Source organism: Triturus cristatus, chromosome 4_1 (genome assembly GCF_964204655.1).
Source record: "Triturus cristatus chromosome 4_1, aTriCri1.1, whole genome shotgun sequence".
NCBI lineage: Eukaryota > Metazoa > Chordata > Amphibia > Caudata > Salamandridae > Triturus > Triturus cristatus.
The window spans coordinates 1,239,981,269-1,240,125,447 of NC_140585.1; positions in this window are offsets into that span (position 1 = coordinate 1,239,981,269).

Below are 144,179 nucleotides of genomic sequence, written 5' to 3' on the forward strand. Positions count from 1 at the left end.
CTAACGTGTCTTATCGCCGGAATTTGTTTCGCATTGCAATTGGTGTGAAAGTTGTGATGTGATTTTTTTCGTGTGCAGAACAATATATGAACTGAGCAGTGTATCTCATCAAGATCCAGCACTTGACGCACTATTCCCAATCAATATAAATACAATGAGATTTCTTAATAGATTTTGTGTGTACACTGTAAGTGCAGCCAATACCTCAGTGCAATTCAATACAGGATTTTAGTATTTAGAATAAATCGGAAAGGTGCACCTTGTGTCTTTTTGCACGGGAACGGCTACTCTCCATTTCATTATCAGCACTTTAACGGAAGTAAAGTTGAGATAAATCTAACACACTATTCAGAAGTTGGTGCAAACTGCAGATATCACCAGTATTCCAGTGATAAGTGCCCCAAAATTTAACACCATGGTGGACTCCATCAAATAACAGTAATAAGAACAAGAAAGAGTCACACAGCAGTTAAGAGAACAACCAAAAACGTTATTAATTTTTTTTTCAAACTTTATGTTTTATAATAATAAATATATAAACGAAAAACTATTTTCAAACTTTATTTTTTTATTAACATATATATGAACAATAAACTAATAAACAAAATGTAACAACAATAATAAAAAACAACAAGGCGGAACACTACTGTGGGGACAATGGATGTCGACGACAGACCTGGAAAATAAGAAAGATTGTTAAAAAACAACAACATGGTATTCTCAACAAAATACCCCAAGAAACAATTCACAGATATATAAAATGCATACAGCTCACAAAATGTTATAAGTTTAACTTACAAAAACTGTAAATGTTGCCGCTTTAAAATATTTACCGAATCTAAAGAAAATGTTTTGCAGAAGGCACCACACCAACAACGTTTTTCTTCAGTGGTGAGGAAATGTTTTACTTTTTCCAAGGAGCAAACAAAGACCAATGCCACCTTCGTCACTCGCAAGATTTTCCAAAGAGTTCTGTTACGAGGAGATCCTAACAAAAAATACTCGTGCGGCACAGCAAGTATGATGAAACACCTAAGGACCCTTCATCCAAACAATCTTGCACAAGAAGAGTGCAAACAGATGAGAAACACTCCTGTTCTGTATCTGTAAAAAAAGAATCACAAATAAATGTATATTAATAACTTTCAAATTTATACTATTCCATTACTGTACAAACACATTTTATATAAAAACTGACTATGAAACTATAGCACTGAACCACAAGTGTGACGATCATTAAAACACTACATGCATAGTGCATACTACTTTGAAGCAGTTCATGCCCTAAAGCCTACCTCACTAAAAGACTACATGCTAACTGACTAAATGATTACAGTACTATAAGGAGACACACTGGGTGACTCACAGGGTGTTTGCTAGAAGAGTATGAATACTAACTAGGGAATAGAAGGTGTGAAACACAACTGTGTAGGTGATTAGAGGACTGCATCCATACTGCATAGGCATTTAAAGCAGTCCATGTGCTAAGGCCTGGCTCACTGCATGACTACTTGGGTACTGACTGAATGATTATCGTACAGCAAGGAGAGTGCCTAGGTGAATTTATAAGTGATAGGCTTTTCGCACAGGGAATAGATTAGTACTTGGTACTGAATGGGTCACTAGAGGAGTGCAAAGGCAGTGACAAGTGCTGGACTGTATGGATACTGACTAGGAAATTGAAAGTGTGAAAGACAAGTGTCTAGGTGGTTAGAAGTCATGCATAGTGCATAGGGGTTTCAAGCAGTCCATGTGCTAAGGCCTGGCTCAGTGTAAGAATACTTAGTCACTGACTGAATGATTAGAGTACTGCAAAGATAGTATCTTGGTGAATTTATAAGTGTTTGGGTTTTAGCACAGTGAATGGATTAGTACATGGTGCTGAATGGGTCACTAGAGGACTGCAAAGAGAGTGACAGGGTATTTCCTGGAAGTGTATGGATACTGACTAGGGAATTGAAGGTGTGAAAGACAATTGTGTAGGTGGTTAGAGGACTGCATACATAGAGGATAAGGGTTGGAAGCAGTCCATATACTAAGGCCTGGGTCACTGGATGAGTACTTGGGTACTGACTGAATGATTAGAGTACTGCAAGGAGAGTGCCTGGGTGAATTTATTAGGGTTTGGTGCAGTGAATGGATTAGTACATGATGCTGAATGGGTCACTAGAGGAGTGCAACGGAAGTGACAGGGTGTTTGCTGGAAGTGAACGGATACTGACTGGGGAATTGAAGGTGTGAAAGACAAGTGTGTAGGTGGTTAGAGGACTGCATGCATAGTGGATATGGGTTTGACGTAGTCCATGTGCTAAGACCTGGCTCAGTGCATGAATACTTAGGCAGTGACTGAATCATTAGAGTACTGGAAAGAGAGTGTCTAGGTGAATTTATAAGTGTTTGAGTTTTGGCACAGTCAATGGATTAGTACATGCTGTTGAATGGGTCTCTAGAGGACTGCAAAAGAAGTGACAGGATGTTTCCTGGAAGTGTATGGATACTGACTAGGGAATTGAAGGTGTAAAAGACAAGTGTATAGTATGTCAGAACACTTTTATTTGATGCAATCTATTTGGTACTTAGAAACTGACTAAATAATCAGACTACTTCTAGGACAATGCTTAGGTAAAACTTTTAAATTTTCAGTTCTGCCACAGTGAACAGAATAGTACATGGTACTGCACCTTAGTGTCAAACCCTGACTCATTTTATCAAGGCATAAGCAAAGACTAGCTTCTAATGCTACTAAAACTTAACAACATGAGAGGTTTTAAATTAGTTATCTGTCAGCAAATACACAATGTTACCAAATGCTTCTCTCACAGTGGTTCTCAAATGCACACAGACTCACAGTGTAATTCTAGACAACAATCACTATACCTAGGAGTTTACCAAAAATCATTCACTACTGTGGAAGTGGTAAGCGAACTGCACACAATCTTCATATTTCAGGACTGCACTTTTGTGTCAAAGCCTGACTCATTTAATCAAAGCATAAGCAAAGACTGGCTTCTAATGCTACTAAAACTTCACAACATAACCGGTTTTAAAACAGGTATATGTCAGCAAATACACGATGTTACCAAATGCTTCTCTCACAATCCTTACCCAAATGCACACAGACTCACAGTGTGATTTTAGACAAGCAACACTATCCTAGGAGTTTACCAAAACTCATTCACTAGTCTGGAAGAGTTAATGGTACTGCTCACAATCTACATATTTAGGTACAGCACATCAGTGTCAAAGCATGACTCATTTAATCAAAGCATAAGCAAAGACTGGCTTCTAATGCTACTAAAACTTCACAACATGACAGGTTTTAAAACAGTTATCTGTCAGCAAATACATGATGTTACCAAATGCTTCTCTCACAGTGATCCCAAATACACACTAACTCACAGTGTGATTCTAGACAAGCGCCACTATCCCTATGAGTTTACCAAAACTCATTCACTACAGTGCAAGTGGTAAGGGAACTGCACACAATCTACATATTTCACAACTGCAATTTACTGTCAATGCCTGACTCATATAATGAAAGCATAAGCCATAACTGTCTTCTAATGCTACTAAAACTTGACAACATGACATGTTTTACAACACTTATCTGTCAGCAAATACATGATGTTACCAAACACTTCTCTCACAGTGGTTCCCAAATACACACAGACTCACAGTGTGATTCTAGACAAACAACACTATCCCTAGCAGCTTACCAAAACTCATTCACTACAATGGAAGTGGTAAGGGAACTGCACACAATCTACATATTTCACGACTGCACTTTAGTGTCAATGCCTGACTCATTTAATCAACACATAAGCAAAGACTGGCTTCTAATGCTACTAAAACTTGACAACATGACAGGTTTTAAAACAGTTATCTGTCAGCAAATACACAATATTACCAAATGCTTCTCTCACAATCCTTACCCAAATGCACACAGACTCACAGTGTGATTTTAGACAAGCAACACTATCCTAGGAGTTTACCAAAACTCATTCACTAGTCTGGAAGGGTTAATGGTACTGCTCACAATCTACATATTTAAGTACAGCACATCAGTGTCAAAGCATGACTCATTTAATCAACATATAAGCAAAGACTGGATTCTAATGCTACTAAAACTTCACAACATGACAGATTTTAAAACAGTTATCTGTCAGCAAATACATGATGTTACCAAATGATTCTCTCACACTGATCCCAAATACACACTGACTCACAGTGTAATTCTAGACAAGCACCACTATCCCTATGAGCTTACCAAAACTCATTCACTACAGTGCAAGTGGTAAGGTAACTGCACACAATCTACATATTTCACGACTGCAATTTACTGTCAATGCCTCACTCATTTAATGAAAGCATAAGCCATAACTGTCTTCTAATGCTACTAAAACTTGACAACATGACATGTTTTACAACACTTATCTGTCAGCAAATACATGATGTTACCAAACACTTCTCTCACAGTGGTTCCCAAATACACACAGACTCACAGTGTGATTCTAGACAAACAACACTATCCCTAGCAGCTTACCAAAACTCATTCACTACAATGGAAGTGGTAAGGGAACTGCACACAATCTACATATTTCACGACTGCACTTTAGTGTCAATGCCTGACTCATTTAATCAACACATAAGCAAAGACTGGCTTCTAATGCTACTAAAACTTGACAACATGACAGGTTTTAAAACAGTTATCTGTCAGCAAATACACGATGTTCCCAAATGCTTCTCTCACAATCCTTACCCAAATGCACACAGACTCACAGTGTGATTTTAGACAAGCAACACTATCCTAGGAGTTTACCAAAACTCATTCACTAGTCTGGAAGAGTTAATGGTACTGCTCACAATCTACATATTTAGGTACAGCACATCAGTGTCAAAGCAGGACTCATTTAATCAACATATAAGCAAAGACTGGATTCTAAGGCTACTAAAACTTCACAACATGACAGATTTTAAAACAGTTATCTGTCAGCATATACATGATGTTACCAAATGATTCTCTCACACTGATCCCAAATACACACTAACTCACAGTGTAATTCTAGACAAGCACCACTATCCCTATGAGCTTACCAAAACTCATTCACTACAGTGCAAGTGGTAAGGTAACTGCACACAATCTACATATTTCACGACTGCAATTTACTGTCAATGCCTCACTCATTTAATGAAAGCATAAGCCATAACTGTCTTCTAATGCTACTAAAACTTGACAACCTGACTGGTTTTAAAACAGTTATCTGTCAGCAAATACACAATATTACCAAATGCTTCTCTCACAGTGGTTCCCAAATGCACACAGACTCACTGTGTGATTCTAGACAAACAACACTATCCCTTGCACTATATCAAAACACATTTCTTCATCTAGACGTAGTACTACATTTTAGTATAGAAACATAACATAACTAATTTCACAAATTCATAAACAATGACTGGTTTCTAATTGTACCAAAATATAAAAACTGCACAGTTATCTGTCTACAAACACATGAAAAACACAAATGCCTATCACAGAATGGTTTCTACATGCACACACATTGTAGAGAAAAAAAGTACTCCCTACACTTTAGCAGTAAAAATACATTAGTCTGATTAAAATCAAAATAGTCTACATACATCCCCTCACAATTAAATAACTAATCTTTCAAGTTCTTTTGTAGATTAAGGAGTGTATCAATCACTCACCATATTATCTTTTACAGAATCTCTGCACTGTGCACCTCTCAGCAAAAGCAAAGAATGGAAAAGTTTCTCTTTCATTTTCCACACATATACATGTAAACATCAAATCACAATCCTTCGCACATAAACTCAAAAGCAAACACACATTTCTATTGGTTAAGCATTTCAACCCTTCCCCCAATCTCCCTTCTGCCTGTTACCATAGAAACCGGTCATGGAACACTGCACTGAGCTTACAGGTCACAAGTTCAGCACACAATGTTCCTACACAAGACAGGAAGTGTGCTTGACTTTTCAACATATCAGCTTATCATATATAATGTTCCTTGCAATCTGTTTTTGTTAACCAATAACAATCATACATTTAAAAAACAAAAATATACACCCTACCTGTCAGTGTAGAAAGTTGTTATACAACCAATGATTTCTTGTCGTTTTTCAAAAAACGTTGCCGTGGATCCGCGCGCCCACCGCGAGAGAATCCGTGCATCCAACGCGATAGGAAGCGCGCACCGTGCGCGCATTTTGACGCTTTTTTTTTTTTAAAAAGGGGGGCATCTAGAGGGTCAGAGTATTTCCACTCTGCCCCCTTTATAACTTTTACACACTTATTCCCCTTCCATCTTCAGCCTCACTTCTACAGAGGCAGAAAAGGGACGGCAACAGTTCCTGGTTTCGATTGTAGAAAGACGCTCGACAGACAATTAGCATTCAGCGCGCGATCGGGAGGGTGCGCGCTCCGTTTGGGGAGGGTGCGCTTACGGTGTGAGTACGGTCCGCGGATCCTCCGCGGCCATAGATATCATTAACTTTTTTACCCTAATTTTCTCAGGAACTACTGAACAGATTCACACCAAATATGCAAAAGGCACGAGTCCGAACTGAGGACTACCTCTTTGCCAAATTTGGTGTCATTCCGTTCTGCGGTTCGGGCTGTATCTGCGACAACAGATCCTATGGGAAATTGCATGGGGAAAACGCGTTTTGGGACCCCCCTTTATTCTCGACCCCACTTCACGGATCACTGCAAAACTTTCAGGGTAGGAGCGGAGTGGAGCTGGCCAAAAGTTTGGAGAATTTCGCGAAGATTCGTCAATCGGCGCCAAAGATATTCCCAATAGAATGTTGCGGTTTTCCTATGGAAAATAGGTCCTAACTATAACTATCTGCTGGCGACCGCCAGTAGATAATATATAAATATATATATATATATATATATATATATATATATATATATATATATATATATATATATATATTATCTACTGCCGGTCGCCAGTAGATAGTTATAGTTAGGACCGTGTTTCCATAGGAAATCTGAAAATTCTATTTTGAATAACTTTGGCGCCGGTTGACGAATCCTCGCGAAATTATCAAAACTAATGGGGCGCTCCGCTCAGCTCCTACCCTGAAAGTCTCGGGGTGATTCGTCAAGCGGGGGATGAGAAAAAAGGGGGGTCCCAAAACGCGTTTTCCCCATGCATTTTCCCATAGGACCTTTAGTCGAAGGTACAGCCCGAACGGCTGAACAGAATTACTTGAAATTTGGCAAAGAGGTAGTCCTCAGGTCAGGCATGTGCCTTTTGCATATATGGTGTCAATCTGTTCAGTAGTTCCTGAGAAAATTGTAGTTAAAAGTACATAAATATCTATATGCGCGCACCGTGCGCGCACTGTACGTGCACCATAACGTGCGCAAGCGTAATTCTGATTGGTGGTTACATGTCAGTCAACATTCGAATCGGTCAAAATCAGGAAGTGTCGGCCGCCATTTTGTGTGTGACAGTGAAAAAGAAAGGTGGAGAACGTGAAAAGGGGGCAGGGTAGAGAGTTCCTGACCCCTAGCCTTTGTCAAGGGGTCCCTGAAGGACCCCGAATGGTGAAAAAAACATTTTGTTTTATTTTCCAAAAAATCGCGGGGTGCGCGCACCGTGCGCGCACCGTGAAAAAATCTTTTAAAAAAAAACATTTTAAACTGTTTATAAGTTTATAGAAGATATTAACTATGCTGTTCAACTTTATCCAAATTCCCAAAAAAAGAGCTGAGCCATTCCATATTACAGGATACAGTCAATCTATAACTATATACATAGGTAGTTGTAAAATAAATGTATAAAAAATATAATAATACATACATAAATTAGCATTTAAAAAACCGTACAAATTCACTTAAAAAACCATAGGTTTCACACACGTTATAGTTAGGAATTAGCATTTAAAAAACCTTGCAAATTCACTTAAAAAACCAAAGGTTTCACACATGTTATAGTTAGCTGGACATTTCACTCGTAAAAAAACATTGAAATTCCCCCGTTATAGTTAGTCAGATAACTATAACTCGCGCGACCACCACTCTATCACAAGGATGATGTCATCAGTGATGTCATGAGTGATGTCACTGACCATGTCATGAGTGATGTAATATGTGACGTCATCAGCAGTGGATTGCGGTCGCGCAATTTATAGTTATCTGAACTATCTATAACGGGGGAATTTCAATGTTTTTTTATGAGTGAAATGTCCAGCTAACTATGTGTGAAACCTATGGTTTTTTAAGTAAATATATATATATATATAAAACACCATCTCCTTCTTTAGAAGTAGACAAGGGGACACTGTGGGGCTTCATGAAACCGTTTAGAACTGTTTATTCAGACTTCTGGCATGACGCATTTCGGCGATAGCCTTTCTCAAATGCCTCGGGTGCTTGGGGTTTCTTTTTTTCAGTCTTTTATATTCTGCCCCCCTTCTAAAGTAGCGTGGTGCACACCTGAGCCACATTTCTGAGGACACATATTCTAACATTCTAATTTTTAGTTTTGTACATATATATATATATATATATATATATATATATATATGCGAAGAGAATCCCTGCAATCCCAGCAGGAAAGACGAGCTACTCCGGTTTTGCAGTTTAGGTATTACGGGTTTATATTGCAGCAGAAAAAAAGACGCGTTTCGATCTCAGCCGAGATCTTGGTCACATGACCTTAGGTAAGTTCCACATATATTTAAAGGTACAGTTCAGATGCACGGCGCAGTGTGCATGATAACATAGAAAAAATACTATGATGAGTCAGTTCGTATTGTTCAATTAACTTAAAAAAGAAAAACAAAACAAATGTTAATCTCACAATAGTTTAGACATGTGCCTCTGTACACGTTACAATGGACATTGAAAATAAATTGAATTCATGTATAGTACATATTCCCTACAGCCAGGTTGATGGCACTTTCTTATGTGTCTGTAGATTATATTATGGGTTTGGTGACCGTGCCTTGTGACATCTAAAAATTGAGTGATTAGGGTGTAGTACCCTGTTGTTCGACCCCTAATATCTCTAAATTTGTGGGTCTGGTTCTCACGTGTGGATGAAGTGATGCCTCTATTGGTGATGGTGATTGCTAGAAGATCATAACGCTAACGTGGCCAGTAGTACTGTAGAGACGACAGTTCATATGAACATGCTGGATCTCATGTGCTCTTATCAATAACTCAGTGGCTATTCTTCTCTCATGTCTGAAATTGGGCGGGTGGCAGCTTGCTGAGTGGAGGCTGGAATTCCCTGCGGTCTTTTTCCTGTATAAGTCTGTTGTCAATTTGCCCTCTTTTACAGTTAACCTGATATCAAGAAAGTCAATGTTTTGCTGGCTATATTGCATTGTGAATTTCAAATTCATAGTATTGCAATTAAGACGTTCCACAAATTCAAGGAGATCACATTCATTTCCCTCCCACACCAAGAATACATCATCTATAAATCTTAGCCATAGTCCGATGTTGTTGGACCATGGTTCCATCTCCTCACTCCAGAGGACCTGCTTCTCCCACCAGCCCACCACGAGATTTGTGTAGCTGGGGGTGAAGCAGGTACCCATCGAAGTGCCCTGTAGTTGTTTATACCACTTCCCATTGAACATGAAAACATTTTCTGTTAAGCATATTTCAATCATTTGTAAGACCATGCGTGTGTGTTCTAGAAATTCAATGTTCCTGGCTTTAAGAAAGTGTTGACATGCTCTGAGGCCGTCTGCGTGTCTGATGCTTGTATATAGACTTTCGACGTCTAGGCAGACCATCCAATGGTCACTCTCCCAGTGTAGATTTTGGATTTTCTGTAGAAAATCCTTTGTATCCCTCAGATAGGAATTGAGATCTCTGACATATGGAAAGAGGAAGTGGTCAACGTATTCAGATGTTTTTTCTAACAGGCTGTTCTTAGAGGATACAATGGGGCGTCCCGGGGGATTGACCGGGTCTTTATGCACCTTTGGTAAAAGGTAAAAGGTTGGTGTGGTGGGTGTCTCGTTGAGTAAAAACTGTCTCTCATCCCAGTTTAGGAGTTTGTTGTCAAACCATTATTTAAGATTACCATGATATCTGGTCTGTAAGGTGTTTAGATATGTTCTGTCTACCCTCTCATAGCAAATGGTGTTGTTCAGCTGTCTAAGGGCCTCCTGTATGTAGCTTTCCCTGTCCATCACCACAATGTTCCCCCCCTTGTCTGAAGACTTAATGACGATCTTATCGTCTTTTTTGTAGGTTAGAGACTGCCTCCACACATCATTTTATCATGAACACATGATAAAATGCAAATTAGTTTAAAGTGATACTAAAGGTTGAAACAAATCTGCTTTACGTAATAAAAGTTTAACATTCACAATGTTCTATGTCCGAATAACTGTATTAATACTCATATGCATTTATATCGCAAGGATGTGGCTCATTAATAATAGCAAAGTGCTCAAAGAACCTCATCCTCCAGTATAATTTTTAAAGCAGTAACAGACCTTACTATATACATCACCTGGTATACAAACAAGTTACATTTATAAAATACATGTGCAAAAAAGTGCAATTGTGAAAGTGCAAAGTGTCAGAATAAATAATTTAAATAAATAGCAGCATATAGCAGACACTCTCAATATGTCCTCACAATAAAGTGCACATGCATTAATTAACAATTCATTTTTGAGGAAGCGCAACTAATCAGATCATTCATTTTTATTGAAAAAAATTGGAAAATACAAAAATCCCATGAATAGGTGTATCAGAGCCTCTAAAGTGCAAATGCGATGTAAACCATATTTGTTCATTTAGGTGATTTCCTATTTTGAATCAGTATCAGTTGTGTACTAAGGAACAAGTGCCAAGATGCTGAAACCGGATAAAAACTCTGTAAAACCTAGTAAGACTGGGAGACCCCAGATAAAAACCAAGTAAAACAAAGAACAAACCAGGTAAAAGCCATCATGATACCTGTATATAACCTCGCTGGTTATGGATACATTCACAAAGCACCGTAATGTAATAACCAAAGGATTTGAATTTCTTGTACTAGGGCTAGAAATTGAATTTTGCCTTGACAATATATATTGCATAAACGGATCCCAAGAGCTAAAAAAAACGGAACCATTCCCCCTAAAACCAGATAAAACTAGGCAAACCTAGAATAAAACCAGGCTCAGGCAGAGATAAAACCAGTTAAAGAGCATCCTAGAACCCACAATATAGTCACAATAGCATGTATGACATAAATACTAGTTATAAAAAGTTATGTAAGTCACCACTAGTGTTAAGGCCATTCGCATCTTAGTGTCAAGTAGCATGATAAATTCCGATTCTAGCTGTCTTAATCTTTTTTCCCTATTTCCACCCCTGCTACTTTTAGGTACAGAACCTATACCATAGTAGCTGAGGTCATTCAAATTATTGTTATGGACCAATTTCAAGTGACACGCCACTGAGTAATTGGGATCTAAGTTGACCACCGCTCTGAGATGTTGAAGAATCCTGTTGAATACTTGGAGTTTGGTACTGCCAATATATATTAAATGGCAAGTGCACTCTAAAACATATACTGTATAATCAGTCCTACAAGTAAAATGACCTTGTATTTTCCTTGGCTGAGGACTAAAAGCAGTGATATACTCAGAAACATTTTTACGGAACTTGCAGGCGCGGCACGAACTGCACTTGAAAAAACCTGATCTAGCTGATAACCAAGTGTTAGATGTAATTACTTCAGGACAGGTTCTCACAAGTAGGCCTGGGCCAACATTCCGTTCCGTTCGGCGAAATTGCGATATTTTGGCATTTTCGCGTTCTGCGGAAAGCGCGAAAATGTCAAAATTTCCGCATTCCGCAGCTTAGCGATAATTGTTTTCTTGCTTGCGCTGTAAAAAAATACATTCTCGCGTGCGCGCGATCGCCTTACCTGAATCCCTGCGTTCGCCGACAAGTTTTCCCGACCCGGTCGCGTTCTCCACGAGATGTTGGATGTTGGTAGCCATTTTGCGCTGTCTCGCGACATTTCGCGGCCGCATTAACGTAATTTGTCACGCGATCACGTCATTTGTCGCGCGATCACGTCTTACTTCTCGCGATCATGCACCGTGCGAGTATGAGAAGATTGAGATCTCGAACACGTCATTCTACATCGCGAGCGAGAGGGTGAGGACGCGGGCACGTCTAATCGAACGCGAACAGGAGAAAGAGACCCCGAACACGTCATATCCAACGCGACAGGGACAAAGAGAACGCGATCATGTCATTTTCGACACGCCGGCGGAAGTAGTGTAAAGCTCGAGAACTCGAACATGTAAAATTTTCTATTTGGAGAGGACTATCAGCTCTAGCAGCATGAAACCTTCTGCAAATGCTGATTTTGGATGAAAACAACTCCTTACATTGACATTTGGCTGTCCTTTTTTGTGCAAGGAGTCCTTTTTTTAAAAGGTGGAGAGAGGGAGGAAGTGACACAGAATCTCCAACTTCCTGTTCCTGTCCAGCAGGCTCCTCCCAGTGCTTTGTCCATCTCCTGCTCATTCTGCCTTTGGATTTGGAGCTGGAAGGATCACTCTTTTTGTCTGCTGCATCATTGCAATTGGATTTGAGGATTTTTGGAATAGGATATTTTACAAGTAAGTGGTTGTTGTGTCTGTTTGATTGTGGGCATTGCAGTTGTTGTAAGTAACTACAATTTATTTTTGATAATTAATTATCATCATTCGTTTTTTATTTTTTTTATTTTGTGGGTAGTAGTAGTAGGCCCGAGCTAGCCATGGGCATGGCCTCATGGGTGTGTGCATGATGAAGCAACTGTTCCTTTTGTTGTTTTTTGAATGTATTTCATTTTCAAGCACATTTAGGGCATGGATGGCATTGGATTGAGTTGGGGAAGTGTTTTTTTTTGGGGGGGTGGCCTTTCTGATGTTGTTGGGCCTGGCCATGTGGCTGGTGGCCATTTTGAAGCCTAGGCCTGCAAGCTTGCCTGGCCTTGTCTGCCAACAGGCCTGCTTTTTCATTCACTAGGATCAGAGCAGGTAGCCACAGCTTTATTGATCAAGTGTTTTCTATGTGATCTGTTGAATTTAGACATCATTTAGGGCATGGATGGCATTGGATTGAGTTGGGGAAGTGTGTTTTTTGGGGGTGGCCTTTGTGATGTTGTTGGGCCTGGCCATGTGGCTGGTGGCCATTTTGAAGCCTAGGCCTGCAAGCTTGCCTGGCCTTGTCTGCCAACAGGCCTGCTTTTTCATCCACTAGGATCAGAGCAGGTAGCCACAGCTTTATTGATCAAGTGTTTTCTGTGTGATCTGTTGAATTTAGACATCATTTAGGGCATGGATGGCATTGGATTGAGTTGGGGAAGTGTGTTTTTTTTGGGGTGGCCTTTCTGATGTTTTTGGGCCTGGCCATGTGGCTGGTGGCCATTTTGAAGCCTAGGCCTGCAAGCTTGCCTGGCCATGTCTGCCAACAGGTCTGCTTTTTCATCTACTAGGATCAGAGCAGGTAGCCACAGCTTTATTAATCAAGTGTTTTCTGTGTGGTCTGTTGAATTTTTAGACATCATTTAGGGCATGGATGGCATTGCATTGAGTTGGGGAAGTGTGTTTTTTGGGGTGGCCTTTCTGATGTTGGTTGTCTTAAAGACATGCTTTTGTTGTATGTGTCTGGTGTGTTGGTGTGCAATGCATGCACCCTGCAGACCTTTTTAGGGCCTGTGAATGTTCGTATTTCCATTTTGTTGCATTAAAAAGGCAGAGCAGTGTGCTTTAGCATGCATCCTTTACCTGGCTTTTATAGGCTTTTGTCAGCTCCTGGTGTTTCCCAGGCCCCCGGCTTGTTTGTGATTTGTGAGTGTCCATGTGGGTGGTGGCCTTTTTTGGTGTTTGGACTGTGAGTTATTAGTGTCCTGCTTTTGCCATAGGCCTGCATGGTTTTCCTATTGGCTATTTGGCTTACTGCTTCCATCCATCCACCACCTTTTCCAGCAGCAGCTCCATGGATGCTGAGATGCTCAAATAATTTAATGGTCCACCCCACTTTCATTACATTGTTATTTTGGTGGTTATTATTAACTTTCCTATCCTTCCTGAGAGTGTAGTGTGTGGCTGTACACAGTAGTATAACATAGCTCTAGTTAAACAAAATTCATAAATGGCTAGACTATCTTTTGTTTGCACTAGTACAGTACTAAGTAACTGAACCACAACAACAAATGCAACAATTCACTGATGTTCTTCTCCTGTCTTATTTGCTTTTAGGTGCACAAAAGACAGAGTAGGAGGTGTCATCAGCATCACCCGGCTACCCGTTGTACTGCCAGCCAGACAGAAGTCCTGCTGCGCATCACGTCCACGTGTGACCAGAACTTGTTGTGCATCTGCATCCTGCCTGACATCTGAAGAAGATGGCCCCAAAGAAAGGTACCAGGTCCAGTACCAAGAAAGTTGCCGGTGAGAAGAAGGAACAGAAAAAGGAAGTGCCATTAACCACGACTGGTGGTGTGCTGGCCAATGTTTTTTTTTACACCAAAAAAGTTACGCCTGCAGCAGCGTTGTACGGGAACCAAGCTGGGAGCAGCACAGCGGTCCAACCACACCAACCTAGGCCCAAGGGCTTTAGTGTCGCAGAGGTAGCCAGTCTACTAACGAGCAGCGATGTTGAAGAAATGTCATTACCGCAAAGTAGTACACAATCAAGTTCAACGCAGGCGCAAACTCAGCAGATCAGTGTGCAGCCGCCGCAACAAGAACAGCAGCAGCCGCCGCAACAAGAACAGCAGCAGCCGCCGCAACAGCCCACCATAGTAGTTGTTGCTCCTGACGTAGGGGCATTTCAGGAAATCGAGCTTCCTGCAGACAAAGTGGAGCAAAGTCAAACCACTGTTTCAGAAGATCTATTGTCTTCCAGACCACCAGCAAGGAAAAGGAGGCTTAGTCCATCATCTTCTTCTTCAAGCCCCGCTTCTGATGATCGTGATGACACTTGGGTCCCACCAGCTCGGTCTGAGAGTGATATACGCCACAAGACAATGCTTCTGAAAAGGAAGGTCCCAGAAAAACTCAGAGTTATGGAGGTAGATGTAGAAGAGGGGGGTGATGATGTTGATGAAGACAAGCCAGTCATCTCGCACATTACTCCCGCCCCAAAGGGATTGGAGACCAACATTCTCACCCTATCCAGAAAGGCTGCTACTGAGCGGGATGTAGCACGGATCTCACCAACACAGGTTACACCACCACTACCTCCAGCTGCCATATTTTCCAAGGCCCGGCAGGGACCTACATCCAGCTCAACCATCTCAGTAGGTAGTGGTAGTAAAAGTCACAGTGTAGGTGCACAGGGTCACACATTTTCAAACACCCCCTCAAGTTCATCTGGTGTTGAAAGTGGCACATCCAGCAGTGCCAGAAAGTTCTCCTCCCCAGTTTGGGACTTCTTTTCCGTTAGCGCCAAGGAGGAGAACGTTGGTATATGCTCAATTTGTCGGCAAGGTGTTCGGTGTGGTAAGCTTGGTACAAATTATGGTACCAGAGGACAAGCAAGTCATCTCATAATACACCACACTATCGTGTGGGAGGATCACCTACTTAAGTTAAAAGAAAGTAGAAAAAGTCAACCCATTGAAGTTGGTCAGGATGAATCAGAGAGCGATATTATTGCGGTGGCAGGTGAAGAAGAGGGAGGCATTTCTAGCCCTGTCCCCAGTAGTGCAGTGGTGGTAACGCCCACATCCTCCTCAGTAACATCAGAGTGGCACCGCAGTAAGAGCCATACTCAGAGTCTGTGTGAGACACCAAGGCGACCGGCGAGTACCTCAATGAGACAATCTGTGTCGTTGAGCCGTAGTGGGTTAATAAAAACAGCACCACTAAGGAAAGTAAGCCAGCCTACCATTGAGAGCATGTTTAGGTTGGAGGGGCCATTCCAACGCAACCACCCAACAGCACGATTGTACAATGCGAAGCTGGCTAAAATGTTAGCGCTGGACCTTCTTACTTTTTCATTTGTGGAAGGGCTGGGTTTCCTTGAATTTGTGTCTGCCATCTGCCCGAAATGGAAAGTTCCCAGCCGGTCCTATTTCGCAAGAATTGCTGTTCCGGCACTACATCATGATGTGCTGGAATTGGTTGGACAAGCTTTGCAGAAGAGTGCTGTGCACAATATCCACCTGACAACAGACATGTGGAGCAGTTGCCAAGCCACAGATTACATGTGCATCACTGCAAACTGGATCTCTTTTGTGGGGGTTAAAGATAAACTATCTGCACGAGGTGTTGTTGACACAGCTGCCATTTTTGAAGGTACTCGGAAACATGCAACTGTAGCCATGTTCGCCATGGAGAAATCTCATACGGCTGAAAACATTTTACACGAGTTTCGCACCAAGGTTTTGGAATGGCTGCGGCCCAGAGGGCTTCGTATTGGTTTTGTTGCCACAGACAATGGCAGTAATGTACTTAAGGCCATGGAACTTGGTTCCTATTTCAGGGTTCCGTGTTTGGCGCACTGCATAAACATTATAGTTCAAGACTTTCTGAAAAAAGAACCCATAGTCAGCCATTTACTGGCCATCTGCCGAAGAATATGCACTCATTTCAGCCATTCTTTTAAAGCTCGGAAGCAGCTGAGGATCATCCAACGCGAATTTAGGATGCCAGTCAAGGCACTCATCCAGGAGGTGGCAACACGTTGGAACTCAACATATTACATGCTTGATCGTCTGTACGAACAGCACATGTCACTCCATGAATATGTCTGGAAAAGAAGAGGGGATGCTAGTGCTACTGTTAAAGGCATGATCCTTGACATGGAGCAATGGAGCCTAATTAAATGCCTGACTGAGATGCTTTCTCCTTTTGAGGTCTTCACACGTGAAGTCAGCAAGGAGGACTGTACAATGGGCCAAGCTATCCCATTATTGCAAATGCTAGAGTATGAGCTGAATAATGTGTCTGAATCATACAAAGGTGTAGAGGACAGAAGGCAAGCCCATTACTTGGTGGAGAGCTTATCCCAGCGCTTAACTGAAAATGTAAGGTTACAAAATAAAATTTTGTCACAAGAACATTACATTTGTGCCACAATTCTGGATCCACGTGCAAAATTGGGACTACTGAAGACATTCCTTGCTTTTTCCGACAATGATGTTGCCCGCTACAAAAGTTGTATAGCTGAAGCAGCCAGTAAGTTGGAAAACGAATGGCTGCTAATTAAAAGCCCGCAAGATCAACCCACAACAAGTACTGATACTGAAGCAGGCCATGCAGAATCAAGTGCAACTTCGTCGGCTGAGGGCAGTGCGGTTGGCTCACAATCACAACACTCACCATTACTATCGACTACAGAAACAAATCATTATCATTACAGGATTGGTATGTAAAGATGGGCTATTGTAAACACAGTGCTGATGCACAGAAAAAACAGCACAAAAGCTTACCAGCAGCAACCCTGAACATTGAGCGGATGGTCCAGGCCTATCTGGACGACCCAACAGAGGTGTACGTTGATCAAAACCCATTGCAGTATTGGTATAGGAAAAGGTCTGAATGGCCACAGCTCAGCAGGCTGGCGATACGCTATCTGGCTTGCCCTGTCGCAAGTGTCTCTTCCGAACGTGTTTTCAGTGCTGCTGGTTCCATTGTAACATTGAGAAGGACCAGTCTATCTCCAAAAAATGTGGAGAGGTTAACAATGATCAAAATGAATCAGCACTTCATACCACCGAATTACACAATACATGAATCAATGGAGGAAGATGAGGACAGCGGCTCAGGTGACGGAAGTATTGTTTCAGATGATTACCTACTACGGGCTGAACCCCCAGAGTTTGAGGACGAGCTATACTTCCCTGAAAATTAGGCTCACACTTACTGTCTTCCTCCCTTTTTTCCCCCTTTGTTTATGTGTCTGTCGTTCCGGTTATAAACTTGTGAATCATAACAAATCCATTACCACCGTCTTCTACTCTTCTAATTTAATATACAAGTTTCAGGTGTCTGCTATTTGACAGTACAGTCCTCCGAATCCAGCTCCTCCGCTCCATCATACTGAATCTCCTGCTCAATTCCATTTCCCTCATGAATGATGATTGGATGATGGTAACAACAAATTCATACTTTCCTAGTCCTTCCAAAAGAAGTGGACCATGAATCAGATGACTACTATAGCTATCCTCCTTTCAGAGCCGAGAGAGACTGGCCATTAACTGAAAATAAGATGGAACAGGTAATGATTGATGCCATGCATTGGACGCAGAGTCGCAGACTGAATGATTTAGATTTTGTTGTGTTTGTTGTGCATGAATTTATGTAATTGTGCACTGCCACTAATCAACTTTCTACAGAACACACTAATTTCCCCCTTCTTGCAAATACGAAATTGGTACTTCTCCTGCAGCTTGGTGACCCATTGCTTTTAATTCAATACAGGAAGGGGACTCACTCAATCTGCGCAATGAGTATGATTGACACAACAGCACCGTCCATCATGATGATGGCGAAATAGACGGCCCGTTAACTTAAGATGAGAAGGAACAGGTAATGATTGATGCCATGCATTGGACGCAGAGTCGCAGACTGAATGATTTAGATTTTGTTGTGTTTGTTGTTCCTGAATTTATGTAATTGTGCACTGCCACTAATCAACTTTCTACAGAACACACTAATTTCCCCCTTCTTGCAAATAAGAAATTGGTACTTCTCCTGCTGCTTGGTGACCCATTGCTTTTAATTCAATACAGGAAGGGGACTCAATCAATCTGCGCAATGAGTATGATTGACACAACAGCATTGTCCATCATGATGATGGCGAAATAGACGGCCCGTTAACTTAAGATGAGAAGGAACAGGTAATGATTGATGCCATGCATTGGACGCAGAGTCGCAGACTGAATGATTTAGGTTTTGTTGTGTTTGTTGTGCATGAATTTATGTAATTGTGCACTGCCACTAATCAACTTTCTACAGAACACACTAATTTCCCCCTTCTTGCAAATAAGAAATTGGTACTTCTCCTGCAGCTTGGTGACCCATTGCTTTTAATTCAATACAGGAAGGGGACTCACTCAATCTGCGCAATGAGTATGATTGACACAACAGCACCGTCCATCATGATGATGGTGAAATAGACGGCCCGTTAACTTAAGATGAGAAGGAACAGGTAATGATGACAATTAATGGCATGCATTGGACACCTGACTCTAAGCTATTGGTGTTTGTGTTTGCGTTGTTTGTTTGTTGTGCACAAAGTGATATCAAAGTGTACTAGTAATCTATCTTTGTGTACACAATAAATAATGACTCAAGTCAGTAATATTTATATTTCTACTCTTGTTGTGTCATAAAAATTTTACTTATACTGCAGGCCGATCTTCACAGTCAGTCAGTAAAAGTATCAGAGATGATGATGATTAAGTCAGGACTCAGGAGGACGTTTCACCATGAGTGTCATAAAACGGAAAAGCCAAAAGGTAAACACTTCAACAACAACAACCACAGCAGACCCAAATGTCTGTGTAGAAGTTGAATAGAGTCTAGCGGTGGGATGACTGCAGTGCATTGATTTTACTAACTTAAACTGTAAAATGCTATGTTTGGAATGGATAATGTGCTTTGCGTTTGTCCAACTCTTTGAGAGAAAAAAAAAGAATTTTAAGTGTTAACGTAGGATGTGCTAATGCTAAGCACTCTGGGCCTGCTCTCTCCTGTTACTGTTGAAGGTCAATGCTGGAAACAGACTAGAGTAGAGATGATGCATAGATGCCACCTCGGAAAGTGTTCTTGTTGCACTACACCATCACTTGTGCATTTGTTTTAACTTTCTTTCTCAATATCCCCTTTGGTTTTCAATCTACAATTACAGGCCGGGCCTTGCCCGAAACTTTGTAAAACATTACAATGCATATTAATTACCTTACCAATCAATCACCTTTTTTTCCAGCCGGGCAGTGGCGAGTGGCGTGGCGACACACCCAAGATTGATGGACGAGAGGAGCAAGAGGAATGCCGAGATGCAAAAATCCAGTCCACATTTTTGACCAGGATAAGACAGTAACAGTATCCACTTTTATCTTCTTTTAAATAATTTGATTAATATCTTGTATACAATCTTTACAACAGTGTGTTATTGGAGTTGTTATTATCAATCATCATTAGGTTTGCTCTGTGTTTACGATTCTTCCCTACCAATATTTAAAATTTCTATCTGTTAAAGTATTAAGGCCGGAACAACAGAACAAGAACTAGAAGTGTATGTAATACGGGTCTCTCATCATCATGCATGCATTGCCTTTTTCTCCCTTAACATATGGATATGGTAGTCTTCAATGATTTTCGTTTGTTTGTCTATGTAAGCATACTGTTTTTCTATGTCAAACCTTTCCCAAAAACCCCCTTCCCATCCATTCAACAAACCCTAACCCTCTTCCCCCGGGCTGTGTGACTTATTGTCGAGGTGTAACTAAATTAAATGTACACCAATACTTAATCACACACTTGCTGGGGCGGATGTGGTGAAAGCAACACTACTTCAATTTCAAGGCAGAGCGATGATCTTCTTCTGCTTGGCCACCCATGAGTAGGATATTTCAGAGGTTATTTTTTTTAACAAAGGAACATATACCTCAGCATGAATTGCCGGCATTGATTGGATTTGTTTGTTGTCATTCCTCATATACAGCACTAACTGTTAGGCTGTAGGCCTAGTCAAGTGACTCGACACAACTATAGTTTGTAACTCTGTCTAGTAGGCTATCCTCCTAACCACCATTCTGTTTTTTTGTCAAATATTTAGGCATATTATGCTCGGTAAGTTCTGTACTGTACTTCATTCAACTACTCCTCTTTTCTTTTTTTGCAAATGCTGCCGCCCTGCCAGTGTCTACTGCTACTACTATGCTACCACTACCACCACCACCACCACCCCAATCATGGCATGTATGAAAAAGGAAACCATCTTCACCATGCAGCCAGTGCTGTGCCACAGTTGGACATAAACATCAAGCACTGGTAAGAGAGAAGTTTGGGGGAGGCAGAATTAATAATGGACATGTTGTCAATGATTTCATTTTCACACACCACTCCAAAGAATGCATAGACTAGAGGACAGACTGAAGTACTAGAAGGACCAGTCAATGAGTGAGGTGTGTCGCATCTATCTGTTTGTGTCTTATACAGTCAGCCAATTATTGAAATCAAACACAGGCTATGGGCGGCCATGCACCAGCAAGGAAACAGTGTGATGTAAAACAGCTACCCCACCTACAAACATTAACAACATTGCATGTAACATAGAAAAATATATTTAATTTACCCTAACAAAAATAAACTAAACCCACAAAAGCTGACCCACCCCCCTCCCTAACCCCAACCAATGTCCATAGAAGTCCGTAACACCCAAACAAGTACCCACCCAAACAAGAATTAAAAAAGGGGCAGAACAGGATGACAGGGACTAAGTGGTGGGGCGGGACTGAAGGAGGACACGCATCTGGCGCATCTCGTCCTCTAAACGGGCAACGCGGCGTCTAAGGCCGCGGCAGTTGCAGCCACAGTGGGGGGGGCACCGGAGATGGCACGGTGGCGGCAGGCAGCCGCCAGACGGTGGCGCCGTACCGCTGGAGGGCGGTGGCTGGGGCCCGGGCCACTGGAGGAGGCTTCAACAATTGCAGCCGCAGTCTCCTCCTCCTCCTCGGCTAAGACCACCAGCCGCCGGTATTCTCGCTGGATTGCCTCCAGCTTCCGGCGCCGTGCCTTGGTGGCCAACTCCTTCTGGTTGAGTTTCGGAGTAGCTGTGTATCAAAAAGAAAAAAACAAGACAATTGCAAAATATACTCTTAGAAAAACAGTAGGACAAGGTAATTATTTATACACATAGTGGCATGGTAGAGTAGTACTATAAAATAAAGCACAGTAGTACATAACATTTTAAATGTCGCCCGTCCTTCTTCCTTCCACCCATCTTTCCCTTTTTAGTTGAACAGTGCACCAGGTGCTCTTCTCCATAAAACTTTCAAAGCGGAATTGAAATCAGATAGATGAGGCCATTGGTTACTCAATACTCCCGCTCCTATGCCAATTAAATGGAATTCTAGTCTTCTAGTTCACTCTTCAAACGTCCCCAACAAATCATACTTACTTACGACATCGGATAGCGGGCGGACTTTGTCCGCCCGCCATCCTCATGCTAAAAAGGGTGGGAGTCCCGTGGGGACAATTAATTAGGATGATGCGCCCGGCACAGTGGCGGGCGCATCCTGTTTTTTTTACATTCTGGTTGGCGTTGCCGAAAGCAATGCTAAAATGTTGTGCTGCTTTTCCAAGCACAACATGACGGGGCCCCGCACGGAGCCTGTCACGTTTTGCGTTGAAAGGCGGGGGGGTACCATAGCATAGGTAGGTACCCTCCATGGGGTCCCCCAAGCATACTCTGCAATGTCTGCATGCCTTTCCATGGCGTACGGCAATGCCGCCACGCAAAGGCATTCCAAAATGCAGATTATATGGCTGGCGGTGTGTTCAGAGAGACACCACCGGCAAATTGAACCCTTTTCCGCCTGGTCGACATGTGGGGGGTCTGAATATTTTCTACAGGGATGGCGGGAAGTTTGCCCCTGCGGTGTCTGCAGTGAATTCCAGCCGGCCCGGCGGGGGCAATTCGCCCACCATCCTAATGGGGCCCTAAGTCACAACTGTACAGTATACATATACATACAGTACACCCTTGCAGTGAGTGTACTGTCAAGTTCAACAATAGTTAAGGATTATGAATCTAACTTACCACCACCTGCCACTGGTGCTCCCACTCCCCCTGCCGCTCCATCGGTATCGGCAGCAACTGCCGCATCCTCGCCCTCCGCATCGCCTTCTTCGCTGGCCCCAGCAGTGGTGGTAGGTAGTGCGCCTAGAAAACTTTACACATTTGTTAGGCGTCATATACACCTCCCCCCTATTGATCAGTAGCAAGGTTGAAAAATGAGTTAATACTAACATACATCACTAGTACAAATCAGATAGTAGTACAGTAGATACTAATAGTTATATATGATCATTGTAGCCTTTGCTTAATTAGCCCTAGCCATGCTACCATTTTACCTTTGTGTCTTTTCTTTTTGCACATGTGACGTTACCTTGCAGCTTCTTAAGACACCTTTGAGCCCACATGACCTGCCTCACACTGCTACTGTCTAGACTCTAGTGTACGCGCTGCGTACAAGCGGTCAACAAACATTAACAAGCCACTTTTTTAGAAAGTACTGGTGTACTACTGTTACTGTTAGTCCATATTGCTTATCCATAAATGCTACACTTTTTGGCACGGCTGAGAAATGCTTGCAAGTTGCAATATACTAACGCACACCATTTCATTTTTCGCATTACAGACGCAAGATTCCCTTCTACGAACCAGAGCTTCTGAATGATGCAACAACTACCAGTACTAGGTTCTTCTAAGGTGAGGGGTCCCTTCACTCACATCTTCATTTATAAATTTATATAAACTAAATTCCTAGGGGATGGTGGTGCTGCCTTCCACCACTGTTCAGTTATCATGATTTAATTCCCAACTGTATAAGTGTAACAATGTATATTGTTTTAATGTTATTGATTTTCCGGTTGGTGCTGCATTTATAAGAAAACAGTGTACAGACCTTCTCAAATTGAAATAAACATTTTGAACTTACATAGACCTGGTGGTATTTGGTGTGGACTAACTTACACGAGTGAGCAAATTAAAGTAAGGGTGTGCATGTGAATTGCTTCCACGACTGAGAGGTTGGGTGTGTTATGTTCTGGGTTGTCTACTTGTAGGGTATCTTGGGGGGAGGGTTCCGAGACCTAATAGTTATGACAAGACAGTACTATAGTCAAGCAGTGGAATTGTGGTGGGTGCGGAATTTCTGATTGAGGTGTGCAAGGAAGGTCCAACCTACCATTACCAACATCCTATTTTCTGGTGCAAATGTCTGTGTATGTGCAAGATCCCTACAACAGTAGTATGTCCTATAGGGTATCATATCAAAATAGTAATAAATCTGGTAGGGCTGTTGTTGCTGTGAATTTTCAAAGCCTCAAGATCAATAAGAGTAAAAGTAGTACAAGACGACGACCCAACGGATTGGACTCAATGGCTCGAGCTACTGGTGGATATGAGTTTTATATTACAACCTTTCACAAAGAGTGGCACTGGCCAACTGGGCAAGTCTAGCTACTACAGTACAGACAGACTGATAGTATGTAGTAGTAGTAGTACTCAGAGTCATCATAACGGAGGCAGGGATAAGATTTTTGAAACCGTACAGATTGAAGGATAATTGGTGGTAAAAAAAATTGCATTTGGAAACAAACAATAGTTCGTGAAAAATATGGGGCAGTAAAAGTTATGGAATAAGAAATATTATTAAAAACAAGAAGACTTACTGGGGCCAGCAGAGGAGCCCTCAGCGGTGTCCTCCTGGTGGTGTTCTGCCTGTCCCGCCGACTGCCCAGTCCCTGTCGGTCTGCCCCTGGGTGCTGATGAACAGGAAAGATATAAGAAAAAGACAAACATTGATGGATGGTGTCAAACAAATACAATATTTTTCAACAACGGTCAAAAAACACTTATGTAAACAACAATTGCAATAACTCACTTGACCGATCTCATCTGGTCAACAAGTAATATCGGGGGATTCGCAGTTCGACTACTCAAGTTACTATTTATCAAAAGTAATCCAGTCTTCCATTCTGATTCCAGAAAACTAAGTTACAACTAAGCCTAAGTACAGCGTACCACCCAACCTAGCCCACCTATTCCAGGCATGCCAATTGTACATTAAGTATGCATTTCCACTGTATTCCTCAACAATGCGTATGGTCAAATCATGGAGGACACATCAACATGACTACATTTTTTGTATACACCAAATTTTGGTTTGATTGATGCTGATCTGCTACTGCTAAGTAACTGCTAAGCCTACCACCACTCATTGAACAAACTAGAAAAGGTTCTAATAAAGACTGCCGTACTAGCAGCACGTCACGTAACTGAGTGAGGGGGCTTCACGCATACCACTAACAAATTAGAAGCTCAAACAAAGTAGTGTACCTAAACATCAATCCGCCCCTATCTATTAGTGACGGGACAAAGTAAGGAGTGGACTAGAGTCACTGTAGCATTACGTAACTTAATTTCTCTGTGTGCTGCTTTTACTTTTCATACTACGGAATGGCTGCTCTTTCTGTGCCACACGACAGCCTGTCCCGTCTGCATCTTCTTCGTGACAGGATGCTTGACTATTATGGTACGCTGCTGTTGGCGACTTTGAGCCTGGCATATGGATTATCCTTCCGGTATTCCTACTTCACCTGCGTGCAACCTGTCTTTCACTGCCTAGATTGCCCCTTTGAATGGCCTCTGGATTTGTGCTTGACCAACACGGTGTCTCCGGTGCCGGATTTCGATCGACTGATGAGGCCCTTAGTGTCTCACGAGTTTGCCTGTTCTGGTGTCCGGATTATGGCCTGTGGTGCGGCGCATGGTATCCTGGGTAATTGGGACATCGCAAGGGCTGCCTATGACTTCTTAGCTATGAGCTATCTGGAGGATCAGTTCGGTTGCCCTCTGATTGTGCTAGATGCTCCGCTTATTGAAGAACATGTTTGTTCCTTTTCTTTACTTGATTGGATGGCTGAGACTTTTAGTGGCTCTGCAAACTACTTCTTGTTGGAAGCAGTTGCCACATATGCGGCATATACGTTCATGGATTAAGTGTACTGTCGTCCGCTTTGTTTTTGCTCCATTTCCTGTGCCTCTGGACTGCTACCCGGCGCAGGATTTCTTTTTAATTTTTTCTCTACCCCTTATATGTTTGAGTTTTTTTTCTTTTTAGGGTTTTTCTCCCCTTTTTCATTTTTCGTTTTTACGGCTTTGCCCTAGCCTGAAACTTTTAATTGAGTACGCCTTGTTCTGCTCTGTCGATACTGAACTCTGCGTTCTTTATTTTTCTTGCCTATTGGATAGTGCTTCGATCAAGGGGGCATGTAGTAAGGACTCTCTTAAGACGTACATACATTGTTAAGTTAGCATAACCACGTTAGATGTTAGAAAGCCATCTTGCTGCTTTTGCGCACGACATTGCGTTTACATGTTATTCCTTAAACAAACTGCTGACTCGAGCCTTGCCTCACACAAGAGCAATCTGTTGTTACCATCCCGAGCTCTGCGCAGCGACCTTGGTCTGTACATGATGTGACAAACAGTCTGGGTTGTTACACAATGCATGTTTTCCTCTCTAGGTTGATCGACCCACTATTTAGCCATAACACACGGGCAGCTGCAAATACCTGAAAGTTAGTGCTTTTAATATTGCAGACATCATATTTAATATTCAGACTGAAGACGAGCCTTCCTGCGAGAAGACTCCTGATGCTCCTGTGATGTGATTTCACTAAGCTGATCTTTGAGGTATGGGGTCCCCTATTCAAGCCTAAGAGACCTTCTATTAGACTAATAATAATATTAGCTTCTTAGTAAAGGGAAGGTGGTAGTATCCACTGTCATTATAACATGATTACCCCTTTTATATTCAAAGGTATTTTAACAATGCTGATGGTTTTGATTTTAATCATTTGTCTGCTTGTATTAGCCAAAGTACTGCATCTTAGGACACGTGGTCTATAAAAATAAACTCTTTTTATTTACACCGTGTCTCTGTTGATTCTTGTTGTGGACTGATGTGAGAATAATATACGAACAGGTATTTCCGATTCCCACCATTCCTGAGAGTACACTGAGTCGCTTGTTCTGGGTTGTCTTTTCATTGGGACCGCCGAGCTAAATCTCGGATAACGAATGGGACACTTATGCTAGCCGGATACTGGGTTCTGGGTTCTGAGGTGAGTTTCTGGTACACCACAATTCACTGAGGTCCTGGGGTTCTTCGCATAGTTCTGTGTATAAGCAGAATCCCTGCAACAGTGGCAAAAGGCTTGTCTTTCCCCTTTATGGTGCTGCCAATTGATTGCTCCAGCTATTTCTGGGGGGCAGGCACGGGTCTGGCGTGGCACACAAGGTTGCAGTGATGCCAATTTACCAGTCCAGAGGACTCTCCAGGGAGCGCACCGCGGCCGGTCCTCTCGGAATCCGTTCACTGCTTCGCCACAAGCCGCACTGGGTCTAATCCAGCTGCCTCCACAACCAGCAGCAAACAGCCAAGCAGGCCCCTCTAGTGGAACTTAGCTCGTCAGACCACCAGCACACGGTACACCCCCGATCCCCTCCGCACTACAGGACTGCATCCTCTTTAGCCGTGGAGAGATCAGTATCCCCACGTGTCCCCCAGGTCCAAGGGGCACCGCACAAGAGCACAGCACGTCCTAAACTCTAGCCACGTAGCTCGGACCAGCAGCGCTGTGTTAATGATGAGGCCAAACTGGGCCAGTGCCTATTCTCGGTAGGCTGTAGAAAGGGGCCAAAATGGCGTCTCGTGTAATCAACGCAGAGGCCCTGGACCCGATCATTTGTCTTGAGGCCGCTGAACCCAATCCTGCCACTGAATATCGTGTCCCACTCTGGCACCCTGAGAAGCGGAGCGTGTGACCGCCGCAGGCCAGGTAGCTGTGTCTCAGCACTAGGTGCGCAGGTGTCCCCCCGAGGGAGCTCCACTTTATGCGGCGCAGACTGGGACCCGCAGCACCACCCTCCCCCGCCCCCAAGGCCTCAGAGCAGCCAGCCCCCATGCCGGCCAATGCCCGGGCCCGGACAAGCCCCGCGATTACAGAAGGAACCAGGCTGGGCAGACAAGGCTCCCCCACTGCCTGGACCTCGGCTAGAGGCCGAGACGGCCGCCCAACACGGGCCCCAGTAAGGCGAGGGTATAAGTAGATCGGCCGCCCCCGCTTAGCCCCCCCAGTGCCCCCTCTCTCCTCACCTCGGGGACGGATCCCGGTCCCAGCTCCGGACCCAGCCACGTTTGTACAGGATCGGGTGGCAGGCAAGAGGCGCTGGGCCCTGGCCGCAGTGCGCATCATGCAGTTCTCGTGTCCGCTCTCGGTCTCACGGCGGCGATCCTTCTCCGGCACCGCACCAGGCATGCAGAGCAGATTCTTCATCTTTTAAGCCCTTAGATGAGCTGTACTGAAGTTGGTTAGGGTAGGATATTAGACGGATGAGTGAGGTGGATGCACAAAGCTTATTCAAGCTGCATCCGCCATGTTGGCTGACCAAGCCACGCCCCCGTATATTTGCACTTTCTACCTGTGGAAAGCCACCTGGTCCATGTCCTGAGGATACTCCCAAATCATTGGGGTTGAAACATTTTGACTATTCATGAAAAGGAAGACATTATTAGGAGAATCCAACCTTAGCCAGACCGTGCCCCATCCTAGATCACTGGTTCACTCCCCTTGCTACACTATCTCATAGTCCATGGAAATCTAATTGAAGCACTTTTTATTTCCCAATTTGTGCAAAGCGTCGTTATGAACTGGTGTTGCACCGAAAAGGTCTCATTCACATAGAAAGCACTACAATCACTTTTCTGTCATGGGTGATTTCTTTTCTTCTAATAGAAAGAGGCTCATTTAAAATACATAGTATCCTTCTCTTGTATTTATTCCTAAAAATGATTATGAAAGGTGGACTTTGTGTACCTTATGAAAATGTCTTTTATAATACAATGGGGTTAGGGTAGCATAACAACTGTGGAACAACTGAATATCCATAGCCTCTTATTCTTCGTTTTCCAACTTATAAAAAGTTGCATGGCCCACAGTCCGATGAGTCTAGGTATTGTGGTTCTTCCTTGGACTCAAACAAAGCTAGGAATCGCCCTTGGTCATTGATGATCTTTAGGCATCAATTGATGTCTTTTCCGACATTAAGTAATGCTGTCTATCTGACCAGGGCTCAGTTAGGTAGGACCACTGAACATGGTTGACTGTTACACAGTGCCTCCCACTCCGAATGCCAGCTTCTTTCTTCTGTTTAGCTGTAATGTAAACTCTTAGTTAGTTGGAAGCTGCAATGTTACTGTTAGTTGGAAGTTGCAATTGAAACCTTCAGGAAGGCACCCACAGGGACTTGCAGGGGACAGCACACACTGCAGGGTCATCTAGGACACATGGACCTCACCTGTCAGCATAAGCAATGCTGGTCTTCCTGAGTTGCTGAGTTGTTCATAGCTGCTTAAGCTCCTTCATTGTTCCAAATTTTTAGGCAGTATCTTCTGCATGCAAAGACACCTCAAATGCTCTCCAAAGCAGATGCTCAGCTCCTTCCCTCAAGATAGGCCTCAATGTAACTTCTCCTGCCAGGCTGTAGAATTCTCAAGGTTTGAGGTAGCAAACCTTGCAAAGGGGACTTGGCATGGAATACACCAACCCTTGGGCAGAGAAGGGTTTCTTGGTCATTACCGGTTTGGGTGCCTACATTTAGGAAGAGAAACTTGACATCCTGGATGGATGTTTCTGTCCCATCTTTTTAATAACTTAAGATAAAGCGTTTGTGTATTCTAACAGTCATTTCAGAGACAATTTTTAGGCAGGTCATGCCTTTTGCTTATTCCTTTCAGATTGGTCCAGTTATTGTCTTTGTCTTCAAGTGTCACTAGCAAGTGGAGTTAGGAGTCTTCTGTCTGGTGCCTCCCAAAACAAGGACACAAAAGCGGGCGGGTGTTGCACACTTAAATACTTGTCAGCCTGGGGCACAAAGGGGCAATGGAATTTCCCAACCGTTGCATCTGCACCTCCACATTCTAAAGTCTAAACCACTGCAAAGGGTATCAGGAATGTCTCGGAGGAGCCCTGCAATTTTATTGCTGTCTGTGGCCCTCTCCCTCCTCGATCTTAGGTACCTCTTGTTAGCTGGAAAACAAAATGGATTCTTATATGGCCACATGCACATGTGGCACACTGTCCATTCCACACTTGTCTTCTATACACAGACACAACACATATACAAGCATCATCCTTGCCCCAGTCATATGGAGAAAAGGACATGGCTTCCTACAGAAGACTAGACGGCGAAGTTAAGACACAAGGGAGGGCAATTGGTTACTCCCCCTGGAAGAAGAAAGGTAAAAAGCTTGTCCTGCTGCAATAAACTTGTCGCTACCAACACTGTAAGTTCTCAGCTGTCTAGTGAGCTCATAATAGTCATGGTCAGCTTAGAGGAGGATTCCCAAGGAGTGCCGCTCAAGACCACAGAGCCCAATAATCAGAATCACAACTCCTGATACGTGAAGCTTTCAGTGCACATTCATGATTGTCATGCTTGCTGCATTGAGAGTCTAAAGCCTACAGTGTTATATGGCTGTTAGGGTCAGTGTGGACATTGCTAAGTTAGCATGAGCTCTGCTTCCATGATGCTGCTTATGCATTACTACATGACTTTATTTTGCAAGACTCTGTGCCTTTCACATGAGACCTGTCTGCTTTCTGCGTTCTCTGCCTGTTCCTGGAGTTTAGTCTGAACACGATGTGCAAGGTTGATAAACAATGTCCCTTGTTATTCTGTTCTGGACAGTCCCTAGCACCTAGACAAAACACGCTAACACAGCTGCGCTGCTGGAAACTCGTGCTTTGATATTACCAGGGTGCATGTTGTTCTAAATACACACTTGGAGTGGGACCTTTCCAGGGAGAAGAGCTATGCCGTTCCTATGATGTAAAACTACCATCTAGGCACTAAGGTATGGGGGCTGCGGACAAAGCCCAAAGATCTTCCTTTATATAATTAACTTTACCTTACCAAGGGGAGGGTGGTTATGCCTTATAGTCCTTTATCCACTCTCTGTATACGATGATACCCCCCTTCATATTCTATGGAATTGTAACAATGCTAACTTTTAGGTTTATGCATTTCGCTGTTGGTAGTAGCTCGTATACTACATTGTAGAGCACGGTAGTTAAAATAAACATTTTGAACTATTACAGTGACTGTCAATTCTTATTGTGGACAAGTACTAGTGAGTGAGCGAAAGGGTATGTCTTGCTACTGTGATTCCTGAGAGAGTCTGGAGTATTGTGTTCTGGGTTGTCTAATCATTTGTAGCTTCTTGATTATGTAGGAGAATGAATGAGACACTATAGATAGTCGGTTTTAGGATTTTGGGTACTAAGGTGGTAGGAAGGTTCAGCCCCGATACACCGAGGTCCTGTTTTCCTGTGCATAGTTCTGTGTATGTGCAGAATCCCCGCCGTTTGGTCTGGTACTTATCTGTGAGACTCCTGAGTAGTGCTTGTCCACAATCCCCTCACATCTTGTCAGAGGCGGTGCTCTTCAGAATCGCTCGGGAGCAGAATGTCGCTGTTCCCAATGCCCCTTCCCAGCTTTCCGGGCTACACGCTTTTTAATACGAGTCCGCCCAAGAAACCTAAGGGGGGGAAAGGGGATGGGACAGAGAAGAGACAGTCACTACGTCTTTTTCTTTCTTGAGTGTTGTCGTTTTTTTTTCTATCTTCCTTGTGGTGACAGATGTGTATATACTGCAAAAGAAGTATTCACGTTAGTAGGGTTTGCTCTATTCCTACACCCAACTCTGTAATGTTTGTGTGTGATCTTCCCTCTCTGATACCCACCCTGTCTTTAGTGACCAATACTCCTCTTCTGTTTGGGTGTTGTCTTGGTGTGGTACTGCTGTAAATAACAATAGTTTTTTATTTTAGAGTTGCCTTGCTCTCTATTTATCTCACTCTCACCTTTTATTCTTTTTTACTACAGGTTCTCTTACCCAAGATACAACTAATAATGCCTCAACTGGATTCTGGATTGGTGAGTTCTTCTTCTTCTTGAACTTCCTAATATTTACTATAGTATTACTTGTCTGCTATAGTCGCAATTCTGTACTCCTGTCGAACTTCCTAATTAAGGTGACTCTGAAGTGTAACCTTCAAGCTAGCTACACTCGTTCGTGCGCTCCTCAAAAAGGACTTCGATTCTGTAAGCAGTGTGACCTTAAACGCTCTACTCTGTGGTGAAAAGCTGCCAGTGCTGACTCTATAATTCTCCGCTATGATAACTATGAGCTGCGCTCACAACACTGACTGGAAACTGAAAATTCGCTTGTGCCGCTGACTGATAGTTTTTGTATCGCTGCTCGCTTACTCAATCTCCTCAGAAAATAATTACTCTTAGTGTTTCCTGTACATTGTCTCCATGACCAATAATTCGGGAGGGGGGTTAGTGTTGCGTGTTTATTTCCTTCACACGCAAGGCTCAAACAAACAGACGTTTCTATAATGAAGCACTAGTGCAATGGAACAGTCTTACTGAAATTCTGGAACCTGGAACTCGAATTCCTAAAAAAACTCGACGAAGACTTTTCCCTCACTAAACTGCGCGACGCATGACAGATGACCTTCTCTCCTCACAGCTCTGGTGAAGTGCGCTACTCCACTGGGCTGACACCTGGATCCTGATGATTACCATGGAACGCTAGAGCGCTAACCTGCTGCTCAATCGTTCCTACTGTAGCGGCCATCTTAGATTCTGGTCTGTTTTTATTTTGCTTTCCTGTATTGCATTGGTTGCGGGGGAGCAGGACTTTAGTCCTAAACGTAAGGTTCGTTTTTGAATATGGTCTGCTGGTCCTGACAGTACCCCCTCTCAAAGAACGTCCTCCCACTCTGGGCTTATTAGGAAATCTCTTATGAAATTCCCTAATTAATCTAGGAGCATGAATGTTTGAAGATACTTCCCAAGCTCTTTCCTCGGGCCCATAGTTTTTCCAATCCAACAAATAGTACATCTGACCATTTCGTATCTTAGAATCTAAGACTCGCTGTACCTCAAATTCTTCCCCTACTTCTGTTTGGATTGGTTTAGGGGGTATTTTAACTCGTAAATCTCTTGACACCCTTTTTAATAAGGAGACGTGAAACACCGGATGCACTCGCAATCCTTTAGGCAACTTCAACTGATAATTTACTGCACTTAGTTTTTTCTCAATCTCATATGGGCCTACAAATCTTGGTTGAAACTTTCTAACTCCCTTAAGTCTAAGATTCTTTGTGTTTAACCACACCTTATCTCCAACTTGTAAGTCTGGTCCCTTCCTTCTTTTTTTATCTGAATAAAACTTGTAAGTCGCCTTTGCCTTGGTTAAATTGTCTGTGGTTAACGAATGCACTCGTGTCATGTGTTCAACTAAATTAGTTACTGCTGGTACATCTACCTCTTGAAAATCTACAGATTGATGGGGATGTCTTCCTGTGTTTAAGTAAAAAGGTGAATAACCTGTGGACATGTTTTTTGCATTGTTGTGGGAAAACTCTGCTGCCCACAGATAATCCGGACAATCTCCTTCCTGTTCTAATAAACATAATCTTAGGTACTGCTCTAACTCTTGGGTGGTGCGCTCTGTTTGGCCATCAGTCTCTGGGTGGTAACTGGTCGTGTACCTGGAGTCGATACTCAGTTTCTTAGTAAAGGCCTTCCAAAAATGGGATAAGAATTGAGAACCCCTGTCTGATATCAAAACCTTGGGCACTCCATGGGCTCGAACTATATGTTGACTAAAAGCATGCGCCAAGGTTGCTGCCGTGGGAACTCCTTTCAAGGGTACAACATGGGCCATTTTAGTAAATGCATCTACACACACTAAAATTGTATCATAACCCTTGCTAGATGGTAAATCTACTATTAAGTCTAAGGTTATAGTGTGCCATGGATGTGGTGGCGTAGGCAAGGGCTGTAGCAGCCCCTTTGGAGCTTGCCTTTCCGGCTTTCCCCTAGCGCAAATTTCACAAGTGGCTACATATTGTCGCACATCCTTTGCCAAACTGGGCCACCAAAAACGTCGCCTCACTAGGTCTTCTGTCTTTGTTATTCCCTTATGGCCTGCCAAGAGATCATCGTGACTTTCTTTCAAAGCCTTTAGCTGCATTTCTACTGTCGGCAAGTAAAGGGCTCCATGATGATACAGTAAACCTTCCCGAATCTCTCGTCCAGAATCTTCTCTCACCCATTCTTCCAATTCTTCTTCTGACATTGAGAACTGATTCTTTCTTCCCTGCGACTCTCGCAAAACTGCTCCAATCACCTTTTCTGCTGGAATGATGGTCTGGACCTTAACCTCCTCCATTACTTCTTCTGTCCCTCTCCTGGATAAGGCATCCGCCTTGCCATTCTGTGCGCCAGGACGGTAAGTAATTATGAAGTCATAGTCTGCAAAGTATAATGACCATCTTAACTGTCTTGGTGTTAAAGTTCTAGCAGACTTCAAGAATTTCAAATTTCGATGATCTGTGTAAACTGTTACCACATGCCTGGCCCCCATCAAGTAATGTCTCCAGTCCTTGAAAGCATCTTTAATAGCTAATAACTCTTTCTCTGTGATGGTATAGTTTACTTCCGCTGCAGTTAACTTCCTAGATCGATAGGCCACCGGGTGCAGTTGTCCAGTTGACTTATGTCTTTGTGATAACACTCCTCCCAAAGCCCAATTGGAGGCATCCGTTTCTACAAAAAATGGCTCTGATGGATCGGGATGCAATAAAATTGGGGCTGAAGTAAAATCCTTCTTTAACTGCTTAAATGACTCTTCTGCTTCCTCAGTCCACTCAAATTTGATGCCTTTCCTTAGTAGCTTAGTCATTGGAATTAGTTTCTGAGAGAAATTTTGAATAAACCTCCTATAAAAATTAGCAAATCCGATGAAACTTTGGATTTCCTTCACGGATTTCGGAGATTCCCACTCCAGAACTGCCTTGATTTTGCTTTCATCCATAGTCACTCCACTGGGGGCTAGCACAAAACCCAAGAATTCCACAGACGTTACACTAAAGGCACACTTTTCCAATTTGACAAATAGACTGTGCTCTCGCAATTTCTGCAAAACCTTCTTGACATGCTCTTCATGTTCTTCCACGTTGTTCGAGTAAATTAGTATGTCATCAATATACACCAATGCATTCTGATCAATAAACTCCTTCAAGACATCATTGATGAAGTGCTGGAAGGCTGCTGGGGCTTTACATAGGCCATACGGCATTACTTGATATTCTCATCATCAAAGTATCTTTATTCGGATATTAAAACATCCAGAAAAGAACAATATATTTACATATTTCATATACAATAATATGAGCAGTTCATCGTAAAACATTAAAATAAAACATATCTAATGGGCCATTCCAAGATCTCAATAGCAGAGTTGGGCCTAAGATTTGTGCTAAATTGCAAATTCATAGTTTTTATAAAGTGCAGTGTGCTGACAGCTATACAGATAGGGGATACCAACACATTAACAATGATTAAAATGCAAGATCGTAGTTTACATAAGATCAATCAAATTTAAAATAAGCCGTAGCCTAAGTAAAACGAACTTCTTATAACATCCCAAGTACTCTAAACATTGCGAGACAACAATTGCGAAAACTCCACGAATTATCTCCTGTTCTGTGTACAATGTAAAACTATCTTACGGGGGGACTTTAATCCGGATGCCTCAACTACAGTATCCGGCAATCAGGGTAACTTACGCCTCCCTTCTAGATTTCCTCAATTTCACAGCTAATCTTAAAAAATTTACAGTACAGAACAAGGTAAAGGGTTCCGCGGAAAGTTTTAAGTATAGAAGAGCTACTCTGACTTGGGTGAATTTATTCACTCTTAGGATGGTTTTTTAAAAAAGAGCCCGCGGATATTCATATAGTGGACAAAAGAATACAAAATGTAGGGTGTCCTGTGGAGATCCCAGATCGCAGCCACAGGGACCCTTTGAACCAATATCTTTCGTGTACCCTGCGGGAACTGCTAAAATATGATGTAAGAGATCCAGTCTGAATCTGGTCATTAAAAACCTATCGTTTTTGTTATAGATCAGTGCCAGGTAGGGTTCTAGTCCTACAACAGATTTTGTTAATATATGAGATCTCACTGACCCTTTCAGAATTTCGCTATCTTCCCGGGCACAGGCTATCCGCCTCATATATTCTGCTTTTAACGTGACCTTTAGCTGCGGAGTTAGGGACGTTGGTTCCTTAAAGTATTTTGCAAAACCCAACCACTCCAGTTTATCCTGAACATATTTAAGCCATGGTATCTTATGACCTTTGTCCCTGTTAATACAGTCTATTAATATTTCTCTGCTTAGACTTGCTTCAGGGTTGGTCCAGATTTTAATCCAACACAGTAATGGCTTAAAACTTAATCTGTCGGAGATATAGGGAATCCCTAGCTCCTCGTGAATAATATGGGCCGGTATGCTTTGAGGAACCTGCAAGATCCTCCTAAGAAACTTGTTTTCCTCTAATTGTACAGTGGACATGTTTCTAAATCCCCAAACCTCGCTCCCATACATGATTTTGGGACAACAAATTGAATTATATAAGTTCAATATTTCCAACACAGACCAACGACCTAATCTCGTGGCACGATTCATATTTGAGCCCATTATGCTCACGTGCTGTTTGCGTTTTTCAGTGATTAATGCATTAAAATTGAGATGTTTATCGAAGATGATCCCTAGGTAATTGAAGACCTCGACCTTCTCTAATTTGTGTCCCCCATTTTTAAAGATAAAATTCTTAGTTGGTCTTTTTCCTACTTCCATGATATAGGATTTTGTTAGGTTAGGGGATAAATCTAGGTTTGCCATAAACTCACAGAAGCCATCAATAAGAGACTGCAGTCCCCTCCCTGTACGCGAGAGGAGTACTGCGTCATCCGCATACAATAAGACAGGAATGCTTCTATTTGCTACTCTCGGGCAATCAACTCCCAATGTTCTCAGAGCATTGTCCAAACCATTTATGTACAATGTGAATAAAAAAGGCGCCAGAATGCAGCCTTGTCTCACGCCCCCTGTGCAAGAAAAGTGATCGGTCAGATTCCCCTCGTTGCTATACCGAACCTGGGCTGTGGTATTCATGTGCAATGATTTTAAAATGAATATCAAGCTTAAATCTACCCCTAGCAACTCAAAAATCTCCCATAATTTTCCTCGGTTAACCCGGTCGAAGGCTGCTGTCAGGTCCATAAATGCTAAAAAAACTGTACCTTCGCCAGCCACAGTATATTTTGCGACCAGATTATATAAATTGAGGCATTGGTCAGTTATTGAGCGGCCCATTCTAAAACCGTACTGGGTGTCTGTAATAATTTCCTTTTCCTCCGCCCAGTCCATTAAACGATTTAGAATCACCTTCCCTAGCACCTTTGCCGACACATCGATTAGAGAAATCGGTCGGTAAGATTGTGGATTGCTCTTATTTCCCTTTTTAAATATGGGGACAATATGGGCAGTTGACCAGGACCTTGGCAGTCCCTCTTCCACGGCTGTATTAAAAATTCTCACTAGTATAGGAGCCCACAGCTCAACCTGTGATAAGAATAGATCTGGAGGAATCCCATCTGGCCCCGGGGCCTTGTTTCTTGTCAGGGCACGTATTCCATTTTTAACCTCGTCCACTGTGAACTCCACCCATGAGTTTGGAAGAGTCCCCACATCTGTGGCTAATTGGGCGGGTGCACTAACATGGTTATACAACTTACTGAAATGAGAAACCCATTCTTCTGGAAGGATGTTACAGGCCATCTTCTCGCTATTTAATGTCTGAAAAATTGGATCATTTATCACCTTCCAGAATTTAGACATGTCTCTCAACTCCGCTGCCTCCTTTAAATTCTCCCAAGCCTCAGATTGGAGAGTTTGTTTCCTCCTTTTTATGGCCAGCTTATATTGGGCCCTACATTCCATTATCCTACTCCTGTCTTTAGGTACCTTTTTAAGTGCCCGTTTTAATTCTTTTTGAGCACTGGAGCATGCTTTGTCAAACCATTTTGGTTGACGGTTGGACGTAGGTAGTGATTTAGCCCTGAGTAACTTATCAATGTCCCTTGCCATATTTACAAAGACATTTATCAATTTTTTGCCTTTGACATCCTGGTCTAAACACATCCAGATTCCACTATCGGGGGATGCAATAAGTTTTTTGTAAAATGCTTCCCCATCTATGTTAGACCAACGTATGCGCCTGCCTTGGTCGATAGCTTCCAATTTGCCCCTCGTCGTTCTGGCCCTTGCCTGAGTGGGAGAATCCTCAACCATCAATGACAACACCAAGGGGTTGTGGTCACTAAAAATGCTAATCTGTATACTAAAATCTACGATCCTATTTTTAAGACAATTAGAAACAAAAATAAAATCAATAATAGTATCCCTGCCCCTGCCTTTGAACGTTGGTTTAATAATATTAGAGTTAATGGGCTTGATTAAGTCCATCGTAGGGATTAGATCATATGTGCCCAGGATATTACCAAGTTTACTACCTTCCAGTGTATGTTCTAGATGCCAATCCTTGGTAGAGGGGCAGAAATCCCATTTAGCCCCTTCCCATTTTAAGTGTGGGCATTGATGGCAATTAAAATCGCCCACCAAAATCAGGGTTGGGGGGTTATTTCCCCTGGAGTGTAGATCTGACAATCTATCCTCAAGCTCATTCAGCCTCTGCGTTGGCTGAACTGCATTATAAAAATGTATTAAAACAAATCTTAAGCCCTTCCTGCAATAACTGATACCCTGTAAATTATCCGAACTCCAGCCCAAGACCTCCCAGGTCCCTTGTAGTTTGAGAGACACATATGTTAATAGTCCTCCTTTCGCTCTTCCCATACTAGATTTCCGGGCAGGTACAAAAAACATTTTATATCCCTCTAAGTGTGCAGCACTGCTATCCGTCTCCCACGTTTCTTGTAGACAAATAATATGGAATTTCTGACTGAAATCCAACCATTCCTTGTTTTTTAGCTTGGAAGAGATTCCTGCAATATTCCATGAAACCACCCTAAGTTCCTCCGCCTCGTAATTTATTGTCCTCCTGGCTAGGGTGGACTGTTTTTGGTCAAGGAATCCTGCAGGCCAAGTCCCTCCCAAAACCACGCTTTTGACTACAGGATTTGGTGTAATTTCATTTTGCCTGGTGGAAAGTACGGGAGTATTTCCCGTGATATCCATAAACTCCTTGTGCATTGACTTAGCTGAGGGAGGTAAGGGCTCTAAGAACTCTTCATGGGCCAGTCAATCCAGTTCGTCCATCACTTCTGCCTCACATAGTGGGGTGAACCGGTTTGGGCCAGACCACGGACTATTGTTTCTTATAGTGTGTATTACCCTTCTTCTCCAGGTCGTTTGTCGTTGCTCGGTTGAGTGGTCCCTGTAGAAAAAATTAAGTGGAAGCATTTTTATTGTCGACCCTCTATCAAAGAACCCACAACTAGAAGCGAGTAATTCTTTTACCATTTGCGGGTCTCTGAAGTTAACAATAACGCAGTCCCCTGGGAATTTTTTCTCTGATGGTCCAACCCAAGCTACCCTTCTTGCCATAAGGATTTGGGTATTCCTCAACTTAACTCCCTTCACATTGTTATATAACCAGTGGTTAGTTTTATTGATCAGGGAGCTTGTAGATTCTTCTCTATCGGGGTTTTGGGCTGGGACTCCCGCCAGGACTATTGTATATGGGCAAGAGGCTGGAGGCAGGTCCAATGTCTGAAGACCCGGGGTACTCTGGGCCTGTGCTTCTGGAAGACTGTGAGCTATTACCGGCCTTATATTCTTACCCTCCTGCTGTAATCTAGGGGTTGCAATGTTGGGAGGCGTATCTCTGTCCTTGCTCGCTATAGGGGCAGCTCTCAAGTTGCTCCCTACCAGCCTGCTGTTATTTGAATCGGCGCTGGCAGGATGCGAAGCGCTCCCCAACCCTTCCTGAGTCGTAATTATTTGGGCCGCCGGGTGTTCCCTGTTTTGTGCATCTAACAACCTAACTATTTTCCCCTCAATTTTCTTAATATGTTCTACTAAGGGGGCCAAATGTTTAAGGAGAAGGGCTTCTATGTTGGACTCTAATACTTTCGTTATCTCCTGTGACCATTCCTTCCTATTTACCGGGGAACAGGTTTCACATTGTGTACAAGTTGGCCGGGTTCTTATATCCTCAGTAGCTATCAGTTCTTTCCTGAGTGTTCCTTTTTTCGATTTATTGCCATTTCTAATTTTTTCGGTTCCTTTACGATGTGCGTTAGGCGGGGACCTTACATTCACACTAAGGCCGGAAGCTGGGATAGGGTCTGTCCCCAATAACATCTTTTTAGAGCGGGTAATCACTTCACTTTCCCTCCCTAGTGGGATGTCAGGTTCCCTCTCCCCCCCAGTGGCGATCCCATTTTGTTCTTCATCTCTGATTTCCCTGATACCCGGGGTAGGTGGCTCGGAAACTCCTGACACCATTACATTCGGTCTCGGGGGAGAAGTATGATGTTGGCAGGAGGGAGTTAAAGACCCCTCCGGTATTATTATCTCTTGTTCCCCGTCTACTAACGTTGATGTGTGAACTTGTACTGTGGTGACGTGCTGGGTGTTACTATGGGCAGAAATGCCCTGACCTTCAGGGATACTCACCCCGGGTGTGACACACTCAGCAATTGTCCCCAGCGAAGATCGTTTGTGTGCCAGGAGGGAGTCGAGAGATAACCTACGCTCCGTCAGTAGTATTTCGTGTGTAAGCAAGGATTCTGCCCGTGTGATGAATGCGTCTAGGGTTCCCTTTACTCCTCCCCCTATTCTACTGTGGGGTTTTTTAGTTTTACCCATGGTGCAACTTTGGCCTAACGGGTTTATAATATCGTATTACAACCACTTAAAAACAGAGAAGCGTTAACCCTTAGTCAACCACTTGTGACTAGCCAATAACAAGCACAAAACAGTGGGTGTTGTCTGGTAACAGTGTATAACCCACAAACACCCCCGTGACTTATCTCCCCTGTCCTCTGGCAGATGTGGAGGTGTCCAGAACTTGGCTTGAAGATCAAGAGTATTGGCCCGGCCCGGCCTCCTCTGGCCCCGGACGGCCACAGACGGTCCCGCCCTTGTCCCGGGCTTCTCCCGGCGCCGACCCGCGAGCGATCCCGTGACGCGGAGGGAGCCTCTGAACAAGTAGCGCCTCCGGGCGCGTCGTCCTGCGTGAGTGGGCGGGGCAAAGGGGAATGCTGGGGCTTGTGGTTCTACCCTGCGGCAGCCTCAGGTGACGCAGGCGGCAGCGGCAGGGGAACCGGGCGTCCACACGATGCTGGAGAGAGGTTGCAATGGCCCCCAAGAGCCTGGTAGGTGCAGCACAGAAACCACGCTTGTCCACTTCTGAGCGTTGTCCCCCCGCTCCACCGAGGGAGCCTCTGAACAAGTAGCGCCTCCGGGCGCGTCGTCCTGCGTGAGTGGGCGGGGCAAAGGGGAATGCTGGGGCTTGTGGTTCTACCCTGCGGCAGCCTCAGGTGACGCGAGGCGGCAGCGGCAGGGGAACCGGGCGTCCACACGATGCTGGAGAGAGGTTGCAATGGCCCCCAAGAGCCTGGTAGGTGCAGCACAGAAACCACGCTTGTCCACTTCTGAGCGTTACTTGATATTCAAAAAGGCCATGCTTTGTCCTAAATGCCGTCTTCCATTCATCTCCTTCCCGAATTCGGACCAGCGGGTAGGCCCCTCTCAAGTCCAGATTGGTATAGATTTTGGCTTCCTTCACCTGGTCCAATAATACAGAAATCAAGGGCAAGGGATATCGATTCTTAATGGTTATTCTATTTATTGCCCTATAGTCTATGCAGGTTCTCAAATCTCCACTCTTCTTTGGAATAAAAAAAAGTGGCGATGAGACTGGGGATTGTGACGGTCTTATAAACCCGTTCTCCAGATACTTGTGTAGATACTCCTTCAGGTGTTCATCTTCTCTTTCTGTCAGAGCATAAATTCTACTACATGGGAGATTGGATCCTGGTTCCAATTCTATTTTGCAATCGAAGTCTCGATGTGGAGGAAGCCTTTCCGCTTCTACTTCACTAAAAACATCTACATACTCTGCATATTCTTCAGGTAGTTCAGTTGTACTGATTACACAAATTGTGGATTCTTTTTCACTTAAAAGAAATGCCTGCGTTTTTTCTTGACTTCTGTGACCTTCCAGATAACAGTTTTCCTTACAATAATCTGAGTTCAAAGCCACGGTACGGGCTCCCCAATCTATTGTAGGGTTGTGCTCGGTGAGCCACGGCAACCCCAATATTAGTTGGAACTGTGGAGCATCAATCAGATTGAATTGTAGATCTTCTCGATGACCCTCTTCGGATTCCAACTCCACTGTTTCGGTATGACTCACAATGGGTCCAGATGAAAGATTCGTTCCATCTACTGCTCGAACAGCCTCACTTCTTTCCTTCTTGATTGCTTTTAACCCAATTTTTTCTGCGAACTTTAGATCACAGAAATTGCCTGTAGCTCCCGAATCTATCATTACTGTGACTCGCCTTAATATTTGTTCCCTGTATCGTAGCGTCATCATTAAGGTCAAATGCGGAGCCGCAGACTGCAAGGTATTCGCCAGGGTATGGGCATCTGGAGCTGTTTCTGTATCAGCAACCACCAGTCCAACTCCACTTACTGGTGGTGCAAGGCGTTTCCCGACGGCTTCTGCTTGGGCTTCTTCTGGCAATCCCGAACAAAATGCCCAGTTCCTCCACAGTATAGGCATTGCTTGTTCAACCTCCTTTTTTCTTTCTCTTCTTTGGAAAGCGGACCTCGAATCGTTCCAATTTGCATGGGTTCTCCCCCACGGGCGATGTCGCTTTCCTTGCTGCCTTCAGTTTTCACTCGATCAAACCGAGCCACACTCGGAAGATAATCTCGCTTCCTTTCTCCTCTTCTTTCTCCTTGACGGAAGTCAATCTCTAAAACTAGATCAATTAGTGCTGATATCTCTGTGGGTCGATTGGGTACTTGTGCTAATGCATCCTTTAATTCATCCTTTAAGCCTCGATAAAACACAGCAGCTCTTTTGTTCTCCGGCCATTCAGTTTCTACCACTAACTTATTGAATTGAGCCAAGTAAGCTACTAAATCTCTACTCCCCTGTTTTATTTCTAATAACTCATTGTCTGTCGCCTGGGAGACTCTTCTTCTGTCGAAGATATGAAGGAATTCTTTCTTGTATTCGTCCAAATCAAATAATATTTGAGCGTTACTGGTGACCAGAGGCATAGACCAAGACGCCACATCTCCACTTAAGTACGACAATATGAATGCCACTCTAGACTGCGCATCAGGGAATAAGGATGGACGACACATAAAGTGTAATGTGCATTGAGTTAAAAACACCTGTGCCTTTTGAGGATCACCACTAAAACGTACTGGGGGCGCCAAAGGAATTACAGGTGACAAAGAATGAATTACTTGTGTCGTTATTTTAGGCTGAGTGACTGAAGGCTCACTAGAAGTTCCTTCTGAATTAACTGAATACCTTAAACTTGGGTCAGAGACTAGGCTACTCATCTTTAAGTTTAAATCTGTGGTTTCCTTTCTCAGTTCCCTATTCTCCTCTCTAACAGAAATTAATTCTCTTTGGATTCCTTCTAAAACTTCTCCTAATTTCTTCAAATCCAATCCTTCAGCCATTCTGCTCAAGAGCGAACAAATACGTGGGCACTTCACTCTGTCAGAGGCGGCGCTCTTCAGAATCGCTCGGGAGCAGAATGTCGCTGTTCCCAATGTCCCTTCGCAGCTTTCCGGGCTACACGCTTTTTAATACGAGTCCGCCCAAGAAACCTAAGGGGGGGAAAGGGGATGGGACAGAGAAGAGACAGTCACTACGTCTTTTTCTTTCTTGAGTTTGTCGTTTTTTTTTCTATCTTCCTTGTGGTGACAGATGTGTATATACTGCAAAAGAAGTATTCACGTTAGTAGGGTTTGCTCTATTCCTACACCCAACTCTATTAATGTTCGTGTGTGATCTTCCCTCTCTGATACCCACCCTGTCTTTAGTGACCAATGCTCCTCTTCTGTTTGGGTGTTGTCTTGGTGTGGTACTGCTGTAAATAACAATCGTTTTTTCTTTTAGAGTTGCCTTGCTCTCTATTTATCTCACTCTCACCTTTTATTCTTTTTTACTACGGGTTCTCTTACCCAAGATACAACTAATAATGCCTCAACTGGATTCTGGATTGGTGAGTTCTTTTTCTTCTTGAACTTCCTAATATTTACTATAGTATTACTTGTCTGCTATAGTCGCAATTCTGTACTCCTGTCGAACTTCCTAATTAAGGTGACTCTGAAGTGTAACCTTCAAGCTAGCTACACTCGTTCGTGCGCTCCTCAAAAAGGACTTCGATTCTGTAAGCAGTGTGACCTTAAACGCTCTACTCTGTGGTGAAAAGCTGCCAGTGCTGACTCTATAATTCTCCGCTATGATAACTATGAGCTGTGCTCACAACACTGACTGGAAACTGAAAATTCGCTTGTGCCGCTGACTGATAGTTTTTGTATCGCTGCTCGCTTACTCAATCTCCTCAGAAAATAATTACTCTTAGTGTTTCCTGTACATTGTCTCCATGACCAACAATTCGGGAGGGGGGTTAGTGTTGCGTGTTTATTTCCTTCACACGCAAGGCTCAAACAAACAGACGTTTCTATAATGAAGCGCTAGTGCAACGGAACAGTCTTACTGAAATTCTGGAACCTGGAACTCGAATTCCTAAAAAAACTCGACGAAGACTTTTCCCTCACTAAACTGCGCGACGCATGACAGATGACCTTCTCTCCTCACAGCTCTGGTGAAGTGCGCCACTCCACTGGGCTGACACCTGGATCCTGATGATTACCATTGAACGCTAGAGCGCTAACCTGCTGCTCAATCGTTCCTACTGTAGCGGCCATCTTAGATTCTGGTCTGTCTTTATTTTGCTTTCCTGTACTGCGTTGGTTGCGGGGGAGCAGGACTTTAGTCCTAAACGTAAGGTTCGTTTTTGAATATGGTCTGCTGGTCCTGACACATCTGTTTCCGGAGACAGTTGTGACGGTGTAGCCTCCTATATGATAAAGTTATAGGTTTTTCAGGCTTGAATTCTAAAAGGTCTTTTTCTTTCTCTAACCAGGTGTTGCGAGTTCCACGAGTAGGTTGTTTCATATTTTCGTCCATTATGGTACTCGCCATAGCACCTCCGAACCGTGCTCCAATCACTGCTTATTTGACTCAATAAGGAATCCCTAATGGTGGTGCTGATCTTAATTTTGTTGTTGAGGCTGATGCAGCACACCGCTTCGAGGTGTTTTATTCTTGGGTAACATTCCCAGCGGCGGATGGCACAGATAACTTCTTTCATGAGTATACTGCCACTGTGTTACTGCAGGATTATCGACCTTATCGCTCTCTTGAAGTTCTGTAGATAGCTTGGCAACACATTATATGGTTTAATGGCTCCCTTCCTCACCCTATGTTAGCGGTTCGTTTAGATCCCTTATCGATTGATGGGGTCACGTGGCCCATTTTGGCTGGGCATACCCCGCATCCAAATTATCTTAATGGTACAGTTGCAGAGCTTCGCGTATTGCTTCACGTATTGCATACTTCGTTAATACGTGTACATAGAGCTGTTATACAGTTCATGTCGCGCAACATGCAGGTGGGACCACCTGGAGTTTCTGCACAACCATCAGACCCGGTGGTGTATTTATCAGTCCTATTATGATTAATTCAGTGATTGGAAAATGTCTGCATAATAAGGACGAGCTTCCTTATTGGCTTGCTGAAAAATTTGGGCAACTCAAAGCTGTTTTTCCAAATACCACACCTGTGGAGAAGCACAGGATTCTGAACATGAGCTTACCTAAAGGCCTTGTTCCCAACTTGGCTGATTGTTACACTTGGGGTAGAGTGTTTGCAGCGGTATATTTAATGACCGTTCTCCCTAATGTGATAAAACGTGTTCAGGATGTACATGGGGCCAAAGTGGCCCTGGAGTTGGGGATGAGACTGGTGGGAGTGTTCAATATTGTTTGCGATATGATCCTTGCTACTGTGAAGGGTGAAGCTGTAAGCTTACAAGTGGCACAACGCTTGGAGGCTGTTGCTGACGCAGACAAACAGGGCAAATTTCCAAAGATTATTGCTAAAGCTTATAACACCTTAGGGCGCAAGAGTCTGGGGATTAAGCCTTTTACTCAAACTCTACACCAAACTCCACAAAAAGCCCTGACTGAAAAGGATGGGTGCCCGTTCTTTCCTAAAAAAGAGCTGGAGAAATAAGAAATATATGACTTGCGCAACCGCACGAAAAATAAGACTCCTGATAGATTTCAAGTCCCTGATCAGCACAGTCCTCGTTCTTTACAGAGCACATCTGACTTTCAAGTTGGTGGAGGGGAACGCCAGGATCCGTAATCAGGTGGGCTGGGATAAAGATTCACTGGCGCATGAGATACCATTATGGTCTACGCCACAGCCGCAATATCCATTCAGAAGTGGGGCTAAGGCTCCCATTTGTGACATTCTAACTCAGTTGGAGTATCAAGGAGTGATTGAATCCAGCGTATCACCGATGAATAATCCTCTTTTTCTGGTCTCAAATACTGACGGTTCATATCGCATTGTATTAGATTATCGAAATTTGAATAGTCATTGTCGTACATTTGCGGTATAGAACACACACAGCTCTGCGCTAGTAAATAGCCTTATTAGTAAAAAATACAAAACTACACTGGATATATCCAATGGTTTCTACAGTCATAACTTGGCTCCTGAGAGCTGTGACTTGACAGCATTTGCCACCATGAGAAATCAGAAATAATTTACGCGCTTGCCTATGGGGTAAAAGAACAGCCCCGGGGCTTTTGCTGCACGTGTTGTGTCTTTATTGCACAACATAGATCCAGACGTAGATGATATTTATCTGACGGATGATGAACTGATACCGCATCTTGCCTGAGTCGACCGCATCATTCTCTCATTTGCCGAATATAGATACAAATTCAATTTTGCAAAATCACACATCGCTCATTTTGCGGTGCTCTTTTTGGGCTATGAGCTCAATAATGAAGGTGGGGGTTAGCCCCCCACTTTCTGGAGAAATGTGCACAATTGCTACCTCCATCAACACTGAAAAAACTTCTGTCTTTGCTGGGATTTTTGAATTTCGGAAGGACTTACATCCCCGATTATGCCCAGCGTATCAAACCGCTTTATGCGTTGATACATCCAACATATTCTTCTGCCAGCTGGCTTCCAGAACATACCACTATTCTACAATCTTTGCAATCAAATCTGCTTGCGACTAACTACTTGTTGATGCGTGAGAATACCAGGAACCTGGTAATACGTATAGTGCCAGGGACGGTGGGCTTCACTTACTTGACGTTTAATGAGGGAGACACAGTACCTTTTGCATACAAATCACATTTGTACACATTGGTTGAAATGCAATTTTCGAATGATGAAAATGTTTGAACGGCGGTCCAAATGGCGAATCTGAAAGAATGCTCGCTGGTGCAGGGAAAACGCATTCTTATGGTCACACCTCTCCCTGCTTTAGAAGCTGTGACTAAGGCAAGTGTACCTGACTCTAAGGCACTACATCCCCGTTAAATACAATGGGCTACTTCTTTGACATCGGCTGCTGTCACATTTATCTTTGATCCCGCTCTTCAGACACAGGAGTTTTTACAGTATGAACATGTTCATCCTCCTCCGTTGACGTTGCTTCCTTTGGATGAGTACAAATGTATCATTTATACAGATGGCTCGGCTCAACCGGCCATCGGTTCCAAACATGCTTATTCAGCGACTTGCGCAATTGTGACTGGCACAATTGTAAATGGAGAAAGTCTTCCATAGTGTATATACAGGCACTTGGGGGCTGTACAGCGCAATTGGCGCAGCTGCGTGCTATTGTTCTAGCTCTTTAGTTTGCTGATCCTAATGTGGGTACTCTTTTTGTATGCGATTCTTACTACTGTGTTCAGTCTTTTAAAGACAATTTATTCTTTTGGTCTCAGAATGACTATCGAGACTCTAAAGGCAGTGCAATAAAGCATAAAACACTTTGGGTTTGAGTGGCGGTGCTTAAAGAACGTCTGCCACTCACACAGGTTATACATACTCTTGGCCATCAGCGTGTGGGGGCACATGCTGTTGGTAATTCTTTGTCTGATGAAGCAGCCAAATCTGCAGTAGCCACTTGTTCCGTTGCAGCAGTTATATGGTCCATGACTAAGTGCCGAACAGTCCTCGACAACATCTAGCTGATGCGGCCCTACCACCTTTAATGAACATGGGTGCAAGCGGTTGTTTTGGGGACCGTTCGAGCTTCTCTTATGACTCTTCATTTTGGTCTTCCACTTTGGCACTTCCACCTACAAAAACAAGCATTTTCATCTCTTGGTTCAAAAAGACGTACCTCGTCCCGCCCTGGACCTACATCTGGTTGATACTTATCCTGATTTTCCTCTTCATGTCACTTCGGCTCAAGAGATCTTCAAATTGCAGGTGGCTAGAACATCTACTGAGATTCAGTCACTTCTGAACACGAAACTCCCACTTCACTTTGGGCAGCTGATACATCAAATATTTAATACGTGTGACACCAAAGGCCTGGCTCATTTTTTTAAGATTGTCGGATCCCGCCTTGTGACCTCTTTTCCGACAATATTTGGAGTAATACCAGCTTTTATTCATTCTATTTTTTTCAGTGTCTTCGGAGGGTTCCCATTATCACTGGCACTAGCTGGTGGAATCCTGATTCTTCTGTTCCTACTACACATTGGCTGCTCATCTTGTGGTAATGCACAGACTAGGCCAATTGCAACTGTACCGTGACCGAATGCAACAACTTTTTGGATGCTCACCATTAGCAATGCTTAGTATGAGTTATGGACTCACTTTTCGCTTTGCCTACTTCACTTGCATGCAACCTGTGTTCTACTGTCAGCGGTGCCCTTTCTATTGGGCTTTGGATTTATGCCACTCCAATAGGTGATGTTCAGACCCAGATTATGACCAGTTGATGGGTCCCTTAGTGGCCATGAGCAGGTCTGTTCTCGGGATGGCCGTATGGCGCGTGCGGCTGCACTTGGAGTCATGGCTGATTGGAATATCTGTGCGGCTGCGCAGAACCTCTTGCGACAGAGTTTTATCGAAATTTATCACGCAAGTTGCCCGGTTATGCTCTTGGAAGCATTGGATTATGAGGAACACGTCAGTTCCTTCTGCCTACTTGATTGGATGGCATCCCTTTTTTCTACTAACGATAGGGATGGCCTTTTGGAACGAATTGCATTCTTAAGTTCACGTACCTCGATGGATTTGCCGTCTCCTTCTTAATCATGTTTCCCGTGAAACAACATACAAAAATTGTTTTCCTTCTCTTTTTCCAATTTTTTTTTTCAAGCGCATATGGACTCTGCTTACCTATGAAAACTGTTCGAATCTTTTGTTTGTATACTATGACCTTACCAAGGGTACAGTGTTATATGGCTGTTAGGGTCATTGTCGACATTGCTATGTTAGCATGAGCTCTGCTGCCATGATGCTTCTTTTGCGCACTTTACTACATTACTGTATTTTGCGAGACTTCGTTTGTGGCTTTCACATGAGAACTGTCTGCTTTCTGCGTTCTCTTCCTGTTCCTAGGGTTTAGTCTGAACACGATGTGCTAGGTTGATAAACAATGTTATGTTATGTTATGTTATTTAAATTTGTATAGCGCGCAGCTGCCGCAGCAAAGAGGCGTCCTGGCGCTTTGGAGATGGAAAACACAACACCACAGCAATAACTAGAGCGGAGCAGACTAGGCTTTAGAGAATAGGAAAATTTTCAAAGACTTCCTGAAAAGAAGCAGGTCCGGAATCGCACGAAGAGAGGCAGGCAGTGAGTTCCAAAGGGTGGCTGCCAACACCGAAAAGGAACGACCACCTATACGCGCTTTCTTAAAACGCGGGACGATAGCTAAATTGGACCCTGCAGATCGGAGGGATCTAGAGGGAACGTAATGGAGAATAGTCTGGGTGAGAATGGGAGGAGAAGCTAACTTGAGAATTTTAAAAGTTACACAGAGAGCTTTAAACCTGATTCTCTGGCCTACTGGAAGCCAGTGGAGGTCTTGGATGGTATGACGAACAGAAGCAAACCTGGGAAGACCGACCAGCATTCTGGCCGCAGCATTTTGTACCCGCTGAAGGCGGGTTAGTTCTGCCTGATTAACACCCAGAAGCAGAGAGCTGGCATAATCCAGTCTGGTAAGAACCAGAGCTTGTACAATGATCTGTCTGGTGACTGAGTCGAAGAATTTAAAAATGGGCCGAAGGCACTGCAAGGCGCCAAAACAGGTGCCAGCTACACGTTTAGTGTGGGGGGTGAAAGAAAGTTTGTTGTCAATCCATACGCCCAGATTTCTGACTTCAGCTACAGGAATGGGAACAGGACCCAACTCCAATGGCCACCAATTGTCTCCCCATAGCCCGGTATCCTCACCAAAGATGATAACCTCGGTCTTAGAGGCGTTAAGTTGGAGTCTATTTTCCGCCAACCAGCCAGCCACTGACTTAAGAGCTAACTGAAAGGTCGAGGCATCCATAGTGGAGTCACCATTCAGTGCCACCGCCAGCTGCGTGTCATCGGCGTATGACACCATGGTGAGACCAAAACTGCGGGCTACCTCCGCCAGTGGCTGAACATATATGTTGAATAAGGTAGGGCTGAGAGCCGAACCCTGCGGAACACCCTGAGGAATGGGACGGGGGGCAGAGACATAGGGCGGTAAGGATACCTTGAAGGTTCGATCCGTAAGAAAGGAGCGAAAGCATTCAAGGGCCATCTCTCCAACTCCTGCTTCCCCAAGACGCTGCAAAAGGATGTGGTGGGAGACCGTGTCAAAGGCGGCACTGAGATCCAGTAGGATCAGTGCCGCCGTCTGACCCCGGTCCAGCAGTTTCCTAATATGCTCCACCACCACCAGAAGAGCAGTCTCAGTACTGTGACCCGCGCGAAAACCATTCTGAGATTTATCCAATATATTGGCTTCCTGCAAATGAGAGGAGAGAATGCAGTTCACGTGAGCCTCAGCTAATTTAGCCATCCACGGGAGGAGGGAGATGGGGCGGTAGTGTTCTAATTTTGCAGGGTCAAAGGAAGGTTTTTTGAGAATCGGTATGACGATCGCCTGCTTCCAAGCCGTGGGAACACTGCCAGTACTAAAAGAGAGATTGATAAGGCTATGCATAGCCGGAAAACAGCACTCAGCACATTCCCGAAACTGAGTAGGCCTCATAGGGTCATCAGGTGACCCAGATTTAACTTTAATTGTCAAGGCTTTAAACTCCTCTTGAGTAGGGCTGGGAATAACCTGTAGCCGCTTAGAGGTCAATGGGGCACTGATATTCTCAGTGACGGAAAGATGTGAGAATGACCTGTAGATGGCATCGACCTTTCCAACAAAGAACGAGGCTAAATCCTCACAATGGGCCATGGAAGCTGGCATAGTGGTGGCAATCTTTCTGCTAGTGAGGTCTCTACAAACCCTAAAGATAACCTTAATCGGGTTCGTGCTGTTCTTAATCTCCTGGGAGTAGAAGGCTGCCCTAGCTGTACATATGGCCCGATGGTACAGTCTGGTGCAGGTCCTATATGCTGATTTAAGGTCAGCATCATAGGTTCTGCGCCAAGCGCGTTCTGCCTTTTTACAAGAGGATTTCATCAGTTTAAGGGATTCATTGTACCAAGGACTGGAGGGGCTGGATCTAGTCTTACTCCACCTAGCAGGTATGAGAATATCCAATGAGTGGTCCAACCACTTACAGAAGCTGTCATAACCAAGAGAGACTTCTTTAGGAGGAAGAGGATGGTGCTTCATCAAAAGATGGTGAAAATGCTCTAGGTTCAGGTTTCTCCAGGGACGTTTGAGAATTTCAGGAGTATTATTCCTAGGGGGGGGAATATTAGTGACAATGCGAGCTTCGATCAAATAATGATCGGTCCAGGCCAAAGGCTTGGGCTGGAGACTGAAATATTCGTCGAGATATTCGTCACAAAGGGGTCAAGCAGATGTCCACCAGTATGAGTAGGTGATTCTACCAATTGGAATAAATGAAAAGCTTCCAGATCAGCCAAAAAACTGTGCACCGAATTGGAAAATGGCGCATCCATATGCAAATTAAGATCTCCAATGATCGTAAAATTGGCTGTTTTCATGACAATAGAGGAGATCACCTCCAAAAGACTGAGACGGAAAGCGCTCTCGGGACCAGGAGGCCTGTAAATTAATAATCCTGAGAGGGTAAAATGAGGATTTACAGTTATGTTAAAATGCGCGCTCTCACATCCAGCTATAGTGGTTGGATTCCAGGCACACGGATAGCAGGTTTTAACTGCAACCGCAATGCCGCCGCCCCTAGCGTGATGATGGAGCGAATGCATACTATATCCCACTGGGAGAGCTAGATTTATAACCGCCATTGATTGGTCATGAAGCCAGGTCTCAGTAAAGAAAAAGATGTCTGGATTCTCATCAGAAATCAAAGAAAATACTTCATGAGAGTGAGAGGCCAATGATCGCACATTCAAGTGAAAAATTTTGAGGGCAGGGTGAGGGACTGAACTCGAAACAGAGTCAGGCTCATGATACCCCTTGTTATTCTGTTCTGTTCAGTCCCTAGCACCTAGACAAAACATGCTAACAAAGCTGCGCTGCTGGAAACTCGTGCTTTGATATTACGGGGATGCATGTTGTTCTAAATACACACTTGGAGAGGAAGCTTTCCAGGGAGAAGAGCTATGCAGTTCCTATGATGTAAAACTACCATCTAGGCACTAAGGTATGGGGTCTGCTGACAAAGCCCAGAGATCCTTTATATATTAAAACGTTACCTTACCAAGGGGAGGTTGGTTAGGCCTTATAGTTCTTTATCCACTGTCTATATACAATGACATCCCCCTTTATATTCTATGGAATTGTAACAATGCTAACTGTTTTAGGTTTATGCATTTTGCTGCTGGTAGTGGCTCGTATACTGCATTATAGAGCACAGTAGTTAAAATAAACATTTCGAACTATAACAGTGACTCTGTCAATTCTTATTGTGGACAAGTACGAGTGAGTGAACGAAAGGGTATGTCTTGCTACCGCGATTCTTGAGAGAGTCTGGAGTGTTGTGTTCTGGGTTGTATAATCAATTGTAGCTTCATGATTATGTAGAAGAATGAATGAGCCACTATAGCTAGTCGGTTTTGGGATTTTGGGTACTAAAGTGGTAGGAAGGTTCAGCCCCGATACACCGAGGTGCTGTTTTCCTGCTCATAGTTCTGTGTATGTGCAGAATCCACTTGCTATGATGAACCTGCTGGATTACTACATGCTCTCAGGGCCATGCAGGGGAGTAGATGTTTTGCATCCGAACAATCATGATTATCCTAATTTTCATTGCTAGATTCTGCAAGCAGTTTGATCCTGCACATTGAGAACTGAAAACAGATTAACTGAGTTCTCACTGCATGTGCTTCCACTGAAATGCAAAGAGAGGTTAAAAGACTCATAATATGAGGGCTTGTAGCTACTTCTCTATCTGATATACAATGAATGCATTGCTGAGGGCTGGAGAGAGGGAGCCATGACACTTCCCTTTGCAGGAATCACGACTTGTAGCACAAAGCTGGAGATTTCTCTGCTGGACACAGGCAGAGGAGATTTTAAAGGAGTGTGCAGGGGAGTAAGCTAGGCCCACTTTACAGAAGACTTTCAAAGGACCTCTTGAAGTGGGTGGCAAGATTCACAGAATTATGGCAAAGGCCTGGATTTGAAGGAATACGGGACCTTGGGTTATCAGACCAGTTTGAGCGAGAGCAGCATTGCCTTACCATGGAAGGGGGTGGTTGTGAATGAGCTTTTCTGGGAACATCACATTTTATCTGTTAAGAGTATTATTGTTTTGAAAAACTTTGAACTGGCCGCCTACGTTGCATGGGTTTAGCTATGAGTAACCTTTAGTAAACTGGGTAGGGCTTGTGGATGGAGATAGAGGCTAGGATTACTGTACCAGATTCAGTCTGAGGTCAAAGCGTCAGTGAATGCCTGAAATCTTCACATGTCATTAAGACTGTTAGCCTACCCTGGTGCAGTAAAATTGCTGTACACAGAACCTGACCAGAAGGAAGTTGTTGGAGCTTGCTGTCTGTAGCCACCAGATCAAGATATGTGTGCTGTTAAAAGTCAGAACATGGCTGGAAGTGTGAACATTGGAAGCAAGCTGGACAACAAATGTGAACAGTGCTGAACATGAAGGTAAAGAGAGACTGTGATAGATTATTGTGGCTTTCCAGGCCAAGGACTGTATATTTCTAAAAGAAGATCATTGTGAACTGATCTCCTGGAGATCCTTAGGGACACAAAAAGGTTATCGGAAAGGAATGTTCTTGTGAAACTGATTTGAACTGGCCTCTGTGAATATTCTTTTTTGGAACTTAACAGTGAGTGACAAAGCCAACTTCCACCTTCTGTGAAGTTGATATTCAAAAGGAGAACTCTCCAGCAGAAGTCAGGGAATCTGATGACAAAAGCAGAGACTGAACCTGCACCTGGGAAGGTAGAGGCATTATCTACTGGGTCAGGCAAGCGTGAAAGGCCCAGATAAGACGCTGCCTGCTGTGGAGACACAAGCCTATGACACTTCGATAGGAACTCTGTGAGGATTGGAAGATGTGTACTGGGTTTACCTGCACAAGGTCTCATTGAGCCCCTCTGGTCTGATTTAAAGAAGGTGGCAGCCTGAACTGTGATTCGTGCTGTGCTCTTGAACAAGGTGGAAGCCTCCAGTGATCACATGCAGTAACGTGCAGGTACTTTCAGTGACTGTCCATGCATAACGGAGAAGATGCATGGAGTGGAAATTACTTTCAAACTAAAAACCTTTAAACTGACTGGTCCGATTTTGGTAATTTTCGCCCTGTTTTAATAATAAAATACTTTTTAATTTTAAAATTTTTTGGAGAGCTTTAGTGAGTGATTTCTTAATTCTAGTGTTGTTTTACTACAGTTTGTATCTTTAGCCTGGCAGATCTGGAGAGGGCCCACTGTTGTGTGCCAAGTAGCTACAAGAGTTCAGACGTGTTTATCTCAAAGAAACCGTGATGGTCTTATTCAGAACTAGTTTATTGCGGTGGTGGGAGACCTTTCCCCACCATGTAATCCAGCTTCCAACATTTGGTGCCAGTGGTGGGATCGGACCTGGGTCCAGGAGTACTTTACTGCCTTGGTATCAGGAACTAAAAGTCCATTACCAGATTTACAGACAAACAATTTTAATTGGTGAGAGTTTTTGTTTACTTTCTGTTTTTTCAATTGAAGGTTTTTTATCTCATTTCTTTGAAATGAAAGTGGAACTGGCAACTCTGCCAGGTATATCCAAAATGGAGATGCAGATCTTTTATCAAAAACATTCACTCACTTAAGGTTAACAGAAAAGCTCGGAATGTGGGCGTTGAAATGGTCTTGAGGGTTCAAGCATAAGGCCTGTTAAGTGTGGATTACTTCAGCAGAAACAAATTGTAAGGGCATAAACAAACAGCACTTGAGTGTAGGAGACAAGGAGGCAAGAGCAGCAGTACTGCAGGAAAAGGCACCTTTGCCGATATCATCCCAAACAGGTGAGTTCTGAGCCAGTTCATCAATTTACTCTTTTGAAACTGGCAGCGTGTCCCATTGAACTCAAGGAGAGAAAATTAGCAGTTGAGAAGTGACCGGTAAGAGAGGTTGAAAAGACCAAGGCCACTCTTGCATTGGAAAAATAGAAAGTGCTCTCAGTACTTAAATATGAGAGGGAAATGACATGTAAAAATGTTTCTTTTCTCTAAAGATGGCACTCAGATGGCTGAGATAGCGGAGAATCTTTGAGCTATGTAGCTCATTGGGAGATTAGGTGTTGCATGTAGGAATTTGGTCCTTGACCTATATCAGTCAGAATGCAAACAGCATGCTCACATGAGGAGGATTCTGGTGAACAGGTTTGAATAGACCTTTGAGCTGTACCGACAGAGGTTTATAGACATTACAAAGTATTCTCTCCAGTCCTGGGTGGAATTTGTGGATTTCTCATTAACTGTCTCCAGTGGACTGGGTGAAAGACACCAAAGTTGCTTTTCATTTTGGTCATGAAGGATCACATTTGGTATTCCTTACTTCGGAGATGGACTCTGAGAGTAAGCTGTGGTTCCTGAATATTCTTTAAAGTGCTTTCAGGAGGTCTCAGTGAGTGTGTTCCTAGTGACGGCACTGCTGGATACCGGGACCAGCTAGGCAGTGCTAGTGGAACAGTTTGTATTCCCATATCAGTGTTTGGAGGGGAAGATCTGCAGGATAAGGAATGTTCCTGGATGCAATGTGACCAGTATATGGCCACATACACCTTGGACTGGAGAGGGGTGGTTGCAGAGAGGAAGGAAGCTGTGTTACTAAGTTTATGTATAAATTTCATCCTAGACTGTGAGTTGTTACAGGCAGGGAGGGAATCTGAGAGTGAGTACAAGATTGCCCCACCAGAAATCTCTGAGACCCCGGCGGTGTGGAGTACTGGCATTGGTACAATCACCGCACACTAACCCTAAGATAAGGACCTTATGGGTACCCCAAATGTGATTCAGTGCCTATCAACCACAATCCTCCAGGCCATACCTCATAATGTCCTCTGTGCTCCCTCTCTCTCACCAAGCTCAAGTGAGAACCTAATTGCACGTCAGTAAGGAAGGACAGTGTAGGAGATCCATAGCACCTGAAATCCTACCTTCTGGTGTTTTAGTGAAGCAATTCCAGCCAATAGGCACAAGTCCTGACAAACAGACATGACAAACAGGCATTTCCCAAACCTCCTGAGCCAGGGCATGGCCAAGGCATTTGCATATCAGTTTCACTTGAGGTTTGGGAGGGGGAGCTCAACAGGTCTCTGATCTCTGCTGCCAGAGTGAACAACAAGCAGATACGTTCATTATACTTGGAGCCGGTTAACCAGTAGTATCGTAACTGGATTTGAACCGGGTCACCAACAGTATCCCCACTGTATTGTACAAAACGATTTCCAAAGGTGCATGGCATAGGCTTTGTAGATCCCTCCTTGTCCTCAGGCAGTATTGTTTTTAGACTATGACTTTTTAAAGCAGGCATGAAACAGTGGAGAATTTCCTCTTCTACTTGACTGTAAATAAACTTTATTGTAAATCAGATAGCTGTACACCACAAACATGCTGCATTTTCATTGGCTCCAAGATGGGTAATATTTTTCCAGGAGATTCAAAGCAGGTATTTGAGACAAGTCTTGCTTCAGTATCAACTTACATACCACTAAGTCTGCTTTCACTAACATCTGCGTGTGCAGATTACAGAGTTTTAATAAATAACTACAGTGTACCTGTTCTTGGAGACGTTCTGCTGTAGAAATCACTTTAGAATGATTCACTTTTCTGTGCAGAAGGCTGACTATGTACATGAAAATGGTTCTCATATGTGCTGCTACAAGTTCCTCAGAAAAGGTTGCCCCAGAGAACATTCCTTTCCATGTGTTTTTAAAACAGTTGTCTCATTGTAGTAATTTATAACACATACATAGACACATTTTATATACAACAATATGTTTTACATATGTTTTAATATTTCCTTATACTTAAATAACAATTGAGATTTTTATATCCAGTCAACATTGATGAAGGTAGAGGCAATTACTGACAAAAGATAGTAAGAAAAGTCAATAAAAAAATGAAATGTCCAAAAAGCAACGTATTCTCGAGGTCTCAATAGCCATAGGAGCAAAAATCTACTCATTTTAAATATGAGTACCCCCTGCAAATATCTTCCTGCATCTCTAAAGTATCTACACCCACACATTTGAATCAGAGCTTCTAAAAACCTTCCTTGTCTACCAAAATGTTGCTATTTTAAAAATAATGAGGTTTCAAAGATCAGGGAAAATGGATTGTATGAGAAAATGTGGAAAGGGAATGCTCGCCAAAGGTAGGGATCTCTCTCATTACGTTGTCGCATGAATGACCCAAAAAATCACAATTTCCCTCACATTTTCTGTGAAACAGCTCATTTCATATCTACGTTAATATTTAAATGCTCATTTACTTCATTCCGCTCCATAATAAATGCTTTCTATTCTCCAGCTCCAATTCCAGAAATATGGTTGTCAAATGTGCCTCACATTTGTCTTGAACTCACAAAGTTAGCATTCTAGTTGCTCATCAGAACTCAGGGGCATATTAGCAAGAACCTCGTTAAAATTATCGCCGTTTTAGCGGCAGGAAACTGCCGCTAAAACGGCGATAATGGGCTTGCTAATATGCGTTATAGAATTCCAATAGAAGCCCAGGTTAGATGTGCAGGACATCTCACCTGGGCTTCTATTGGAATTCTATAACGCATATATTATCAAGCCCATTATCGCCGTTTTAGCGGCAGTTTCCTGCCGCTAAAACGGCGATAATTTTAACAAGGTTCTTGCTAATATGCCCCTCAGTGTTGAAGGCGCAATAGAACACTAGGGAAAAACTGACAGACTGCTCAGCTGCTGATGGAAGTACGTCCTTTTCACTCAGCATGCCAGACTTTTTTTCTCATGGATGAGGAAGATATTTGGCAATTTATAGAAAGTGTGTCCTCATTTTGGCTTCTGGGGCTCTCAACATAATTTCCATGAGAAATTCAGAGACAAAGCTGTTTTCTCTCAAAGGCAATTCATCATTGCCCTTGAAGGATCAGCGTGCTTCAAAGGTTGAAATCACCATAGAACTCACTGCAATTCCTAACATAAGTGTGGCACCACCAAGAAATGATTTATATTGTGACTAAAATTAGTTATGATCCTTTCCACAGTGTCCTTTTTTGACCCTCAAAACCAGGGAGCCACTAATATGCATTTCTAAAGGACAAAAATCCCAAAACCTGGCGTTGGGCTGGGAAAGGTTCCCTGCAGAGCGTAGAGCATACACGTCTGCCCAAAACTCATCCATAGCAAGGCGTTGCCAATTTTTAATTTTTTCACTTCATACATAATGGACATGAATATCACTTGTTAGAATATAAGATGCAGGTGTAGTAGGATAAGCATAAAGAATGTGTGTGGTGTTTGATTTTAGGCATACTGGAATCCTTTTTGATTTCCACTATGCACGTGGTGCATAAGATAGGGGACTGGAGGGAGTCTGCCAGAATGACAGATGTAGATTATGGTGTGGTACCAAAATTTCATTGTCAGAATATCATCTGCCATAAAGAGCATGCCCTAAATATTGTTTGAAAAAATCACCTCATTTGGGTTAGTAATAGAAAATCAACGCCCAATGTGACAATATTTTTTAAACTGTATTTACGACACAATATTTCTGTCAGACATAATTTCTATTTATAATATTCCACATGCAACTGTAGATTGCCTGGCCATTCCCAAAAATTCCTGAGACTTTATAATGAACCAGGTCATGGAGAGTTGGAGACAGAGGGTCCTCTTTAAAATGTATCAAAAGCCCATGCCTTTTCCTTCCCTATTGTTTCCTGGGAGTGCTACCAACCACAAATTAAGACATAGATACATGGGGCATCTGCTGTCTCTTTTGTTCATTATTTTTAGGTTTCACCGTGAAGGAGACAGCACCCAACCCTTCTGCTAATACCTGAAGGCACAGGCTTTAGCTGGACCAGTGTTAGAGAAATAAAGAAAATTGGTTCCAGAGAGGGACCTTTCGAATAACAAACTTAGACTGCAACTTTAGTGTAAGTAATTTGCAGAAACCACTAGTCAGTGTGAGAAGTTGGCCTGATGTATGATGTCACTAGTTCTAGTGTACACCTTATATCAGTCCAAATACCCTTATGGTGATTGGTTGTAAAGTCAACCTTATAGACCAGCTATCCTAGTGGTAGCATGGACAAGAGCAGTCTTAGGCTAAACTCTGAATGGCATGTGAAGCCAGCTGTGATACCATATATAATCCCTTGAATACCAAATGAAAGGACACCACAACAGATATATATATATAAAATAAAGTGTATTTATTCTAGTCAAACCCTCAGCACTCTTTTTGAGATTAGAGGTAAGTACAACACAGTCTTATTTATGCATACATTAAGTCACACAGGTAAGTAATACAGTTAGGCCCTAGGGGCCACGCAAACCATATACTAAGTAAGTGGTATAAGGACCACTGTCACGGAAACAGGATAGGCCTAGGCCTAGGGAATCGCTGGGGCTACACTATACTACCAAAGGTTAGGAAGTGGGAGGCCCACGGGATTCAGGTGCAGAGTGGAAACACTCACGCGTAATGCGTAAAAGTCAATAGAAATAGTAGTTGTTAGCAATTAACAGTTTAAGGACACTTCTAAAGCAGCTAGAGAGTCGAGACTCGGAAACTAGACCCTAGGATAGTCACTACCCTTGTGAGCACCGAAGTACCCAAGTTACCTAGCCCACAGGCCGCGGGTGCATAGGTGGGAACTTTCGTCGGGTTTCGTCGTGGACTTCTATGGATGCCTGAAGGAAAGTTGCTGACAGGCAGTCAGTGATGAGTGTCCGGTGGATCCCAAGGCTGGGATCAAGAAGAGAGGAGACCTGCAAGCAGAAGGGACAGAGTCAAGGTCACTAGCCAGTGACCACGTGGAACCAGGAAGGAACCAGGCGATGTCGTGAAGATTGCAGGTGAAGGTGAAGCTTGTCGCTGCAGCCAGGAGGACCAGGAAGCGTCGAGGACGACCAGGACCAGGAGGCGAGCTGTCCCACGAAGGCTCTTGCTGTCGGCGGCGTCGAAGTTGGACTAGGACTCACCAAGCCTTGGCAAGCGGAACCCACGAAGAACGGAGGACTTGCTTCTGGTGCAGACCAGGAAGGTCTGGGGTGCTTCTTCTTTGCAGAGAAGCGGGAGCCAGTCTGGAGGAGCCAAACCAGCGCAGAAGATTTCAGGGTGCGTCGTCACAAAGGCCACTAGCCAGCGGGCAAGCAACCGGACAGACGCGGCAAGCAGGAAAATGCAGAAGGGCCCCACGCAGGACTCGTGGAGTGTGGGGGGCTGATCTTCGGTGCAGATGATGCTTGGGGTTAGGGCTTCTCAATCCCCGGTGCACAACTTCGAGGGTGCCTCAGAAGCTGCGCTTGAAGTTACTAGCCACTTTTCCCAGGTAGCCGGTCCCACGTCGCTCGTCGCCTCCACGGATCTCAGCTCAGCTGTGGATGTGGATCAGGGTCGGAGAAGTCTGGAAGTCAAGGCTCTGGTCGGGCTCTGCAGTCGGTTCGTGGGCAAAGCAAAGGGTAGTCTCTTGATGGTGCCTGTTTGCACAGGGTAGCCACTCCTTGGCCACAAGGGAGATTCTTCAGTCTTCTTCTTTCGTCGAATGTCGAAGGTCCAGAGTTTCTGTTCAAGTTTGCAGGTTCAGGATAATCTAAAGTCTTGAGGCCCAACTCCCACTCTTATACTAATCTGGGGGGCTGGGATACCTGCTAGGTCACGCCTTATGGGTGGGACCTGGGAGGGGGTGGTTACACCCACTTCCCTTTGTCCAGTTTCGTGCCAGAGCTGGGGCTGGAGTGCCCCAGCGCCGGTTTGAACTGGACTATGCAAGGAACACCTTGTGTGCCCCAGGCATGTCTCATTCCTTTCAGCCCACCCTGCCCCAATACACTAAAGGCTGTCTGGGGAGGTGCTAGCACCTCCCCAAGCAGGAAACCTATTGTCCAGGCCTCCCTGGCTGGGATCACTCCCAGCTGCAGGAGGTCAGACTTGTGTCGTGGCAGCAGCATCCATTTTGTGATGCTGAGGCTTTGGTCAGAGGCTAAGAGTGAAGTATGATTTTAACATGTCTTTCCCTCTAGAAGGGGGGAATAATATCCTCATGTCCAGAAATGGCATGGGGGTATTATTCCACAGTGTTAGACACCTTACACGACATGTTTCGATAAAGCCAAACCATAGTTACCATAACCGTCTAAGATTATAAGGCACTTTAAGAGTATATGGTAGGCTATATCATAGAACAGCTATAAGGACTTGGTTCCGAAAGCTGCAGACAGGCTCAGCTCATGCTAGAGCACCATCTCACATGTTACCAAGCACTCTGCCTCCAGGATTGTTAAGGCCTGCCATAGGAGTGACTGATAGGTACACATGTGTCTATATGTAAGTTAGGTATAGGAATACTACACCTAAGCAAGGGGTGATTACACGACCTTGCCCCAGCTGAGTGATCAGCCAGTTGTGTCAAAATGGAAGGCCAGGCCAGGGGTGGCATAATACATGCTGCAGCCCCTGGTAGGCCTAGGGTACACCTATGCCCTGGGTACCTAGGGTACACTGTACAGGGGCCAATAAGGTGATCCTATCCAAATGGGTTATGCACCTAAAGTACATAGTATTAATTTAGAGAGAGAACAGCAGGGCTGGGGGTCTGATTAGCAGGCCCACAGCCACATCTAAGTCGAAAACCAGTAAAGCAAAAGCAAAAAGTGGGGGTGAACATAGAAAGCAGACCCTACTCTCCTACACAACCCCCCCCCCCCCCCCAAACTTAGGGACATTAAACTAACCGTGACCAGTTGAGTCTTCATGTTCTAAGTGGAAATATCTGGAGAGTCCATCTGCATTGGCATGGTCAGTCCCAGGTCTATGTTCCACTGTGAAGTCCATCCCCTGTAGGGAAATGGACCACCTAAGAAGTTTGGGATTTTCACCCTTCATCTGATTTAGCCACAAGAGGGGCTTATGGTCTGTCTGAATCTTGAAGTGAGTGCCAAACAAGTATGGCCTCAGCTTCTTCAGGGCCCAAACCACAGCAAAGGCCTCCCTCTCAATAGCTGACCAACGTTTCTCTCTAGGGGTCAGCCTTCTACTTATAAAAGCAATGGGCTGGTCTTGACCATCTACATTCAGTTGTGAAAGAACAGCTCCCACACCTAACTCAGAAGCATCTGTCTGGACAATGAACTCTTTGGAGTAGTCTGGACTTTTCAGAATAGGTGCACAGCACATGGCCTGCTTCAGGTCATCAAATGCTTTTTGACAGCTTACTGTCCACTGAACTTTCTTTGGCATCTTCTTGGAGGTCAAGTCATTAAGTGGTGTCACTATGGACCCATAGTTCTTAACAAACTTTCTGTAGTACCCAGTCAGGCCCAAGAAAGCTCTGACCTGAGTCTGGGTAGTTGGAGGAGCCCAGTCCTTTATGGTCTGGATCTTGCTCTCCAGTGGTTGAACCTGACCCCCACCAACTAGGTGGCCCAGGTATACAACCTTGCTCTGCCCTATCTGGCACTTAGTGGCCTTGATAGTGAGGCCTGCCTTTTGCAGGGCCTCTAAAACATTCCTCAGGTGGACCAGGTGATCCTCCCAGGTGGAGCTAAAGACAGCAATATCATCAAGATAAGCTGCACAATAATCATCCAACCCAGTAAGGACTTGATTCACCAACCTTTGGAAAGTGGCAGGTGCATTCTTCAAACCAAAGGGCATTACCACAAATTGATAATGTCCTCCTGGGGTCGAGAAAGCAGTTTTGGCCTTTGCACTCTCAGCTAGTCTGATTTGCCAGTAGCCTGCTGTCAGGTCAAATGTGCTCAAAAACTTAGCAGCTGCCAGTCTGTCAATGAGCTCATCTGCCCTAGGTATTGGGTGGGCATCTGTCCTAGTGACAGCATTGAGACCTCTGTAATCCACGCAAAACCTCATCTCTCTCTTACCATCTTGGGTGTGAGGTTTTGGCACAAGAACTACAGGACTAGCCCAAGGGCTCTCTGAAGGTTCAATGACTCTCAGCTCCAACATCTTTTGTACCTCAACTTTTATGCAGTCCCTGACATGGTCAGGTTGCCTGTAGATTTTACTCTTCACAGGCAGACTGTCACCAGTGTCCACCTCATGGGTGCACCAGTTTGTCTGACTTGGGGTCAGAGAGAACATATGTCTGTAGGATTGCAGAACTTGTCTGCAGTCCTGTTGCTGATGGACAGTGAGGCTGTCAGACAAGACCACACCATCAACTGAGCCATCATCAGGGTTCTGAGTCAACAGGTCTGGGAGAGGGTCACTCTCTTCCTCCTGCCCCTCATCTGTAGCCATGAGTAGCCCCATGTCTGCCCTGTCAACATATGCCTTCAATCTGTTGACATGAAGCACCCTGTGGGGGCTTCTGGGAGTCCCAAGCTCCACCAAGTAGGTGACTTCTCCCTTTTTCTCAACAATAGTGTGGGGTCCAGACCATTTGTCTTGGAGTGCTGCTGGGGCCACTGGCTCCAACACCCACACTTTCTGTCCTGGCTGGTAAACAGTCAGTACAGCCTTTTGGTCATGCCAAGCTTTTTGGAGTTCTTGGCTTGCCTCAAGGTTTTTAGAAGCCTTCTTCATATACTCTGTCATCCTGGAGCGGAGAACAAGTACATAATCCACTATGTCTAGTTTGGGTTGTCTGAGAGGTCTCTCCCATCCTTCCTTCACCAAACACAGGGGTCCTCTTACAGGATGCCCAAACAAAAGCTCAAAAGGGCTGTAGCCAACCCCCTTTTGTGGGACCTCTCTGTAAGCAAACAGAAGGCAGGGTAAAAGGATGTCCCATCTTCGCCTAAGCTTGTCTGGTAATCCTTTTATCATTCCCTTTAGGGTCTTGTTGAATCTCTCAACAAGCCCATTGCACTGTGGGTGATAGGGTGTGGTGAACTTGTAGTTAACACCACACTCCTTCCACATTGCAGTCAAGTATCCTGACATGAAGTTGGCACCTCTGTCAGAAATGACCTCCTTTGGAAAGCCCACTCTGGAGAATACTCCAAGCAGGGCCCTTGCCACAACAGGAGCTGTTGTGGTCCTCAGGGGAATTGCTTCTGGGTACCTGGTGGCATGGTCCACTATCACCAGTATGAATCTGTGCCCAGATGCTGTTTGTGGGTCCATTGGTCCTACAATATCTGTGCCCACCCTTTCAAAGGGAACCCCCACCACAGGTAGTGGTATGAGGGGGGCCTTTGTGGTGCCACCTGATTTGCCACTGGCTTGGCAGGTGACACAGGAGCGACAAAACTCCTTAGTATCTTCTGACATATGGGGCCAGTGAAAGTGAGGGACAAGCCTGTCCCAAGTCTTGTTCTGGCCTAGATGTCCTGCAAGGGGAATATCATGGGCCAAGGTAAGAAGGAAGCCTCTGAACTTCAGTGGTATGACCAACCTCCTGGATGCACCAGGCTTGGGGTCTCTAGCCTCTGAATACAGTAGCCCTTCATCCCAATACACTCTATGGGTACCTTGAGCATTCCCTGCAGCCTCAGCAGCAGCCAGCTGTCTGAGGGGTTCAAGAGAGGGGCAGTCTAATTGAGCCTGCCTCAGATCTGCCCTTAAAGGTCCCCCTGTCCCAAGAAACTCAACCTGATCAGGTTCAAGTTCTTCTAGGACAGTTCCTTCAGGGCTCTCAGAATCATCCTCCTGGGAGGGCTGATCCACCACCTGAGGCAGGGGGGAAGGCACAGCCTTAACCCTACTGCTCTTTCTCTTGGGTTGTGACTGGTCCATAGTTTCAGGATCCAGCACTTGTTCAGTGGTGCACTTTTTGGCCTGTGACCTGGTCACAGCAAGGACATGTGCATCTATCCCCAGCATTTCTGCATGGGTCCTATACTCCACTTCAGACCAAACTGAAGTTTCAAGATCATTGCCCAGTAAACACTCTACAGGAAGGTCTGAACTAACAACAACTTTCTTGAGGCCAGTTACCCCTCCCCAGGAGAAGTTAACAATAGCCACACTATGGGAGGTAGTGGCATTGCTAGCGTTGGTCACTAGGTAATTCTCACCTAGTATGATCTGTCCAGGGTCCACAAAAGCAGGTGTCACCATTGTGACACTAGCCCCAGTGTCCCTGTAGGCCTGAGCCATTCTTTGGTTGATAAAAGGAGTCTGTCTGTACTTGCCCAGGTTACTGGGGCCTACAGTAGAGGACAAAGCTAAGTCCCCATCACAGATCAGAACAGCCTGAGTAGGTACTCTGACTAGGCCAGAATCCTTCTCAGTTCCCAGGGTTAACCCTACTACACCCTTTTGCTGGGAACCACCACTTACAGCTGAACTAGGGGGTACAGTTGCCTTAGGGGCAATGGTGGCTGGGGGCTTATCCTTTTTGGTGCACTCACTAAACCAATGTGAGTTGGACTTACAATAGTTGCACCATGGTTCCTTTTGGCCATCTTTCTTTTTATCCTTTTTGGGACCACCCTCCCCCTGAGCCTTTTGGGGGCCTGGTGAAGACTTCTGGTCTTTTTGTTTCTGATCATTACCCTTCTGGTCTGCCTTTTTCTGATCACCGCCCTGGTTCTGTTTTTTCTGCTTAACTCTAGTCCTGACCCATCTATCTGCCTTCTTTCCCAATTCTTGGGGAGAAGTCAGATCAGAATCAATCAGGTGTTGATGCAATAGCTGGTTTTGACAGCTGTTAAGTATTTGTTCTCTCATGATCAAATTATACAATCCTGTATAGTCCTTAACCTTACTTCCCATTAGCCAGCCTTCCAGAGCCTTAGTGGCACAATCTACAAAGTCAGTCCAGTCCTGAGTCTGTGTCTTCTGGGTATCCCTGAACAACAACCTGTATTGTTCAGTGGTTAGGCCAAACCCATCAATCAGAGCACTCTGCAGGACAGTGTAATTATCTGCATCCTCATCACTAACTGTGAGGAGCTTGTCTCTACCTTTCTCAGAGAAGGAGAGCCACAAGATAGCTGCCCACTGACTTTGGGGTACCTGCTGTACTTTGCAAGCTCTCTCCAAAGCAGTTATCCATTTGTGGATGTCATCCCCACACTTGTAGGGAGGGACAATCTTGCTCAGGTTTCTATTATCATAGTGCCTGTCTCTATCCTTAGGGATATTGCTGCCACCAGTGGGTTCTGACCCACTTAACTTTTGCTCTCTAGCCAGAGCAAGCTTCTCCTTGGCAAGGGCAAGTTCTTCCCTCTGAATCCTCAGATTAGCTTCCCTCATTCTGGCTTCATGTTCCTTTCTCTCAGGGGAAGTCATTCCCCTGTGAGAGGAAAGACTAGAGATGCTAGAGACATGGGAGTGGATGGATTCCCTTGAAGGGGATCTGTCCCTCCTGTTTCTCTGGTTAAGCCCACTTGGGGGTCTGTATGGGGGGACCCCATGCAAACTCCCATGTAAACTTAGGTTAGCCTGGCTAAGTCTTCCTACTTGGCCCTGGCTGTCTACCTCTCCATCTGAAGCCCCATCTGACTCCTCTGTGGTGGGTAGACCCTCCTCTGTACCTAGGGTACCTGCCTGAGAGGCCCTAAGAGCATCATACTCCTCTAGGAGTTGTCTTAACTGAAGGAGGGTAGGGTTTGCACCCTGTTTTATTCCTCTGGAGGTACACAATTGTCTCATCTCCTGGAATGTTAAGGTATCATATCTAGAGGGGGTCTTCTGCAGACCTGACCCTCCTGAGAGAGCATCTACTTGATCTCCTCTCAGAGACATGATCCCATGCCAGTGGAGACAAGAAATGCTTTTTGTGCTCCGGGGTCAGAGTTTCTAACTGCCAACTCCTCTTTGACAGACTTAGGATCACGAACCTAGATGTTCTGCAACCTTTGAGGAGAAGAGCTTATTGGGGCCTTTCTTGAGAGAATGAGTGGACCAATTGCTGAGAAGTAGTATGGGAAGTTTCCCTTACATGAGGAATTTACTGCCTAGAAAAGTAGTAGTCTACGAGGCAAGAAGAATTCACGCTGTCCGGCCATATGGCGAGGCCTTGAGACCCTGGTGCTCCTCCTATGAAGTCTTGGGAATGGGAACATTGTGACTGTAGTCAGTGGAGCCCCCAGAAACACAGCATTAACTTTGCCCTTCGTTGGAGTCCATACAAAGATCTATGTGGATTCATTTCTATGTTCAGAAGGTGTTTTTTTAGTGGGGGCTGAGTAAGATTTCCCCAGTGGTTGAACACCTCACAGAAATTGGATCCAGTGGAGCAAGTCCTCCTCCTGCTCCAAATGGATGTGTAGTTAGTGTACTTCAGTTGGAAGCGTCCATATGCGTGTTGAAGGCAACAAGAGTGTAAGTAGAATGATGGGAAATTCTGTGCAGTCTTACTTGCCGGAGGACACTTGACGACATGCAGGCATTGCCCTTGCCTCTAGCCTCCATTTGCAGGCTCAATCTTCAGAGAATGTAAGACTGAGAGACAACAAATAAGTTAAGAAGTGCACTCTACGAAGAAATTAGTTTGGAGCACATTATCCTCCACTCAAGTGCTATCCTTTCAAGAAATGTGGATGGAGCGTCCAAATAGAGACTATCACCCTTTGATCCAGTGAGGGCTCATTTTGGGATTTTCAGGTTTAGGACCCTCCAGTGCCTCTACCCATTACAAGAAATTACTTTACCCATTGTATAGCATTACATTCTCTTTGATTTCTTGTGCACAGTAGTGTTAGTTTGGTAGAATTAAAGTACTTTTTTCTTACATAAAAGCACTGGCTGGACAATGATTTATTAACTACTGTTAAATGTTTTACTGAGTTTTAAGTGAAGAGATTACCTCTGTGAGTACTCCTTGAAAAGATCGTCTTTATCACCCTGAGGGTTAGTTGCTAAATGGATGTACTGGTATTTAGACTTGGGTCTAACGGTAATGTAAAGCCTAGCACATTAGTGTCAAAGGTGTCTTATTGTTACAACGCGAGGCCATTAACCCCTGCCTGCCCTGGCTCTCTCGAAAAGTACTTGCACCTTATCAGCAAAAATATCATACTAGTTGCTTCTTATAACCTTCTCCTTAAATAATTGTAAGAAAAGCAGAGCATCAAATAAACAATTTTATAAATTTCATCACAACTTTTAACAGTCTGATTTCATTTAGCTATAGTATTCAAGTAGAAGGGCACTCCCAGGTAGTTATTGACCAGAGTGAGTAGGCCTGTCGTTTCCTCAGACTGTTTACACCCCAGGCTTGGGACTGGCCTCTCTCATGGATATTATTTCTTAAACTGTTGTTGTGGGCACAATTACAGCAGAATATCATGGGAGGAAGTGTGTCTGTGGTGCACATTCCTACATTTGATCATGCCCGAATTATATCCATGTTTTGCAGGATTACAATGTATCTTTTGTCCAGAATCAATAATATTTTACATAGTCCTTCGTACTGCACTTATAGCATTCCTAAGTGTTGTAACAACAAGTGTTACTGTTACCCACATTAATGCTCCTCAATTTACAAACCTCAGAAGGATGCGAGGTACAGCGCTTTATTCACTGGGCTATTTTACGAGCTACATCATTTATCTTGTTGTGCAATGGCTGTATGTCTGGATCAACCTGTAAGTAAGTTTTAGCAATACCATCTATAATTTTAAAGATGTGAGCAGCAGGTGTCTTCAGTGAGATGCCTTCTGTCTTTGTCCCGGTGGATCTGTCATTTTTCACATGGGTTGAACATGCAGCTTCTGCTTTTCTACTTCTGTTCCTTCCCCCTTACCACCATGATACTGAGATCTCGCAGGCAATTAAATAAAAAGCTCCTCTTCTGTTTTGGAGGTTAGTGTAGCCAGGCAAGTCCTGGTATCATATACTTTATCCAGTATTGGGGTATCTTTCATAGATTTACATGCCTGAATCATTCCCCGTCGCCGAGGCGGGAGTCCCCGGTAAATAAAAAAGTAGTGCCAAAATGCCAGTAGTAGTAGTAGGCCCAAAGAAAAGGCCCAAAGCCTATATCTTAGCAGCCTATCTACCTCATTATGCAAAAAGAACCAAGAATTTGGTAACAACCAATCAGACACCAGCACCCTTCTAGAACCCTCTCAGCAGAGCCAGTTCTCCTCAGATTTTCACCGCACGTCGTGTGGAAGGGAGTCTCCCTTAGTGCCTCTCAGTTTTCTTTCAACTTGCTTCAGCATGTCAGACAAGAAGGCCTTGTTTAAGTCCTGCAGGACCTGCACCAAGAAGAGAGTCCATGTTGATGATCAGCATGTGGACTGCATCTACTGCCTCTACCCTAAACATGAGGCAAAAGATTGCAAGATTTGCCGCACCTTCCCTACAAAAACTCTTAGGGATAGGGAGGCGAGAGTGCTTTTGTGGCTTAAATCCTCTTCGGCTGAGGAGGATGACAGAGCCTCTACTTCTAGCAAGAGAGCTAGATCGCAGGACAGCTCTTCCAGTGAAGGGAAGAAGCGTCAGAAATCGCATCATTCTACTTCTGATGCGCACTCTCCTCAGGATTCTACAGTCAAGACTAGCGCACAAACTGTGAGTAAAAGCCTTTCAAAATCTTTGGCTTACTCTCAATCTTCAGTTTCTGTCACCTCGTCTGCTTCTTCATTGACGCAAACCTTCACGACGACGGCACTTACCTCTCCTATTATGTCTACGAGGATTACTATCCTCACAAAGAAGCCCGCCGTCGAGGTGTCGTCGACGAAGTCAGCCGTACCGCCGTCGACGATTCCATTGAAAAGCCTGTCGACGTCGAGCTCGTCGACGAAGAGTTCGTCAACGAAGATTCCATCGTCGATGAAGATCCCGTCGATGAAGATCCCGTCGACGAAGAGCTCGTCGACGTCGAGCCCGTCGACGAAGAGCTTGTCGACGAAGATTCCATCGTCGAAGACCCCGTCGACGTCGAGCCCGTCGACGAAGAGCTCATCGACGAAGATCCCATTGACGTCGAGCCCGTCGACGACGGCTCCGTCGACGACTGCTCCGCCGACGTTGAGCCCGTCGACGACGGCTCCGTCGACGACGATGTCACTGTCTACGATCCCGTCGACGATCCCGTCTACCACAGCCCCGTCGACGACGACCTCGTCGACTATGGCCTCTACTCCAGTTTCCACCAGGACTTTTCAACTAAAGTCTTTTCAAAGGCAGGACATATCACCGCTTACTCCCTCGCATCTCCTGGAAACTTATGTGCAGTGTGACGATGATGATTATGTGGACGACGAGGACGAAGGGCCCTTTGGGATTGCTCGCCACCCTTCGGAACTGCACATCAAATGTCAGGACGATGATGATGAGGAAGAAGACAATTATCAAGGGCATTACTATCAGGAAGACATAGTCGTTCCGCATCATAGACCCTGCTACACACAACCTCGTAGGAACGAGATGTCACATCTGCCTCCTACTTTAATACAAGACCTACAAGCCAGGCTTGCAGATTATAAGCAGCGTTTTCCACCGCAGCCAAACGTTCCACAGGTTCCACAGACTGCGCCGCAGACGGACCCATTGCCTGTGCCTGAGGATCCAGCCCCAATGCCTCAACTGCCTGATCCTCCACAGGACCCGCATCAAGATACAACCTCGGAGGAGGAATACGAAGAGGGCGAGCTGCCAGACCCAGCAGACCCTTGGGATTCATATATAATCCCTATGCCTTCGCCACCTACCCCTCTACCATCTGATTCGCCCCCAGAAGATATAGGGGGGTTCCATAACCTTATGCAGCGAGCTGCGACCAGGTTCAACTTGCCGGTCACCATTGAGCAGTCTGACTGTTTTCTGCATGACTTTAAAGAAGAGTCAAGAAAGGTTACGAGAGCTATCTCTATCATTGACTATATTTGGAAAGAAGGGGTTAAAATCATGAAAAACCCGGCATCAGTGCCAGCGGTGCTTCCACGGATTGACAAAAAATACCGTGCTCCAGCCGACAGTCCCTCTTGTCTCACTGGCCAACCGCGTCCAGACTCGGTTATATCTCAGGCAGCCCAACAAAAGTCTAAGAATCCGGCAGCACCGGTCACTACACCACCGGATAGGGAAGGACGCCGACTGGATCTAATTGGGAAAAAATTTTCAACTATGGCAGCTGCTTCCATCAGGGCAGCCAACTCCCTAGCGATAATAGGGCGTTATGACCGCCAGATGTGGTCAGAAGTGGCAAGCTTTATCGACCTCATCCCAGAGGACAACAGGCAAGATGCTCGAAAGATTTTGTTGGAGGGTGAGCGTGCAGCCTCAGAGACTATCGACTGCGCACTGGATATTGTGAATACTAACTTTCGCCAGTTGGCTGGGGCTGCGGTTCTTAGGCGCCAGGGTTGGCTGAAAGCTACCACGTTCAGACCAGAAGTCCAGACAAAAATATTGGACATGGCCTATGATGGCGAATCATTGTTTGGAAAACACATAGATGACGCACTCCAAGCAATTAAAACGGATACTGATACTGCAAGATCGTTGGGCTCCTTGCAATACAAAAGAGGTACCTTCAGAGGAGCAAGGGGCCGTGGATTTTCATCCAGAGGAAGTTATCATACCCAACAAAATAGGTACCAGCCTCAGTATCGGCAATCATATCAGTCTTCCTACAGGCAGACCAATACATCTGGTTTCTCTCGTCAAGGCGGACGAAAAAGATCGCAGAATCAGGGAAGAGACACCTCACGGAAGCAATGATTTCTGCAGGGCGCCTTCCACTCCTTTTCCCCTCCCTGTGGGTGAGAAAATTTCAACTTTGTGACCAAGTGGCAAGAAATTACGTCGGACCAGTGGGTTCTGGACCTGGTTCACAACGGTCATACCTTAGAGTTTGTCACCAAACCACCCAACAAACCACCCAAGGGACCCCCTCCCCCTCGTCTTCACTTACTATTCAAAGAAGCTTTAACAATGCTCCTCAAGAACGCAATCGAGAAGGTTCCTGCGCTTCAAAAGGGGACAGGTTTCTATTCCCGCTTTTTTCTCATCAAGAAGAAATCAGGGGTGTGGCGCCCAATCTTAGACCTTCGCAATCTGAACAGATTCCTCAAGAAGCAGGGATTTCGCATGGTCACTGGCAGAAATTCTAGGTTGCCTCAACGAGGGAGATTTTCTAGCTTCCTTAGATATGGAAGACGCTTACTTTCACATCCCAATACATCCGAAGCATCGCAAGTATCTTCGCTTCACAGTGGCTGGCGCCCATTACCAGTTCAAGGTGCTCCCGTTTGGGTTAAAATCTGCCCCAAGGATCTTTATGAAGTGCCTAGCTCCAGTGGCAGCAATGTTGCGCTCCCAAGGAATCCAAGTCTTTCCGTATTTAGACGACTGGTTAATAAAGGGTCCTTCGGAAAGATCAGTCAAGACTGCTGTGACAACATCTCTTCGTCTGTTCCATTCTCTGGGGCTTACGATCAACAGGAGCAAATCTCAATTACAACCAAGGCAGATCCTTCCTTTTCTGGGCGCGCTGTTAGATACCGTCTGCTGCAAGGCATTCTTATCTCACGAACGGCAGGTTCGTCTTCAAAACTTAGCAATCCGAATTTCCAAAAGAAAGTCAGTTTCTGTCCGGATGTTCGCGTCGCTCCTAGGGATGTGCTCCTCTGCAATACACCTCGTTCCTCTGGCGCGGCTCCGCATGCGACCCTTGCAGGAGGAGTTACACCTTCAGTGGCAGCAGCTGATGGGCTCCTTCGACGACATCATCAGAGTCACTTCAGGCATGAAGAGCGCTCTAAGTTGGTGGTCCCATATTCCCAACTTATCAGAAGGGCTTACTTTCATTCAGAAGATTCCAGACTTTGTCCTCACTACCGATGCTTCCATGGAAGGATGGGGAGGTCATCTCCAAGATTTACAGATACAGGGGAAGTGGTCTCCAGAGTACAAAAACAAACACATCAACAGTCTGGAATTGCGAGCAATTTTCCTGTCTCTGCAAGCTTTCCTTCCAAGGATTGCAGGTTCTTCGGTTCTGATTCGAACCGACAATACCACCAGCATGTTCTACGTGAACAAACAAGGAGGAACAAGATCAGCAACTCTGTCCACGGAAGCTCAGGAGTTGTGGGAATGGGTCACACTCCACAACATAACCCTCAGAGCAGAACATGTCAGAGGTCTCTGCAATACATTAGCGGACACGCTCAGCAGATCCCAATCAGATTGCCACGAATGGGAGCTAGAGCAGGCTCAGGTGCTCAGAATATTCAGATTCTGAGCACCACCGCTGGATTTGTTCGCCACGAAGGAGAACAAGAAATGCCGCTTCTATGCCAGCAGATACCCTCAACAGGGCTCAAGGGGGAATGCCCTGTCCATGCGATGGTTAGGGATTTGTGCTTACGCTTTTCCCCCCGATACCCCTGATACCGAGGGTCATACGCAAGATGAAGTTGGAGGGCTGTCGTCTCATCTTGATTGCACCCAGATGGCCACGCCAATACTGGTTTCAGGAGCTCCTATTGCTATCACAGGACCAGCCGATCCGTCTTCTCCCGACGCCCACAATGCTGTCAAGGAACAGAGGTCAGGTTCTCCACCCGGACCCTCAGTCCCTACATTTACACGCATGGCTCCTGACTTCTTAGAGTTTAAGGACCTGGATATCCCTCAAGACTGTAGGGATATATTAACAAAATCACGAGCTCAGAGCACGATAAAAACTTACCGTCTAAAATGGAAACGGTTTTGCTGCTGGTGTGAAGCAAACCAGGTGCACCCGGTGGACGATCCTGCAGAAAAGATCCTTCCTTATTTGTTACACCTGGCAAGATCTGGATTTTCTTTCCCTTCAGTCAAGGTTCACTTAGCTGCACTTTCCAGATTCAGAAGGGGTGCTCATGGCCCTTCTCTTTGTTCATCCTCTTTAATTAAACAGTTTATGAAAGGACTATTCCGAGAGTTTCCTCCGGTCAGACTTCCGCCACCGGAATGGGAACTCAACACAGTCTTAATGCAATTAATGAAGCATCCATTCGAGCCCATCCGCAAGGCTGACCTAAAATTCCTTACCTGGAAGGTTGCTTTACTTCTGGCTTTAACATCAGCTCGACGAGTGAGTGAAATTCAGGCGTTTACTGTAAAGGAACCTTTTTACACTTCACTCAAGACTACGTGCACCTCCAAACTAATCCAACTTTTATCCCTAAGGTGCCTTCACAGTTTCATCTTAATGAACCAGTGACGTTAAAAACTTTCTTTCCTAATCCATCCACCCCAGTGGAACGAGCCTTACATTCCCTCGATATCAAGAGATGTCTTAAATTCTATCTTCTGAAAACAAAGAACCTTAGAAAGTCCGATCAATTATTTGTGGCTTATGGCCAAACTACTCTGGGAAAGGCGGTTACAAAATCCACCATTGCCAGATGGATAGCATCTACATTACTTTTCTGCCATGACATGGCTCACAGGCCTTTGTTGAGGAAACCCAAGGCCCATTCCACGAGGACAGTGGCAGCGTCTACAGCATTGTTTGCTGGTGTGACTCTAGAAAATATCTGCCGTGCTGCGACATGGAAAAATGTCCACACTTTTACAAGACATTACTGCCTCCAATCTACGCATCGTGATGATGCAGCAGTTGGGCAAGCTGTACTACGACATCTGTTTCTTTGAGATACCTTCAGGTACCCTTTTTTCATATTTTAATATGTAAGATGTTGATATCTTAAGTATAACAATGCAACGTGTTACAATAATGATTTGCTTTCATTTTTACATGCTTTTTCTCTTTATAGATTGCATGTTTCGAATTTTAAGATTTTTTCTTATACCTCTTGTTAACGAGCTGTGGATGCAATTAGGGAGTATCAGCACTAGTCTCCCGCCATCCGCAAACGACTGTATACTTGGTATACTGCTCGTTATTCTGATTCAGGCATGTGAATCTATGAAAGATTCCCCAATACTGGATAAGAAAACAAGGGGCATATCAACAACAACCGGCGATAATTATCGCTCAGCGCTCTTAGCGTGAGGATAATTATCGCCGGTTAGCGTGAATTTTTATCGCTGAGATAGCGTGCTATTAGCAACGCTTATCTCAATAGCGATAAAAATCCTCACGCTAACAGGCTAACGTGAGATTATCGCTGGAAACCCAGCGATAATCACACGTTACCTTGTTGATAGGGACAGGAAAACTTAGCCATGATATCCTCCTTCCATAGGATATCATGGCTAAGTCTGAAAATTAGCAGACGTAAAAAAGCAGCGTTAACCCGGTTAGCGCTGCTTTTTTTGTCTCTAACAGGGTTAGCGACATTCTTGATAATAGGAGAAATGTCGCTTAGCGACATTTCTCCTATTATTTTACTAAGGAACGCCCCCTTTGCATCTCATTAGAGATGCAAGGGGAAGCGTAGAGTAAAAGGGTGCTAACATGCACATTTGCGTGTTAGCACCCTGTTGTTGATAGGGCGCTAGTTTTATCTCTGCTTTTTTGGCTTTTAAAGCCAAAAAAGCAGAGATAAAGCCCTTGTTGATATGCCTCCAAGTTACTTACCTGTAACTACAGTTATCCAGTATTGGTATCTTTCATAGATTCACATGCACCCACCCTCCACCCCGTAGAGTCAGTTCTATATAATTTGGGACGTTCACTTCCCACTTGTGCTACGAAAATCTGAGGAGAACTGGCTCTGCTGAGAGGGTTCTAGAAGGGTGCTGGTGTCTGAATGGTTGTTACCAAATTCTTGGTTCTTTTTGCATAATGAGGTAGATAGGCTGCTAAGATATAGGCTTTGGGCCTTTTCTTTGGGCCTACTACTACTACTAGCATTTTGGCACTACTTTTTTATTTACCGGGGACTCCCGCCTCGGCGACGGGGAATGATTCAGGCATGTGAATCTATGAAAGATACCAATACTGGATAACTGTAGTTACAGGTAAGTAACTTGTTTTCTTACTTTGCCATCTCATTCAGCCAGCCCTTTTGCTGCCTCGAGACATTTCTCTTTTGGTGTAGCAGGTTGCTATCACTTTTTGCTGATAAAAAGCTGACCTTTCCTGGTGGCTTGGATGATTTCTGGAGCTCCTGGAAGCGCTATGAATGAGGCGTTTCCATCACCTGGGAGTCTAGATATCTGTATTTCCACATGTTTTAAAAGTGTAATTGATGTATTATATGTAATTTATTACACTTTTCTCATCGCACTATTAACAGTTATTAGCCTTCCATCGGACAGGGCATTTTCCCCTTTGGGAGTTCCTAGTTTACGCAGCAGATGGTTATGATTCTGAAATCAGAGCAAACCGCATATCTGAATGGTAAAGATTGCTCAGACCTAACATGAAATGAAAAAACCTTTGTCACATTCTCTGGCAATGAAAGAGTAATATAGGATCAGACAACGTAGGAGGGAATTGACAAGGTTAATGCAGTTAATGCTGGGTCACTATTGTCGAAATCCTGGAATACAATTGTAAGGGCCCAGTTAAATGTAGGACAGCAGTCACGGGAAAAAGGCAAGAGATGGGCCATAAAAGATTTGAGGGTGCTGTTATCCCACTAAGTGCTTGAGATACATAAACGTCACAGGGATTGCAAAATGAATAGAAGTTTGGTGAGGATGAAAATATTGGCCAACAGGCTGCCTTATATCTTTCCATGTTTGGTCTAGCATACTCCGCATTTGTGGGTTCCTGCAACAAGAAAAATGGCCAAAATGCAAATTTCATTGTCCATTGTTGATATTACAAATGGTAAAAGTTGCCCCCTTATGGATGTTAATGTTGATACAGAAAATGCGTTTGACCAATGTATGGGGATTTTTCTTTAGCTTCTTTCCATAAAATGAGAATTTCAGAAGAATTTATTGTCATATTATGAGCTCTTTTGTCAAATGTAGGGGAAGAGTGGTGGTTAATCAGGAACTATCATGAGGCCTGATGTTCAGAGAGGCACCAAACATCAATGTGCCTTGTGTTCTTTCTATTTCGTATCCCTTGCTGTGTCTGTATTAGCAGGCACTTGATAGGTTTTACCTATATATTAGTGTAAGCTCAATACAGCGGTTGGGTGGATAAAAAAAAATATATATGGATCTCTAACAGTTTCTAAAGACTTGAGGCATTTTTGGGATCATCATTCCTGAAATATGTAAAAATCTGTTAGGAAGGAATTATAAGGCGTTCCTGTTCTTTTATTGGCAGGGTTTGGACATTTGGAGCTTGGCCCAAACTAGTCGATGCCTAGCCCTGTATATATTTTATACTTTCATGGTAAAATGAAGGCATGAAAAACGAATGCTTCACTAGTTTGTGAAAAGTCACTAATATTCAGAGCCTTCCATGCTAATTTACAGCAGCTACATTTGAGAATTTTATTAACAGTTTGTTCTCACTATAGGTTTTGAAAGGAATTGTAGGGATTTGGCCTGTATACAGCTTTTGGTAGCCATGTTTCCTTCTTACTTGGGGGCTCTCTGTGCATCGCCTCCCACCCAGGACCACAACTTCCATAGAGCCTTGTGCGTGGACACGCATAAGACGCCAGCAGCGGCCCGCGGCGGTTGTAGCCGTGTTTCCTTCTTGCTAGGGGGCTCTCTGTGCATTGCCTCCCACCCAGGACCACAACTCCCATAGAGCCCATAGATGTGCATAAGACGCCAGCAGCGGTCTGCACCCGGGCGAAGCCTGGGCCAAGGGTAGGCAGGTCCACGCCCATCGGAAGAAGCCGGGCTGGGCCCACCATCAAACATCTTGCATCTGACTGAAGGTATTTGTCCCCCCTGTTGTCTTTCGATTCATCATTATGGGAAAGCGCAAAGGTCCAACGTAAAGAACAGGTGGGGGGTCTGTAGCAATGCTGGACTCATTTTTGTCTAGAGCAGCTAGCGTTCTCACCCACAAAATTGAACTGATGCAGAGACGCCTGTCAATGGAACCACTTTTTCTTCCCTTTGGGTCTCCTGCACGGATAATGCAGGAGGTCCCCCTAAAAAGTCTATTTCCTCCAACTGATAATATTGGGTGATATTCCACCAGGGCAACAGAAATCGTCACTGTTAACTATTGACCAGTCCAACATAATTGGAAGGAATTCAGAGCTCTCAGCTCCCACTGTGAGAAGTTGGCCTGATGTATGATGTCACTAGTTCTAGTGTACACCTTATATCAGTCCAAATACCCTTATGGTGATTGGTTGTAAAGTCAACCTTATAGACCAGCTATCCTAGTGGTAGCATGGACAAGAGCAGTCTTAGGCTAAACTCTGAATGGCATGTGAAGCCAGCTGTGATACCATATATAATCTCTTGAATACCAAATGAAAGGACACCACAACAGATATATATATAAAATAAAGTGTATTTATTCTAGACAAACCCTCAGCACTCTTTATGAGATTAGAGGTAAGTACAACACAGTCTTTTTTAAGCATACATTAAGTCACACAGGTAAGTAATACAGTTAGGCCCTAGGGGCCACGCAAACCATATACTAAGTAAGTGGTATAAGGACCACTGTCACGGAAATAGGATAGGCCTAGGCCTAGGGAATCGCTGGGGCTACACTATACTACCAAAGGTTAGGAAGTGGGAGGCCCACGGGATTCAGGTGCAGAGTGGAAACACTCACGCGTAATGCGTAAAAGTCAATAGCAATAGTACAGTTTAGAATTAAATAGATTTAGGACACTTCCGGAGTAGCTAGGAAGTCGAGACTTGAAAACTAGACACTAGGATAGTCACTATCCTGATGAGCACCGGAGTACCCAAGTTACCTAGCCCACAGGCTGCGGGTGCATAGGGGTGAAGTTGCGTCGGGTTTCGTCGTCGACTCCTATGGATGCCTGAAGAAAGATGCTGACAGGCAGTCAGTGAAGAGTGTCCGGTGGATCCCAAGGCTGGGATCAAGAAGAGAGGAGACCTGCAAGCAGAAGGGACAGAGTCAAGGTCACTAGCCAGTGACCACGTGGAACCAGGAAGGAACCAGGCGATGTCGTGAAGATTGCAGGTGAAGGTGAAGCTTGTCGCTGCAGCCACGAGGACCAGGAAGCGTCGAGGACGACCAGGACCAGGAGGCGAGCTGTCCCACGAAGGCTCTTGCTGTCGGCGGCGTCGAAGTTGGACTAGGACTCACCAAGCCTTGGCAAGCGGAACCCACGCAGAATGAAGGACTTGCTTCTGGTGCAGACCAGGAAGGTCTGGGGTGCTTCTCTTTTTCAAAGAAGCAGGAGCCAGTCTGGAGGAGCCAAACCAGCGGTGAAGATTACAGGATGAGTCGTCACAAAGGCCACTAGCCAGCGGGCAAGCAACCGGACAGACGCGGCAAGCAGGAAAATGCTGAAGGGCCCCACGCAGGACTCGTGGAGTGTGGGGGGCTGATCTTCGGTGCAGATGGTGCTTGGGGGTGGGGCTTCTCAATCCCCGGTGCACAACTTCGAGGGTGCCTCAGAAGCTGCGCTTGAAGATACTAGCCACTTTTCCCAGGTAGCCGGTCCCACGTTGCTCGTCGCCTCCACGGATCTCAGCTCTGCTGTGGATGTGGATCAGGGTCGGAGAAGTCTGGAAGTCAAGGCTCTGGTCGGGCTCTGCAGTCGGTTACTCGTAGAACTTGGGCAAAGCAAAGGGTAGTCTCTTGATGGTGCCTGTTTGCACAGGGTAGCCACTCCTTGGCCACAAGGGAGATTCTTCAGTCTTCTTCTTTCGTCGAATGTCGAAGGTCCAGAGTTTCTGTTCAAGTTGCAGGTTCAGGATAATCTAAAGTCTTGAGGCCCAACTCCCACTCTTATACTAATCTGGGGGGCTGGGATACCTGCTAGGTCACGCCTTATGGGTGGGACCTGGGAGGGGGTGGTTACACCCACTTCCCTTTGTCCAGTTTCGCGCCAGAGCTGGGGCTGGAGTGCCCCAGCGCCGGTTTGAACTGGACTATGCAAGGAACACCTTGTGTGCCCCAGGCATGTCTCATTCCTTTCAGCCCACCCTGCCCCAATACACTAAAGGCTGTCTGGGGAGGTGCTAGCACCTCCCCAAGCAGGAAACCTATTGTCCAGGCCTCCCTGGCTGGGATCACTCCCAGCAGCAGGAGGTCAGACTTGTGTCGTGGCAGCAGCATCCATTTTGTGATGCTGAGGCTTTGGTCAGAGGCTAACAGTGAAGTATGATTTTAACATGTCTTTCCCTCTAGAAGGGGGGAATAATATCCTCATGTCCAGAAATGGTATGGGGGTATTATTTCACAGTGTTAGACACCTTACACGACATGTTTCGATAAAGCCAAACCATAGTTACCATAACCGTCTAAGATTATAAGGCACTTTAAGAGTATATGGTAGGCTATATCATAGAACAGCTATAAGGACATGGTTCCGCAAGCTGCAGACAGGCTCAGCTCATGCTAGAGCACCATCTCACATGTTACCAAGCACTCTGCCTCCAGGATTGTTAAGGCCTGCCGTAGGAGTGACTGATAGGTACACATGTGTCTATATGTAAACTAGGTATAGGAATACTACACCTAAGCAAGGGGTGATTACACGACCTTGCCCCAGCTGAGTGATCAGCCAGTTGTGTCAAAATGGAAGGCCAGGCCAGGGGTGGCATAATGCATGCTGCAGCCCCTGGTAGGCCTAGGGTACACCTATGCCCTGGGTACCTAGGGTACACTGTACAGGGGCCAATAAGGTGATCCTATCCAAATGGGTTATGCACCCAAAGTACATAGTATTAATTTAGAGAGAGAACAGCAGGGCTGGGGGTCTGATTAGCAGGCCCACAGCCACATCTAAGTCGAAAACCAGTAAAGCAAAAGCAAAAAGTGGGGGTGACCATAGAAAGCAGACCCTACTCTCCTACACAACCCCCCCTCAAACTTAGGGACATTAAACTAACCTTGACCAGTTGAGTCTTCATGTTCTAAGTGGAAATATCTGGAGAGTCCATCTGCATTGGCATGGTCAGTCCCAGGTCTATGTTCCACTGTGAAGTCCATCCCCTGTAGGGAAATGGACCACCTAAGAAGTTTGGGATTTTCACCCTTCATCTGATTTAGCCACAAGAGGGGCTTATGGTCTGTCTGAATCTTGAAGTGAGTGCCAAATAAGTATGGCCTCAGCTTCTTCAGGGCCCAAACCACAGCAAAGGCCTCCCTCTCAATAGCTGACCAACGTTTCTCTCTAGGGGTCAGCCTTCTACTTATAAAAGCAATGGGCTGGTCTTGACCATCTACATTCAGTTGTGAAAGAACAGCTCCCACACCTAACTCAGAAGCATCTGTCTGGACAATGAACTCTTTGGAGTAGTCTGGACTTTTCAGAATAGGTGCACTGCACATGGCCTGCTTCAGGTCATCAAATGCTTTTTGACAGCTTACTGTCCACTGAACTTTCTTTGGAATCTTCTTGGAGGTCAAGTCATTAAGTGGTGTCACAATGGACCCATAGTTCTTAACAAACTTTCTGTAGTACCCAGTCAGGCCCAAGAAAGCTCTGACCTGAGTCTGGGTAGTTGGAGGAGTCCAGTCCTTTATGGTCTGGATCTTGCTCTCCAGTGGTTGAACCTGACCCCCACCAACTAGGTGGCCCAGGTATACAACCTTGCTCTGCCCTATCTGGCACTTAGTGGCCTTGATAGTGAGGCCTGCCTTTTGCAGGGCCTCTAAAACATTCCTCAGGTGGACCAGGTGATCCTCCCAGGTGGAGCTAAAGACAGCAATATCATCAAGATAAGCTGCACAATAATCATCCAACCCAGTAAGGACTTGATTCACCAACCTTTGGAAAGTGGCAGGTGCATTCTTCAAACCAAAGGGCATTACCACAAATTGATAATGTCCTCCTGGGGTCGAGAAAGCAGTTTTGGCCTTTGCACTCTCAGCTAGTCTGATTTGCCAGTAGCCTGCTGTCAGGTCAAATGTGCTCAAAAACTTAGCAGCTGCCAGTCTGTCAATGAGCTCATCTGCCCTAGGTATTGGATGGGCATCTGTCCTAGTGACAGCATTGAGACCTCTGTAGTCTACGCAAAACCTCATCTCTCTCTTACCATCTTGGGTGTGAGGTTTTGGCACAAGAACTACAGGACTAGCCCAAGGGCTCTCTGAAGGTTCAATGACTCCCAGCTCCAACATCTTTTGTACCTCAACTTTTATGCAGTCCCTGACATGGTCAGGTTGCCTGTAGATTTTACTCTTCACAGGCAGACTGTCACCAGTGTCCACCTCATGGGTGCACCAGTTTGTCTGACTTGGGGTCAGAGAGAACATATGTCTGTAGGACTGCAGAACTTGCCTGCAGTCCTGTTGCTGATGGACAGTGAGGCTGTCAGAAAAGACCACACCATCAACTGAGCCATCATCAGGGTTCTGAGTCAACAGGTCTGGGAGAGGGTCACTCTCTTCCTCCTGCCCCTCATCTGTAGCCATGAGTAGCCCCATGTCTGCCCTGTCAACATATGCCTTCAATCTGTTGACATGAAGCACCCTGTGGGGGCTTCTGGGAGTCCCAAGGTCCACCAAGTAGGTGACTTCTCCCTTTTTCTCAACAATAGTGTGGGGTCCAGACCATTTGTCTTGGAGTGCTGCTGGGGCCACTGGCTCCAACACCCACACTTTCTGTCCTGGCTGGTAAACAGTCAGTACAGCCTTTTGGTCATGCCAAGCTTTTTGGAGTTCTTGGCTTGCCTCAAGGTTTTTAGAAGCCTTCTTCATATACTCTGCCATCCTGGAGCGGAGACCAAGTACATAATCCACTATGTCAAGTTTGGGTTGTCTGAGAGGTCTCTCCCATCCTTCCTTCACCAAACATAGGGGTCCTCTTACAGGATGCCCAAACAAAAGCTCAAAAGGGCTGTAGCCAACCCCCTTTTGTGGGACCTCTCTGTAAGCAAACAGAAGGCAGGGTAAAAGGATGTCCCATCTTCGCCTAAGTTTGTCTGGTAACCCTTTTATCATTCCCTTTAGGGTCTTGTTGAATCTCTCAACAAGCCCATTGCACTGTGGGTGATAGGGTGTAGTGAACTTGTAGTTCACACCACACTCCTTCCACATTGCAGTCAAGTATCCTGACATGAAGTTGGCACCTCTGTCAGAAATGACCTCCTTTGGAAAGCCCACTCTGGAGAATACTCCAAGCAGGGCCCTTGCCACAACAGGAGCTGTTGTGGTCCTCAGGGGAATTGCTGCTGGGTACCTGGTGGCATGGTCCACTATCACCAGTATGAATCTGTGCCCAGATGCTGTTTGTGGGTCCATTGGTCCTACAATATCTATGCCCACTCTTTCAAAGGGAACCCCCACCACAGGTAGTGGTATGAGAGGGGCCTTTGTGGTGCCACCTGATTTGCCACTGGCTTGGCAGGTGACACAGGAGCGACAAAACTCCTTGGTATCTTCTGACATATGGGGCCAGTGAAAGTGAGGGACAAGCCTGTCCCAAGTCTTGTTCTGGCCTAAATGTCCTGCAAGGGGAATATCATGGGCCAAGGTAAGAAGGAAGCCTCTGAACTTCAGTGGTATGACCAACCTCCTGGATGCACCAGGCTTGGGGTCTCTAGCCTCTGAGTACAGTAGCCCTTCATCCCAATACACTCTATGGGTACCTTGAGCATTCCCTGCAGCCTCAGCAGCAGCCAGCTGTCTGAGGGGTTCAAGAGAGGGGCAGTCTAATTGAGCCTGCCTCAGCTCTGCCCTTGAAGGTCCCCCTGTCCCAAGAAACTCAACCTGATCAGGTTCAAGTTCTTCTAGGACAGTTCCTTCAGGGCTCTCAGAATCATCCTCCTGGGAGGGCTGATCCACCACCTGAGGCAGGGGGGAAGGCACAGCCTTAACCCTACTGCTCTTTCTCTTGGGTTGTGACTGGTCCATAGTTTCAGGATCCAGCACTTGTTCAGTGGTGCACTTTTTGGCCTGTGACCTGGTCACAGCAAGGACATGTGCATCTATCCCCAGCATTTCTGCATGGGTCCTATACTCCACTTCAGACCAAACTGAAGTTTCAAGATCATTGCCCAGTAAACACTCTACAGGAAGGTCTGAACTAACAACAACTTTCTTGAGGCCAGTTACCCCTCCCCAGGAGAAGTTAACAATAGCCACACTATGGGAGGTAGTGGCATTGCTAGCGTTGGTCACTAGGTAATTCTCACCTAGCATGATCTGTCCAGGGTCCACAAAAGCAGGTGTCACCATTGTGACACTAGCCCCAGTGTCCCTGTAGGCCTGAGCCCTTCTTTGGTTGATAAAAGGAGTCTGTCTGTACTTGCCCAGGTTACTGGGGCCTACAGTAGAGGACAAAGCTAAGTCCCCATCACAGATCAGAACAGCCTGAGTAGGTATTCTGACTAGGCCGGAATCCTCCTCAGTTCCCAGGGTTAACCCTACTACACCCTTTTGCTGGGAACCACCACTTACAGCTGAACTAGGGGGTACAGTTGCCTTAGGGGCAATGGTGGCTGGGGGCTTATCCTTTTTGGTGCACTCACTAAACCAATGTGAGTTGGACTTACAATAGTTGCACCATGGTTTCTTTTGGCCTTCTTTCTTTTTATCCTTTTTGGGACCACCCTCCCCCTGAGCCTTTTGGGGGCCTGGTGAAGACTTCTGGTCTTTTTGTTTCTGATCATTACTCTTCTGGTCTGCCTTTTTCTGATCACCGCCCTGGTTCTGGTTTTTCTGCTTAACTCTAGTCCTGACCCATCTATCTGCCTTCCTTCCCAATTCTTGGGGAGAAGTCAGATCAAAATCAATCAGGTGTTGATGCAATAGCTGGTTTTGACAGTTGTTAAGTATTTGTTCTCTCATGATCAAATTATACAATCCTGTATAGTCCTTAACCTTACTTCCCATTAGCCAGCCTTCCAGAGCCTTAGTGGCACAATCTACAAAGTCAGTCCAGTCCTGAGTCTGTGTCTTCTGGGTATCCCTGAACAACAACCTGTATTGTTCAGTGGTTAGGCCAAACCCATCAATCAGAGCACTCTTCAGGACAGTGTAATTATCTGCATCCTCATCACTAACTGTGAGGAGCTTGTCTCTACCTTTCTCAGAGAAGGAGAGCCACAAGATAGCTGCCCACTGACTTAGGGGTACCTGCTGTACTTTGCAAGCTCTCTCCAAAGCAGTTATCCATTTGTGGATGTCATCCCCACACTTGTAGGGAGGGACAATCTTGCTCAGGTTTCTATTATCATAGTGCCTGTCTCTATCCTTAGGGATATTGCTGCCACCAGTGGGTTCTGACCCACTTAACTTTTGCTCTCTAGCCAGAGCAAGCTTCTCCTTGGCAAGGGCAAGTTCTTCCCTCTGAATCCTCAGATTAGCTTCCCTCATTCTGGCTTCATGCTCCTTTCTCTCAGGTGAAGTCATTCCCCTGTGAGAGGAAGCATTAAAGATGCTAGAGACATGGGAGTGGATGGATTCCCTTGAAGGGGATCTGTCCCTCCTGCTTCTCTGTGTAAGCCTACTTGGGGGTCTGTATGGGGGGGACCCCATGCAAACTCCCATGTAAGCTTATTGTTAGCCTGGCTAAGTCTTCCTACTTGGCCCTGGCTGTCTACCTCTTCATCTGAAGTCCCATCTGACTCCTCTGTGGTGGGTAGACCCTCCTGGGTACCTAGGGTACCTGCCTGTGAGGCTTTAAGAGCATCATACTCCTCTAGGAGTTGTCTTAACTGAAGGAGGGTAGGGTTTTCACCCTGTTTTATTCCTCTGGAGGTACACAATTGTCTCATCTCCTGGAATGTTAGGGTATCATATCTAGAGGGGGTCTTCTGCAGACCTGACCCTCCTGAGAGAGCATCTAATTGATCTCCTCCCAGAGACATGATCTAGTGAGGGTGTGGTGTGTGCACCTACCTACACTAGTTGTTTCTACTAAACCTCTCTGGTAGTTGTAGTCAGGGTGTGTTACTCCCTTCAACCTACAACCACTAAGTCCAGTAGGACTTAAGTATTATAATCTATGTTATATGTACCTAAACAATATCTGTGTGATCTTTCAATTTAGTATCTCAAGATTACAATGGTATTACAACAGCAAGCTCAGATCCCAACCGCTGCTCACCAATGTGAAAAGTTGGCCTGATGTATGATGTCACTAGTTCTAGTGTACACCTTATATCAGTCCAAATACCCTTATGGTGATTGGTTGTAAAGTCAACCTTATAGACCAGCTATCCTAGTGGTAGCATGGACAAGAGCAGTCTTAGGCTAAACTCTGAATGGCATGTGAAGCCAGCTGTGATACCATATATAATCCCTTGAATACCAAATGAAAGGACACCACAACAGATATATATATAAAATAAAGTGTATTTATTCTAGACAAACCCTCAGCACTCTTTATGAGATTAGAGGTAAGTACAACACAGTCTTATTTAAGCATACATTAAGTCACACAGGTAAGTAATACAGTTAGGCCCTAGGGGCCACGCAAACCATATACTAAGTAAGTGGTATAAGGACCACTGTCACGGAAATAGGATAGGCCTAGGCCTAGGGAATCGCTGGGGCTACACTACCAAAGGTTAGGAAGTGGGAGGCCCACGGGATTCAGGTGCAGAGTGGAAACACTCACGCGTAATGCGTAAAAGTCAATAGCAATAGTACAGTTTAGAATTAAATAGATTTAGGACACTTCCGGAATAGCTAGGAAGTCGAGACTTGAAAACTAGACACTAGGATAGTCACTATCCTGATGAGCACCGGAGTACCCAAGTTACCTAGCCCACATGCTGCGGGTGCATAGGGGTGAAGTTGCGTCGGGTTTCGTCGTCGACTCCTATGGATGCCTGAAGAAAGATGCTGACAGGCAGTCAGTGAAGAGTGTCCGGTGGATCCCAAGGCTGGGATCAAGAAGAGAGGAGACCTGCAAGCAGAAGGGACAGAGTCAAGGTCACTAGCCAGTGACCACGTGGAACCAGGAAGGAACCAGGCGATGTCGTGAAGATTGCAGGTGAAGGTGAAGCTTGTCGCTGCAGCCACGAGGACCAGGAAGCGTCGAGGACGACCAGGACCAGGAGGCGAGCTGTCCCACGAAGGCTCTTGCTGTCGGCGGCGTCGAAGTTGGACTAGGACTTACCAAGCCTTGGCAAGCAGAACCCACGCAGAATGAAGGACTTGCTTCTGGTGCAGACCAGGAAGGTCTGGGGTGCTTCTCTTTTTCAAAGAAGCAGGAGCCAGTCTGGAGGAGCCAAACCAGCGGTGAAGATTACAGGATGCGTCGTCACAAAGGCCACTAGCCAGCGGGCAAGCAACCGGACAGACGCGGCAAGCAGGAAAATGCTGAAGGGCCCCACGCAGGACTCATGGAGTGTGGGGGGCTGATCTTCGGTGCAGATGGTGCTTGGGGGTGGGGCTTCTCAATCCCCGGTGCACAACTTCGAGGGTGCCTCAGAAGCTGCGCTTGAAGATACTAGCCACTTTTCCCAGGTAGCCGGTCCCACGTTGCTCGTCGCCTCCACGGATCTCAGCTCTGCTGTGGATGTGGATCAGGGTCGGAGAAGTCTGGAAGTCAAGGCTCTGGTCGGGCTCTGCAGTCGGTTCCTCGTAGAACTTGGGCAAAGCAAAGGGTAGTCTCTTGATGGTGCCTGTTTGCACAGGGTAGCCACTCCTTGGCCACAAGGGAGATTCTTCAGTCTTCTTCTTTCGTCGAATGTCGAAGGTCCAGAGTTTCTGTTCAAGTTGCAGGTTCAGGATAATCTAAAGTCTTGAGGCCCAACTCCCACTCTTATACTAATCTGGGGGGCTGGGATACCTGCTAGGTCACGCCTTATGGGTGGGACCTGGGAGGGGGTGGTTACACCCACTTCCCTTTGTCCAGTTTCGCGCCAGAGCTGGGGCTGGAGTGCCCCAGCGCCGGTTTGAACTGGACTATGCAAGGAACACCTTGTGTGCCCCAGGCATGTCTCATTCCTTTCAGCCCACCCTGCCCCAATACACTAAAGGCTGTCTGGGGAGGTGCTAGCACCTCCCCAAGCAGGAAACCTATTGTCCAGGCCTCCCTGGCTGGGATCACTCCCAGCAGCAGGAGGTCAGACTTGTGTCGTGGCAGCAGCATCCATTTTGTGATGCTGAGGCTTTGGTCAGAGGCTAACAGTGAAGTATGATTTTAACATGTCTTTCCCTCTAGAAGGGGGGAATAATATCCTCATGTCCAGAAATGGTATGGGGGTATTATTCCACAGTGTTAGACACCTTACACGACATGTTTCGATAAAGCCAAACCATAGTTACCATAACCGTCTAAGATTATAAGGCACTTTAAGAGTATATGGTAGGCTATATCATAGAACAGCTATAAGGACATGGTTCCGCAAGCTGCAGACAGGCTCAGCTCATGCTAGAGCACCATCTCACATGTTACCAAGCACTCTGCCTCCAGGATTGTTAAGGCCTGCCATAGGAGTGACTGATAGGTACACATGTGTCTATATGTAAACTAGGTATAGGAATACTACACCTAAGCAAGGGGTGATTACACGACCTTGCCCCAGCTGAGTGATCAGCCAGTTGTGTCAAAATGGAAGGCCAGGCCAGGGGTGGCATAATGCATGCTGCAGCCCCTGGTAGGCCTAGGGTACACCTATGCCCTGGGTACCTAGGGTACACTGTACAGGGGCCAATAAGGTGATCCTATCCAAATGGGTTATGCACCTAAAGTACATAGTATTAATTTAGAGAGAGAACAGCAGGGCTGTGGGTCTGATTAGCAGGCCCACGGCCACATCTAAGTCGAAAACCAGTAAAGCAAAAGCAAAAAGTGGGGGTGACCATAGAAAGCAGACCCTACTCTCCTACACCCACCACTTCACCAAGAGACCCTATTAACGATCCCCCTGCAAAGCAGCGTAGGGCTGGCTACAGTTACCAAGCCCAAGCAAACTAAACCTACTCGCGTTTTCAAACCTAGGGGTACACATCATAAAACCTCCACACTGAGTCATGTAACATCAGTAACCGCTCAAACTAGAAACACACTACCCCCACAATGTCCAATTACTGAGGAATTATGGGCAGAAGTAAACAAAAGGTTTATGATACTGTTGGACCCTATTCTGACTAAGCTAACACAGATTGAACAACATCTGGTCAGTTTAGAATCACTCAACATACCCGCCCGGTCTCTGAGTGAGCCCTCCAGAGTGCATCATTTGTGTATACCCGCAGACTCAATTCCAGTACATCATAGCGACCCCCGAACCTCGACAAATCCCTCAATGCCGGGTAATACCATTAGCCCCGCTATACAGGTTTGTGGGCCGCATCCTGAATCTAGTGGACATGCAAATGCTCAACAGGAGGCTCCAATTATACAAGCTCCAGTACTAAGGGATACATTCCAACAGGCATCTATAGCAAGGGAGGATTTAAGGGCACGCTATCAGGAAACAGGAACACGAGATCCTAATGCCTTGCCTGTAGATGACCATCCTCTACCAGTTCTCCATCTTCCACCTGAAGCCTCTCCTCCGGTCTGGTTTCGGCCAACGTACCCCCACTCCAGGACAACCAGCAGGAATCTACGACGCAGTCAATGGGCAAATCGCTCCATTGGCTCTCCCACATTCTTAAGAACTCAGGAATACGGAATCACCAGCTGGCCAATAAGATCATCATGGCTAGAAGACTGGTGTGGGTGGGGAATTCACTAAAGACCAGTGCGGGGACTGTGTAGTGATAAATTTTAATAACGCACATGTGGGTCATCTCCTCCTGGATAGCCTCTTCAGGTCCCCACTTACAAGTACCCAAATTATTCCTTTACCACTGGAGCATTTTTATAATCAGGCTTTAATTTCTGGAGAACGAAAGAGTGGTAGGCTAAGGTCAGGTCCTCTATTCACGAGACATGCGGGGGGCCGATTATCCAACAGGAGGTAAGGTTACAAAATAGATATGCTCCCCTCTCTGATCTGGAATCATGTAATTGACTACCATCGCCCATTGGGAGAATAGATACAACAGCTAGTTCACCACATGGTCCGCATGTAACATCCATGCCTCCTTCGCTGCAAGGCATAGTGGATAAAAATAGGCCTACCCTTGCATCCTGTAATAGGGCTAGTATTGCCTTGAAGGCAGGTAATTAACAATGGTACAATTTATGGCAATCCCTGGAGATCATCTGCTTCCAGGAAACATGGGCTAAGGATCCGGTATTCTTTCCTGGTTTTCACACTTTCCACACTCCTGCAGTGCCCTCAATGTCAGGCAGAGCGAAGGGGGGTCTATTAACCTTGATCTCAAACACCTTCTCCCCACAAGTAAGGCAGGTTGGCTCCCCAAATATACATTTTCAGCTTTTCCATCATGAGGCTAGAAATGGAGGTTCCTGGATTCTAATCAACTTCTATAATAATGAATTCGGGAGGAATAATGAGAAAGTGGTGGAAGATTTAAACAGGGAGCTAGGGTAAATTAAGTTACCTAAAGAAAAGGTCCACCCCACATTATTTGGGTGGGGGACTTCAATATTCACCTTTGTAAACATAGTTTAAGGTGTGTGGCTTAGTTGACTCCCAGGACAAACCCTCATACATTTCTCACATAACTAATATGGTGATAGCCTGAATATTCAAGCAATCTGGGAATAATTAATAACACAAAAGCAGGATCAATCATTCATTTGTAGAGCGCACTACTCACCCGTGAGGGTCCCAAGGCGCTAAGAGGGCGGGGGGAGGTGCTGCTACTGCTCGAACAGCCAGGTCTTGAAAAGTCTCCTGAAGGTCAGCAGGTCCTGGGTCTGTTCGTGGCGCCACTTCTTCTCAAGTCTTCGGCAAGTCTGCTTAGATGGCTGGAGGTTGGTGGTGCACCAGATGGCCCTTCTATCGGAGCGTCTGCTTGAGGGTTTCTTGATCGGGGCAAGAGTGTTGGCGCAGTCGTCGATCCCGTGTCTGAAGTCGCAAGCGGCTGTGTCGGTGGGGTCGGTTGGTGGGTCTCGGGCGAAGGTGGTGATTAGCTGGTCTTCGGTGACCTCGTTCCAGCTGCGGTGCGGGATTCATTGCATGTAGTTGTGCGCGGTGCGTTTCTCGAAGAAGTGGATGCAGCGGTGGTCGGTCCAGTGGAGTTCGGTGGTGTGGCTGAAGGTGACGTGGTCGCTGGTGGAAAATATGGGGTCGAGTGTGTGTCCGGCGGAGTGGGTGGGTGTCGTGACGAGCTGTTTGAGTCTGAGGTTGGCGAGGTTGTCAAGCTGGGTGGTGGAGTTGCTGGTGTTGGCATTCTTGAGGTGGAAGTTCAGGTCTCCGAGGAGGATTTAGTCTGTGGATGCAAGGGCATACGTGCTGACGACGTCGGTGATGGCGTCGCTGAACAGTGGCCGGGGTCCGGGGGTCTGTAGACGAGGGTTCCTCTGAGGGTGGTGTTGGGATCGGTGTGGATCTGGAAGTGCAGGTGTTTGGCAGCGCTGAGGGTGTCTTCGGTGCTGGTCGAAATTCTGAGGGTATTCCTGTGGACGATGGCTATTCCTCCTCCTGGTCTGTTGGTGCGGTCCCTGCAGGTGACCTTGTAGCCGTCCGGGATGGATATGGCAATGTCGGACGCCAAGGAGGGGTTCATCCACTTCTCCGTCAGGAAGGCGACGTCCAGGGAGGATGAGTCGAGTAGGTCCCAGAGTTTGATGGCGTGCTTGTGTACGGAGCGGGTGTTGAGTAGTATACATCTGAGATGGTTGCGACCTGCCCTGGTGGGGGGGGCAGGATGTGCAGGTGTTCGCTGACTGGTAAAGCTGCAGCTTCGGCAGGAGAAGGGTCCGTGGGTGAGCTTCGGGGTGGCCTGGAAACAGGTGGATGATTGGCCGGTGTTGAGTTCGGCGAGGATGTTGGCGTCATAGCGCCATCGGGCGTCGTGGCACTCGTGACTGCCAGGGGGTCTGGAGCTGGCCGCAGTCCAGGCGCGGACGGGCTCAGACAGGCTTGCCTTATGTACTCCTTTAGTGCCAGCGGCAGGCCTGCTGCGCGCGTCTGAAGGCCGACCGCGCAGCAGTCGCCATAATGTAGGGGAGGGACGAGGAGCTGGGAGGCAGGAGCGGGGCGGTAGGGGCAGGGGGCAGCAGCGGCGGGAAAAAACGGAGGGGAGACGAAGGAGAGCAACTCCCCACAGCAAGGGCTGTAAGGGGAACAGAAAAACAATAGTCAAATAGTAACAGCAGTAAACAGATCAGACGAAATAACAGCCAAAAAACAATCACCATGCGCCTGTTGGGAGAAACCTGAACCAGGGTAGACTTGAACCCTGCAACGGAGAGGGGCTGGCTTCAAGGCGAAGCAGAGCACCGTGGAGTGCCTTGGACCGAGGATATATAGGCAAAACAATCAGGAGGGATAGACAGGAGTCAACTGTTGACTGTCTAATAAACGGAAAAGTGGACCACTTAGACAACCTGTTTACATGTTATAGTGACCATGCCATTTTATTTGTCTCTTTAAATGTTCCATGTAAAGGGAAAACACATGAACAGGCAGCAGATAACATAGTGTTAAGTAGGAAAAATGGCTACCAGTTAAAATGGGCACAAGTTGAGAAGCTGAACCTAGGCCATGTAGTAATAGCCCAAGCAAGGAAAGACATTACAAACTGCTTGGTGGAGGGGACTTCTCCCTCCCTTTTAGTTACCCAGTTTATAGCACTCTTAATGAAATTAAAACTGGCGCTTACTCGCACCAAGCCTGTAAATCTTAATCGAACCAAAATAAGGTTCGATCATGCATGTTTCACAGAGATCCAGCAGAGATAAAACTCCTACGTAGTAATTACAATCATGCCAGGAAAATAAGAGAGAAGGATATTAGAGAGAAGGCCTGGAATGAACTAGAACAAGCTGCTATCTCGGGCAGCAGCAGGGAGTTCTGGTGAGTCATAAATGCCCCTTATTTTAAAGACTCTAAGGATCCTTCCCTGGACTTACATGAAGATGAGGATGCAAGGGTGGGATACTTCGAAAGCATTTTTGGCCTTAGCACTTTTCCTGCTCTAACCCCCACTGAGCCACCATCATCGCCACAAGGTAGCCTGAGATTCTCTCTAACAGAAGTTAGAAGAGGGTTGGAGTCATGCGCACCAGTAAAGGCTCCGTGCCCGGACGGGGTCCCGATCGCACTTTCCACCAGATCTATAATATGTGGGTCCCCTTATTAACAAATGTTTTTTATAGTAAAGCAACAGAGGGTCCTCCATCATCTTGGAACAAGAGTGTAATTGTCCCTATTTACAAGAAAGCGGATAGGGCAGTTCCTAAGAATTACTGTCCATTTTCCTTTCTGGATATTACTGCGAAGCTCATAGGCCGGGTCCTATTAACCAGATTGGAGGACTGGGCTGAAGAAAATAACATACTGTTGCAGGCACAATATGGATTCCAGAAGGGAAAGGGGACGGTGGACCAATGCCTAAATTTGTCACTCTGTATAGAAAAAATACCAAAGTGAAGGGGGGGAGAATCTACATGGCTTTAATGGACCTGTCGGTGGCCTTTGCTTGTGTCTCCCATCAGACGTTGTGGCCAATGCTGGAGGGGATGGGGGTCGATCCCCTGATAATCCGCTTTATTCGCCAGCTATACGCCAACGCTACTGCCTGTGTTCAGTATGGCGGAATTTGGGAAATGTACACGTTCATTTAAGATCGAGAGGGGGTCAGGCAGGGTTGTGTCCCCGCCACGTTTCTTTTTTCCATCTACACAAACGGGGTGGAGGCCGCCCTGAGTGGGTCACCTCTGGATGTGCCTACATTTGATAACATCCCCCTTTCAATATTGGCGCATGCTGACGATGCGGTCCTAATCGCGAGGACAGGGGTGGCTTTACAAGCCCTTATAACATCATACGCCTCATTCATGGCTTCATTAGACCTCAGAGTAAATGAAACAAAGTCATTTGTAATCATAGAGGGAGCCAGGAGAGGAGTAAAACCCCCTCATTTCCATCTGGCCTCAAAGAAAATTGAAGTGGTAAACTCCTTTTCATATTTGGGGGTCTTATTTGATAAGAACCACTCCTGGAAAAATCTGGTGGCGGCAAGAGCACAAGGAATGGAAAGGAGCCTTCAGGCTATTAACGGCTCTGCAAGGAAGTTGGGAGCCAGCCCTCTGGACACGATTAGAAATATTTATCGAGCTAAAACAAAGGCAGTGGCAACATATGGGGCGGGAGTCTTGGGGTTGGCAAACTTGGACCAGCTCCAGAGGATAGAAGATACCTTTTTTTTTTTAAATCAGTCCGCTTTACTCCATTCCCTCTCAAACTACATTTTACACCTCGAATTGGGGTTACCCCACTTGCTTGACACTATCAGACTGGCCCCAATCCTGCTGTGGCTCTCGATTTGGCGGAGGTCCACAGTCAATTTAACTCAACGCATATTTGCTAGCTGCATGAAATTGGACCACTACAACAGGATTGGTTGGCACAGATACGTAGAGGCTGAACTTACTGCAATTGGGCAGAGTAACTTATTTAGAGACCCCTTACTGTGTAGGAAGGTATTGAAGCTGCAAATTACAGAGATATGTCTTCAGAGGGCTAACTTTCTCCAGAGGTAAAAGTATCAGTAACAAAAGGCGATAATTGCATATGATTGTATTCCACCAAGAGCAGGGGATGGATTTTCATACCTTTCGTGCATCAACCTTGCTTACCATAGATTTATTCTATTGCGCTTTCACCTGAATTACATCCCTCTGATGCTATCTCTTCCAGTGAGAACGTTTGAACATTCAGGTCTGCCCCGTCCGTGTGACAACCACTCGCCCCAAACGGATCTACATGTAGTACTATTCTGCAAGTTTTACCACACTGAAAGGAAAGCTTTTATCCTTCCGCTTTTAAGGCGCTAAAACTTCACACAATGCAGGGTGGCATTGTATTTTTTAAAGGCACTCTCCGACTCCTTTGTTTGCTTTTCTGTAGCATTTTTTTGTGGGCCTGTGTGAGAAAGAGGAGGAATCGAGCCCTGTTGATATATTTTGCTGTATCAACGAGAATAAGTGGCATCAGCTAAGTGATGGAGCACCAAGAAGCAAAATAAATAAATAAATACATACATTTGTACAATGACTATAATTGCCCCCATATACGGCTTTTAAATATTACTTTTCCTGTACAGGGCTAATCTGATGAAATTGCCAAAAATGTTTTATAGATTTTAAATATTTCAATGATTTTTTATGGTTTTATGATATTGTGGTATGGTTCATTTGATGAAATGACGCTTTTATAATCTGTTTTAAAAAGAGTTCGAATAAAGACTATGAATCTGAATTTGAGTATACAACAGATTCTCTGGTGATTTGTTTTTCTAGTGGTGCTTTTTATCAAATGCTACATAATAACAGTGGGCCTGCTGTTTTAGGGAGCTGTTTTGGGAATTGATTTGGGTTGAAACCCCCTTCTCAGTATGCCATCTAATTGCTCTATAAATAAAAGACAATTTATATTTCTACCTTCTTTACTTAACACAGCTTTAAAAATGTTTCTTGGTCATACCATATATAATCATTACCATATAAAAATTCACAATGTGATGAGCGTTTCCTGTTACCAGGTGGCTGGTTCAGTAATTAATGTCAATGGAGATTTCATATTAGTTTTGAAACTTGGATAAAAACATTTTCTTCAAGAACGGTAAAAAGACCAACCCATTGTCCTTAACCAGAAGACACATGAATTGTCTTCAGACTGTGAAATAAATTCCAGCACATTATATTTTACTCACTAGTTCACCCAAAATCTTTAGATGATCATAGAATCCAAGATCAGAGTCCTCGAAGGGTCGGTTAAGTCTTTCCAATGATTCCCATATTCCCTTTGCTTATCTAATATGGTAGTGGGATCATGAGCACCTAACAGCTAAGACATGGAATGTTGTCAATTTTTCAGACTGTTTCGACCTAGGAAAAAGAATCGAGGTAATTTGTGGGCAGTAGCATCTTATAGCTCTGAGAACTTACCTTAGCATCACCTTTAATGCAAAACATAAAATGTGACTATACATCGCTTCCATTTTGGGCAAATAGCATTCATTACCAATGAATCCCAACACATTTTTTGCATTTCACCACATTTTCTCTTTTAAGTTAAATAGTCTTCTCCGCCATTTCTGCATGACCGGAGCCATGTGGTACTAACCATTTGATAGCCACAATAATTCATAAGGATACATGTTCTTTAAACATAAAACAGCCTTGTAGTTTGTACATTTGTTGGTATCGCTAAGCTGATGTTATGTGTTCTTTCACTCCCCTTCTCCATCCCATTCCGATCTGCACTCTCGTAGAATGATCGTCCTTTGTTCGCCCATGATTCTTTCGTCTCCCACATTTCTATCCTCCACTATTGTTTTAGCTTACACGTGCTTCTTTGTAATTCCTCAAGCTCAGTTTTTATGGAGACCTCTCCTGCCTTCATTTCTGTCTGCATCACTGTTCCCTTTTCTTGCCCTATTCCTTGTTCTCTAGGCTCATTCCCACCACCCTCTTTCCTTCACTCACGCTTTGTTTTCTTAATCTGCCTTCGGGATCTCATCTACCAACTCTCTCTTTATTGCCATCAGGTTTGCTACCATCCCTTTATTTCTGGGTATCGCCATTCCCTCGCTGCTTTGTCTTATTTTCTCTCACACTTGTCCTTCCCAGATCTCCTCTCATCTCTACCTCCAGTACCTCCACTCTCCTCTTTCAGGCTTCCCTTGCTCCTGGGGCCCTCTCGGCTGCCTTTGCTTCTCCTCCTACCTAGCTCTTATCTGTCCCTTCTCCATCCCCGATCCTGTGTCTCTACCTACCTTCAATCCGCCTGCACTCTACTTGCCCTTCTTTCTTGTCTATTTTCCTCCTCTATCCTGTTGCTCTACTCTCTCTTATGCCTCTTGTTTTCTTCTTCCTGTAACATCCACACCTCTTCGATCTCTCCCTGTTTCTTAATTCACCCACCCTCACCCTCACCAGACTGTCACCCCTGGATATCGGCTTCCCATGCCCACCATATCTTTCACCCTCTTTTGTCTACTCCACTCGCAACCCCATCAATTCTGATGCCGGTTTCCTCATTCCCTCTCGCTTGTTCATCTCTTTCTCCTCCCAGTCACTTCCTCTTGATTCCACCTCTCACACTTCGTAACCTTTCTGTCCCTCCTTCAACATCGTGCTAGTGTCACTATTCTTTTACTTTCACGTTCCCTTGTTGTCTCATTCCTCCATCAGGTCAGTCCTTTCATCGTCCTCTCTTAGGGGTATATTATCAAGCCAGGCGATAAAATTATCGCCGCTTTAGCGGCAGACAACTGCTGCTAAAACGGCGATAATGGGCTTGATAATATGCTCTATGGAATTCCAATTGAAGCCTATGTTAGATGTGAAGGACGTCTAACATAGGCTTCAATTGGAATTCCATAGAGCATATTATCAAGCCCATTATCGCTGTTTTTAGCGGCAGTTTTCTGCCGCTAAAGCGGCGATAATTTTATCGCCTGGCTTGATAATATGCCCCTTAGTGCTCTGTTACACCCTCCATCTTCTGTTCTTTCTTCCTTTCCTTTATGTGCCCTTTCCTCTTGGCTACTGCTGCCACTGCTCTTCTACTGTTGATCCCTCCTCACTCAGTCTTCCTCTGTTGTTTTTTAGGTCTCGCCTGACCCAGCGCATGCGCTGGTCTGGCGAGACGTTTTGAGAGGGCTCCAAAAAGTGCTACCAGGCCAGCCTAGAGCCACAGTGCATGTGCGCGGGCGCGCGCGCCGCGCTTTTCCGCGATTACTTTCACTTTCGCGGCTGCATGGCCGCTTTGATGTTTGATCGCGATCCCTTTATAGCCAATAGGTCTCGCTTTTGGGACCTTATAAGTATTTAGTTATGCAACTCTTGCATGGCTAAAAACTTATAAGGTCCCAAAGGCAAGACCTATTGGCTATGCCAATGCTTGTTTATCTATCCCACCTATTATTTGACATCTTGATTCTCCTCTTTTTCTCTTCCCACCCCAATCTCCTGCCTCACACCTTCTGCTCTCTTTTCTCTGCATGCCTCTCTATGCCCTCTTCCTGTTGGCATTCTTTGCCTACTCCTTTCCTCCCCTTTCCAGCCTCCTTCCTTCTGCGTCTGTCCTATCATCCCTTCCCTCTCTGCTTCCTTCTTCAGTTCGGGTTTCACTGCCCTAGCAATAGTGGCTTACCCCAAAAACTTGAGTGGGACATATTTCAAAGATGAGGACGAGGGACTCAAAAGTTTACAAATATTTCACACTCTACATTTATTCGCCCTCTGCTCTGAGCAGCTGAATCGGCAGAGTTGCAAGATGGGTTTAATTTAAATAAACCGCAGTTGACTAATACAATGACACCCAATCAGGAGTAACGCCGGGGAGCGGCACCAATGTCGAGACAGACGGGGCTGGTGGTTTGCACACATCTAGAGAGAGCGAAGTGGGAAGTAGCGTACACGCACACATCTGTAATGGAATACTCGTGCGCAAATCGACAAGTGCCAGGCCATCGTGAGGTAGTCTATCACAGGTTGCCTGTTGTCACCAGGAAAAGGATTCACGTGAATATGTGCTGCATGCGGGTGAAGGGCTCTAGTACCTGAAGTGCGCACTTCCTACCAGTCGTCGGTCCAGTGGGGCGGTCCACATCTGCAAAACTGCAGATGTTTATGATCCTTTTTGCCAACCTTGATGAAGCGCTCCGGGCATCCCTAAGTGATTGATCGTGTTACAAGAAACCAAGCAATAAATACGTCGTGTATTACTTTTACTGCGAGGGAATCAGCCTAATTGTTGGATGTGATGTTGATCCCCATTTTCTGCAGACAGAGAATTGGGATCGGCACCGAGTAAAAGATATATAAGCCCGAATACCTATCAGCATAATAAATATGGACCCTTTGGATAGAGGTGAGATGGAACGTCAGCTTTCTAGTAAGTATATATTCAAAGAAAAGCGTTCTCCTGTGTTACGCCAGTCTGACTCTAGATAGAACGAGGCAACAGGATTGTACTAAAGTGGATGGCTGCAGGATCATTCATAGGTTTTTGCGTGTGGATGAAGTTTCAAAATACAGATTATCCAGGTCTAAAAATGCAGATTGTGCTCTGAATGGGTACTGTGGCTGTAGAGTCCAGTGTTTATATAGACCGCCTCAGTAGATCCACAAGGCGGGTAAGCCTGAGTTTGGATGCCTGTAATCTTATAAAGGCAGGGATCCAGATCTACGCTCTGATGGAATCTGAGTGCCTGCAGATTAGCCTTACAAGCAGCCAGCTTTCACCAGAGCTTCAAAACTTCATTTTATACTGATACTGAAGAAAGATAAAGGGCAGAAATCTATTATCTAAATAAGCTAAACATGCTTTGCAGGCTTTCTTCAGGGACCTCACCTCAACGTGTCCATGGGCCCAGATGACAGGTATATGCGTTGCACATTGCCCCTCGTGGCTCTGGGTCCCTCAGTACGTGGTACAGAAGAGACCATACAATCTAAGACAAGAGATTCTGTAGGCATGAAATGTGAGCTATGTAACACATACATTTCACCATACTAGTCTTGATCTAGATATATTATCATTCCACCACTATTGACTATTTAGTCTAAAGAATTCATTGCAGGTTTTATGTAAACTGGGTTACTTTGCAGTACAGTACAGGACACCAATGGACAATGATAAATGAGTGAAAGAAGGGGATATAACACAGAAATCACAGAGTGCTGGGGTATCAGTGTCACTCCGAACTCCCCACCTCACTATGCTCCAGAACAGGTAGTTTAGCCATCATAACAGCTCTGGGGCTTATTTCCAGCCCCTTGCGCCACTGAGGCATCACCTTTTCCCATTTTAAAAGTGACACACCGGCGGAGAAAGGGCCTGGGAATTAAGCCCCTCTACTTCTAAAACGGTCAGTAGATGTGGGAACACATTCACATGGTGGGCACAAGTCACGGTTCGCAAGGTCAGATCTACTATGGTTCCATCTACTAGGCAGCCGCATGGCCATGTTTTCATTGCAAACAAGAAAGCTTTATTTACAAGGGTATCACTGCTTTTCAACTATGCATTTTCCTGGTGCTATTATAATCCACTAAATAAATTTCCGAATTGCTGAGTCTCTAAAACCCTTACCTTGGCTTGCCAAGTTGTTGTCAAGTTCACACTCTGCTGCAGATGGTCTGCTGATCTTTTGCCTCCTGTTGAAGTGACGTAATCTTATTCTCTATTTAAATCGCCTTCCTGCTATAAAACAGTATTTTGCATGGTTTCCTTGTTTTATCACCATTAACACACCACTCCCTGTTTCTCTCTACTAGATATTTCCACACAAGACGTTGTACTGTCCATGTTCTGTATGAGATATTCTTCATATCCTGTTTTGTGCGAAATTGTTTTCTGAGTCATGGCTACATTTTTATGTCTATGCTATGTCTAAGCTTATCTAACGAAAGCCTCCCAGTACATGGCTTCATCACGTTGATTTCTTGCACTATATCCCCTTACCTAGAAGTAAACGTAGGTGCGGGTTGACTGTACATTCTACTAATAGTGGTTCTTGTAATTTCAGGCAGTGTACAGGCCCTTTTTTAGGTCTCACCCAGGCAGCGCTTGCGCTGTCTCTGCGAGACATGCTGTATTCAGGATATGGGGCTTTAAAGCTCCGCTCATTTTCAAGGACCGCCCCTGTTACATGTGTTTTTACTCAGAGCTTGTGAACACTATTTCTTTCTTTAACCTGGAGCACTGGAGACCAGTGCTTCTGGTTTACAGACCTCTGTTGTAAACATGGCTGTAAATCTTGATCTTATCTTGCCACATTTCCTGTGCATTCAACGACAGAGGTATGTTTTGGCTGCAGCTGCCTCCGCCTCCCTCCAGCTTTTGAAATGCATGGCATGGCATCATGGTCCTTGCCTTCCTATGGCTTCTGCCGCCTCCATCTCATAGCTCAACAAGCATTTGCTATGCAATAGGTCTTGCAATTGCAAGAGTTTGAGCTATTGGCATTGTAAATGACTATTCCATTTATGTATGTGTTTTGAAAACCTGCAAGCAGTGGGTAAACATGCACATTGTACTTATAGTTGTTGCCTAACAAGAATCAAGGCTGGCAGTACCTGCACCTCTTTTACTGCCAGCCTTGCTTCTCGTGGCTGTGGCACTATGGTCAGAGCTACCAAATTTGGACCTGGGCATCTAGGTTCAGCGTTCATGACCAGTCTCCCAGACCACTCTCCTGAGGGAGCACATTCCCATGCTAGACCTGAGAAGGCCTGGCAAGACCGTAGACGGCCTTGTGTCTTCACACCAGCAGGTGGACCCTAGCGGTGGCAAGTGTGGGTCTGTCTACCACACTCCATACTGAAGTTCCCCTCCAGTCTTGGGGGCAGGCCAATAAAGGAGCACACCCTAGAGCAGAGGTCTTCAAACCTTGTTGCGCTGAGCCCCCCTAAATATTTTGAAGTCAGGTCCCCCCCTCCGAAACTTTACGGCAAGGACAGGAAAAGCTGGAGGAGCAGGGCTGAGCACAGAGGTTTGAGCATCGTGACACCATTTCAGGGGTACTTTTTCTGCAGCTCATAACCCACAGTAATGTGACACTTATTGGTAAATGCTTGAAACAAAAACAGAAATTGACCAACAAACACTACTCCCCATAGTTGGGGGAATTGTGAGCCCCTCACACTCCTGGTCCCCAGTACAACACCAAATGCTTCACTAATGATATATGCATTCCTTAGTAGCAGGCGGTCACATGTTCCTCTTTCACCCCTTTCACCCCTTTCCCCACTGTGCCTGGCCATCACTCCAGTCTTGACACAGGCTCTCTATACCTTTCAGAAAAAACAGCTCCCACACAGTGTCCCTTCTGCAGCAAGGGTTCCCTATGCACTAATGCTAGCAAGGAATATGAGCCCTGATGTCTCTTTTGCAAAGACACCCATGTGCTACCCATGAAACGAACCCTTGATGCAAAGTAATTCAAGGCAGCATGTAGTAAGACTTTCTGTTACTTTAAGATACCATCCAATGCAAATCCTGACTTGCTTTGGATAGTAAATCCCAAGAAGACACTTTGCATCAGGTTTGCATCCCAAAAGTAACACAAACCTGTTGCAAAGCATTAGTAAATCTTGTCCCTACAGTGGCGCTGTGCAGCCTTGTATTACATTTGGGTACAATCCAGTGCAAATTGTGATTTGCACTGGATTGTTAATACCAATACACTGTGCGTTAGGTTTGTTTAAAAAAAGTAACACAAACTTTACGCAAAGTCTTTGTAAATCTGAGCCTAAGTCATTGCTGCAGCCTGTTTTAAGCTGTGTGTAGTAAAATGTTAAAATAATGACACTCACAGTGCTTCCTGCCAAAATCAGGGACTTTGTAGCATTATAAAACAAAATCACTATTCCCCACTGCACCAAGCAGGATTTAATTCTGACTCTCTCACACACACAAACATCTGCAGCAATTGCATTAACCAACTGAGATTTCACCCTTTATGAGAGCCTTTCCCACTAATTAATTTGTGTGTGTATTATTTTAAATGCAGTTAATGTAAAGTTGAAAAAAAAACATTAAAACCAGCTACTTAATATTTTTGTGTTCTTTGTAGGCCTGTAATTGACCCTGGCAACACACCGACTGACCTCTGCCCCATGCCAATTAAAATCACAGTTCCCATGCTTTTTTTATAGCAATTTGGCTGCGTGTAAATGAAGATAGCCTTGAAACGGGACAAATAAATGAATACGTTCGCGCTTCCAGGCCATCTTCATTTACACTTCTTTTCTGAGACATTTGTGCCCCCCTGAGAATGCCGCCACGGACCCCCAGGAGGGCGCGCCCCACAGTTTGAAGACGTCTGCCCTTGAGCAACAGTGACTCTGTCACTGAAGTCGCAGGACTAGGCGCTCCGACTGGTGTGACCGCACCGGGCACTGACTTTGGGTGGGGGCGTTGTGTTTGCAAGTATATTATGGTTTTAAAGGCGCCTGTTGCCTCCTTCCTGGCCACCAGCAATTTTCAGCAACAATAAAAAGTCATGATAACTCCGGTGATTAATGTTCTTCTAGAGAGAGATCGGTGTTTTGGCTAGTGGAAGTTTTGACTCATGGAAAGGTAGCGCCGAGGGTTAATGTGTTTGCTGCAAAGAACATGTACCATGCAGATCACCCAAGGGACATAATGTAAATAGGTCAGTGAGCTACTGCTTTTGGCAGAGAGATCCTTTTGTTACTAGTAGTTTATAAGTTAAAATCCTAACAAAGAACAGTGAGCTAATAACTGTCATCTATGAGCTGCATGCAAACTGCAAGGTATAAGTTACAGCATTATGTCTTTCCCCCAGTCTTTGATTATCCTAATATTGCAAAAAGCGTTCATTGGATAGAAATCAGTTCTGATTATTAAGGAGAACCCAAACCATGGTATTACGCTTTTTAAATTCTGAGTTTGTGTTTCTCCAGACCAATCACTATTAAACTATACTGCCTACTGATATGTTTGTCATGTGACGCTTACACCTTGTAGTCCTTTGCAACATTTCCTATACAGTGGTTTACACACATATAATTGATTGCCTCTGTGTAACGTGTGTGATGTAAAGTGCTCTGACGCCCTACACTGGTATGAGTGACGCTGTAAATCAAATTAAATGCATCTTCGAGACAGTGTGGTAATGGAGACTTGAGGGGCACTGTTGAAGTGTGGTAGTGAAGGAATCCATGGGGGAGGTGGTCATTGGGGGGCATCAACAAACATTGTTGCACAAACATCACCAGCGCTAAAGCCGGCGCTGCCATTGAGGCCAGTCCACCTCACCCATTGGTATCTCCATTGGCCTTGTTTCAGCAGTAGTAGCTGCAACTCACCAGGGATCGGCAATGCACGATCTGCACTCACAACAAACTAAGGGCCATATTATCAAGGAGAGGCGATAATGGCTTGATAATATGCCCTTGTGAATTCCCATAGAAGCCCAGGTTCACAGCAGAACCTGGGCTTCTATGGGAATTCACAAGGGCATATTCTCAAGCCCATTATCGCCGCTTTAGCGGCAGTTTCCTGCCGCTAAAGCGGCGATAATGTTATCTCCGTTCCTTGATAATATGGCCCTAAGTTTGCAAACTTCACAGTCTCTCTGCTTCATGGACAAGGACTTTTCACATGTGCTGGGTGCTTTGGGGCCACTGGAATTATGTTGCAAAAAAAGGCTGCAGTGTAATGCAGTGTATTTTCTGGTACTTTATTACTTTGAAATTATTACACATGCTATCAGTCTCTGGAATGATTTTGGCTTATTAGTACTAGTGTAACATACAAATGCAGCAGTGAGACAGGGGATCAGTCAACCTTTGCAAAGGGCCGTCCACTGCGCAGCAACACGTCACATTTTTTAGTAACTTTTGATCCGTTTGAGCTACAATTTATTAGTTAAAATTGTCAGATTATGCCGCAGATGTTGTATTATGAGATAAATATGGCAGAACCATAATTATATAGAAAACATTTGCAAACCAGGATATTTTGCCATTCATGTTTGAACTGCTCTTGTGGAAAAAGGGTGGAGAAGTTCTGTGACAGAAACTCCATGGCTCGGAGACAAATTGCTTGTGCTTCCACTTTTAAGCGTATTTGGGACATTCTGTGGTTGGAAACATATGCCACTTTGTGAATTTATTTTAATGTCAATACCTCATATTAAACCTTAAATAGTCATGTGTATCCATTGGTTGAATTAAATAATGTAATAAGCTATAATGCAAAATAAATACAAAAAATTGGGATGTTTTGCGCATTCTGGCCACACCTCCTACTCCGCCCACTCCTCTGGTTATTTCCACCTTCTGATTCTTCGCCCATAGTTCCCCTACTTTCCCCCCCCCACTTTGACCACTTAGTAGTAGGCAATGTAAACGATGTGCTATTTTGTCAGTCAATATTAGCAACCTTGATATAGTGTCATACAACCTTTTCACACACCATTGCTCTAATACCTTCTTTGTTCTGTTCCTTGTTACTTTGCTTTTCCATGTATTGATGATAATCTTTTCTTAGGTTTTGCTCCGGGATTTCTCTTTGCTGTGATGTGTGCCTTATGATTACAATATATCTACATATATCCCTTATTTCCTTTTGGACTTTTCCTCTTGTCCCGTGAATTCTTTACTCATGGGTTTTTGCAAACTCTGTATCACCTCTCACACAAAAGACAACCCTCAAACCTTACAGTTATCACTTGATTGCTTCACCAAACCTGTACTGAAAATTAAACAGAGCTGTGACAACAATAACTTCGACCTGAATTTGGTTACGGCTTCACACTGCCTATGAAAGGAGAAGAAAAAATCCTTCATCATTGCGGTTTTTGAGGCCCACCGCCCACACTACACTTCACTGCCATCACTGAGATGTGGATTGCCCCTAAAGACTGCCACACCAATATTCCTCCACTATCGCTTCTACCCTGGTCTAAACCCCACTGTGAGTCCCAGACATCCCAAACAGATGGGTCCCATGATGTTGAAGAATGGGGAGTGGACTTACTCACTACTGATACTAGTGCTACGGTCTCTATACTTAACATGATACTTGATCTAAAAATCAACCCTGTCATTAAATGGCTGGAGTTGATTGAGAGATCCTTATCCGGCCTTCCTGACTTAATTAAAGTACCTAATAGCAGGGCTACTCCATGAACTAACCCTTCGCCAAATTATTCAGACTGTCACCTAACAAGATCAGACTGTGTTCGTGACTCAGTGTACAAGCCACAGAGAGAGCCTACCCATGCTAATGAATCCCTCCCTAGAAAGAATATGGCTTTACAATCTGCTGACCCAAGTACTACCAATCCAGTTAAAGAAATGGCATCCGCTAGACCTAACTGTACTAGCTCACTAGGAGGAGCCATGGAAGCGACTTTACCCTGTAAAGTTACTATGAATCTCCCTCGAGCAGCTTGCCCTTTTGTACTGGTACTTGCTGGTGTTCCACCTCTGAAGACAGGTACAGTCGAGTCCTGGTTACAATTAAAGAACAAAACCGTACATTGGTTAAACAAACATAAATGTCTTGAAACAGGAATGCTAAGGGAAGTCATTATGATATGGAGAGTCGGGCGGGTGGGACAGGGGCATAAAGACATTCAGGGGCACTGCATGGTGGTAAATTTTAGGGGCCCAATGTATGTATGTCATATCTTAAAACATGGAGAATCACCACCACACACTAATTATCAGATTGTACCATTACACCTTGGTTATTTCTATAAGCCAACAGTTCTCCCGACCATTCATGACTTCCCGATATGGGAAATGCCCTCACTGAGTTGCACGACATTCTAACTTTGTATTGGAGGCCAAACACGCTCTGTCTTACCTGCCTGACTCCCTGGGTGTTGTTTCGCGATCATCGTCGTCTCCCTCCCGCCGCCGCCATCCTAATCGCGGCCGCTGTGCGGAGGGGGACTACCCTTCCCAGAATCCTTAGCAGCGGACAGGAAGCGGAATCTGAACCCGCCTCCTGTACTGTCGCGCCTGGAGGCGCTCAAAAGTAACGTGAGCCCCCGCCTCGCGGGTCCGCGCAAAGGGCGGGCCGTCTGTGGCCGTCCGGGGCTGGCCGAGGCTGGCCTGGGTGACACTCTCTTTCATTGCCCCTTTGAGACTTTTTTGGCCACTCACACCTGGGCTCTTTGTGTTCGTATTTACCAGGTTGTATTTGGAACAAAGGCTGTATTAATATTTTAACTTTTCATTGAGGAACTATGATAGATTCCGCATAAGGCTTTTTTAGTTGCATATTTTATATATTGATTTGTGTCGTATTTTCTGTGCGCCAACCATGTCTACAGTTAACAAAGATAATGGTCGTTCCAATATAGCCACCCTTGACAACTACCTTGTGAAAGTAGTCGACAAAATCAACAAAGAGCGCCGACTTTCTTTGGGTCGGGGTGTTCGTCGGCCCCCCCTCTTATTTCCCCCAATTCGCCCACTTCATTCCCTACTTTGTCAAGGGTTGGTAGTGATAATAATGAATGCCTTACTCCCTCTATAACGGTAAATAATGCAGTACTAGATCCTATCCTGACCGTGCCAGATTTGCCTTTAGCACCAATAGCTCCACGCTCTCCGGCCCTGAGAACGCAGAGAGTATTAAGATCAGGGAAGGGAGGTGCGAGGTCAACTATCGCTAAACGGGGGGGGGAACCATCAAAACAAAAATAGCTCGGACCCCCCCATTAGGAGTGCTATCAATGATCCAGGTTCAGAAACTAATAATACCCAAGTTAAACTAGACCCTAAGCAATTGGAATTTCTGATTAGTATTATTGATAAGAAGCTTGATAATTTTATCACGCCTCTCATGGATAGACTTGATACCCTTTCTGAGGAAATTAAGAGGCTGGGTGGTCTTTTAAAAACACATACTGGAACAAAGGAAACCATAGAGGATCCGTTAAAGGCTAAGGTTTCTGAGCCAAATACTTCTAAATTCCCCAATGGGGGATTATGTCCTAATACTGTAGACGTATCTAATTCTACGGTGGGCCAAAGCTCTTCATTAAAATCAGGGAACATCATTTTTAAACCTAAAAGTAATGGCTACTCTACACCAAACTTACCTCCGGAATGTGCGCCATATGTGGTGGTGCTTACCAATGTCCCTCCACTTCTGGACACCGGGTCTTGTAATAATTTAGAATCTCATGATGAATCCCTTAAAAATAAAACGGTGGCCTGGCTCAATAGGGAGTTTGGTTACCCAGTAGCACAGTCTGACCATATCATAACTACGACTAGAGTTAATTGGATAGGGAACTCCCCCAAAAGTATTAATGGGGACTGTGTGATCATCAATTTTAACAATCCCCTATTAGCTACTACCACTTTGCTTAGAGACACATCCCGACCCTGGAACGACCAGAGAATTTTACTCAAACCGCTGGGGTTTTTCTACCAACATGTTATTAATAAACCATCTAATGTTTTGAAAGGGGGTGGTGGCAGTACCCACTATGTGCCCAGCGGGTTTGAGGTGGTTACATCCAATCGGTACCAATGTTTGAGCGGATTGCATTGTAATGACTGACTGGTTTCTGATGAGGCGTATTGCGAAGATGGGGTAGTTTCCTGTGATGCAGTGTCTGAGGGATTCACCTCCGGGCCACTAGGTTATGTGAATATTCCTCCTGACTTTTGTCCATCAACTAGCATTGCAGTTGATGTCGAGGGGGCAAAAGGATTTGTCCCCGCTACGGCCAATCATAGTTTGAGTCTCAGCATATCTCCCCAGGTTGAAGGTATTGAATCTCCCTTTGGGTTTATAAGTAGCTTCCTTGTCAGTTGGAATGTTGCAGGCTTAGCTTCTAAAGAAGATAGCCTGGGGTGGTCTGAATTTCATGGTGCAAAAAATTCTTGGGATACAATGGGTTTGTCTCCTATCAGTCACCTGCTATTGCATCTAATTCTGGTAGAGCAAAGGGAGGGCTTTTAGCCCTGATTTCCATTAAAATCCCTATCACGGTTAAAAAACATATTCTTGTGGGGGCCCACTCACAGATTTTATGGTTATGTGAGAAGGATGGGAGAAACATTCTTCTTATTAATTTTTATAATAATATTTTTGACAGCACTAGGCACTTGGTGGTAGATGCACTGAGAAATGCACTTGATGATATCATCGATGGCTCTAATGTTGTTTTTGAATTTATTTTGGTGGGGGATTTTAACATTGTAGTTTGTCCCCTCTCTAATCAATGTTTGTGTGGGTTTACTAACCGGTTTGGGGATGTGGATGTTCATTTTCCTCACAACAAGTATGGGGATTCCTTGAACCATCTCCTAGCGGCCCTTGATATGGAAATTTTGGTCACCAAAAAGAATGATCAAGGGGAAAGTATCCCGACATTTACAGGGAGGGGAGCAAATACTGTTATTGATTTTATTAGTTTTTCGTCTAGTCTTGTCCCTTGGAGTTTTACACCAAAGGTTGTGGACATCATGCTTAGCGACCATAACTGTATTGTTGTAGAGTTTGTTTGGTGGAATAAGAAACCCGTACCCATATCAGGGATCATAGATAATATCGAACCACATAGACCCAATGGTACAAGGTTAAGATGGAATGGTGACAAAGCGGTTATGACATCGAATTCTATTATTTATAGCTGCCTTTCGGATATTGTTGCGATCCTAGAGCAGGCTGATGTCAATGCCGATTCTGTTCAACATTTTATCTGTATTAACTCCATCATAGATCAAAAATTTACTAAATCAACTGAGAACAAGTCTAAACAACACAAGGGATGGTTTGATCATGCCTGCACCTGTGCTCTTAAAGAGCTTAAAGATGCACTTGTTTTAAAACCAAGAATCAGGGACCAGGTGTCTCAGCTAAGATTTAACTATAAGAATACAGTCAAGCGCAGGAAGCTAGAATTACAACACGAGGCCTGGGATAAATTGACACAGGCCGCTGAACAGAAAGATTGTACTTTATTTTGGGCCACGGTTAATTGCCCTTTTTTAAAAGATGTGAAGGTTCCGGAACTAACCTCTATGGTCAGTATGGACTCATGGATCTCTCATTTTTCAACTATTTTTGATTCAGACAATGTTTTGGCTAACCAAAATGACTGTTGGCCTATTGTGCCCCTGGATATTAGTATCAAGGAGGTTTTTGACAGTATTGGTGCCAGCAAAGGTGGAAAGGCCCAGGGCCCCGACGGGGTCCCTATCGATGTCTACAAGCTAGTGCCAGAGGTATGGGGTCCTATGCTGGTTAAAGTTTTCAACGCTGCAGTTTGCTTTGGGGTACCCCCAAGCTGGGAGGAATCAATTATTATACCTATTTTTAAGAAAGGTGATCGGGGGGAGGTGAAGAATTATCGTCTCATTTCCCTGCTGGATTCCTCTGTAAAGATAATGAGTAGGGTACTCTTGGTTAGGCTAGAAGAATGGGCAGAAAATAATGGCATTTTGGCAAATTCCCAGTATGGGTTTAGAAAAGGCCGTGGGACGATCGAGCAATGCCTGAATCTAGAACTTCTGATTGGGAAATATACCCAGGCTAGGAAGGGTTCTATTTATCTCTGCTTTGCAGATTTAAGTAGCGCCTTCGATCTAGTAGATCATGCTATTCTCTGGGCCAAGCTGCTCGAAATGGGGGCCCCTGAGGGCATTATCTTTTTTTTGGCCCGGCTTTATGAAAAACTCCGTACTAGCGTACGGTACGGTACTAATGGGGAGTGTACTGCCAAATTCCGGATTGGGCGGGGAATAAGACAGGGATGCGTCCTTGCCCCCCTGCTTTTTACTCTTTTTATCAATGATCTGGACTCTGTTTTACAATCAGTAGTGGCTGATGCCCCTAAAGTTAATGACACCTATGTTCCAGTTTTACTCTATGCGGATGATGCCGTTTTATTATCCAGGACCCCGATAGGTCTTCAACGCTTGATGGATAGGTTTTCACAGTTTATTTCATCAAGAAAACTAGTGATCAATAAATCTAAAACTTATACCATGGCGTGTGGCCCGGGGAAGAGTAAAACCCACTTTCACTATATTGACCAACATAGGGTCAAACAAGTGGATAACTTTAGCTATCTTGGAATCATTTTCTCCAAGAATGGTAGTTGGGCCAGTGAGCACACCAGTGTTAGAGCTTAGATGGTTAGAAGCTCTAACGGTGTGTTTACTTTTGCCACTAAACTTGGGGATAAACGGATTAGTGACATGCTCAAGATTTTTCAGTCACGATGCCTTTCCACCGCCCTTTACGGGGCGGGGATCTGGGGCTTCGCCCCGGCTGGGTGTCTACAGGTGGAGGTGAATGTCTTCTTGAAAAAATTGCTGAATTTACCCAAATCTGTCTCTAACGATTTAGTTCATAAAGAACTTGGTATCCCTTTTTTAAATGATCTGATTCTCCTAAGGCCATTATTGTTGTGGCGGTCAATTTGGTTGAAAGAAGAAACGTCATTAAATAGAGCAATCATCAATGACTGTCTTACTGCCGATAATCATTTTAAGATCCCATGGATCAAATATATTGTTAATAGCTTTCAGGAGATCTATGGTATTGATATCAAAGCTGACAGATATGGGGCCTCAGTAATTTCTAAGGCAGAAATGAAGCTTATCTTTTTGCAGTGTAAAATAGAGAATCGGATTTGCAACAATGGTATTCTATCAACCTGTGTGCAATATAACACCATGAATGAATTGACGGGTTATCAACCGTATTTAACCCAGGTGACCAGAGTCTCTCATAGGTTTGTTTCAACCAGATTGAGGATGGGGATTGTTCATAAATTGGTCGCATTTCCTTGTACAAATAAGCAGCCCGCCGGACCCGGTCCGTGTGACAATTTGTCAGTACAAAGCACGATGCACTTTCTTCTGTTGTGTCCACTGTATAGAAATTTTCGTGTAGCTTTTTTAAAGCCTATCTTTGTAAAATTTGGGGTCAGGACAGTGTTTGATTCTTTTAAACTGCTTTGTAATTTACACCATCCTGATATTTGTTTCTTTACCGCAACATTTTTACTAAAAGCAATTAATGTCAGGAAAATTATGAGTTTTTAAGTATTTATTCTCCCCCCGCCTGTATTACATGTTTGCTATTTTAGTTATATGTTACTTATGTGATATTCTGTATGGTATTGTAATTAATTTTTTATGTTTGTGCTTATATGGACATTATGTTTTTGTTCCGAATAAAGCCTTATGAAATTAAATGAAATGAGTTGCACGAACAGGTTCGATGTCCTTAACAACTTGGAAGATAAAGAATGACTACCAGTGGCTGTCTACCCCAGCGCATCCTCTGCCCGGATCACCTATTGCGGCTAATTATGCTGCTACCACCTCATCCGCTCAAGGCATCACGCTACGAATATCGAGCTGGAATGTGGCAGGGATTCGCTCCAAGCTTTGTGTGCCAGAATGACGTTCATTTATTAAAAGGTATAATATAATTATGCTACAGCAGACCTTTGGAGGTGTTGCCCACCTTTGTCTATGGATTTCAATGCTATAGTATTGCAGTCATTAGTTATCGCTTTAGTCGCGCATCAGGCAGTTTGTCAGTGTGGTTGAATATAGGTCTAGGTGGTCATGTGGATGTTCTGGAAACAGCCAGCACTAGCTTTCAGGCACTCTGCTGGAAAAATCACTTTAATTTATATTTGGTTATTTTTTATAGTAAAGATTTTATCAATGTACCAAACACATTATTTTTAGAATTAATAAACTTCCTCACTAGACTATCCAACAGGGTTATTACTCTTGGTTATGAACTGTATTTGTGCCTTGCAGACGATTTTAATGTTCATCTTCCTATAGGCAGAAATACCTTAGGTTCCACATGGGGAGGGCTGGACTCAAGAGGCCAGGAGTTGGAGATGATGGTGGTTTTCCATGATTTAGTAAACACTATGGGAATTTCAGGGAAATATATTATTGCCCCACCTACAAATATAGGCAGTGGGACATCCTCTACGATTTACCTCAAATTCATCACAAAAAGTTTAAAGAAGATCCTGATATACAGTTCCATTGTTGTATCTACTTTTAATTACCACAATCCTCTTAAGGTTGCTCTCCTGATGGCCCGAGAAAAGTTTATAAGAGCGAGATAGGGGCCAGAAATCTTTAACCTTCCACGGATAACTTAAAGTTGATATGTAGAATGCGTGATCTAGTCCAAACCCAAGAAATAATTTTAAAAGAAAACATTAGATCAGTGGAGGTCTGTTTATCTGAAAAGGATAGTGCAACCTGTATTGTGGGCGCTTTTAATGAACTTTGCCTAAATATAAAAAACACCCTCATCAGGCCGATACGCCCACCAAACAAGCTGCACGGTTGGTGTGATCATGATTGCATGGTAGCTAACAGAGAACTAAGAAAGCTTTAGGGAAAAACCTAGGGATCAAGAATTAGTTGCCGTCTTGAGGGAAACAAAACAAGACTGTCATGACCAATTGTTGGTAGCCAGTTGTAACAGATCAATGGGATACAATAGCTCAAGCAGCCTCTACGAAAGATAGTAGGCATTTTTGGGCTACTGTCTTAGATATAAGATGAAAAAATCTGACAGTCTCCCTGATCTCCTGCCATATCAAAAGCGAATCCTACAAAGACCATTTTAGAAAAGTTTATGATGCTCCACCAACAGAGGGTATTTTTCTCATTAGTAACGAGAAACTTAGAGAGGTGAGGATAACAGTAGATGAGGTGGATGAGGCCCCTCACACAAAGTACAGGAGGAAAAGCCCGGAGTCTGATGGTGTACTGATTGATTTATTTAAACTTAACATCGAACTCTGGTCCCCCATTTTAACTAATATATTCAGTAATTTGGCACACACAGATGCCCTGGCCTCCTGGTGCACCTTTATCATTGTCCCAATACTTGAGTAAGTCTGGGCGGTAAACTGAGCTCTGCACGCGTAGTTTTTCGGACTCTGCGTTACGTGGAGCTCGCAGAGTTCCGATAAACTCTGCTTTGCGTAGCAGAGCGGAGTTTTTTTCCTCGCTCGCGTTCGTCAACATCAGGTTGGCGAGCGCGAGCGAGGAAAATCCACCTCCTGGCGAGATTTTTCCTCATTCACGATCGTCAACATCAAGTTGGCGAGCGATAGCGTGGAAAATCAACCTCCTTGCGAGATTTCTCATCACGGGCGGTCAGATTTCTCATTGCGAGTGGTCGCGTATGCTTGCAATGAATCCCGTGGTTGGCATACATTAATTCAGAACTAGGTAAAATTGGCATGCAGAGGGCTTTTAACAAGACAAACTAATGCTCTTGTCTTAATAAAAGAAAAGTATCCTCAATTTTGTAAGTATCAGTGCAGGACAGGCGCCTTAAAAGCACTGAAGGGAAACCCATGATTACTGCATATTTGTCCTTGAGTGCCTCGGTATCTCCCCTGTATATTTATGGCAGCCTTGTGGGAGATAGGAGCGCTCTCTGTCACTTAGATTCTGAGCTGACACTTTTAAATACTTTGTTGTATGTATGCTACTTTTATGGATGGAAATCCATCCAAATAAAGGGGCCTATTAGGATGGCGGGCCTCACCCTAGCGGTGCTGGGACTGGCCGACAGTGGTGCGACGATCCCGCACCGGCAATTAAGAAGCCACCGCCACCATGGCGGTGGCATCCTCTATTCCCATCATTGTGGCGGGCGGTGCTCTCAGCACCGCCCGCCACAATGCTGGGAATGCACGTTGTGCATTGTCATGCACAAGGTGACAGACTGCCACCTTGTCTGTGACAATGTAGGGGGGTACCGTAGGTACCCTCCATGTGCACCCCCCACACCCCCAATACCCCGGGGGCCCGAAAGCAAACGCAGCCTGGCTTTCCTTGGCGGGGTCTCCGCCATGGAAAGCCCTACTCCACTGCCCATGCTAATATGGATGGCGGTGTTTAGCAGACACCGCCACCATATGCAGGCCATTTTCCGATGATCTTTCCGTACGCCGGGGTCCCACCCCGCCATACTAAAATGGCGGGGGGAAATGGGTGATGGGCAGGGTATGATGCAGGGCGGATCGCCACCGCCATGCGGGTTGTGGCGATCTGCCCTACATCATAATAGACCCCATAGTGTTTAAACTGAAAACTTAAACTGACTGCCACACCAATTATAACATATTAACAAATACACCAGAAGAGAACTGCAGAAGTTCTGGAATTGGGATTTTGCTCAACAAAAAAATTATATCCATCCAGGCTTCTGTACCAAATATATGCTAGTCAAAATCAAAAAGAATGGATCACTGTACCTGCAACCAGGGGTCAATGGGTTCTATCTGTCAGTACTCGTAGGAGTACTTAAATACCCTCATTCACGTAGGCAGGTCATGCGGCGGTTTATCTTGATTCTCCGCCTTTGTTAGATACGTGACAGCATCATCATCGGGTCTCTTTCTGTATGCTTCCTCCACCTGGAGGGAACCATTGGTTTTCACAGTAGTGATCAGAAATTGCTGGCAAGTAAGGGGTGCTCAAGTGAGGTGTGATTTCTAAAAAGTGATCCTCACACTGCCTGTAAATAACATTTTTATTCTGTTTGGTGTATGGGAAGACTATATAAAAAAAGTTATGTGTGCAGCGACGGATTGATTATGAATCCACCGCATTATCTTTGCTCAATATGATGGTCGACATGTTTCTGCCCTTACTGGTGCCCATAAGGGGTCCTAGGGCTTTCTTCAGGACCGAAAAAACTAGTGAGGGAATTGGATGTTTGTCCAATTCTGATTTAAATCAGAGTAAATACTCTGAATGCAAGGTCTGTCGTACCTAGAAAGAAAGAGAAGCAATGCTCGTTGTGAGTGAGTAGGTTCAAAGGTAAAAAAGTGGCTAGAAAGGATGGTGATGTCTATCTTTGTTCAACTTGAACATATGGTGCATGTAATAACCAAAATGGAAAAAGGCAATACTTTAAGTATTTAAGCAAACAAGAAAAATGGCAAGTCTTTAAATGCTGTTTTACCAGTTCTAAAAACAAGCGACTGTTGTTTCTGGAATTACTATGAACAATGAAGAAAGTGTGACCCTTGTTAGTTTGCACAGTATTGATAAGTGTGCTTAATCGCGGCATTTAATTAACGGCAAATTAACGACATGAGAGTACGTTAGCACCGAGTGGTCCTGAGTCGTTCAGACTACGTGCCAGTTGCCTTTGTTTATTCATGCAAAATTGTGAGGCTAGTTATGGTCGTATGCGGTTCAATTTCAAATCACCCAGTACATGTTTAGAGGTGAAGTAGCATTAATAGATCTACACAACGTCTGTAAAAATGATAATAATCAGATGGTTTGCTCATCGGTGACAACTGAGCTTGATCGCGGCTTTGAGTTAATGGCGAATTAATGGCATGTGAATATGCCAGTACCGTGTGGTCCTTAGTGGTTCAGATTACGTGCCAGGTGCCTTCGTGTATTCATAATAAATAATGAGGCTAGTTACAGTCATATGCAGTTAAAATTAAGTGTCATTGTGCGGCTGATTTTCAATATCCCAGTACATGTTTAAACGGGAAGTAGCATTAGTAGATCAACCTAACAGTTTGTATGCGCATAGGTCACATTAATGCCGGTAGGCCCGCGAAGACTTCTGATCGTTATGTGCATGCGGTGTTAATGTACAATATACGTAGCGTACCTTCTGAAGTCCCAAGTCGGGCTTCAACGGGACGGCTGGCAGATTAGTACCTGCTGTTGGATGCAAAGTAAGGTTCAATTCAAAATGTTCATCAGTGTGTACGTTACGTGTCTTCTGCAGTCGGACTCCAGCGCTGTTCCTACATCGTGTGCAGGTTGCAAGACTTGTGCTGTCGCTGCTCTCAGAGTCCCGGGTGAGGCGGGATCTCGTGCTCATTCACTATAATGCATTGTTTGTCATGGGCAGTGACTAAATACTTACGTTGATCTCTGTTTTTAGTAAACAGACTGTAAATATTTCGGAAATATAAATGACTTCAGATGGAGATTAAAAAACTTCAATACTAGCTTTATCCCTATTGAGTCAGGATTCTGAGATTGTATCTATGTGTAAAGTAATTCTGCCTTCTATCTGGTCTGTATGTCGAGATCACAGTTATAAGGTCGTCCCTATATCAATAGTATACTGCAGATTTATACTTCGTGTCAGTTTCGCCTTGGGGTGCACAGTGTTAGATAGGCAGATCATTTGATACTGAGCCAGGGAATGCTATAATTCATGCCTGATGTGTCTGTCTTAAGAAGTTGTACCCATCTCTGCTCTTTATCCAAAAAGATTTTTTCTGTGTTTTGGGATGTTCCAGTTAGTGTCTCTATGATAACCCAAGAGTGTCTATGTTCAATATAGTGTGAGCTCATTTTGGTCGTTTCACGTTTACACTTTACATTACTCCCATGTTCACCGATCCTCTGCTTTATTTTTCGGCAGGTCATTCCTATGTACCTGAGGTTACAAGGACAGGTGATCATGTAAATTACATGTGTTGTGTTACAATTAGTGTGTTGTCTGATCGTCCAATTGAGTTCCGGTGTCAGTTGTATGTTCTTGGTGGCTGTCGTTAGGCTACACACTGAACATTGTCTGCAGGGATAGTGACCTGTGACTGGTGGCATGTTCCATAACATGCTGGTGATTTTGTTCATTTGAGAAGCTTGAGGTCGTGTATGTACTAGCATATCTTTTATATTCCTTGTTCTTTTATTTGCGAACCTTGGTTTTGGCCAGTTAAGTGCACCGGATGTTACAATGCGCCAGTTTTTGACTGCGTTACTTGCTATGCTGTACGTTGTGACACATGTTTAGGTGTTTTGAGTCGGAGTCTTCGGTATGGTATTGAGTAGACTCTCTCGTGGTTGGTTCCTCGCCCTCTTCTGGCACTTTGCCACTATTTTTGCTGGATAGTCCCTTTTGGAGAGTTTGCAACGCAGGTCCTTGGCTTGTGTCTTGTATTCTGTTAGTTCACGGCAGTTTCTCTTTAGACGCAGGAATTGTCTGTAAGGTAAATTCTCTCTGAGGGGGCGCGGGTGAAAACTATTGTAAGAGAGGAGGCTAGTTTTTGCAGTTGGTTTGAAAAATGTCTTGATCCTAATGATGTTGTCTTCAACATAGACCGTTAGATCTAAGAAGTCTAATTGTTTTTCATCAGCAGTGTAGGTAAATTTCAGACACTCATCTTGTGCATTCAACCATTCGTGGAAGTGGCGTAGACTGGAGTGGTCGCCCTCCTAGATTACCATAATGTCATCTATATACAGCTTCCAGAAACGGATTTTTGACAAGTCAGGGTTGCTTTCATTTTGTATGAATGCTTTCTCGAAATTACTTACATAAAGCTCAGCTACGCTTGGATTGAATGTGCTTCCCATGGATGTACCATGGCATTGTTGGTACATAGTTCCATTGTGCTCAAAATAGTTCTCAGTAAGCGCGTGTTTGCAGCATTCTAGAATGAAGTGTCTAGGTGTTTGGTGGGACCAGGTTTGTTCAAACGGGAGCTCTTCGAGTGTTTTCATTGTTTTTTGTTGAGGCAAGCTAGTATATAAGCTCTCTACGTCAAAGCCGACTAGGAGCATTGTATCATCTGAGAATGTGTCTTCTTTGAGCAAGTTGAGTAGGTCACGGGTATCCTTTAGATAGTTGGTGTTTTTTGTACCAATGGTTTTAGGTATTGGTCAGCAAATTGTGAGAGTGGTTCAAGGACCGACCCTATGCCGGACACAATGGGGCAGCCTGGTGGTGGTCTCTTCTCTTTATGTATTTTTGGAAGGGAATAAAAGTAAGGTACTTTTGGTGTATTTGTCATTAGGAAGTTAGCCTCATTTTTTTTATATCTATCTGTTGGTTTCCGCCTCCTCTACCATAATTCTAATGGTTTGTTGTAGTATGGGTGTAGGGTCACTTTTGATTACCTTGTAGAATCTGTCGTCCGAAAGGAGTTCAAGGCATTGTTGATCATAGACGTTCTTGCTTAAAACGACGATCCCTCTGCCTTTATCGGCCGGTTTTATTACGAGATCTTGGTTTTGTCATAGTTCATCCAGTGCCTGTTTTTCTGCTTTAGTTGTGTTCATGTAGGTATTTTTGTTCTTTTTTAATGTCTTCAATTTCTTTCATTACTGCATGTTCGAAGGTTTGTATTTCTATGGGGATTTGATGGTTCAATGAGCAGAAGGTAGATATGGGTCGAAGTGAGGTATCTCCATCTGTGATGTTGTCTTCTTAGTGGAAGAGGTGTGGCGCCACGGTCAGGGCGACTGACTCCGGAATCTGGGGATCACGGTTCGATCCCCAGCGCCGGCGGCAGATTAGCCAGCACCATGTGACTCTGGGCAATAGCTTGCTTAATCTTCCCGACGGCCCCCAGCGCCTAGAGACCCTTACGGTCACAAATGTGGATTATTATTATTCTTTCCAAATTGAAGAAGGCCTTCAGTTTCAGTTTTCTGCAGAATTCCGCAACTTCACATTTTATTTTGGAGACATCCAGTGGTGGTGTTGGTACGAAGCCTAAACCTTTGTTTAGTTCATTCTCTTGTGTTTCAGTCAGGGTGGTATCCGTTAAGTTAATCACAAGCGAGTTGTGCTTGTTCCTGGTTTTTCTTTCGCCATGCCTGACATACTCCTGGTTAGAACCTGTCTTTCCTGATTGGTCCAGGTCACCCCTTTTCTTTGTCCTCTTTGGTTCGGTTGGCCCCTCCCTAAAAAAGGCGGTTGTTGCATGTACAGTCCTATGAAGGGTCCCATTGGTGGTGGTCCCATGGTATAAAGGTTCATCCAGTTAGGTGTGAATGGTTGGAAGAGGGGAGGTTGTTGATCCCCATATTGTGGGTTGAGCCACGTGTACGGTCTCTGGCGTTGTTGTCACCTGTTCGTTCCTCTATTTCTCCTCGGTTGTCTTGTATCATCGTTGCTCCAATCAGAGTTATCCGTCGAGTTACAGCTGGTATCATTGTCTGATGAGTTCTCTGGTGCATTTTCTCCATGGAGAATTGTTTTGAGTTATGTATTCCTTAGTCTCATTCATGTCACGGTTGATCTCTTCCAGTCCTTTCTTATAAACAGATAGTCAAGACTAGGTAGTCTCTGGTGCATTTCCAGGAGATTGCTGACATAGTCTTTCCGAAATGCTAGGGCTTTGAGGAAAATGTGCGGGGCATTGTGTACACATAGGCCTCTGGGTGCTGCGTTGGCACGAAGATATTCAGTCATGATCACGCCATGAATTGCGGTTCTTACTTGTTCTTTTTTAGTTTCCGACAGGTCTTCCCAGTCGTTATTCTGTGCTAGAGTTTGGTTTAAGTCGCTATCTTGCAGTAGGGATGGTAAAGAAAGTATTGCATTGATCTCGTCTGCTGAATAGCTCAGACCTAAGTTTTCAGCCATGGTGGATCCTGGATTTGCCGGACCTTTCGAGTGGCTTGTCTGAGCGAGTTATCTTTAGAAAGATATCGAAAATCCAAGTAGGGTGGGCGATATCAAAAAACCTATTTAGGGAATAGGGCTCCCACAGCTGTGCACTGCTGAATATATTTAAATCAGGGAAGGGGGGAGTTAGAAGGAGCTGTGATCCATGACAATAGGTACCACCCATGTGCACTCCCCCACCCCCCCAATACCCTGGGGGCCCGCAACGGGCCCCCGAAAGCAAACTCCGCCTGGCTTTCCTTGGCGGGGTCTCCGCCATGGAAAGCCCTGCTCCGCTGCCCATGCTAATATGGATGGCGGTGTCTAGCAGACACCGCCACCATATGCAGCCCCTTTTCCGCCCGGTCGACTGGTCGACCGGCAGAAAACCGGCGGACGGTCTTTCCGTCCGCCGGGGTCCCACCCCGCCATCTAATATGGCGGAGGGGAAATGGGTGGTGGGCGGGGTATGATGTGGGGTAGATCGCCACCGCCCGCATGGCGGTGGCGATCCGCCCTACATCATAATAGACCATATAAAGGCCGATTCCGATCCGGGTCGGAAGGGCACCGAACGCGATCCGGCCGGAAAAACTACGAGCCGTACGCGTGTTTTCCGGATGACTCGTACAGCTGTACGATTGTGCTACATGAAATTCACCGACCGAGTCGTTTCCGGGTCCGAACCGCTCCGTACGTCTCGGTCGTAAGCTAACCGTGGCGTCCAATGGATGCGATTCACGACCGAGCCAGTACGATGCACGCGCCGGACAGTCTGTGCGAGCCGGAGTATCCGGCTCGCAAAAGCTCCCGGAGTCGGACTTCGGGGGTCCGCGTCGGACCCCCCGACACCCGCAGCCGTACGACTCGCACACAGGGGCAGACCTATGGGTCTCCCCAACACAGGCATCTACGGTGCAGATGGCACCGACGCGTACCCATTGTAGGGGACGCACTTGTCCGAGACATACCCATTCAGTCAATGGGAGCGCATGTACGCATCGTACAACTGGCTCCCATTGACTTCTATAGGAGTCCGACCGAACCGAGTCCGACAGCATACGTGCGTATCGTACTCGCTCGGTCAGACTGTAGGGGTCCTGCTCGGTCGGAAAACATTCCGGATCTGACTCGGTCGGAGTGCTTTCCTACCCGTATCGGAATCGGCCCCATAGTGTTTAAACTGAAAACTTAAACTTACTTCCACACCAATAGTCCTCAACACCAATAATAACATATTAACAAATACACCAGAAAAGAACTGCAGAAGTTCTGGAATTGAGATTTTGCTCAATAAAAAAATTATATCCACCCTGTACCAAATATATGCTATACATCTTTTGACTTTCATTCCATTACGCCCCTATTTTTACTCCTGTTGAAAAAAATGTTCAGCTTTCTACTGGCAACCAGGTACCATCAGTTCTGTTTTTGAACATCTTGACCTCAATCATTGACTTATTTCAACCCCTCACCAACCTCATCCTACTTGGGGACTTACACTTAAACCTCTATATACACACTGCTCCCAATTACTTACTGGTGAATTTCTACTTAACATACACTGGCAACAAGTAACCAGGGATAACCTTGAGCCCTATACTAACATGTTAAACGTTTCTCTTCTAACTCTTGATCCCTCCCTCTCTGACCATGGAATTACGCAAATTGGTAATCAAAATCCCTTCTGCCCATAAGGCCATTACTCCCTCCAATTTCTTCCTGTTTATTGCTTCAGATCCACAATGATCTCATACCGCTCAAGCACACCAAACGTGCTTTATGTGGACTCTTTCTTAAGTCCATTTACTTCTGTTACTTTATGCCCAGAACTTTGATTCACATCTGGCGTTCGCTTGCTGAAATACAATATGAAAAACTCGACAGTTATAGAAAATTTATGAACACAATTTATGAACATAATTTCTCTATTTTTAGACAATGTCGAATCCAATTACTTTAACACTTTAAACTCCTTATTAGAGCCTCATTCCCAAAGGCTTTCATATAATTTACTAACTTAATCTCCCTACTACGCACACCTTTCACCCACTTTTTACTTTTAGCTAACAACTTTGCATCATGGCATCATATTGTGGTGGTGATAGTGGTGACCTTTTGTCTCCCTCTGCGTCTCAACCTCACTCCACTACTCCCTGTTTTCTCAGCTACTTCACCTCTGTAGTTCATTCCCATTCCCATTCTCAAAACTGCTGACCATCATGCATACCATCTGCCCCTTCAGTCCACAAATTATTAAATCCTTTGATCTTCCTTCCAAAGTACTTCTATGCCTAACTACACTATTAAATTACTCTCTCTTATCTGTAATTTATTTTTTCTCTTATCTGGAATTTACAACACTGTTTCAAATGTGATACTAACCCACTTCTAACCCTTGATTTCCCTCTTACTATTGTCCACTGCCCTTACTCCCATTCTTCTGAAAGATACTCGAGCGACTACTTTAAACACAGTCACAAAATATTTCCCTTCTAACAACCTTTTTAACTACTTCCAATCTGGATTTTGTACTCTTCACTCAGCTCAAACCACGCTTTCCCATGTTGCCAACTTTATTTCCACAACACACCACAACTGCCTATCATCTGGCTCATTCTTCTTTAACTATCTGCAGCATCTGACACTGTAGATAACACCATATTATATTTCTCCCTCTAGACCATTGGTGTTAAAGGCTTTACTTTACAATGATTTTCCTAGCATCTATCTGAAAACTTTCAAAGTGTAGTGGAACTCCAAGAGCTTTTGCCACCGTCTTTCTAGTTGATTTCTCTCAAGGTTCAGTCCTGGGTTAACCTCTGTTCTTTCTTTACACCACTTCTCTGTGGTTCACTTCTCTTTTGGCTTTGTGTATTAAATCTACGCTGATGATAAAAATATCTTCGCCTTTTCGAATTTCTTTATCTAACTCATCATCATTATCATAAAAATGTATTCAATTATTATCAAATAATATGAAAAGCACAAGTTACAACAAATGAGTTTTAAAAGAGACATAGCATTGTTTAAAAAACACCCTTTCGGATAGCAAACCACAGGATTGGGTGAGATATTATGCTACTGAGCCCTATGTCACCTTGGCCAAAATTATTTGGGAAAGGACACTTATTAATTCGTTTAGGTACAATTAGAAATCAGCTTTGTTTGCCATTGGGCCAGTTTAATTCTGCATTCATTTTAATCTGCCCTTGCAATGAAATTTCCCCCCAAACACTGATTCATTTTGTATTATTTTGGAAATTCCGTGATTTTTTTGAACAAAGATATTAATTACCTATCCACAAGAGCCATGGATTTAATAAGCATAAACCAGCATGCTTATTAAATCCATGGCTCTTGTGGATAGGTAATAAATCTGCGCTGGTCAGTCTCTGCAGTCGTCCCTCGTAGGATCAGTCGCAAAGCAAGCAGCGGTCGCTGGATGGTGCCTGGTTGCCCAGGGTGGTCACTCATTGGCCACAAGGGAGGTTCTTCAGTCTTCTCCCTGAGGTCGAATGTCGAAGGTCCAGATTTTCTGTTCAAGTTGCAGATTCAGGATAATCTAATTTAGCAGGGCTCAGCTACCTGTTGATATACTGGGCTAGTGGGCTGGGCTACCTGCAAGGTCCCTCCTATGGGTGGGACCAGTGGTTACACCCCCTTTCCTTTGTCCAGTTTTGCGCCAGAACTGGGGCTGGAGTGCCCCAGCGCCGGTTTGAACTGGACTATGCATGGGACACCTTGTGTGCCCCAGGCATGTCTCATTCCTTTCAGCCCTCCCTGCCCCAATACACTAAAGTCTGTCTGGGGAGGTGCTAGCACCTCCCCAAGCAGGAAACCTATTGTCCAGGCCTCCCTGGCTGGGAGGGCTCCCAGCTGCAGGAGGTCAGACTCGTGTCTGTGGCAGCAGCATCCATTTTGTGATGCTGAGGCTTTGGTCAGAGTTAAACAGCAAAGTAGGATTTTAACATGTCTCTCCCTCTAGAAGGGGGGAATAATATCCTCATCACCAGAAATGGTATGGGGGTATTATTCCAAAGTGTTAGACACCTTACACGACATGTTTTGATAAAGCCAAACCATAGTTACCATAACCGTTTAAGATTATAAGGTACTTTAATAGTATATGGTAGGCTATATCATAGAACAGCTATAAGGACATGGTTCCGAAAGCTGCAGACAGGCTCAGCTCATGCTAGAGCACCATCTCACATGTCACCAAGCACTCTGCCTCCAGGATTGTTAAGGCCTGCCATAGGAGTGGTTCACAGGTACACATGTGTCTATTTTAAGGGTAGATATAGGTATACTATATCTAAGCAAGGGATGATTACACAACCTTGCCTCAGCTGAGTGATCAGCCAGTTGTGTCTGATTGGAAGGCCAGGCCAGGGGTGGCATAATACATGCTGCAGCCCCTGGGAGGCCTAGGGTACACCTATGCCCTGGGTACCTAGGGTACACTGTACAGGGTCCAATAAGGTGATCCTTACCAATTGGGTATGTACCTAGGGTACATGGAGTCCATTTTAAAGAGAGAGCAGACAGCCTGAGACCCTGAATGGCAGGATCTCAGGCCAACTAAGTCGAAAAACCAGCTAGACACTAGGCAAAAAGTTGGGGGTAACCATAGTCAGATATCCACCTTCCTACACAACCCCCCCCCCCCAAACAAAAGGAGATAAGGCTGTCCTTGACCAGGTAAGCCTATATTGCCTAAGTGGCCATATAAGGAAGAACCAGCACTGGCATGGTGACCCCCTGTCTCATGGTCCAATAAGCAATCCCTCACCCTAAAGGTATCATAGGGTCTCCACCATAGGGAATCTCTACCTTTGGTGTGTCTTTGCAAAGTAAAAGGCTGGTGTTGAGATGGAGTACTGAAGTGAGTGTCCTCAAAGTGAGGCCTCAGCTTCCTCCAATCATCCTCCACCATGGATGCCTTTCTTCCTTTAACTGAGTTGCACTGTGCTCTCAGGGTCAGCCTCTGGCTACCTAAAGATGGAGGCTGGGTCCCTTTTGTGGGCTTACTGGAGGGACAGGTCAGGTTTGGGGCCCTAAGGTCCCATGTTTGTCTGTGCCCAACAGAATCCCCCTGGGGGAGGTCTCTAACTACCTGTAGAGGAGATCCCTCAGGAATGTTTTTAACCATCACCTGGCTAGGGCTCCTAGCCAGGCAATCCTCATTCTTTTGATGGGGGGGTTCTTGTGGACAGGGGCCCTCTTGGGGTCCACTCGCCTCCCTGACCTCTGCAGCCCTGGGCTGACTGAGGCAGGGTAGAGAGAGGCAGGCTACCTGCACCAGACTGGGTCCCACCTTGGAAGGGTCCACTGATATCAGAGGCTCTGCCAGGCTAGGCCTGGCTACCTCTGGGGCAGTCCTTTCACAAGGGGTGAGGTCAGATCCCTGAGGAGGCTGACCTTTTCCTAATGTCTGGGGAGAGGGAGACTTTTCTTCCTCCCCACTACTCTCTGTTTGTGTGGAGTGATCCATAGTTTCAGGCTTCACTACACCTATGTCAGTCTGAGTATGGACTGAGACCATTACAGTCCTGCCAACCTTTTCAGGGAGGCACTCAGTTTGGGTTTGAGCAGCGACTGTCACAGCTCTGCCAATCCCTACAGGGAAGTCTGTCTTTGCCTGGGCTGTGGCTACCACTGCCCTTCCAACCTTTTCAGGGAGGAAATCTCCTTGGACAGGGGCTGTGGCTGGCACAACCCCACTACCCTTTTGTGAAAGGCCTACCATTTTAGAATGGGTGTCTTGTTCAACTCCAGCCCAAGCTGAGAGTTCTAAGTCATTCCCCAGTAAGAAGTCTACAGGCAAGGTTGGGGACACTGCCACCCTTTTAGGGCCAGTGACACCTCCCCAGCTGAGACATGCCTTTGCCATGGGATGACTGTTCTGTTTGCCATCAATGTTAGTTACCTGGTATGAGAAACCAGGCAAAAGCTGCTCAGAGGGAACTAGCCTATGGGCCACCATAGTGATGCTAGCTCCAGTGTCTCTGTAGGCCTCAGCTTTTCTACCATTGATGTAGGGCTCCTGTCTGTACCTACCCAAAGTGTCGGGACAGGCAGTGAAGTTGGCAAACCCCATTCCACCATCACAGACAAGAGTAGCTGCTGTAGGGGAATTGGCTAAGCCAGGGCCCCCCTGTGTTCCCCAAGAAAACCCAACCAAATTTTTGGGGGCACTCCCACCACCTGGGGGATTACTGCTGACACTAATAGGTGGTGTGACAGGAGTAATTGGAGGAACGGTTTTGTTTTTAGCCTTTGGGCAACTGCTGTCAGTTTTCCAATGCCCAGGAATTTTACATTCATGGCAGTAAGGCTTTTTGACTGTGGTAGAGGAGGGAGCTTGGGACCCACCACCCTGTGTGGAGTTTTGGGGCCCTGAGGAAGATTTCTCTTTTGTTTTATCCCCACCCTTCTCTTGAGGCTTGGTGGTATCTTTCTTTTGGTCACCACCCTGATTTTTAGGCCTAATCCTGGTCCTGACCCATTTATCTGCCCTCTTTCCCAATTCTTGGGGAGAGGTCAAATCTGAGTCTACCAGGTGTTGATGGAGAAGCTGGTTCTGACAATTACTAAGGATCTGCTCCCTCATAATCAAGTTGTACAATCCTGTATAGTCCTGCACCTTGCTGCCAGTTAACCAACCTTCCAAAGCCTTAGTGGCACAATCCACAAAATCAGACCAGTCCTGTGTCTGTGTCTTCTGGGTGTCTCTGAACAACAACCTATATTGCTCAGTGGTTAAGCCAAACCCATCTATCAGAGCACTCTTCGGGACTTTGTAATTGTTAGCATCCTCATCACTAACTGTGAGGAGCTTGTCTCTACCTTTGTCAGAAAAGGAGATCCACAAGATAGCTGCCCACTGACTCTGGGTTACCTGCTGTACTTTGCAGGCCCTCTCCAAAGCAGTCATCCACTTGTGGATGTCATCCCCATTCTGATATGGGGGGACTATCTTGCTTAGGTTTCTATGGTCATAAGACCTATCCCTATCTCTAGGAATGTTGCTGCCACCAGTGGGTTCTGACCCACACAATTTTTGCTCTCTGGCCAGAGCAAGCTTCTCTTTGGCAAGGGCAAGTTCTTCCCTTTCAATCCCCAGTTTGGCTTCCTTCATTCTGGCCTCATGCTCTCTCCTCTGGGGGGAAGTCATCCCCCTGTGGGATGAAGCATTGGAGTGTCTTGAGTGATAGGAGTGGAGAGAGTCCCCTGAGGGAGATCTACCCCTTCTACCTCTCTTTTTAAGATTACTTGGGGGCCTGTAAGGGAAGCTCCCATGCAAGCTCCCATGCAAGCTTAAGTTAGCCTGACTAAGTCTTCTGACTGGGGTCTTGCTACCTCCCTCTTCTTCTGAAGTTTCTTCTGTCTCATCTGTATCAGTTAAGTCAGGGGTCTCTTCTGTGGAGGGGAGGCCCTTATCTACAGCTATGGCACCATACTTGGCAGCTCTTTCAGCATCATAGGCCTCCAGAAGCTCCACTAGCTGTCTAAGGGTAGGGTTGGAACCCTGTTTTAATCTCCTGGAGGTACACAGTTGTCTCATCTCCTGGAAAGTGAATGCATCATATCTAGAGGGAATCTGTCTAGGATTCTCCTCTCCTGAGGGAGTATCAGTGTGATTCTAGTGAGGGTGTGGTGTGTGCACCTACCTACACTAGTTGTATCTACTAAACCTCTCTAGTAGTTGTAGTCAGGGTGTGCTAGGCCCTTCAATCTACAACAACTAAGTCCAGTAGGACTTAAGTATTTATAATCTATGTTATATGTACCTAAACAATATCTTATGTGATCTTTCAATTTAGTATCTCAAGATTACAATGGTATTACAACAGCAAGCTTAGATCCCAACCGCTGCTCACCAATGTGAGAAGTTGGCCTGATATATGATGTCACTAATTCTAGTGTACACCTTGTATCAGTCCAAACAACCCTTATGGTGATTGGTTGTAAAGTCAACCTTATAGACCAGCTATCCTAGTGGTAGCATGGACAAGAGCAGTCTTAGGCTAAACTCTGAATGGCATGTGAAGCCAGCTGTTATACCATATGTAATCCCTTGAATACCAAATGAAAGGACACCACAACAGATATATATAAAAATAGAATGTATTTATTCTAGTCAAACCCTCAGCACTCTTTATGAGATTCGAGGTAAGTACAACACAGTCTTATTTAAGCATACATTAAGTCACACAGGTAATACAGTTAGGCCATAGGGGCCACGCAAACCATATACTAAGAAAGTGATATAAGGACCACTGTCACGAACACAGGCTAGGCCTAGGCCTAGGGAATCGCTGGGGCTACACTATACTACCAACAGTTAGGAAGTGGGAGGCCCACGGGATTCAGGTGCAGAGTGGAAACACTCACGCGTAATGCGTAAAAGTCGATAGAATCACTAGCAGTTCGAAATAAGCAGTTTTAGGATACTTCTGGTATAGCTAGAAAGTCGAGACTCGGAAACTAGACCCTAGGATAGTCAATACCCTTGTGAGCACCGAAGTACCCAAGTTACCTAGCCCACGGGCTGCGGGTGCATAGGTGTGAACTTGCGTCGGGTTTCGTCGTGGACTTCTATGGATGCCTGAAGGAAAGTTTCTGACAGGCAGTCAGTGAAGAGTGTCCGGTGGATCCCAAGGTGGGGATCAAGAAGGAAGGAACCTGCAAGCAGAAGGGACAGAGTCTAGGTCACCAGCCGGGAGCCGGGAAGGAACCAGGAAGGAACCAGGCGATGTCGTGAAGATGCAGGTGAAGAGGTGAAGCTTGTCGCAGCAGCCACGGGTACCAGGAGACGTCGAGGACAACCAGGACCAGGAGGTGAGCTGTCCCACGAAGGCTCTTGCTGTCGGCGGCGTCGAAGTCGAGTCAGGACCCAACAAGCCTTGGCAAGCGGAACCCACGCAGGATGGAGGACTTGCTTCTGGTGCAGACCAGGAAGGTCTGGGGTGCTTCTCTTTCACAGAGGAGCGGGTGCCAGTCTGGAGGAGCCGGACCAGCAAGTTGAAAGTAAAGGTTCGTCGTCGCAGAGGCTACTAGCCAACGGGCCAGCAACCGGACAACACGTCGAGCAACACAGGTGCAGAAGGGCCCCACGCAGAACACGTGAAGTGTGGGGAGCTGGTCTTCTTTGCAGATGGTTCTCAATTCCCCAAGCACAGCCTCGTGGAAGCCTCAGAAGTCCCGCTAGTCAGTTACTAGCCACTTTTCCCAAGTCGCCGGTCCCACGTCCCTCATCGCCTCCACGGGTCTCAGCTTCGCTGGAGATGTGGATCTGGTTCAGAGGTGTCTGGAAGTCTCGGCGCTGGTCAGTCTCTGCAGTCGTCCCTCGTAGGATTCAGTCGCAAAGCAAGCAGCAGTCGCTGGATGGTGCCTGGTTGCCCAGGGTGATCACTCCTTGGCCACAAGGGAGATTTCTTCAGTCTTCTTCCTGAGGTCGAATGTCGAAGGTCCAGAGTTTCTGTTCAAGTTGCAGATTCAGGTTAATCTAATTGCTGTTTTCCATCCGATTCGCTCACAGAGATTCATTTCCATACGACTCGTTTGTTCGTATTGTGCTCTTTACTAGTTGTTCGGAAATTACACGCATTGCATCGTACTCCGCCGTTCGGACAGCGCATGTACGTTTCGGTTGCAAGGCATTCCATCTCCGAGTCATTGGGAGGGCTTTCCGAGCGAGATCGGAATCTGGCCCAAAATCTAAAAAAAAAAACATATTATAAATTAAAATATAAATATAATTGAAAGATTTTAAACTTACATTTTGCACTCCATAGAGTGCAACAGTAAGAAAAGTGTTGGATAGCGTAGGGGTAAAAATTACTATTTCCACTCCAGTGAGTGCAACTGTAGGAAAAGTGTTGGATAGCGTAGGGGTAAAAATTACTATTCCCTCTCCAGTGAGTGCAACAGTAGGGAAAGTGTTGGATAGCGGAGGTCAAAAAATTACTATTCCCACTCCAGTGAGTGCAACAGTAGGGAAAGTGTTTGATAGCGGAGAAGTAAAAATTACTATTCCCACTCCACTGAGTGCAACCATAGGGAAAGTGTTGGATAGTGGAGAAATAAAGATTACTATTCCGACTCCAGTGAGTGCAACAGTAGGGAAAGTGTTGGATAGCGGAGAAGTTAAAATTACTATTCGCACTCCACTGAGTGCAACAGTAGGGAAAGTGTTGGATAGTTGAGAAGTAAAAAATAATATTCCCACTCCAGTGAGTGCAACAGTAGGGAAAGTGTTGGATAGCATAGGGGTAAAAATTACTATTCCCTCTCCAGTGAGTGCAACAGTAGGGAAAGTGTTGGATAGAGGAGGGATAAAAATTACTATTCCCACTCCACTGAGTGCAACCATAGGGAAAGTGTTGGATAGCGGAGAAATAAAGATTACTATTCCCACTCCAGTGAGTGCAACAGTAGGGAAAGTGTTGGATAGCGGATGAGTTAACATTGCTATTCGCACTCCACTGAGTGCAACAGTAGGGAAAGTGTTGGATAGTTGAGAAGTAAAAATGAATATTCCCACTCCAGTGAGTGCAACAGTAGGGAAAGTGTTGGATAGCATAGGGTTAAAAATTACTATTCCCACTCCAGTGGGTACAACAGTAGGGAAAGTGTTGGAGAGAGGAGGGATAAAAATTACTATTCCCACTCCAGTGAGTGCAGCAGTAGGGAAAGTGTTTGACAGCAGAGGGTTAAAATTAATATTCTCAATAAAGTCAATAAAAAAATAAAAATAAACAAAAGATCAACTACAATACAAAAATTGTTAAAAACACAAAAATAATAAATATATAAATATATTAAAAATGAGAAAAAATAGAAACATGTAATAATGTTAAAACAATCTAAAAATTACCAACCAACATTATTTTATTCAAAAAAAGATACAAACAAATAACTATATTTATTATAAATTAATTATAATCAAAAACATTCATTGTTACATAAAATAAATATTCTTTATTTCCTACCCTATAACACCACACATTTCACAACACACATCTAAATTAAAAAACAAAAATGTGTACTTCCATAATTAACATAATTAATTATCAAATAAACAAATATTATTCTTTAAAAATCAAATTAAAACAAAAAAATGATTTTACTGACCAAACATTACTCCTATAAAACCAAAATCCACACACAAAATAAAAGTAAACAATAACCATAAGAATGTATCAATTAAAGAATGAATAATAATGAGCAAATATTTATTAATTAATAAAACATACAATACTTTCCACCCTCTACCCCAATAAACACCACAAAAGAAACATAAAAGTCATTACACAATTTTTTCAATCAACAACTTATTAATTATTAAAAAATAATTTACTTCACACCCTTAACCACTATAAACCCCACAACTCACATCTCAAATTAATTAAACGATTGCCACAATTAATTTTCAATAAATGAATTACCATTAATTACCTATTAATTATAAATTCATTTTAAATACATTACTTCACACCATATTCCCCTATAAACCCCACCACCCATGCCTAAAAAATGACACAATCAACATAATTAATTACAAAATATATTTTTAATTATTATCAATTAACAAACACTTGACAAATAATTATTAATAAATTAATTCTCACAATGAACACTATAAAATCTAAATTAAAAATTACTAATAAATAAACAATATTAATTACTTTATTATAATTACATTACTTCCCACCCTATTCCCCTATAAACCCACCACCCGCTCCTAAAAAAAACCCCACAATTAACATAATTATTAATTACTTATTTAATAAAAATTAACAGCAATTAATAAATAATTAATAAAAAATGTATTCCCACAATTAACACTATAAAATCTCAATTAAAAAAATACCAATAAATACAAAATATTAATTACTTTATTATAATTAAATTACTTCCCACCCTATTCCCCTATAAACTCACAACCCGCTACAGAACTAAAAAATGCAAGATTTAATTAACATAAAATTAATCACTACTAAAAATGTAACACATATACTAAAAAACGAAATCAATACTTATACAAAGAAATTACATCACATACTTTTAAAATACATACTAAAATACATAACACTAATATAAAAATAGATATTTTAAACAACAATATTTTAATAAACGATATAACCAACTTCGATATTTTGAAAAACGATATTTCTTACCTTAATTTCTATATTCTGGACCACGATAGTCTTGCTCTCGAAATTCCTGTATAACGATATTTGAAACTCGATATTTCTGGATATCGATATTTGAAACTCGATATTCTGTCTATGCACCGCTCTCAATTATGAACTACAAAGATAGTATACAGTTACATCAGCCTTTAACATCCAGTCCGCATCTGCACCGTCTTTGGAAGACAGGAGGGGGCTCTGCCAGTTTTTGGAGTCTTATGATCTTAGCAGTGCTTAGAAATAAGAGGCAACTCTGCAGTTGTCAACACCATAGTCCTCCTTTACATCATGGGGCACTCACTCCACATAGCTCTGTAGGCTGACTGTAGTTGCAATGCAACAACTATTGTTCCTCCCATTCTCCTTATATTGTGCGGATCATTGCCACACTACAGCTTAATGTCTAAGCAGGAGCCTCTACTCTTCCTACTAGTGTGCGATCCTCTAGGATCATAAACGTCATCTTCGAGCCCGGTAGTTCTGTTGCTGGACTTAAGCAAAAACATTGATCCACTTACATGCTCAATTGGCGATGCTATGTCCTTTTCACATCACCTGCCTGAGACAGGGGTGCAAGTGGATACCCGGAAGACCTCCTTTTTTGGCCATGGGGGCCAGCCAGAGTAGGGCTGGTGAGGCATCTGATGGGTGTGAAGTATTTGCCCTTCTCTATGCCACAGAGCCCTTCTCAGAGAAGACAGAGTGATGCGCCGCATTCACCCCTCCTTCAGTCTGGCTTTGGCATTCCATCTGAATCCGATTCTTCCTCCTTCCATGAATCATGTCCATTTATCTCCTCTATAGAAAAGAACCTTGAGAGTCTGAAGGTAAAACCAATATTAGACGTTTATCTGGACTAATCAGGCAACTTCTATCAACCTATCTGTGACATTTTGGGGAAAGGATGCTGGCCAAGCAGCTGCTAACGCCACAGATACCGGATGGATGTAGACTTACTTCACCCGCTTCCAACCTCAATCCAGTGAAGTTTTGTGAAACCTGTTTACCTAGATCTAAGCTGTCCGAAGCTGCCTTAAGTCTCTTTTCTTCATCTCTGCCTCATTTTCTGTTGCTGTAAATCAGTCGACCAGTGTCGTGAAGGAGTCAGCAGACATTGCTGGCAGAGGCATTAGTCACAGTCTCTACATGAAATGCTCTTCTTGGCTCCATCTCATGCTCCTTTCACCACAGGCCTTACAAAACATAACAGGCATGATATTTTTTCAATTGCCTTTATTTGGCAGCAGGCCCTGTTCTAGCGGGTGGGCAAGGCCCACCCAAATATGAGCCTGGCCCACCCAAACATGAGCCTTGGCCCTCGCAGAGAGGACATGAAGGCCAATAGAAAATGGGCACCATAACTTAAAACGTTCCTCCGAACGTTGTTTTTCTTCCTGTTCTGGGAGTTACATGATTGGGGATGGCTGTGAGAACGAGTCCAGGCCCGATCGCATAACTCCTTTTAGAAAGATGGGCTATGTCCTGCAGGTACAATAGGGGCATGGCGCGCGAACGGGACAATTTCTTTATTTGGCACCGAGTATCTTTTGCCTACTATCCTGCTCCTGTGTGGATATTTCCTTTTCTATTCAATGGTGGAGAAAAGAAGTTTGTTTATTCTGATTCAACTTTCCTGACCCCTGCATCTGCTTATCAGATCAGGCTGTGACACAAACTTTAACTAACTCATTAGGTAAGAGAGTGTGTTACTATTTGTTCTTATTTTTAAAATCTGCCCAGGCCCAGCAAGGCACATACTTTGTGTATGTTTCATTTAATCGTTATCATTATCATGGCCATGGATGCAACACAACAATAAAAATTTCCTGGTGATAAATGATCCTGCTGGATAGCATTCCTTTGTTGTTAGTTTTGAAATGCAGATAAACTGCAATTTATTTGGATAGCTCAGTGGGTTACTGCATTTGTCACAGACATTCTTGTGTTACTTGCAGTTCAGAAGTTACAATCCTAACATAGGACAGTGACCCATGAACTGTCATCAAAGAGCTGCAAACAAACATGAATTGTATAGTTAGAACTTCCCTTTTTAGGTCTCGCCTGACCCAGCGCATGCGCTGGTCTGGCGAGACTTATTGAGAGGGCTCCAAAAAGTGCTACCAGGCCAGCCTAGTGCTACAGTGCATGTGCGCGGGCGCGCGCACCGCGCTTTACAGCGATTACTTTCACTTTCGCGGCCCCACGGCCGCTTTGATGTTTGTTCGTGATCGCGATCGCGATCACTTTCACTTTCGCGGCCGGCCGCTTTGCATAGCCAGTAGGTCATGCTTTTGGGACCTTATAAGTATTTAGTTATGCAACTGTTGCATGGCTAAACACTTATAAGGTCCCAAAGGCGAGACCTATTGGCTATCCCAATGCTTGTTTGTGTTGCAATATAGTTGGAACTTCCCCAATCTTTCATTATTTTAATTTTGCTAAAAAGAGTTTGGGCAGATATACATTTTTATTAGTAAAGCCAACAACCAACCACTGGGGTATGCTTTAAATACTGAGTTTGTGCCTCCCCACCCCAAACCCTCTCACAATATACTGTCCACCAGTATGGATGACGTGTGATTGCTGCACCTTGAAATCCTCTATGGCTTATGTGACATTCCCTATAGACTGATTTACATACTTGTCTGATTCTTCGTCGCTGTATAATGTGTGCATAATTTAAAGTACTGTGACACCCTACACTGATATGAGTAGTGCCATACAACAAATAAAATGCATATGAGAGAAGGGCTACGAGGAGATGAAGGGCACTGTTGGATGGTGCTAGTAATGGTTTCTGTTGAGAAAGAGGTCATTGATGGGGCGCCCAAAAAGACTTTCACACTAGCGCTAAAGCCTGCCCTGTCATGGCCTTTCTGTTTTTTATATAATTAGCAGTCAGGTAATTAGGGCAACTGTGGAACATATTTTAAAGTGTGTGCTATATTTACTGCTATATATGTTTTAAGTTGGAGATGATATTACTAATGTTTTTTTACTGGAATAATGAAAGTGGAGCTGGATGGTGGCTGATATGGGGCTGGGGCCCAAGGTCAGCAGTGAGATAAGGTGCACAGGAGAGGGATGGTAGAAAACTGGAAAATCGGGCCTGGAAGTGCTTGTTTTGAAGCCTGGCCTATTGGAATTTGAGGGTTTGCACTTAGGTTCAGACATTGCTCTTATTTTCAAATAACTCTCCACATGCTCTGTATACACACAGAATCGATCCGTTGTATCATGGTGACTGTTTGCACGTAGATATGATGTAATCTAGGGCTTGTAGGCCACCGCAAGAAGCGACAAATTGGGTCCGCAGTGGCCCACCCAAATGCACTGGATGGATGCCGAAGCAGAAGCTTTTTATTCCCTAAGACTAAAAAAACTAAAGGAATTTGAAAAAAGCACAGTTCAAGGGGTTTGGAAAGGGTCTTCGCAGCCCCCACATCCTATATTATAAACGACAGAAGCAACTCCAGTAGCAGGAACGGTAGTAACAACTCTCCCAGAGGCAACTTTGTAAAATGCAAACGCTTTGAGGGGAAGGGTTGTTTTGCCTTCCATGCGATTATGGCTTCCCCTCCAAAGCAATGCCCTTTTCTCACACCGCCAGCTCTGGCCGGCATCCCAGTCTGCCGAAACGTTTCCAACCATTTCCCTTCGTTACAGACAGACGATAATGAAAAACAATTGAGTGATACTGCAAAGAATGGATACAAAATGTGATTTTGTTTTACTTCATCCAAGATTCTGTCAAGGGTGTTGAGACATTTACTGCTGGACAAGCAGTGAAAACCGCCACTATCTGGTGAAGAAAAAGACCTAGGCCTCAACCATGCCAACAGAATGGTGAAGAGGGAGAAGTTAAGAATGTTATACCTTCATCAACTCTCTCCTCATCTTCACCAAGAAAATTAGCTGCTGCACGTACACTTGCAAAATGTGTATTTTTACATCCACATTTCCAAGAGGTTTTTAATGATTTAAATAGGGAATCAGTACCTGGACTTACTTTTCAGCCTCAAGTTAGCCGGGATGTGTTTTCTTTCTTTTTTTGGTGAAAAATCTTTGTATTAGAAAGTTTCATTTAGTATAAAACAGTACAATACCTAACATTAATAAGAAATGAAATCGAGTACACAAAAAAGGAGAGATGGGGGGGGGAGTGGTAGGGGCAGGTGCCTTGTTTGCATATCTCTTGGGTATCAGAGGGACTGGGGGGCCCTTCTCTAGGGAAGGCCCCATGTAAGATTCTCCCGCAGGCAGCCGAGATAATTTCTTGCCACCTCCAGGGGCACGCTGTGGCTTGTAAGTTAAGGATAATTTTCCCCATTTCTTCCATTTTATAGTTCAATCGAAAAATTGGAAGGGTCTCTGTCTGGAAGCTATGAAGCAAAGGAATGCCAGCTTTGACTTACAATCCAAAAGAGGTCGCAAGAGGCAATTAAAATTATTTTCAGTGTATGAAACTCTATGCACGATTTGTTCAATTGTTAATGTGTGGCAAACCCTGTGTATCCACAGTGAGATTGCGGGCATTTCTTTCTCCTACCTAAAAAGAGCAATAAGTTGATTGGCCGCTCCAACCATATGGCAAATTAATTTCCAGTCCTCATGAGCCATGTCTTCCAGGTCTGATGGCTGTAACACTAGAATCAAAATTCCAAAGTCAGCTGGAACTGGGTAGCCCAGGCTCTTCTTTTTATATGTTTCAGAATCTCTTTCCAGAATGTTTGAATAACCACTCAGGACCACCAGATGTGCAGGAAGTCCCGAATGGACTGACCACAGCCCCAGCACCGTGGATACTGAGGGATATATTCCATTCAGGGTAACATACAATTGGTACAGCACCTTGGAGGCAAGTTGCCTGTGGGGGATACATTTATGAAGTTTAGGTATATTTCGTCAGATTCCCATTCAGGGGCCGATTCCGATCTGGGTCGGAAAGCTCTCCGACCGAGCCGGATCCGGAGTGTTTTCTGACTGAGCCGGAGTCCTGCAGTCCGACCGAGCGAGTACGATGCGGCCGTATGCTGCCGGACTCGGTTCGGTCGGACTCCCATAGAAGTCAATGGGAGCCGGTCGTACAATGCGTGCATGGGCTCCCATTGACTGAATAAGTATTTCTCGCACAAGGGCACCCGGGTACGTGTCGGTGCCATTCGCACCGTACATGCCTGTGTTGGGGAGACCCTTGGGTCTCCCCCTGTGTCCGATTCGTAGGGCTGCGAGTGACAGGGGGTCCGACGCGGAACCCCAAAGGCAACTTCCCAGACGTTTTGCGAGCCGGACACACCGGCTCGCACCAGCAGTCCAACTCGTGCATCGTACTGGCTCGGTCGTAAATCGCATCCATTGCACGCCACAGTTAGCTTACGGCCGAGACGTACACAGCGGTTCGGACCCGGAAACGACTCGGTCGGTGAATTTCACATAGCTCGCATCGTACTTGCTCGCTCGTACAGCTGTACGAGTCGGGTGGAAAACACGCGTACGGCTCGTAGTTTTTCCAGCCAGATCGCGTTTGGTGCCCTTCCGACCTGGATCGGAATCTGCCCCTCAGTGTTTATCAGAAATTTGTACACCCAAGTTGGTCTCCCAGTGGGTCTGGTATGGACGTTTTACCAGTGTATTTGAATCTTAGATAGTGCCTTTTGCGCCCTCTCAAATGAGTGGATTGGCTTTTCAAATGGTGTTAGCGGTCTTTGAATACCACCAGTCAATTGAATTCGTGCCACTCAGTTTCTAATTAAATTTGCTTTTCATATATTGTGTCAATTTACCATTGTTGAGCAAAATGTCATCTTTCAAACAATGTTTTTAATTTGTATTTAGTGTGCACGAGAGTTTGTATAATGGACATGAAAGTGAATGCATGATTATCACAAGGTTTTCAATTGTTTAGAATCTAATAAATGCTCTATTTGTGTTTTTGATAAATAATTTGTTGTCTTTGGTTCGTTCTGATCTTTATTGTTTATTCATTAGCATTTAATTATTATTCATTGAATGGTTGCCTTAAATCTGTACATTTATTGATTTTTCCCTAACTTAAGGAACCTCATCTTAATTGTAGGGGGCCTCTTCTTTTGCTTTTGTTAGCAGTCTTGTAGCCACCATGGTGTTTGATGGATGCAGAGTCCAATAACTAAGATGACAGTATTGGAGGTGGTTTTTTCAGAGACGAGAAATTCCTATTTACATTGCTCAATTGATTTGATTTGCACCCCCAGCAACAGATTGCTTAATGTTCTGCAGTTTCCCATTCAGGGAAGAAGCCAGTGGGTATTACTGGTGTGTAATTATGGACTTCTCGCTATTAGTGTGTTTTGAAATGGGAAGGATGTAAAACCCCTCCTGATTGCAACGTGGTTCCAGATCTTAAGCACTGTTCTAATGTTGTAATGTAAGCACTTTTGGGTCGATTATGGTGAGGTAGCAAGGCCAAGTCCCATATTGGTTGACATGCTACTGCATGGTCCATGTGGGACCAAGATTTTTAACTTTACAGGACCACCCACTCTGCTAGTTATCAAAAATGTTCTGCCAATAATATTCCAACAGATTAGGGCAAGCAAAGCCTTCTTTATCTCTCGGGAGCATAAGAAGCTTATTTGATATGCAGCTCTTTGAATCCTCAAATGAATGCTCCAAGCTTATTCTGAAGGAGTGTAATAGATGCTGTAGGGATAGGGGCAGCGGCTAATTTGTTGAGATAGAGTATTCTAGGATGTACATTCCTTTTTAACAATGTTTACACACCCTTAGACCGAATGGTATTTGGGAGCTCCTGTTACAGTACCTGCGATCTGTCGAATAAGACAAGTCCCCTGAAAATGAGGAATGTTGAGTATATTTTCCTTTGGCTTGCATGTACTATACCTCACTATGCCTCACTATGCTGTAAAGTTCAGATATTTGTTGCTTATGTTGGATATATGCAAAATGGCCACGGGTTGTTATGTTTATCAACTACATGTGCTTCTTGATGCTGTTTCTGTACACTGCATACGATTCAATAACATTTTATTAAAAAAAAAAGTTTACACATCCTAGGCAAGATATATATATATATATATATATATATATATATATATATATATATATATATATATATATATATATATATTACCTACTGGCGGTCGCCAGTAGGTAGTTATAGTTAGGACCACGTTTCCATAGGAAATCCGCAACATTCTATTTTGAATAACTTTTGCGCCGGTCGACGAATCCTTGCGAATTTTTCAAAATAGGTGGGGCGCTACGCTACGCTCCTACCCTGAAAGTCTCGGGGGGATTCGTCAAGCGGGGGCTGAGATAAAAGGGGGGTCCCAAAACACGTTTTTCCCATGCATTTTTCCATAGGACCTTTAGACACAGCTACGGATTTTCAGTTGGGCAGTGGCATCTGAAGAAGGCATTAGCCGAAATGCATTATGCCTTACCTGCAATCTAATAAAGAACCTCGTCTGAAATCCCCGCTTGTGGCTTCTTCCTTCGGCGCTGTTGGAGGTTGTTTTGGATTGTTCGTGTCAGCCAGAGGCACGTAAAGGAGTCCCGTTTCATCAAGTTGACTGCCCGCTTTCCTGGTTCCTGCTCATGCAGATTTTGTTTTTCGCCAAGGTATTGGCATGCGGCAGTCCACCTCCAGAGTGCAGGATAAACAGGAGAGGCTGTCGGTTGGCAGTCCGTGACTTCACGGAGGTAGCTGGTGCATTGTAACCAGCCCACGATCCTGCGGATCTGTACCCTGCAGGTTGAAACGTAATGCGGGGACTCGAGGGGTCCTGAAGATTTTATTGGACTGAAGAAAGAGCGCCCAGCTCTGCAGACGCTTCAAAACACAAAGATTCATCTTTGGTTTCTCCACGCTCCGCTAGCCCAGGTATGAAGCATCCTGGGAGTTGCAGTGTCTACCAACGTGGCAACTCAGTGGGCGATCACATGGTTGGGGGAGGCGCTTACTCCGTTATGAGGGAGTGCTGCAGAAACATTTAAAAGCTGGGAGCTACGGATTTTCAGTTGGGCAGTGGCATCTGAAGAAGGCATTAGCCGAAATGCATTATGCCTTACCTGCAATCTAATAAAGAACCTCGTCTGAAATCCCCGCTTGTGGCTTCTTCCTTCGGCGCTGTTGGAGGTTGTTTTGGATTGTTCGTGTCAGCCAGAGGCACGTAAAGGAGTCCCGTTTCATCAAGTTGACTGCCCGCTTTCCTGGTTCCTGCTCATGCAGATTTTGTTTTTCGCCAAGGTATTGGCATGCGGCAGTCCACCTCCAGAGTGCAGGATAAACAGGAGAGGCTGTCGGTTGGCAGTCCGTGACTTCACGGAGGTAGCTGGTGCATTGTAACCAGCCCACGATCCTGCGGATCTGTACCCTGCAGGTTGAAACGTAATGCGGGGACTCGAGGGGTCCTGAAGATTTTATTGGACTGAAGAAAGAGCGCCCAGCTCTGCAGACGCTTCAAAACACAAAGATTCATCTTTGGTTTCTCCACGCTCCGCTAGCCCAGGTATGAAGCATCCTGGGAGTTGCAGTGTCTACCAACGTGGCAACTCAGTGGGCGATCACATGGTTGGGGGAGGCGCTTACTCCGTTATGAGGGAGTGCTGCAGAAACATTTAAAAGCTGGGAGCTACGGATTTTCAGTTGGGCAGTGGCATCTGAAGAAGGCATTAGCCGAAATGCATTATGCCTTACCTGCAATCTAATAAAGAACCTCGTCTGAAATCCCCGCTTGTGGCTTCTTCCTTCGGCGCTGTTGGAGGTTGTTTTGGATTGTTCGTGTCAGCCAGAGGCACGTAAAGGAGTCCCGTTTCATCAAGTTGACTGCCCGCTTTCCTGGTTCCTGCTCATGCAGATTTTGTTTTTCGCCAAGGTATTGGCATGCGGCAGTCCACCTCCAGAGTGCAGGATAAACAGGAGAGGCTGTCGGTTGGCAGTCCGTGACTTCACGGAGGTAGCTGGTGCATTGTAACCAGCCCACGATCCTGCGGATCTGTACCCTGCAGGTTGAAACGTAATGCGGGGACTCGAGGGGTCCTGAAGATTTTATTGGACTGAAGAAAGAGCGCCCAGCTCTGCAGACGCTTCAAAACACAAAGATTCATCTTTGGTTTCTCCACGCTCCGCTAGCCCAGGTATGAAGCATCCTGGGAGTTGCAGTGTCTACCAACGTGGCAACTCAGTGGGCGATCACATGGTTGGGGGAGGCGCTTACTCCGTTATGAGGGAGTGCTGCAGAAACATTTAAAAGCTGGGAGCTACGGATTTTCAGTTGGGCAGTGGCATCTGAAGAAGGCATTAGCCGAAATGCATTATGCCTTACCTGCAATCTAATAAAGAACCTCGTCTGAAATCCCCGCTTGTGGCTTCTTCCTTCGGCGCTGTTGGAGGTTGTTTTGGATTGTTCGTGTCAGCCAGAGGCACGTAAAGGAGTCCCGTTTCATCAAGTTGACTGCCCGCTTTCCTGGTTCCTGCTCATGCAGATTTTGTTTTTCGCCAAGGTATTGGCATGCGGCAGTCCACCTCCAGAGTGCAGGATAAACAGGAGAGGCTGTCGGTTGGCAGTCCGTGACTTCACGGAGGTAGCTGGTGCATTGTAACCAGCCCACGATCCTGCGGATCTGTACCCTGCAGGTTGAAACGTAATGCGGGGACTCGAGGGGTCCTGAAGATTTTATTGGACTGAAGAAAGAGCGCCCAGCTCTGCAGACGCTTCAAAACACAAAGATTCATCTTTGGTTTCTCCACGCTCCGCTAGCCCAGGTATGAAGCATCCTGGGAGTTGCAGTGTCTACCAACGTGGCAACTCAGTGGGCGATCACATGGTTGGGGGAGGCGCTTACTCCGTTATGAGGGAGTGCTGCAGAAACATTTAAAAGCTGGGAGCTACGGATTTTCAGTTGGGCAGTGGCATCTGAAGAAGGCATTAGCCGAAATGCATTATGCCTTACCTGCAATCTAATAAAGAACCTCGTCTGAAATCCCCGCTTGTGGCTTCTTCCTTCGGCGCTGTTGGAGGTTGTTTTGGATTGTTCGTGTCAGCCAGAGGCACGTAAAGGAGTCCCGTTTCATCAAGTTGACTGCCCGCTTTCCTGGTTCCTGCTCATGCAGATTTTGTTTTTCGCCAAGGTATTGGCATGCGGCAGTCCACCTCCAGAGTGCAGGATAAACAGGAGAGGCTGTCGGTTGGCAGTCCGTGACTTCACGGAGGTAGCTGGTGCATTGTAACCAGCCCACGATCCTGCGGATCTGTACCCTGCAGGTTGAAACGTAATGCGGGGACTCGAGGGGTCCTGAAGATTTTATTGGACTGAAGAAAGAGCGCCCAGCTCTGCAGACGCTTCAAAACACAAAGATTCATCTTTGGTTTCTCCACGCTCCGCTAGCCCAGGTATGAAGCATCCTGGGAGTTGCAGTGTCTACCAACGTGGCAACTCAGTGGGCGATCACATGGTTGGGGGAGGCGCTTACTCCGTTATGAGGGAGTGCTGCAGAAACATTTAAAAGCTGGGAGCTACGGATTTTCAGTTGGGCAGTGGCATCTGAAGAAGGCATTAGCCGAAATGCATTATGCCTTACCTGCAATCTAATAAAGAACCTCGTCTGAAATCCCCGCTTGTGGCTTCTTCCTTCGGCGCTGTTGGAGGTTGTTTTGGATATATATATATATATATATATATATATATATATATATATATATATATTACCTACTGGCGGTCGCCAGTAGGTAGTTATAGTTAGGACCACGTTTCCATAGGAAATCCGCAACATTCTATTTTGAATAACTTTTGCGCCGGTCGACGAATCCTTGCGAATTTTTCAAAATAGGTGGGGCGCTACGCTACGCTCCTACCCTGAAAGTCTCGGGGGGATTCGTCAAGCGGGGGCTGAGATAAAAGGGGGGTCCCAAAACACGTTTTTCCCATGCATTTTTCCATAGGACCTTTAGACACAGCTACAGCCCGAATGGCTGAACAGAATTACTTGAAATTTGGCAGAGAGGTAGTCCTCAGGTCAAGGAAGTGCCTTTTGTAGGTTTGGTGTAAATCTGTTCAGTAGATTCTGAGAAAATAGCCTTTAAATCAATATATATATCTGAGCCAGCTTACGGTGCGCTTACGGTGCGCTTACCGTACGCGTACGGTGGCGTGCGCGAGCGCGATTCTGATTGGCCCTTAGATCTTAGTAAACATTCGAATCGGTCGAAACCAGGAAGCGGCGGCCGCCATTTTCTCTCTCGCACTCTGAGGGGGGAGCTGATAAACAAATGCCAAAAACATATAAAGGGGCTGTTTAGATAGCGCCCATGCACATAACCATGTTAGTTGAGTCTTCAAAGATCCCCCAAGGCAAAAAACGGTAATTTTTTATTTTTCGAAAATTTCGCCGATTACGCTTTTTAAAAAAAAAATCCACACTCTCTCCACCCCGTGTGCAAATGGTGGCCGAGCGCATCGAAGCGCATCGTGCGTACATGGCCCATCTAGCGTAACGTGGGCACGCGGTGCGCTACGCGCACGGCACTAACTGCGTAAAGTGGGCGCGCGGTGCGCGAAGCGCACCGCGCGCGCACGGAACGAACTGCGTTAAGTGGGCGCGCACGCCACGAATGGCGTAAAGTA